Source organism: Pelodiscus sinensis, chromosome 20 (assembly GCF_049634645.1).
Source record: "Pelodiscus sinensis isolate JC-2024 chromosome 20, ASM4963464v1, whole genome shotgun sequence".
In the NCBI taxonomy this organism is placed as follows: domain Eukaryota; kingdom Metazoa; phylum Chordata; order Testudines; family Trionychidae; genus Pelodiscus; species Pelodiscus sinensis.
In genome coordinates, this window is record NC_134730.1 from 29,630,860 (window position 1) to 29,750,161 (window position 119,302).

Consider the following 119,302-nt stretch of genomic DNA (forward strand, 5'->3'; position numbering starts at 1 on the left):
CCACAGGGAGGTTTCAGATGTTCAGCCGGGCTCCTCCATCTCTCGGCTCAGCCCCTCCGCCCCCAAGAGGCCTGGGACAGGCAACCCGCAGCCAGGCCCTGCACTAGCACCACCGCGGGGCATGGCCCCAAGCCTCCCGCAACCCCGGCACGGCCCCAGGCCCCGGGCCCCCGGCACGGCAACCCCGGCACAGCCCCGGGCCCCAGGCCCCGGGCCCCAGCCCCCCGGCACAGCAACCCCGGCACAGCCCCAGGCCCCAGCCCCCCGGCACAGCCCCAGGCCCCAGGCCCCGGGCCCCAGCCCCCCGGCACAGCAACCCCGGCACAGCCCCAGGCCCCGGGCCCCAGCCCCCCGGCACAGCAACCCCGGCACAGCCCCAGGCCCCAGCCCCCCGGCACAGCCCCAGGCCCCAGGCCCCGGGCCCCAGCCCCCCGGCACAGCAACCCCGGCACAGCCCCAGGCCCCAGCCCCCCGGCACAGCCCCAGGCCCCAGGCCCCGGGCCCCAGCCCCCCGGCACAGCAACCCCGGCACAGCCCCAGGCCCCGGGCCCCAGCCCCCCGGCACAGCAACCCCGGCACAGCCCCAGGCCCCGGGCCCCGGGCCCCCGCACGGCATCTCTGCTGGAGCACGAGCCACTGGCTGGTGCTGACGTCGGGCGAGTGGGGCCCTTGGGTGCTGTGGCTGGGCCGATGCTGGGACAGGGCCCTCAGCAGGGGCTGGCACCCAACTCTCCATCCCCAAGGGCGGCCCCAGGTTCTGGGCCTGGCCCGGGCTGTGCCCCAGCACCCCCCTGCCAGCCCCTCTGCCTAGGGTGGGGTAAGTCTGGCCCCGGGGCCTCTGCCGCTCTGCGGGGATCGCCGGCACCTGCTGGCCGTGCCTGCCGGGGAGGGGAGGGGAGCGGAGGCGGCTCCCTCCCTCCCTCCCTCCCCCGCCCGCCCCGCCCCCTGAGTCGCTGCTTCGGCAAAAGTTTGCGGCGGAGGCGCAGGGCGAGGATCGCTGCTCGGCTGCAGCCGGGCCCCGGAGCCTCTCCTGGAAGATGCACCCGGGAGCCGCGCCCCACGAGGTACCGCCCGGCCTGCGGCTGGAGCCCTCGGGGGTCGGGGCTGGGCCCAGGGCAGCGGGAGGGGGCAGGACGGGAGGGGGCGCTGCGCTGTCCTGTCCTGTCCCCGGGGGCGCACGGGGCAGGGGGGGCGGTGCGCTGTCCCCGGGGGCGCACGGGGCGGGGGGGGGGGGGGGGGCGGTGCGCTGTCCCCGGGGGCGCACGGGGCGGGGGGGGCGATGCGCTGTCCCCGGGGGCGCACGGGGCGGGGGGGGCGATGCGCTGTCCCCGGGGGCGCACGGGGCGGGGGGGGCGCTGTCCTGTCCCCGGGGGCGCACGGGGCGGGGGGGGGGGCGATGCGCTGTCCCCGGGGGCGCACGGGGCTGGGGGGGGCGCTGTCCTGTCCCCGGGGGCGCACGGGGCGGGGGGGGGGGGCGCTGTCCTGTCCCCGGGGGCGCACGGGGCGGGGGGGGGGGAGTTGCTCTGTCCCCGGGGGTGTTTGGCTCCCTGGCTGTTCCCCGTGTCATTCCCGCTCTGGGTTCCTGGATGTGCCGCTCTCTGGTTCTCGGGGCGATTTGTCTCAGCCGGCACCGCCCGCGCTCCGATCCCCGGGGGAAGGGGAAGAGGAAGGGAAAGGGTGAGGGGCAGCCCTGGCTCTAGCGCCCATCCCCGCGGTATCCAGGCTGCCCCGCCCGCCCGTCGGGCGAGGGGCAGGGGCGAGGCATAGCCCGACAAGGGGTGTCACCCTGAACTACTCGGGGGCCACCCAGCCGCAGCCTGGCCAGTTCCAGAGAGGGGGAGCTCAGGTGCTGGGAGGCCATTGGAGGGATAAGTTGGTGGCCAGGCAGGAGAGCTCCCAGCTCCGGCTCTGTGGGTCAGAGAGGTAGAATTCCTCCTTCCCCGCTTTCCTGTGGGCATAAGAGCCTAGGCTGGGCAGCAGCACCGGTCCATTCAGCTCAGCCATGTTCACTCTGAACCCTACTGATGGGGTGGACAGAGACCTGTTAGTGTTTCATTGCTGATCCCTGTGACAAACACCCAGGCGCACTGGGCTGCCCTGCCAGGGCTGTGTAGGGCCCCGTCCCACCAGTCCTGGCTGCCCCCAGGGCCTTGCCGAGTTCAGCAGCTGGGTCTCACTGCCTCCGTCCCCTGGCCCTGCCCTGCCCTGCACCACGTCCCACCCGACACCCCCTGCCTCACGCTGGACTCACTTCCAAGCCGCGAGTCACTGAACCCCAGCAAAGCTTCAGTCTAATTAGCGCTAATGGCAGCCCCCTGCCTGCGCTCAGGAAACAGCCCAGCAGGGCCAGAGGGGAGGCAAGGTCTGAATTGTTTGTGCCCAGAGCTGGGCCTGGCCCCAAGGAAGCTGCCTCCGACCTCTGGCTGTCCAGGTAACTCGGGCTCCGGGCTCCAAGCCGTGGCCAGAACATCCCCGTGGGGAGATGGGGCGGGGCCACTCACTGGGTTAATAACCAGTGAGTTGAGAGCGGTTTTCAAATATCTAAAAGGGCGTCACAAGGAGGAAGGCGAAAATTTGTTCCTCTTGGTTTCTGAGGACAGGACAAGGAGTAATGGGCTTAAAGTGCAGCAGGGGAGGTTTAGATTGGACATTAGGAAAAAATTCCTAACTGTCAGGGTGGTCAAATATTGGAATAAATTGCCAAGGGAGGTGGTGGAATCTCCCTCTCTGGAGATATTTAAGAACAGGTGAGATAGACATCTGTCAGGGATGGTGTAGACGGAGCTTGGTCCTGCCTTGAGGGCGGGGGGCTGGACTCTCGAGGTCCCTTCCAGTCCTGGATTCTATGATTCTATGACCAGGCCAGAGGAGCCGCAGACCTAGCGCCATCAGCAGCCGGGGGCAAGTCCTGGAGCAGAACGGAGCCACAGGCAGGGCCCCACCAGGCTCAGCCCAGAAGCTGGTTCCTCTCGCCGCAGCCTGTGCCTGGCGGGGGCGGGAGGCGAACCCAGGCTGTGCCACATGCTGGAGAAATGCTGCAGGGCCTGGGCAGGGGCGTCCCGGGGGGGGGGGGGGGGCACTTTCCTGAGCGCTGGGAGGGCAGAGGGCAGGGAGCAGGTTTTCCCAGGTGGAAGGCAGCTGTTTCGGTGGGTCCTCGGTCCCGTGAAGGGGCCGCTTTGGTATTATGGGATGGTGTGAATGGCAGCGTCTCCCGGCGCAGCCCTCTGGGAGCTCTGCGTTTCCTCCCCCTTCTGTGCAAATCCGGCACCCCCAGGTACTGTGCTGTCTGAGAGGCACCCACCAGAGCGGGTCCCAGTGCCACCAGCTCCCCTTGGCTGGCAGAGAGCCAGTGGCCCTTCACTCATCTCCTTCTCCAGCCGGCCTGAGCCCTCTGTCCCCATTCCAGCCCTGCTTCCGGTCGCTCCGACGGGTTCCCACAGGGATGTCCGATTGTTCCCACAACCTGTCACTCAGACTGTTCCCGTGGGGATGTCAGACTGTTCCCGCTGCCTGTCACTCAGATGGGTTCCCACAGGGATGTCACTCAGACTGTTCCCGTGGGGATGTCAGACTGTTCCCGCTGCCTGTCACTCAGATGGGTTCCCACGGGGATGTCACTCAGACTGTTCCCGCGGGGATGTCAGACTGTTCCCGCGGGGATGTCAGACTGTTCCCGCTGCCTGTCACTCAGATGGGTTCCCACGGGGATGTCACTCAGACTGTTCCCGCGGGGATGTCAGACTGTTCCCGCGGGGATGTCAGACTGTTCCCGCTGCCTGTCACTCAGACTGTTCCCATGGGGGTATCAGACTGTTCCCGCAGGGATGTCAGACTGTTTCCGCTGCCTGTCACTCAGACTATTCCCACTGCCTGTCACTCCGATGGGTTCCCATGGGGATGTCCGACTGTTCCCGCTGACTGCCCAGGCGATGAGCAGTGCACTGAGCAGCTGAACCATCCATCGCCAAAGGCCACCTGTCGGTTCCCGTGGGCTGTCCCCTGCATGCTACTGCCTGGGTACTTGGTTCCATCAGGGCTGAGCCCCTCCCTTTTGTGACTAGCCAGGGCAATTGTGTGCCTGGCACACGGCCCATGGCAGTGGCTGCTGCATGTCCTGCCCTGCCTTTCCCTCGCACTGGGCCCAGCCCGGGGCTGCTGCCTGGGCGCAGGGAAGGGGCTTTTCCAATGACTTTGCCTTGGATGTGCCGTGCAATGGGAACAGTCTGTGCAGGGGCCCGCCCACGTGAGGAGAACAGCCAATCAGGTGCGCTCGGCGCTTGCGTACAACTCTGGGGACCAGTTAGTGTGGCCGGGCCTGGTGTCAAGCGGCTGCAGCCAGGGGAGGGTCACGCTGCCGTCCCTGCCAGTGTGGGGAAAGTGCCCACATGGCTCTTGCAGGGGATCTGACCTGGGGGTCACCCCGAGTGGGGGTGTGACACGGGGGGGCGTCTGGATTGGAACCCAGTGTCCCCGCCTGGCTGGGCTGCGCGATATTCCCGGTGACCCACCCACGTGTGTATGGCCCAGAAAGCAAGGCTGTTCCCAGGGAGGGAGGCGGGGACTGTCCCCGGCTGGGGGTAGGTCTGGGAGCTGGGTCAGTCTGGCTGGGCTAGAACGAGGGAGGATGTTTTGGACCAAGGACGGGGGGTTCAGGGTCCGGGCGCCCTTCCCCCCAGCAGGACTCCGGCTCTGCCCTGGCTCCTGTGCTGGGCCGTGTCTCTGAGAGGCAGTAAAACCTTGCACTGTACTGGCCGGCGGAGAGCCCCCTCTGGCTGCGGCTGGGGTGCAGGGCCGGAGCAGCCCCGGGTGCCCTTTGCCACTGTTCCTAGCAGGCTGTGTCAACAGAGTGTTTGCCGAGGGTTTGTGTAAACAGGTCGCTGGGGACGTGCCCTTGCTGGCCAGGCAGCCGCATGTGCCGTGAGGAGGGTTCACCTTTGCTCTCCTGGTCCCGGCATGTCACTTCCGGAGCCAGGGGCTTCAGGGCAGAGCTGGACCGGGGGGGGGGGGGGGGGCAGGGCAGAGCTGGACCGGGGGGGGGGGGCTTGCAGACCACTGCCCCGGGTAGGCTTCGTTCGGCCCCGTTTCTGCAGCCAAGCCTGGGGCTGTGCCCAGCTGGGGCCGGCTGTCCCATGCACGTGCCCCGCTGCTCTCCCCAGCTGCAGCCGCAGCCCTTGCCGCTCGCTCTGAGCGCCTGCAGCCTGCCCCAGCCCCCCGACGAGCTCCCGCTACCCCGCTCCACTTCCTAGGCTGGGCTCTGCCTCCAGGGAACCGTGCGCTGAGCAGGGAGGAGACACAACACGGCTCAGAAACAAGCCGCACACGTCGCCAGCAGTGCCGGGGAGGGCAGGCGGCGCCCTGCGCCAAGGAGAGCAGCCCCCGGCCAGAGGGGTCCCACAGGCCACGAGCCAGCCTCCCCCTCCTGCTCCTGTGCCCCCTGCTCGGAGGGCTCAGCTGGCCGCCCTGCCGTGTCTGTGTCTGCGGAGCCCTGGGCTGTGATGAAGCAGAATGAAAAGCCGGGGGCATGGGGAGATGGGTCCTGAGGGGGCTGCGCGCAGGCCCCCGACCCTACATACGCCAGTGGCTGGGATCCCTGGCCTGGGGGTCCCAGTCCCTTGCTCCGGCGGAGCTGGGTGCCTGGGCCGCAGGGAAGGGGCACGGCTCCTGTGCTCCGTCTGACCGGCCCAGCCTGCACGTTGGGCTCTGCAGCTCCTCCTGGCGACGCCCTGGTAAGGGGGGAGATGGGACTCCAAGGTCCCCTCGGCGCCGGCCCTCCCGCCAGGGGTGCGCGCTGACCACGCCCGGCCGCTCGCCTGCGTCAGCCCCGGTGGCTCTGGAGCCCGCTGCTCCCCCAGCCAGCGGGACGGGCCAGCTCCCCCCACGCCTCCCACCGTAGCCACAGCCCAAAGCCCTGCCGGAGGAGGGCACCGCCCCCCAGCAGGCCCGCTGGTTTGGCTCCTAGCAGGGGCACCAAGCAGCCAGGGCTCGCCTGGGAGGCTGTCAGGTGCTGGGGCTTTCGTCGCCCCTCTCAGCGCTGCCCTGCCCTCCGGAGCCTTTTGCTTGCTGTGGATGGCAGGGTGCCCCTCCCCCAACCTGTGCCCCAGCTCCACAGAGCGGGGGGCAGGGATGAAGAGAGATTGCTGGCTTCCTTGGGGGTGGGGCAGGGCCAGGGCGGGTAAGCGGTGCCCAGCTGGAGCCTGTATTCCAGACCTGAACCCTGCCCCGAGCCCCCCTGCACCCAACCTGCCTCCCAGAGCCTGCCCTGAACCCCCTCCTGCCCCTCACACCCCTGCCCAGGCTCAGCCCGAGCCGCCCACACTCCAAACCCCTTAGCCCAAGATCAGAGTCCGCATCCCCCACACCCCAGCCTGATGAAAGCGAGGGAGGGTGGATTGAGCAGGGGCGGGGCCTCGGGGAAGGAGGCGGGGCCTGGGGATTTACATTTGTGCTAGACCCTGCCTCGCACTTCCATTGAGAACGTGAGCTGGTGCTTTGCTTTGGGCTCCGTGGCGCCCTGTGATGTAAGCGCTGACGTCACTGAGGGCTTGTGACATCAGAGCTCCTTGTGCGACTAGAACTGCATTTTAATCAATAGCAAAGCTCTATGCAAATAAGCTGCTGTCCAATGGTGACATCAGAGGCCCCTCAGCCAATCGGATGGCTCCTTGGGAAATGTGGATTTATACCCATTTTATAAAGGGGAAACCCAAGGGTGGAATCTTTGAGGGCTGGGGGTCAGGGCAGCGCAAAGCTGGGCATGAGGGGGGCTGTGGGTCGGGGCAGCGCCGAGCTGGGCGTGGGGGGAGCCTGGGGTTCTGGGTCGGGGCAGTGCAGAGCCTGGGGCGGGGGGCGGGCGAGGGTGTGGGTTGGGGCAGTGCAGAACCGGGGGTGGGGGGGCCAGGGGTGTGGGTCGAGGCAGCGCAGAGCCGGGGGTGGGTCGAGGCAGCGCAGAGCCGGGCGTGGGGGAGAGGCCGGGGGTGTGGGTCGGGGCAGGGCAGAGCCGGGATTGGGGGGGCCAGGGATGTGGGTCGGGGCAGAGCAGAGCCGGGATGGGGGGGGGCCAGGTATGTGGGTCGGGGCGGCGCAGAGCCGGGATTGGGGGGGCCAGGGATGTGGGTCGGAGCAGCGCAGAGCTGGGCGTGGGGGAGGGGCCAGGGATGTGGGGCAGGGCAGGGCAGAGCTGGGCGTGGGGGAGGGGCCAGGGATGTGGGTCGGGGCAGGGCAGAGCTGGGCGTGGGGGAGGGGCCAGGGATGTGGGTCGGGGCAGCGCAGAGCTGGGCGTGGGGGAGGGGCCGGGGATGTGGGTCGGGGCAGCGCAGAGCTGGGCATGGGGGAGGGGCCGGGGATGTGGGTCGGGGCAGAGCAGAGCCGGGCGTGGGGGAGGGGCCAGGGATGTGGGTCGGGGCAGAGCAGAGCCGGGCGTGGGGCTGGGTGTGGGGGGCCAGAGCTGTGGGGCGGGGCCGCGCTGAGTGCCCAGGGCAGGAGGGGCCATGCTGGGCGGGCTGAGGGGCACTGGATGCCCAGGGGTTTCCCAGGGGAGACTGGCCACTGGCACCCCACGCGGGGGTGGGGCTGGGCCGCGGCTCCGCCCAGGGCCCGCAGGGGACGGGGAGCAGGCCACCTGTTGGCGTTGCCTGGCCGAGAGCCCCGGGGACACGGCTCAGGGCGGGGACCCCCCGGCAGAGGCCTGACCCTGGCCTGCGATGCTGTTTGCCCTTTGCAGCCGGGCTCCCGGGGCCGCTGATGAGCCGGAGCCGGAGCCGGAGCCATTCCAGCTGAGTGCTCCCTCCCCCGCCCCCCGTCCCCGTCTCTCAGTGCGTGGGCCCAGGGCCGGGCGCAGGGCTGCGGGCCCCTCGCTGCCCCAGGGCTCCCGGTGTGAGGCCCAGGAGCTGGGTTTGCTGGGCCGGGCTGTGGGGCCCCGGGCGTGGAGGGCGGGAAGGGCAGCTGGGGGGCCAGGAGCTGCCGGGTCTCTGCGTTGCCAGGCGGGTACTTGGCTTTGCACTCCTCCGTCCCGGGAGGGGGCCTGGCTCCCGTCAGCCTCCAGCTCCATCCCTCATCTCGTCCGCTCCACCGCGCCGTGGGGAGGGAGCTGGGCCGGGCTCTGCGGGCGCGGGAGAGGGGCAGGGGCCGGCTGTGCTGGCGTCCCCGGGCCCCACACCCCTTCCGCAGCCACGGCTGACTTGGCCGGCGGGTAGCACAGGGTGACATGGACACCCCCTGGACATCCAGCGCCCCTCAGCCCGCCCAGCATGGCCCCTCCTGCCCTGGGCACTCGGCGCGGCCCCGCCGTGTTGCAGGAGCCGTCAGTGCTGCCCGTCTTGCGGCTGGGGAGCCAAAGCGCCAGCCCGGGCCAGCGAGGGTCCCTAACTCCCACTCAGTCCCTGCCCCCGGCTGCCCCACCCCTGCTTTGTCCTGCTGCCAGGCCCCAGGTGTGATCTGGGCCTCAGGCGCGAGACTGGACAGAACTCCCGTGAGTCGTGCCCGGCCTGCCCCTCCTTGTGCGGCAGTGCCAGGGAAACTGAGGCACGCACACACGCAGAGTGACTCCAGGGCAGCGACTCGCCCACAGCCCAGCAACGCGACCAGCCGGGGTGAAGGCCCGGGGCAGAGGGGACGTGTGCGGGGGCTGCAGCCTGGTCGCACCCAATGAGTCCCTGGCAGCAGAGAGCAGGGCCCTGCGTGGGGGCCGGCCGGGAGGGTTGTCAGCGAGCCGTGCCCCTGCCAGGGGCCCTCAGTGCGGCCGGAGCCCGCCCCTGCATCCAGCCCCCCGCCGCCCCCGCAGCTCCCAGGCCTGCCGCAGGCACCTCTCAGGCTCCCGAACAGCAGCTGCTCCCGCCGCGGCTGCCCAGGCCCCAGGGAGGGTGGCAGAGGGGAGAGTCCCTGGCCTGGGGGGGCGTGTCGGGGGGGTGCCGAGTCCCTGGCTGCGCTGCCAGGCCCCAGGGAGGGTGGCAGAGGGGAGAGTCCCTGGCCTGGGGGGGTGTGTCGGGGGGGGTGCCGAGTCCCTGGCTGCGGTGCCAGGCCCCAGGGAGGGTGGCAGAGGGGAGAGTCCCTGGCCTGGGGGGGGCGTGTCGGGGGGGTGCCGAGTCCCTGGCTGCGCTGCCAGGCCCCAGGGAGGGTGGCAGAGGGGAGAGTCCCTGGCCTGGGGGGGTGTGTCGGGGGGGTGCCGAGTCCCTGGCTGCGGTGCCAGGCCCCAGGGAGGGTGGCAGAGGGGAGAGTCCCTGGCCTGGGGGGGCGTGTCGGGGGGTGTCGAGTCCCTGGCTGCGCTGCCAGGCCCCAGGGAGGGTGGCAGAGGGGAGAGTCCCTGGCCTGGGGGGGCGTGTCGGGGGGGTGCCGAGTCCCTGGCTGCGCTGCCAGGCCCCAGGGAGGGTGGCAGAGGGGAGAGTCCCTGGCCTGGGGGGGCGTGTCGGGGGGGTGCCGAGTCCCTGGCTGCGGTGCCCCAGGCGCAGGGAGGCAGCAGGGCCCGAGGCGCGGGGGCAGGACTGCAGGTAGCTGCTTGTTTCTGTGATGGGCAGGGGCCGGGGCCGGGGCCTGGCTGCTAACCCGTGGACTCCCCGTTCCGCGTGGTTCGGCACGTGGCCAGCGCCCTGAAGCCGGCGGAGGCCATGCCACACCCAGCACCTGGGCATGCGGCAGGCTCTGGCGGGCAGAGAGGCCCTGGGCGGCCCGACTAGCGCAGCCCCCGGCCCGCTCGCTCAGGGTGGCGTGAGGGGCCCCCCAGAGCTCGGCCGAGCTGCAGGCCGTGGAGAGCTCCGGCCCTGGGGCTGGGCCCGGCTGGCCTGTCCGGCAATGCCAGGCCGTGCCCGTGGCCCGACGAGAACAGCCCATTTGTCAGGGCAGAGATCCGGCTCAGGGCCCTTTAGCCAGCTTAGGGCAGGCTGGGGGGATTAAGGTCTCATGAATGGGGCTTTGTTCCCAGCAGGGGCCAGGCCGGTTCTGCCCACTGGGAGCAAGATAACGCTCGGGGGTAGGAGCTGGGCCCACGCTGATGCGGGGGGGGGGGGGTACCCACCCACCTGGGGATCCACCCTGAGCCAGGGCACCCCAGCCTGTCAATCATGAATGGCTGCCAGGGGGGCCTTTCTATGGGATTCGTGGCCAGGCAGGGAGCACTGGCGCCAGGGGCCGTTCTGTGGGATCCGTGGCCAGGCAGGGAGCACTGGCGCTGGGGGGGCTGTTCTCTGGGTTCCATGGCCAGGCAGGGAGCAGTGGGCCAGGGGCTGTTCTGTGGGATCCGTGGCCAGGCAGGGAGCACTGGCACTGGGGGGGGCCGTTCTGTGGGATCCGTGGCCAGGCAGGGAGCAGTGGTGCCAGGGGCCGTTCTCTGGGTTCCGTGGTCAGGCAGGGAGCAGTGGCACCAGGGGCCGTTCTCTGGGATCCGTGGCCAGACAGGGAGCAGTGGCACCGGGGGGCTGTTCTGTGGGTTCCGTGGCCAGGCAGGGAGCAGTAGCGCCAGGGGCTGTTCTGTGGGATCCATGGCCAGGCAAGGAGCACTGGCGCTGGGGGGGGGGGCGTTCTGTGGGATCCGTGGCCAGGCAGGGAGCAGTGGCACCAGGGGGGCTGTTCTGTGGGATCCGTGGTCAGGCAGGGAGCACTGGCACCGGGGGGGTTGTTCTGTGGGATCCGTGGTCAGGCAGGGAGCAGTGGCGCCAGGGGCCGTTCTGTGGGATCAGTGGCCAGGCAGGGAGCACTGGCACCGGGGGAGCTGTTCTCTGGGATCCGTGGCCAGGCAGGGAGCACTGGCACCGGGGGGGCCGTTCTGTGGGATCCGTGGCCAGGCAGGGAGCAGTGGCACCGGGGGGGCCGTTCTGTGGGATCCGTGGCCAGGCAGGGAGCAGTGGCGCCGGGGGGGCTGTTCTGTGGGATCCGTGGCCAGGCAGGGAGCAGTGGCGCCGGGGGGGGCCATTCTCTGGGATCCGTGGCCAGGCAGGGAGCACTGGCACCGGGGGGGCTGTTCTGTGGGATCCGTGGCCAGGCAGGGAGCAGTGGCGCCGGGGGGGCCGTTCTCTGGGATCCGTGGCCAGGCAGGGAGCAGTGGCGCCGGGGGGGCCGTTCTCTGGGATCCGTGGCCAGGCAGGGAGCAGTGGCGCCGGGGGGGCCGTTCTCTGGGATCCGTGGCCAGGCAGGGAGCAGTGGCGCCGGGGGGGGCCGTTCTCTGGGATCCGTGGCCAGGCAGGGAGGAGTGGCGCCGGGGGGGTTGTTCTGTGGGATCCGTGGCCAGGCAGGGAGCAGTGGCGCCGGGGGGGGCCGTTCTGTGGGATCCGTGGCCAGGCAGGGAGCAGTGGCGCCGGGGGGGCCCGTTCTCTGGGATCCGTGGCCAGGCAGGGAGCACTGGCACTGGGGGGGCTGTTCTGTGGGATCCGTGGCCAGGGCAGGGAGCAGTGGCGCCGGGGGGGCCGTTCTCTGGGATCCGTGGCCAGGCAGGGAGCAGTGGCGCCGGGGGGGCCGTTCTCTGGGATCCGTGGCCAGGCAGGGAGCAGTGGCGCCGGGGGGGTTGTTCTGTGGGATCCGTGGCCAGGCAGGGAGCAGTGGCGCCGGGGGGGTTGTTCTGTGGGATCCGTGGCCAGGCAGGGAGCAGTGGCGCCGGGGGGGCCGTTCTCTGGGATCCGTGGCCAGGCAGGGAGCAGTGGCGCCGGGGGGGCCGTTCTCTGGGATCCGTGGCCAGGCAGGGAGCAGTGGCGCCGGGGGGGTTGTTCTGTGGGATCCGTGGCCAGGCAGGGAGCAGTGGTGCCGGGGGGGTTGTTCTGTGGGATCCGTGGCCAGGCAGGGAGCAGTGGCGCCGGGGGGGGCTGTTCTGTGGGATCCGTGGTCAGGCAGGGAGCACTGGCGCCGGGAGGGTTGTTCTGTGGGATCCGTGGTCAGGCAGGGAGCAGTGGCGCCGGGGGGGCCGTTCTGTGGGATCCGTGGCCAGGCAGGGAGCAGTGGCGCCGGGGGGGGCCGTTCTCTGGGATCCGTGGCCAGGCAGGGAGCACTGGCACCGGGGGGGCTGTTCTGTGGGATCCGTGGCCAGGCAGGGAGCAGTGGCGCCGGGGGGGCCGTTCTCTGGGATCCGTGGCCAGGCAGGGAGCAGTGGCGCCGGGGGGGCCGTTCTCTGGGATCCGTGGCCAGGCAGGGAGCAGTGGCGCCGGGGGGGTTGTTCTGTGGGATCCGTGGCCAGGCAGGGAGCAGTGGCGCCGGGGGGCTGTTCTGTGGGATCCGTGGTCAGGCAGGGAGCACTGGCGCCGGGAGGGTTGTTCTGTGGGATCCGTGGTCAGGCAGGGAGCAGTGGCGCCGGGGGGGCCGTTCTGTGGGATCCGTGGCCAGGCAGGGAGCAGTGGCGCCGGGGGGGCCGTTCTGTGGGATCCGTGGCCAGGCAGGGAGCAGTGGTGCCGGGGGGGCCGTTCTGTGGGATCCGTGGCCAGGCAGGGAGCAGTGGCGCCGGGGGGGCCGTTCTGTGGGATCCGTGGCCAGGCAGGGAGCAGTGGCGCCGGGGGGCTCCTTGCTCACTCCCTGCTTGGTGACGGACCCGGGGGCCGGGTGAGAGGGCCGTGTGGAGCGTTGCAGGCTGCACCCTGCGTATCGACAGCGTGGGCCGGGGCAAAGCTGCTCCTTGGGGAGACACGCTCCCAGCCAGTGGCCCCGCCCATCCCCACCCTAGCTCCGCCCTGGCCCTGCCCCCTCCCCACTGTCTCCCTCTTCTCTCTGCCCCCCCCGCCCCAGCCGAATCCCTGCACCCAACCGTCTGCAGAACAGGGCGTGTTTCCACCGCCTGCCCGCTGGCGACGCCGGCCGGAGCTGGCCAGGCACCATGGGAATGAAGAGCGTCAGGTGGGGGGGGTCAGGGATCCCTCTGCGTACGCCCCGGAGCGGGGGCAGGGCCGTCGAGCGGTGCCGCTCTCCCCCGGGTGCACTGCTGATTGCCCATTTGAGTGAGGTGGCAGGTCCGGCCGCGGGAAACGCCGAGGAGGGGCCTTACTGTGGGGCCGCGGGCGGGGGCCTCTTTCCCAAAGGGCGGGGGAGTTGGTTTCATAACAAGCCCTGGAGCTTGCTACAAAAATCCCTCCCCCCCCCCCCGGCCGATGTTCCCCCTCGCCGGGACCCCTCTGAGCCCCTTGTCTGGCGTCTGGCCGGACCCTCCGTGTGCTCTGAGCAGGGGGCACCAGGCCCCGGTTCCGGGCTGGTCTCTGCCACAACAAACTCCCTGTCCCCTGTCCCATTAACCAGTAACATCCGGGCACTGAGGCCCCGTGTGCAGCCCCCAAAGGGAGATATCGGGCACCTGAGCGGTCACGTCGCCTCCCGAGCTCTTATCAGCGCTCGACCCGCCGCCAGCCCGGGGGCAGCCGTGCTCTCCAGCCCCCCGCTCCACGCTGCCGTGTCTGCACCGGAGGGAGCAGCGTGGGGCCGGGCGGAGTCGGCCTAGAGCCCGGCTCCCCTCGCAGACCGGCTGCCTGGCGGATACGGAGACCGGAGCGCAGGGCGGCGGCAGCCCCTGGCCGGGGGGTCTGAGCACCCGGACCCGCGGGAGCCGGAACTGAGCCGGACTGCGGCCCGCCTGGCTCCTGATGCACTTTCCATGCAGAGCCGCAGCGGGGCAGGTCCTGGACCCGGCACGAGCCAGGACTGAGCCTGGCAGCCCCCCCTGCACCCAGCCTGCCTGGCAGCCCCCCCTTCCTGCACCCAGCCTGCCTGGCAGCCCCCTCCCGCCTACACCCAGCCTGCCTGGCAGCCCCCCCTTCCTGCACCCAGCCTGCCTGGCAGCCCCCCCCCCTACACCCAGCCTGCCTGGCAGCCCCCCCCTTCCTGCACCCAGCCTGCCTGGCAGTCCCCCCCCTGCACCCAGCCTGCCTGGCGGCCCCCCCCCTTCCTGCACCCAGCCTGCCTGGCAGCCCCCCCCCCTACACCCAGCCTGCCTGGCAGCCCCCCCCCCTACACCCAGCCTGCCTGGCAGCCCCCCCCTTCCTGCACCCAGCCTGCCTGGCAGCCCCCCCCTTCCTGCACCCAGCCTGCCTGGCAGCCCCCCCATTCCTGCACCCAGCCTGCCTGGCAGCCCCCCCCTTCCTGCACCCAGCCTGCCTGGCAGCCTCCCCATTCCTGCACCCAGGAACCTGCCGGGGTTGCCTGATGGTTTCACCAAAACTCCCGGCAACGCTGGACAGCGCGTCCCAGTCGCCAGCCCCTCGGTTTAGACCCTCCCGGACCCTTCGATTTTGCTCCGTGTGTCCCGGACACAGCGCGCCAACACTGGACCGTCCGCGCCGGCCCCCCCAGCTCTCTCTGCTTCCCCCGCCAGGGTGCCCTGTGAGCCGGGGCAGGGAGCACAGCCGCCCCCAGGCAGGTGCTGCAGCCGGGCCCATGTGGTTTTGCAGCCCCAGGAGGGATGTTCCAGCCGCGCCTCCTCAGCCTCCTGCTGCCGCTGGTCTTCTGCTGCCAGGTGAGGGCTTGGCCGGCCCGGCCCCACGTCCCAGGGCTGCAGGGCCCCCCGGCTCCAGCGTGGCCCCTCCCGGCCCTGGGATCTGACAGGCCCCCGCTCTGCCCCCAGGGACCCTCCGCCCAGATCATGGACATCCTGTTCGAGAGCTGGACGGCCTACAGCGAGGAGTGTCACCGCAACATGAGCCTGCAGCCCCCCCCCACAGGTGAGAGCACGGCCCGCCGGCCCCAGGGGAGACCCCCAGCCCCACGGCCCGCCGGCCCCAGAGGAGACCCCCCAGCCCCACGGCCCGCCGGCCCCAGGGGAGACCCCCAGCCCCACGGCCCGCCGGCCCCAAGGGAGGGCCCCAGCCCCACGGCCCGCCGGCCCCAGAGGAGACCCCCCAGCCCCACGGCCCGCCGGCCCCCAGGGGAGACCCCCAGCCTCACGGCCCGCCGGCCCCAAGGGAGGGCCCCAGCCCCACGGCCCGCCGGCCCCAAGGGAGGGCCCCAGCCCCACGGCCCACCAGCCCCAAGGGAGGGCCCACGGCCCGCCGGCCCCAGGGGAGGGCCCCAGCCCCACGGCCCGCCGGCCCCAGGGGTGAGACCCCCAGCCCCACGGCCCGCCGGCCCCAGGGGAGACCCCATGGCCCGCTGGCCCCAGGGGAGACCCCCCAGCTCCATGGCCCGCCGGCCCCAGGGGAGAGCCCCCAGCCCCACGGCCCCAGAGGAGACCCCCAGCCCCACATCCCGCCAGCCCCAAGGGAGGGCCCCCAGCTCCACGGCCTGCCAGCCCCAGAGGAGACCCCTAGCCCCACAGCCCACCGGCCCCAGGGGAGACCCCCAGCCCCACGGTCCGCCAGCCCCAGGGGAGGGCCCCCATGCCCTGCCTGCCTGGCCCCAGCCTTGCTGTGGCTCCCAGGGCAGCTGGCGGGGGCTCTTGCAGGGCAGGGCCAGGGCTTGGGGATGCCGGCCCAGGTTTCCTGCCCACAGGCCTCAGGCGCGTGCAGGGCAGGCGCCAAGGAGGGGCAATGCCAGGGGCTCAGGGCAGTTTTAAAGGCTTTCCTGGGGGGAAGGGGCAAATCCAGGTCTTGCAGGGCACAAGGGGGTGATTCTGGTTACTGGCCGGGGGGGCAGGGGGTGATTCCAGGGACTCAGGGGGCAGGGGGTGATTCTGAGGACTCACTGGGGGGGCAGGGGGTGATTCCGGAGACTCGGAGGCAGGGGGTGATTCCGGGGAGCAGGGGGTGATTCTGGGGATTGGCGGGGGGCGGAGGGGGTGATTCCGGGGATTGGCGGGGGGGCGCAGGGGGTGATTCCGGGGACTGGTGGGAGGCAGGGGGTGATTCCAGGGGGCAGGAGGTGATTCCGGGGACTGGCGGGGGGTGCAGGGGGTGATTCCGGGGACTCAGGGGGCAGGGAGTGATTCTGGGTATTTGGGGCGCAGGGGGTGATTCCGGGGACTGGGGGGGCCTTCAGGGTCAGTTTTGTAACAGCAGGGAAAGGCTCAACCCAGCTGCTCTCTCCCCCGAGCCGGGGACGCCCCAGGCGCGAGCTGGCCGAGCACCGTGACCCTCAGCCCTCAGCCCTCTCTTCTCCCTGCAGAGCTGGTCTGCAACCGAACCTTTGACAAGTTCTCCTGCTGGCCCGACACGCCGCCCAACACCACGGCCAGCGCCGCCTGCCCCTGGTTCCTGCCCTGGCACAGGAAAGGTGCCTGCGCCCCTCCCTGGGGGGCTCTGACCAGCTGGCGGGGGGAGGGGGACCTGCTGGTCGTTGGCAGCAGGGAGGGTCCTGGCAGGGATGGGGCCAAGGCATGGGGGTGTCTCACCACGAGCAGCAGGAGGGCAGGAGAGCATGTGGGACAGGCATGTGCTGCTGGGGGGGTGCTGACAGGCAGCGCATGGGGAGGCAGGCAGAGCCAGGGGGGCAGGTGGAGCCGGGGGGGGCAGGCAGCGCCTGGAGGGCTGGCAGGCGGAGCACAGGGGGACAGGCGGAGCCGGGGGTGCTGGCAGGTGAGCCGGGAGGGGGGGCAGGCAGTGCCTGGAGGACTGGCAGGAGGAGCACAGGGGGACAGGCGGAGCCGGGGGAGACAGGCAGAGCCAGGGGTGCTGGCAGGCGGAACCAGGCAGAGCCGAAGGTGCTGGCGGAGCACGGGGGGACAGGCGGAGCCGGGGAGGGAACAGGCAGAGCCAGGGGGACAGGCGGAGCTGGGAGGGGACAGGCGGAGCCAGGGATACTGGCGGAGCACGGGGGGACAGGCGGAGCCGGGGAGGGAACAGGCAGAGCCAGGGGGACAGGCGGAGCTGGGGAGGGGACAGGCGGAGCCAGGGATACTGGCGGAGCACGGGGGACAGGCGGAGCACGGGGGACAGGCGGAGCCGGGGAGGGAACAGGCGGAGCCAGGGGGACAGGAGGAGCCGGGGATGCTGGCGGAGCATGGGGGACAGGCGGAGCCGGGGAGGGAACAGGCGGAGCACGGGGGACAGGCGGAGCCGGGGAGGGAACAGGCGGAGCCAGGGGGACAGGCGGAGCCGGGGACGCTGGCGGAGCACGGGGGGGGGGACAGGCGGAGCAGGGGATGCTGGCGGAGCACAGGGGACAGGCGGAGCCAGGGAGGGAACAGGCGGAGTCAGGGGGACAGGCGGAGCCGGGGATGCTGGCGGAGCACGGGGGACAGACGGAGCCGGGGAGGGAACAGGCGGAGCACAGGGGACAGGCAGAGCCGGGGAGGGAACAGGCGGAGCCAGGGGGACAGGCGGAGCCGGGGAGGGAATAGGCGGAGTACGGGGGACAGGCGGAGCCAGGGGGGACAGGCAGAGCCAGGGGTGCTGGCAGGCGGAACCAGGCAGAGCTGAAGGTGCTGGTGGAGCACGGGGGGACAGGTGGAGCTGGGGAGGGGACAGGCGGAGCCAGGGGGACAGGCGGAGCCGGGGATGCTGGCGGAGCACGGGGGGGACAGGCGGAGCTGGGGAGGGGACAGGCGGAGCCAGGGGGACAGGCGGAGCCGGGGATACTGGCGGGGCACGGGGGACAGGCGGAGCCGGGAGGGAACAGGCGGAGCACGGGGGACAGGTGGAGCTGGGGAGGGAACAGGCGGAGCCAGGGGGACAGGCGGAGCCAGGGATGCTGGCGGAGCACGGGGGACAGGCGGAGCCGGGGAGGGAACAGGCGGAGCCAGGGGGACAGGCGGAGCCGGGGAGGGAACAGGCGGAGCACGGGGGACAGGCGGAGCCGGGGAGGGAACAGGCAGAGCCAGGGGGGGAACAGGCGGAGCCAGGGAGGGAACAGGCGGAGCACGGGGGACAGGCGGAGCCGGGGAGGGAACAGGCGGAGCCAAGGGGACAGGCGGAGCCGGGGAGGGAACAGGCGGAGCACGGGGGGACAGGCGGAGCCGGGGAGGGAACAGGCGGAGCCAGGAGTCTCTAACCACGTCCCCCCCCGCAGTGAAGCACAGACGTGTCCTGAAGAAGTGCGGGCCGGACGGGCAGTGGGTGAAGCGCCCCAACGGGCAGCCCTGGCGGGACAGCACGCAGTGCGAGATGGACGCAGAGGCTCTGGCAGCCCAGGTCAGTGGCGGAGCCGGGGGACGTGGCCTGTCGCCGCCAGCCCACGGACGGAGGGACAGGCGGACAGACGGGCTCAGCTGCTCTCTCCCTCTCTCTCTCCAGGCCAAATTTGCCAAAACCTACGACAGCTTTAAGATCATGTACACGGTCGGCTACTCCCTGTCCCTGTGCGCCCTGCTCCTGGCCCTGGCCATCCTGCTGGGCTTCAGGTAGCAGGCTGGGGCTGGCAGCTGCGGGGGGGGGGGGAGGAGCAGGGGGACAGGAGGTGACTGAGAGGATGAGGGGGTGGTGGCAGTAGGGGAGGTGGCTGGGGGGGTTAGCGGGGGCAGCCGCGGGGGGAGGGGCAGTGGCGTCAGGGGGGTGGCAGTAAGGGAGGCAGCCACAGGGGAGGGGGTAAGCCGGGGCAGCCACGGGGGGAGGGGCAGTGGTGGCAGGGGGGTGGCAGTAGGGGAGGCGGCCACGGGGGAGGGGTAAGCGGGGCGGCCGCGGGGGAGGGGTACACGGGGGTGGCCGCGGGGGAGGGGTACACGGGGGCGGCTGCGGGGGAGGGGTAGTGGGGCGGCTGCGGGGGAGGGGTAAGTGGGGCGGCTGCGGGGGAGGGGTAGCGGGGCGGACGCGGGAGAGGGGTACAAGGGGGTGGCCGCGGGGGAGGGGTAGTGGGGCGGCCGCGGGGGAGCGGTAAGCGGGGCGGCTGCGGGGGAGGGGTAAGCGGCCATGGGGGAGGGGTAAGCGGGGGCGGCCACGGGGGAGGGGTAAGCGGGGGCGGCTGCGGGGGAGGGGTAAGCGGCCACGGGGGAGGGGTAAGCGGGGGCGGCCACGGGGGAGGGGTAGCGGGGCAGCCACGGGGGAGGGGTAGCGGGGTGGCCGTGGGGGAGGGGTAAGCGGCCGCGGGGGAGGGGTAGCGGGGGCGGCCACGGGGGAGGGGTAAGCGGGGGCGGCTGCGGGGGAGGGGTAAGCGGCCACGGGGGAGGGGTAAGCGGGGGCGGCCACGGGGGAGGGGTAGCGGGGCAGCCACGGGGGAGGGGTAGCGGGGTGGCCGTGGGGGAGGGGTAAGCGGCCGCGGGGGAGGGGTGGGGGCGGCCGTGGGGGAGGGGTACAAGGGGGTGGCCGCGGGGGAGGGGTAGTGGGGCGGCCGCGGGGGAGCGGTAAGCGGGGCGGCTGCGGGGGAGGGGTAAGCGGCCACGGGGGAGGGGTAAGCGGGGGCGGCCACGGGGGAGGGGTAAGCGGGGGGCGGCTGCGGGGGAGGGGTAAGCGGCCACGGGGGAGGGGTAAGCGGGGGCGGCCACGGGGGAGGGGTAGCGGGGCAGCCACGGGGGAGGGGTAGCGGGGTGGCCGTGGGGGAGGGGTAAGCGGCCGCGGGGGGAGGGGTGGGGGCGGCCGTGGGGGAGGGGTAAGCGGCCGCGGGGGAGGGGTAGCGGGGTGGCCGCGGGGGAGGGGTGGGGGGGGGCCGCGGGGGGACGGGCCAGCACTGACGGGCTCCCCGCCGACAGCAAGCTGCACTGCACGAGGAACCGGATCCACATGAACCTCTTTGCCTCCTTCGCGCTCAAGGCGGGCTCCGTGCTGGCCATCGACGCCCTGCTCCAGACCCGCTACGGCGAGAAGGTCGACGGCTACAACGTGGGCACCTGGCTCAGTGACGAGGTGAGACCCCCGGGCCCGGCCCCGCCAGGAGCTCGGGTCCGGCCCCCACTGACTCCCGTCCCCCCAGGCCGCCACCGGCTGCCGCGTGGCCACCGTGGTCATGCAGTACGGCATCGTGGCCAACGCCTGCTGGCTGCTGGTGGAGGGGATCTACCTGCACAACCTGCTGGTGCTGGCCGTCTTCTCCGAGCGCAGCTACTTCGCCCTCTACCTCTGCATCGGCTGGGGTGAGTGCGGGGGGAGAGCTGGGGCGGGGGTGGGGTGAGGTGGGCGCGGCGTCTGTGGACGGGGCGGGGGTGGGGTGAGGTGGGCGCGGCGTCTGTGGACGGGGCGGGGGTGGGGTGAGGTGGGCGCGGCGTCTGAGGACGGGGTGGGGGTGGGGTGAGGTGGGCGCGGCGTCTGAGGACGGGGTGGGGGTGGGGTGAGGTGGGCGCGGTGTCTGTGGACGGGGTGGGGGTGGGGTGAGGTGGGCGCGGCGTCGGTGGACGGGGCGGGGCTGGGGTGAGGTGGGCGCGGCGTCTGTGGACGGGGCGGGGGTGGGGTGAGGTGGGCGCGGCGTCTGTGGACGGGGCGGGGGTGGGGTGAGGTAGGCGCGGCGTCGGTGGACGGGGCGGGGGTGGGGTGAGGTGGGCGTGGCGTCGGTGGACGGGGCGGGGGTGGGGTGAGGTGGGCGCGGCGTCTGAGGACGGGGCGGGGGTGGGGTGAGGTGGGCGCGGCGTCTGTGGACGGGGCGGGGGTGGGGTGAGGTGGGCGCGGCGTCTGTGGACGGGGCGGGGGTGGGGTGAGGTGGGCGCGGCGTCTGAGGACGGGGCGGGGGTGGGGTGAGGTGGGCGCGGCGTCTGTGGACGGGGCGGGGGTGGGGTGAGGTGGGCGCGGCGTCGGTGGACGGGGCGGGGGTGGGGTGAGGTGGGCGCGGCGTCGGTGGACGGGGCGGGGGGTGGGGTGAGGTGGGCGCGGCGTCTGAGGACGGGGCGGGGGTGGGGTGAGGTGGGCGCGGCGTCGGTGGACGGGGCGGGGGTGGGGTGAGGTGGGCGCGGCGTCGGTGGACGGGGCGGGGGTGGGGTGAGGTGGGCGCGGCGTCTGAGGACGGGGCGGGGGTGGGGTGAGGTGGGCGCGGCGTCTGAGGACGGGGCGGGGGTGGGGTGAGGTGGGCGCGGCGTCGGTGGACGGGGCGGGGGTGGGGTGAGGTGGGCGCGGCGTCTGTGGACGGGGCGGGGGGTGGGGTGAGGTGGGCGCGGCGTCTGTGGACGGGGCGGGGGTGGGGTGAGGTGGGCGCGGCGTCTGTGGACGGGGCGGGGGTGGGGTGAGGTGGGCGCGGCGTCTGTGGACGGGGCGGGGGTGGGGTGAGGTGGGCGCGGCGTCGGTGGACGGGGCGGGGGTGGGGTGAGGTGGGCGCGGCGTCTGTGGACGGGGCGGGGGTGGGGTGAGGTGGGCGCGGCGTCGGTGGACGGGGCGGGGGTGGGGTGAGGTGGGCGCGGCGTCTGAGGACGGGGCGGGGGTGGGGTGAGGTGGGCGCGGCGTCGGTGGACGGGGCGGGGGTGGGGTGAGGTGGGCGCGGCGTCGGTGGACGGGGCGGGGGTGGGGTGAGGTGGGCGCGGCGTCTGAGGACGGGGCGGGGGTGGGGTGAGGTGGGCGCGGCGTCTGTGGACGGGGCGGGGGTGGGGTGAGGTGGGCGCGGCGTCGGTGGACGGGGCGGGGGTGGGGTGAGGTGGGCGCGGCGTCGGTGGACGGGGCGGGGGTGGGGTGAGGTGGGCGCGGCGTCTGAGGACGGGGCGGGGGTGGGGTGAGGTGGGCGCGGCGTCTGTGGACGGGGCGGGGGTGGGGTGAGGTGGGCGCGGCGTCGGTGGACGGGGCGGGGGTGGGGTGAGGTGGGCGCGGCGTCTGTGGACGGGGCGGGGGTGGGGTGAGGTGGGCGCGGCGTCTGTGGACGGGGCGGGGGTGGGGTGAGGTGGGCGTGGCGTCGGTGGACGGGGCGGGGGTGGGGTGAGGTGGGCGCGGCGTCTGAGGACGGGGCGGGGGTGGGGTGAGGTGGGCGCGGCGTCTGAGGACGGGGCGGGGGTGGGGTGAGGTGGGCGCGGCGTCTGTGGACGGGGCGGGGGTGGGGTGAGGTGGGCGCGGCGTCTGTGGACGGGGCGGGGGTGGGGTGAGGTGGGCGCGGCGTCTGAGGACGGGGCGGGGGTGGGGTGAGGTGGGCGCGGCGTCGGTGGACGGGGCGGGGGTGGGGTGAGGTGGGCGCGGCGTCTGTGGACGGGGCGGGGGTGGGGTGAGGTGGGCGCGGCGTCTGTGGACGGGGCGGGGGTGGGGTGAGGTGGGCGCGGCGTCTGTGGACGGGGCGGGGGTGGGGTGAGGTGGGCGTGGCGTCGGTGGACGGGGTGGGCATCAGGGTGGCGTGTGGGCACAGTGGCTGCTTTCCACCCCAGGATATGCACCTGGTGCCCCCCCTCACCTGGGAGCTGCTGCCCCGTCTGTGCGGTCGGGGGCCCAGGGTCTCACCTGCTTCTGTCTCTTCTTTGTCCCCAGGGGCCCCCATCCTGTTCCTCATCCCCTGGGTGGTTGTCAAGTTTGTATATGAAAACATTCAGTAAGTCGAGGCCCGCAGAGAGGTGCAAAGTGTGGGCAGTGAGCTGTGGGGGGGCACGCTAGGTACGCGTGCGAAAGGGTGGGCACGCCAAGCGTCAGTACAAGACAAGGGCCTGTGCTGGCTGCATGTGTGAGGTGCGGCTGTGCACGGGGTGTGCGTATGTGCAAGATGTGGGAACGAGTTGGGGTACATGGATGATGTGGGTGGGCTGATGTGCGAGGTGTGGGAACGAGTTGGGGTACATGGATGATGTGGGTGGGCTGATGTGCGAGGTGTGGACGTGCGAGGTGTGGTAACGAGTTGGGGTACATGGATGATGTGGGTGGGCTGATGTGCGAGGTGTGGACGTGCGAGGTGTGGGCTGTGCGTGTAAGCTGTGGGGACGAGTTGGGGTACATGGATGATGTGGGTGGGCTGATGTGCAAGCTGTGGGAACGAGTTGGGGTACATGGATGATGTGGGTGGGCTGATGTGCGAGGTGTGGGAACGAGTTGGGGTACATGGATGATGTGGGTGGGCTGATGTGCGAGGTGTGGACGTGCGAGGTGTGGGATCGAGTTGGGGTACATGGATGATGTGGGTGGGCTGATGTGCGAGGTGTGGGAACGAGTTGGGGTACATGGATGATGTGGGTGGGCTGATGTGCGAGGTGTGGACGTGCGAGGTGTGGGAACGAGTTGGGGTACATGGATGATGTGGGTGGGCTGATGTGCGAGGTGTGGGAACGAGTTGGGGTACATGGATGATGTGGGTGGGCTGATGTGCGAGGTGTGGACGTGCGAGGTGTGGGAACGAGTTGGGGTACATGGATGATGTGGGTGGGCTGATGTGCGAGGTGTGGGAACGAGTTGGGGTACATGGATGATGTGGGTGGGCTGATGTGCGAGGTGTGGACGTGCGAGGTGTGGGCTGCGCGTGTAAGCTGTGGGGACGAGTTGGGGTACATGGAAGATGTGGGTGGGCTGATGTGCGAGGTGTGGATGTGCGAGGTGTGGGAACGAGTTGGGGTACATGGATGATGTGGGTGGGCTGATGTGCGAGGTGTGGGAACGAGTTGGGGTACATGGATGATGTGGGTGGGCTGATGTGCGAGGTGTGGGAACGAGTTGGGGTACATGGATGATGTGGGTGGGCTGATGTGCAAGCTGTGGGAACGAGTTGGGGTACATGGATGATGTGGGTGGGCTGATGTGCGAGGTGTGGGAACGAGTTGGGGTACATGGATGATGTGGGTGGGCTGATGTGCAAGCTGTGGGAAACAAGTTGGGGTACATGGATGATGTGGGTGGGCTGATGTGCGAGGTGTGGGAACGAGTTGGGGTACATGGATGATGTGGGTGGGCTGATGTGCAAGCTGTGGGAACAAGTTGGGGTACATGGATGATGTGGGTGGGCTGATGTGCGAGGTGTGGGAACGAGTTGGGGTACATGGATGATGTGGGTGGGCTGATGTGCGAGGTGTGGGAACGAGTTGGGGTACATGGATGATGTGGGTGGGCTGCATGTGTAAAGTGTGAACGTGCAAAGTGTGGGTGCGCACAGGCTGTGCGTGAGGTGTGGGCACAAGTTGGGGTACGTGGAAGATGCGGGTGGGCTGATGTGCGAGCTGCATACGTGCGAAGTGCAGGCGTGCTCAGGCCTTGGCCTTGTGCTGCCGGGGGTCCATGAAATCCCTGCCAGGGCCCGGTGGCCTCACGCGAGGGCTGGGCTGGGCTTGAGGTCGGGGCACGCGGGACAGAGACCAACGCCCCTTCCCGGCTTCCCAGGTGCTGGAGCACCAACCACAACATGGGCTTCTGGTGGATCCTCCGCGTGCCCGTGTTCCTGGCCATCCTGGTGAGTCCCGCCCCCTTGTCCCCCCCGCTCCGCGCCGCCGGCTCCTCCCCCTGCCCCCGCTCCGCGCCGCCGGCTCCTCCCCCTGCCCCCGCTCCACGCCGCCGGCTCCACCCCCTGCCCCCGCTCCGCGCCGCCGGCTCCCCCCCTGCCCCCGCTCCGCGCCGCCGGCTCCTCCCCCTGCCCCCGCTCCACGCCGCCGGCTCCTCCCCCCTGCCCCCGCTCCGCGCCGCCGGCTCCTCCCCCTGCCCCCGCTCCGCGCCGCCGGCTCCCCCCCTGCCCCCGCTCCGCGCCGCCGGCTCCCCCCCCGCCCCCGCTCCGTGCCGCCGGCTCCCCCCCTGTCCCCGCTCCGTGCCGCCGGCTCCCTCCCGCCCCGTCTCCATGCCGCCGGCTCTTCTCCCCCTGCTCGTCCGCCCCCTTTGCGGGCTGACCCCCAGTCCCCTCTTTGTGCTGCGGGTTCCCTGGCTGGGGTGGGGACTCTGCAGGGCCTGGCCCCCATGGCCCCTCACTCGATTTCTCTCTTTCAGATCAATTTCTTCATCTTCATCCGCATCATCCAGATCCTGGTGTCCAAGCTCCGCGCCCACCAGATGCGCTACACGGACTACAAGTTCCGGTGCGAGGCAGGGGCCGCCCCCTAGGCCTGCCCCTCCCTGCCCCAGCCCCCCTAGGCCTGCCCCAGCCCCCCTAGGCCTGCCCCTCCCTGCCCCAGCCCCCCTAGGCCTGCCCCAGCCCCCCTAGGCCTGCCCCTCCCTGCCCCAGCCCCCCTAGGCCTGCCCCAGCCCCCCTAGGCCTGCCCCTCCTTGCCCCAGCCCCCCTAGGCCTGCCCCCCTAGGCCTGCCCCTCCTTGCCCCAGCCCCCCTAGGCCTGCCCCTCCCTGCCCGAGCCCCCCTAGGCCTGCCGCAACCCCCCTAGGCCTGCCCCTCCCTGCCCGAGCCCCCCTAGGCCTGCCCCAACCCCCCTAGGCCTGCCCCTCCCTGCCCGAGCCCCCCTAGGCCTGCCCCAACCCCCCTAGGCCTGCCCCTCCCTGCCCCAGCCCCCTAGGCCTGCCCCTCCCTGCCCCAGCCCCCCTAGGCCTGCCCCTCCCTGCCCCAGCTCCAGCGCTCACACCTTGGAGAGGCTGTTGCCCCGCACGCCCCATACACACCGGGCGTGGGGCTCAGAGTGAGCCCACTGCCCTGGGGCCCGGGCTGCCTGCCCCGCTGTGGCGGAGGGGCTCTGTGCCCTGGGTGCCCCCTCAGCCGGGGTGCAGGACCGAGGGGCGGCTGGCTCTGACCGGTCGGTCTCCCCGGCAGGCTGGCCAGGTCCACGCTGACGCTGATCCCGCTGCTGGGCATCCACGAGGTGGTGTTCGCCTTCGTCACGGACGAGCAGGCCCAGGGCACCTTGCGCTACGTCAAGCTCTTCTTCGACCTCCTCCTGAGCTCCTTCCAGGTGAGCCCCGGCCCGGGAGCCCCGCGCCCCCTCCCGCCCCTCGGGCCTGGCCCTGCTCACGCGTCTCTCCTTGCTGCCCTAGGGGATGCTGGTGGCCGTCCTCTACTGCTTTGTCAACAAGGAGGTGAGTGTGCCGGGGCTCTGCGGGCCGGGGGCCGGGCGCGGGGCCCAGTGGCTCACCGCCCGGGGCTGTCGGCAGGTGCAGGCGGAGCTGCTGAAGAAGTGGCAGCGCTGGAAGCTGGGGAAGGACCTGCAGGAGGAGTACAGGCACACGTCCAGCCAGACCCCCAACGCCCGCCCGGGGAGCAGCAGCACCTGGGAGAAGCACAGGCTGGTGGGCGGCGGGATCAACGGGCTGGGGCGGAGCCAGCCCACGGCGCTCACCAGCACCCACTACCTGGAGAGGACAGGCTGCAGCGCCGGCGAGAGGCACCAGTGCTGCGCCCTGCCCGAGACGGCCGCCAGCCACGTCTGAGCCGCCCGCCACGCTGGGCTCCGGCCCCAGGCTCGGCCGGACGTGCTGGGCGAGTCTCCCTGGGCCCAGCGGCAGAGCGGGGCGCACCCACGTGCGAGGAGGACGGGCCGTGCCCTGCTGCCCGTGCCCATCCCGTGATGGGCTGGCGGGCTGGGGACAGTGCCGGGGGTCGGGGGCTGGTGCACGTCTCTCGATGGTAGCTTGTAACTAGGCGGGGTCCAGGCAGCGCACCAGTAAACCCTACGGCGCCTGGGAGCAAGGGGCCGAGGGAGGGCCAGGCCGGGCTGTTGGGGGCAGGGCCCGAAGAGGGGTGCTTGTGAAAGGGGGGGGGAGCTCGTGCACAGAGGCAAGGGAGGAGGCAGCAGCCATAGGCTCTCAGGAGGGCCCTGCACGGGGCCTTTCTCTGCCCGATGCCTGGGGGGGGAAGCTGCAGGCAGCCAAGCAGAGAGGCCTCTGCCCTTCCACCCACCCGCCATGCCAGCAGGGACCACGGCCCACCCAGCTCCACCCCCCTGCCCCCATGGACCCTCCTGCTGCCTGAGCCCAGCAAACTGGCCCCGCCCCCACTTCCTGGGGTGCCAGACACGATGGAGTCGCGGTGAGCGCACGGCTGCAATGGGCGACGTGGGGGGGGACAAGCCCCCCGCACCCTGCCCGCAGTGCGGATCCAGCCTCTGCCAATGCCCCCGCCCTGCCCGGTCACTGGGGCCCAGGGCTGCTGGAGCTGCCGGGATTAGCCCCAGCTGGGCCTGGAGCGGGCAGACGGCACCAGGCTGCCGGGGGGTGGAGCAGGGCCCCTCGTACAGGCTAGTTCCCAGAAGCCCTGCCTGGGCGGAGGGGGGGCGGGCTGCTGGGACGGGGCAAGGCTCAAGGCCCGGGCGGTGAGGGGCTGCATGCAGGGCGCCAGGGCTCTGGGGCCAGCGGGGCTGTGACACGGAGCCTGGCTTGGTGGAGATGTAAACAGCCCGTCTGCTGTTTACGGTCACACAGGGCCTGGCTCCCACGTGCTCAGCCAAAGCTCCCCCGCCAGGCCTGGCGCTGGCTCAGCAGTGGCAGTGGGGCCAGGAGGGCGCGTTGTGCTGGGCCGGGGCGGCTGGCGTGCCAGGGGCACCTGCCCGAGCCTGCGGGGCCTGATGGGAGAGCGAGAGTCATTAAAGTCGTTTACATCAATAAATCCCCAAGCGCTTTTGGCTCCCTCTCTGCACAGATGAGAGCCACTTTGCGGCAGGAAACGCTCCTTCCGTGATTTCCCCGAGCCCCAGCTGGGAGCGTGGGCCTGGCCCCGCACCCCCCAGGCTGTTAGCGGTAACCCTGTGCAGGCCCCTCCTTGCGGGCCCCACGCTGCTCCCCGCGCCCGCCGCGCCACGGCCTGGCCTGTACCCCTGCCAGCCCCCCGCCCGCCGCGCCACGGCCTGGCCTGTACCCCGCCGGCCCCACGCCCGCCGCGCCACGGCCTGGCCTGTACCCCTGCCAGCCCCCCGCCCGCCGCGCCACGGCCTGGCCTGTACCCCACCGGCCCCACGCCCGCCGCGCCACGGCCTGGCCTGTACCCCTGCCGGCCCCCCGCCCGCCGCGCCACGGCCTGGCCTGTACCCCACCGGCCCCACGCCCGCCGCGCCACGGCCTGGCCTGTACCCCCGCCGGCCCCACGCCCGCCGCGCCACGGCCTGGCCTGTACCCCCGCCGGCCCCCCGCCCGCCGCGCCACAGCCTGGCCTGTACCCCCGCCGGCCCCCCGCCCGCCGCGCCACGGCCTGGCCTGTACCCCTGCCGGCCCCACGCCCATCGCGCCATGGCCTGGCCTGTACCCCTGCCGGCCCACTGCGCCATGGCCTGGCCTGTACCCCTGCCGGCCCCACGCCCATCGCGCCACGGCCTGGCCTGTACCCCCGCCCGCCGCGCCACGGCCTGGCCTGTACCCCCGCTGGCCCCACGCCCGCCGCGCCACGGCCTGGCCTGTACCCCTGCCGGCCCATCGCGCCACGGCCTGGCCTGTACCCCTGCCGGCCCCCCGCCCGCCGCGCCACGGCCTGGCCTGTATCCCTGCGGATGCCGCTTTGCTGCCAGCTGCGCTAGTACCACCGGCAGCAGGGAGGGCTGGGACCAGAAGCCAGGCATCCTGACACCGTCTGCATGCACACACAGGGCAGGGCCTGTTCTTGGGCCAGCAGCTTGCTGGGGTGATCCCACGCCCAAGGGATTGTGCCTGCCCCAAAGCCTCCCCTTTCGAGGGTGCTCACGGGGTGCGGGATGCCAGGGGGAGCCAGCACGTGTATGCACGCCTCTGGCTGTGTCCCAGGGTCTACGTCGGTGGGCCTGGGTGGAGCAGCCTCCTCCAAGCCAAGCGCCAGCGGCTGGTGCTCTTGTCCCTGGCCAAAGCCACCGAGGGCTGGCTAGCTCCTGCAAGGGCCAGCAGCTGCACTTCATGCTTCACCCTGGGGACCGAGGAGCTGAAGCTGCTGCAGGAGCCGCTCCCCTCTGGCTTATGCTCATGCCTTGATGTTTGCCCAGCCCTGGCCCTGTGCCCGGCCTGGTGCCCACAGGGGCCGGCGGGCAGCTTGGCATCATGGGCAGCGGGGGGCTGCCCCCTGCGTGGCAGCCTGACGTGCCAGGCCAAGGATGGGGAGGGCCCAGGAGCCTGGCCCCGTGTGGCAGCTGGAATAGCCCAGGGAGGGCCAGCCAGGTCCAACCCCCTCTGGGGGCAGGCTGTGAGCCCTGTGGACCTACCTCCCACCCCATGGGTTGAGTCAGGGGGTCAGGGCTCTGGGGGGGCGGGGGGCTTTCTCCTAGCCCAGGCACAGCTGGGGGTGGCAGCAGGGCCGGGGCCCAACTGAGCGTGTCCCAGCCCACAGGACCCATGGAGAGCGCGGGGCAGGCGCGGCCTGAATGGAGGCTCCTGGTGCAGAGCCACAGAGCCCCATAGCTGCTGTACTGGGGCGGGAGGGGGCTCGCAGGCCAGGTCGGCCGCTAGCAGCACCAGCCTGTGCCAGCCCCGGGCCTCAGGAGGCACCGCCGTGGCGCAGACCCCTCGCTGTAGGGCTCCTGCCCCAGCCGAGGAGGGGCACAGCCAAACGCCGGCAGGGCAGGGCCAGGCTCCAGCATTGCCCAGGCCACAGCACAGCTAACCCCCGAGGCAGTGAGGGGAACGGCCAGCCTTGAGCTTGGGGGCAGCAGCTCCCCACGTGCATGACCGTGCCTGCCGGTCCCGGGGCTGAGGAGTGTGTGGGGCGGCGGGGCCCCGGGCCCATGTGTGGCGCTCGGCTCGCTTGGGGAGTGGCTGGGCTGAACACCTGGCCACTTGCCGGTTTACCTGCCCGTCCCGGGGCTGAGGAGTGTGAGGGGCGGCGGGGCCCCGGGCCCATGTGTGGCGCTCGGCTCGCTTGGGGAGTGGCTGGGCTGAACACCTGGCCACTTGCCGGTTTACCTGCCCGTCCCAGGCCTGAGGAGTGCGAGGGGCGGCGAGGGCCCGGGCCCATGTGTGGCGCTCGGCTCGCTTGGGGAGTGGCTGGGCTGAACACCTGGCCACTTGCCGGTTTACCTGCCCGTCCCGGGGCTGAGGAGTGTGAGGGGCGGCGGGGCCCCGGGCCCATGTGTGGCGCTCGGCTCGCTTGGGGAGTGGCTGGGCTGAACACCTGGCCACTTGCCGGTTTACCTGCCCGTCTCGGGCCTGAGGAGTGTGAGGGGCGGCGGGGCCCTGGGCCCATGTGTGGCGCTCGGCTCACTTGGGGAGTGGCTGGGCTGAACACCTGGCCACTTGCCGGTTTACCTGCCCGTCCCGGGGCTGAGGAGTGTGAGGGGCGGCGGGGCCCCGGGCCCATGTGTGGCGCTCGGCTCGCTTGGGGAGTGGCTGGGCTGAACACCTGGCCACTTGCCGGTTTACCTGCCCGTCCCGGGGCTGAGGAGTGTGAGGGGCGGCGAGGGCCCGGGCCCATGTGTGGCGCTCGGCTCGCTTGGGGAGTGGCTGGGCTGAACACCTGGCCACTTGCCGGTTTACCTGCCCGTCCCGGGGCTGAGGAGTGTGTGGGGCGGCGGGGCCCCGGGCCCATGTGTGGCGCTCGGCTGAACACGTGGGCACCTGCCCGGCCCCAGGCTGCCCAGGCAAGCAGGGGCCATGGCAGCCGCAGAGCAGCGCCTGCTCCAGCCGGGTTCAAGGGCTGAGTGGGCCCAGGAGCCCTGCAGAGGGCAAGGAGGGGAACCTCAGTCCAGCCCCCCACTGTGGGTTGGGGGGCACCGCCAGGCAGTTAGACTCTGGGGGGAGCAGGAAGTTTTCCCAAGGTCCCAGTTCTTGGTCAATGTGCAGGCGCCAGCGCCAGGCTGGGCCACCCCACGCGAGAGGCTGGGGCCGTTCGGACGTGCCCCCCGGGCTGCTTAGTGACTGTCTGTGCGGTGGTGCCCAGCCTGCCTGCAAGGGGGGCTCCGAATGGGAGCAGCCGGAGCCGTGGGCGGCAGGGCAGCGGGTCCCTGGGGTCCTGCCCCCGGTCGCCCCAGGACCCAGGCAGCCAAGCTGGGCTCCGCTCTCCGGCCCTGCGCTAGCCTGGGCTGGGGCCTGCAGGGCCGCTTGACGTGCTAACGCGGCTAATTGAAGCAAATTGCTGGCGCAGGCGGCGCTTTCCGAGAAGGTAAATACAAGAGCATGTGGCACCCCGGGTTGCCATGGAGACGCACAGCCCCCGCCAGCACCCTGCGCACCTTGCGCCTGCAGGCCCAGCCCCACGCGCCAGCCTGGGGTCCCAGCGCGGGGGGGACTGCCCTGCCCCGGGCGGGGGAAGGGGCGCAGGCGGGGGCAGGGCCCTGGGCAGCGTGAGGGTCAGGCTGCAAGCCCAGCAGGCAGGACCATGCGCCACCTCCCCAGGTGCAGCGTCCCGCCCCGGCAGAGGGGCTCCCTGCCCCCACAAGGAGCCAGCCTGGCCCCCACAGCCACCGCAGCTGCACCGCAGCTCGCTCAGCCAGAGGCACCGGGAGGCAGTGAACGCACAGCCCCACCCCAGCGCAGGCCGGAGCCCCACAGACGCTGCCAGGGCCTCGGGCCGCCACGCAATGGCCCAGCTGGAGCAGCATCAGCCACCCTGGCTCCGCGGGGCTCTGCTGTTTGCAAGCATCACAGCGACAGGCTCCGCGCACAGCTGAGCTGCCCGTAACCGCCCGAGCGTAGCCTGGCTCGTGGGCCCTGCGCCAGCTGGGCAAGGCAGCTTTAGCCAGGGCCGCGGGGTCCGGCAGCAAAGGAGTCCCAAAGGCCCTGCTTACATGGGCAGGAGGGTGGGGGCAGCAGTCCCATGCCGCCTCCAGAGCCGCTCCCAGCAAAGGACGCGGGGCCCCTGAGCTCTGGCGAGTCTGTCCGCACGCTGTCCAGGGACGGGGCGCCCCAGCTGGACCCTCTGAGCACCCCTGCCCAGCGCCATGGGGCATGAGGTCGGCCAGGCTGCAGCTGGGCTGTGTAGGGCTGTTTCCAAGGCACGGGGGGGCTCAGCCTGGAGCCTGCGGATCAGGGCACCGACCCCTGAGGGGCAGCACCAGGCTTGACAGCACCTGTGTCCTCTGAAAAGCCTGGGCCTGCAGACCCTGACCCACACCCACAGACCCCTAAGCCTGGCACACAGACCCTGGCCTGCAGACCCCACACAGGCCTACAGACCCCGGGCCAGGCACACAGACCCGGGCAGCAGACCCCACACAGGCCCACAGCCCCCAGGCCCGGCCCACCTACCCAGACCAGGCCTGCTGACCCCACGCCAGGCACACAGACCCCCCCCCACAGGCTACTGAGAACAAAGACCCAGTGATGAACCCTCCTGCGCCCATGGGTTCCCATGACAACAGCCATCACATGGAACCGCTTAACACCAGGCTGCAAAGCTCCAGGGACAGGGGCAGTGTGCTGGCAGGGGTCAGAGCGGGGCAGAGGGCCTGGCTGGCAGCCCCAGGGAAAAGGGGAGGAAGGGGGAGCCCCTGATCCCAGCACAGTCTGTCCCAGCAACCTCCAGGGCCTAGCCTGTGACACAGACAAGGCTCCGTGGGCCAGGATGCCAGGACCAACGCGCCAGGTCTGGACCACAGCAGGGTACCATGGCGCCTGGTGGTCTCAGCCCAGTACGGCCGTGGAGCTGGACGGGCGGGCTGCCCCCAGCTCAGGCTGTGTTTGCAACTGTGCGCACAGCAGGCCACCCCAGCACAGCCTGGCACGTGGATGCCTGTCAGCAACAGGGCCCAAACTGAGTGCGAAATGGCCAGGCTGCAGAAATGTGGCCTGGCAGGTGGGCACAGGCCTGGCACTTGGTGCCCAGGGTTCTCAGCCGTCTGGGCCATTTACGAGGGGCAAGAGGAGGGTTTTAAACCCTGGATTTCATGTTTGAGGTCTGCTTAAAGCCCAGGCCCTGGCGCCAGAGGCAGCTGTTAAATGCAACAGAGTTTGAGCGGCCTGCAGCTTTGCCGTTGGGGACGGGAGCTAGTTATTCAAAGAGGGAGGTGGGTGATTAAGAATAACGCCAGGCTGGGCGTTCCAGTCACCGAAGGCTCATTAGCGCATCATGAAAACGTTGCTGGGCGCGCCACTTCCGAGCTGGGGAAAAGAGCAGTAATGAGTGGTGCGCCGCTGGGATCTGCCGTTGGCCCACTGCTGTAAAACTTAGAAATGGTCCTGGAAACAAGGATAAACAGTGAGTGGCAAAATGTGCAGCTATTACAAAATGACTCCACGTAGGTAAGGCCAAAGCTGCCCGCAGCGAGTTACAAAGGGCGCTCACAAAACAAGGGCAGCTGGAATTCAGTGTTGATAAATGCAAAGTAATACACATGGGAAAATACAATCCCAACTAGCCATCCAAAACTGGACGGGTCTGAAATCGCTGTTACTGCGCCAGAACGAGAGTGTGGGATCAGTGCGCTGGGTCCCGGAAAACAGCTGCGCAATGTGCAGTGGCCATCTAAAAACTAACAGACTCTTGGCCCTCTTTAGGAAAGGCCTAGCGACAATGGAAACTAGCCTAGTGCCTCTCCATAAAGCCAGGAGCTGCCCACAGCGTGAATACTGCCTGCACATCCACCTACCCGAGCTGCAAAAGAGCGCTTGGCTTTGGAAAAGCTACTGAACAGCCAACAGAAATGAGGAGGGGGAGGAACAGCGTCCGTCTAAGGTGGGCTTAACATGACTGGGACGTTTCACTTTGGAAAAGAAATGCCCAAAAGGGAGGGGTGAGCAGTCTAGACAGCTCATGCATGGGGTGGACAAATAGACGCGGGTTACGTTACAGAAGGAATGAATAACAGTGCCTAAGAAGCTGCCCCAATAAATGTGACGGCCTTAAACAATAGAAAACAAACATGATTTCTTCACAGGCCACCCCTGGACCTCTGCCAGGGCGGGTGGACAAGCCCGAAGTAGCACAGGGGTCCAGGAAGAACAAAACAAGTGCAAGGCAGCCCGGTCCGTCAATGGTGAAGCGCCAGGCTGGGCAGGGATGGCGTCCCTGCCCGTTTGCCAGAAGCGGGGCATGACCAACAGGATGGAGCATCGCCGCCTCCATTCACGCGCTCTCAGGCACCTGGCATTGGCCTCTGTCGGCCGACAGGACACGGGGCTAGAGGGCCCTTTGAGCCAGGCTGGCTGCTCTGATGGGCTGCTCTAAAACCCAGCTGTATCTGCCCCTGCTGTGAGCCACTGGCCCCCACTGTCCTCCCAGAGCGGCGTGCGCCCAGGAGGCCCGACTCTCCCCCGCAGCGCGAGCCGCGAAGAGCACGGGGCAGGCGCCGCTGCGGCGCTTGAGTGACTTGCCGTGCGCTGGCAGCATACGCATACGGTAGTGTGAGAGCTGAGTGGGGCTAATGGCGCTTTCTTTTAGCTAGGCATGCGAGTCAGGGCACCTGGCAGCTACCTGCTACGGATCTGCCACAACCCGAGTTCCCCAGCGCTTTGGTAGCCCCTAGAAAGGGGTGATGTGGGGGGAGGAGGGGGATGGGGTCGACCCCCCCAGATTTGCTGCTTGACTTGTACTGAGCATGCTCAGTACAGTAACACTGCTGAAACTGCTGGCTGCAGTCTGCCTCCCCACACATCACGGCCTGCACAGAGCCCTCCCCCCCAAGTCTGAAATAGTGCCCCTGGTTTCAGCTCTGGCTGGATGAATGTGAGCCTATATGGTGCTAGGGCTCCTACCCCACTGGGGTGCATGGGGAGGAGAGCTCTGCCCCACTGTGAGTCCTCAGAAGAACCCTTCTCCTCCCCGGATCCTGACAGGCCACTAGGGCTGCGGGGGGAGGAACCTTGTCACAGAGTCATGTCATGTCACCGTGCCTGGTGCCTGAGCCGGGTGGCCGTGCGCCCCTCTGTTCCAAAGGAGCTTTGCCATACGCCCTGCTGAGGCCACAGGGCCGGCTGGCTGCCCCCCCGCTGCAGCAGTGACACTGAACTCTCTCACGGTGCGGGGGGGGGAGGGACTCAGCTTACACGGCTTTCCTTGAACCATGGCCAGGTGCAGAGCCCATCAGCTGGCGGGCCAGGGGCAGTGAACGGCTGAGCATGGAGCTCCCTGGCCTGGAGTTGGTATCGGGACCCCTGCTTCCCAGCCAGAGGAGAGCGCGAGAGCCAAGCACAGTGGGCCACACAGCTCTGGGGGGTGACAGGGCAAGGACATCGGCTGCTCCAGGCCACCCCCTGCCCTGGGCTCCCCGCGCTGAGTGCTGTCTCTGGGGCACATGCCCATCAGCAGGGTATGCAGCCCCCAGCCTGCTGAGTAAGTGCTCCACGCAGGGCCTGCCACGCATGGCAGTGACAACAGCGCCACCGTCTGGCCAGGGCTGGGAACAGTCCCTCCAAGCACTGCGGGGCTTTGGTGGGTGGGCAGGCTGGAGACAGGACATCCCTGGTGCCACAGCCCCCCTGCACTGACCACCAGGCCATGCTGCCTCGCAGCAACCCAACTGGAGACAAGTACCAAGCCCCAACTGCTGGTGGTTTGCAGCCATGAACAGACCACCTCTTCCCGTGATCCAGGGACCCGTGGCCCGCTCCAGGACAGAGGGACGTCCCTGTCCGACTAGCCGTGCCCCATACCCGCCAGCTGGGTGAGAGGCAGCCTGCATCCCCTCCTCTCATTCCCCGTGGCTCCTTGGCTCTAGCCCATCTCAGTCGCCAGCTGCTCGCACCCTCCCGTAGGGTGGGGACGTGGAGCACACTGCCTGGTGCCCGAATTCATGAGCTGCTTGGGAGATGGCTGGGCCCAGAGTCCCCGGCATCCAAACAGCACAGGCTGTGACTCTGCTAAGGGGCTACTCTCGGGAGTAAGGGGAAGGTCCCAGAACTGGGGCCTCTCCCTTTCCGGCAAACCAAGGAGAGGGGGCAGGCTCCGAGGCTGTGGCTGTTTGCAGGAGGGTGATGGGGATGGGAGCAGAACAGATTCAGGGTCTAAGTGTCACGGGATGCACTTGGCTGGGGAGAATTGCGGTTGGCTTTTGGCACCTGGCCCCGTTGAGCCTATTCAAAGATCCCCTCACGAGCTCAGCGAGCTGGTGCTCAAAGACGCGCTTCCCCTTCTTGGTCAGGCCTTCTGCCTGGAACAGCACCCTGGAGAGGAGGGAGCCGGAGCCTTCCCACGACACACCCATTCCTCTTCAGGATCACACCCGCGTCCCTGCCTGGGCCCTCATGTTCAGCAGAAGACTGGACGAGAGCCAATCCTGGTTAAGTGTTTCATTGTGGACATCTTCGGGGTCATGTTAACAGCTTGGACTCTGGGCCCATTGATTCCCTCTGCCTTATTACTCCGCCGCCCAGCTCCAAGGTGCTCTGTGTGACTGGCACAGGGCTGCAGGCCGGACTGAGTGCAGGAAAGGGCTCTGTGATGACACTAAATACTGAAATATAAGCAGGAGCTGCAGCTGACATCTTGGGCTGACAGCAGCATTAAAGCTGGCCCCCCTTTGCAGTGGCTTTCACCCCTGCCTCTGGGCTGGCTGAGCTGCCAAGAGTCTACAGTGGCTGGGTCTGCACCCCTCCCACCAAACCTGGGTCCTCTCCTTTAGAACTGCAACCTCAAGCAGGCAGCAAAGAGACATTAAACATCAAACCAGGGAAATCTAGGAGTCACTGGAAAAGCGTGTGTGTGTGTGTGCGCGCAAGAGCGATAGGTGTGCATGGCTCACCTCGGCTGAGCTGTGTACAGCTCATATGGAGGGGCATGCACACAACCGGAGGGCTAGCTGAGTAAATGGGTGTGGAACCTGCAGAAGGACATGGGAGCGGGACATGTTTGCAGTGGGACGAGGGAGCATACATGAGTCTACACAAGGACGGGGGCGCACGGGCGGCTGCAGCTGCGGGACGAGGGGGCGCAGGCGGCTGCAGCTGTGGGACGAGGGGGGGGCACAGGCGGCTGCAGCTGTGGGACGAGGGGGCGCACAGGCGGCTGCAGCTGCGGGACGAGGGGGCGCACAGGCAGCTGCAGCTGCAGCTGCGGGACGAGGGGGCGCACAGGCGGCTGCAGCTGCGGGACGAGGGGGCGCACAGGCGGCTGCAGCTGCGGGACGAGGGGAGGCGCAGGCGGCTGCAGCTGCGGGACGAGGGGGCGCACAGGCGGCTGCAGCTGCGGGACGAGGGGAGGCGCAGGCGGCTGCAGCTGCGGGACGAGGGGGCGCGCAGGCGGCTGCAGCTGCGGGACGAGGGGGCGCACAGGCGGCTGCAACTGTGGGACGAGAGGGGGCGCAGGCAGCTGCAGCTGCGGGACAAGGGGGGGCGCAGGCGGCTGCAGCTGTGGGATGAGGGGGCGCACAGGCGGCTGCAGCTGCGGGACAAGCGGGGGCGCAGGCGGCTGCAGCTGTGGGACGAGGGGGCGCAGGCGGCTGCAGCTGCGGGACGAGGGGGCGCACAGGCGGCTGCAGCTGCGGAACGAGGGGGGGCGCACGCAGCTGCGGGACGAGGGGGCGCACAGGCGGCTGCAGCTGCGGAACGAGGGGGCGCACAGGCGGCTGCAGCTGCGGGACGAGGGGGGGCACAGGCGGCTGCAGCTGCGGGACGAGGGGGGGCGCAGGCAGCTGCGGGACGAGGGGGCGCACAGGCGGCTGCAGCTGCGGGACGAGGGGGCGCACAGGCGGCTGCAGCTGCGGGACGAGGGGGGGCACAGGCAGCTGCAGCTGCGGGACGAGGGGGGGCGCAGGCGACTGCAGCTGCGGGACGAGGGGGCGCACAGGCGGCTGCAGCTGCGGGACGAGGGGGCGCACAGGCGGCTGCAGCTGCGGGACGAGGGGGCGCACAGGCGGCTGCAGCTGTGGGACGAGGGGGCGCACAGGCGGCTGCAGCTGCAGGACGAGGGGGCGCACAGGCGGCTGCAGCTGCAGGACGAGGGGGGGCGCAGGCGACTGCAGCTGCGGGACGAGGGGGCGCACAGGCGGCTGCAGCTGCAGGACGAGGGGGCGCACAGGCGGCTGCGGCTGCAGGACGAGGGGGCGCACAGGCGGCTGCGGCTGTGGGACGAGGGGGGGCACAGGCGGCTGCAGCTGCGGGACGAGGGGGGGCGCAGGCAGCTGCGGGACGAGGGAGCACATGGGCGGCTGCAGCTGTGGGACGAGGGGGGGCGCAGGCAGCTGCGGGACAAGGGAGCACACGGGCGGCTGCAGCTGTGGGACGAGGGAGCACATGGGCGGCTGCAGCTATGGGACAAGGGGGGGCGCAGGCAGCTGCAGCTGTGGGACGAGGGAGCACACGGGCGGCTGCAGCTGCGGGACAAGGGAGCACACGGGCGGCTGCAGCTGCGGGACGAGGGAGCACACGGGCGGCTGCAGCTGCGGGACGAGGGAGCTCACGGGCGGCTGCAGCTGCGGGACGAGGGAGCGCACGGGCGGCTGCAGCTGCGGGACGAGGGAGCACACGGGCGGCTGCAGCTGCGGGACGAGGGAGCGCGCGGGCGGCTGCAGCTGCGGGACGAGGGGGCGCACAGGCGGCTGCAGCTGCGGGACGAGGGAGCTCACGGGCGGCTGCAGCTGCAGGACGAGGGAGCACACGGGCGGCTGCAGCTGCAGGACGAGGGAGCACACGGGCGGCTGCAGCTGCGGGACGAGGGAGCACACGGGCGGCTGCAGCTGCGGGACGAGGGAGCACACGGGCGGCTGCAGCTGCGGGACGAGGGAGCACACGGGCGGCTGCAGCTGCGGGACGAGGGGGGGCGCACAGGCGGCTGCAGGACGAGGGAGCACACGGGCGGCTGCAGCTGCGGGACGAGGGAGCACACAGGGCGGCTGCAGCTGCGGGACGAGGGAGCACACGGGCGGCTGCAGCTGTGGGACGAGGGAGCACACGGGTGGCTGCAGCTGCAGGACGAGGGAGCACACGGGCGGCTGCAGCTGCAGGACGAGGGAGCACACGGGCGGCTGCAGCTGCGGGACGAGGGAGCACACGGGCGGCTGCAGCTGCGGGACGAGGGAGCACACGGGCGGCTGCAGCTGCGGGACGAGGGAGCACACGGGCGGCTGCAGCTGCGGGACGAGGGAGCACACGGGCGGCTGCAGCTGCGGGACGAGGGAGCACACGGGTGGCTGCAGCTGCGGGACGAGGGAGCACACGGGCGGCTGCAGCTGCGGGACGAGGGAGCACACGGGCGGCTGCAGCTGCGGGACGAGGGAGCACACGGGCGGCTGCAGCTGCGGGACGAGGGAGCACACGGGTGGCTGCAGCTGCGGGACGAGGGAGCACACGGGCGGCTGCAGCTGCGGGACGAGGGAGCACACGGGCGGCTGCAGCATGGCTGGGAGGTATCTGAGCTCACCTGGCTCCCTAGCCGCGCCTCCGGGGGAGTTCAGCATGTCTCCACAGAGACCGCCAGTAACACAAGGCCGATCCCGCCACTCCCTGGGCAGGGTGGCCGCGGCCGTTTCCCAGCGCTCCATAGGGTTGCCAGGTGTCCGGTTTTCGCCCAGTAATTGCCTCTTCTGTCCAGCACAGCGACTTTTTTTTGTTGCGCTCAACCAATTTGTTCCCCTGCCATGTTTGGGATTTTTTGTGAAGGTGTCGGGCAACCCCTGCTCTCCAGGGATTGGCCAGCAAAGCAGTGGCTGGAGAGCGGGGGCCTAGGCAGGAAACAAGCCCCGTATCCAGTAGGGCAGAGACAGGCTCCAAAGGACTAACCAGTTTTATTTACAACACTCCTCAAGTGACAGACAGAGCAAGAACAACGTGGGGCATCGACTTGACAACAAAGGGAAGGGAACAGTGGCCATGAATCTGGCCTGCAGCGCTCGCAGTGCCCGGCTGCCTGTGCTGGGCAGAGCACTTGGCAGCTCCTGCGGCTGCTCCAGCAGCACTCCCGGGCCAGAGGCTGGTCTCTGGGGCCCAAGGCTCCCCCTGCGCTAGTGGCAGCTGCTCAGTGGTGGGCTGTGCTTCACAGGGTGCAGTGATGGCAGAGTCGCTCTGCGCAGGGCCATGCTGAGACCCCCCAGCCCTGTCAGATGTCAGGGTCCCAAGGGGGCCCCCTCCCAAAGTCCGGGCCGAGCTCACAGGTGGGGAGAGGACGTTCAGCTTGACCCAGCAGCCCTGCCTACAGCATGTCTTCCGGAAGTGAGCTGGGCTCCACAGCAGGCTGTGTACCTGCCTTCCCCCAGCTCCACCCAGGGCACAAGCCTGGCCAGGAAGGAGTTACTGCGGACAAGGCCCAGGCAGCTGCAGGGCAGGAAGGGCGCAGAGCTGGGGAACCCCTGTAGTACTGCAAATCCATCCAGCGATGTCAGCCAGGCAACTCCCCTCAGCCACAGCCAAGCCCCCCTCAGCAAGTGCCACCCCCTTCCTGCCGGGCAAGAGCTGCCAGGCACCGGGCAGAGAGCAGAGAACGGTCCGTGCTTCCAGCTCCAAGGGCCAAGGCTGCACCCTTCTAGCTTCAGTGGGCAAGGCCTGGCTGGGAGCCGCTCTATCCCCAGAGCCATCGGACCTGCCTCACCCAGGCCGGGGAAGAGCCAGTCAGTTCTTTGGAGTCCCACAGCCCCTGAAGCTGTTAGCAACCAAGTGCCAAGGGCTCAGACTACCGCCTCCTATTTGACGAGGGGAGAGGCGAGGTGAAGGGTCACCTGCCCCGCGGCCAGTCTGTGGGGAAGGCCTGCCGACCTGCTGGCCTGGAGACACAGCAGCAAGGGGCACTAAGCTGGGACCCACACGGCATGCTGCTCCTCCAGCCTCTGACCATGCCCACCTGCTCCACAACCTCTCCACAGCCAACCTGCTCCTTGATGCCAGGGGAAGGGATGAACGCCAGGTAGCCTCCACTGGCCCAAACGCAGCCACTCAGCTCTGCCCGCTGAGCACCAGAGCCCAGGGGACCACACCACCCACTCGGCAGCCATCAGAGCAGCCAAGGGCACAGCTGGGAGGAGGAAGCTGACTTTGTGGTCTCAACACACGGAAGAGGAAGGCAGCCCGCCGTGAAGCTACAGGGAAGGGGCAGGAGTCCAGTACAACATGCTCTAGGCATCCGCAGTGGAGTTCCAACTTGGGCAGCTTCAGAGCCAGCCCCAAAGCTGCCCAGCCCTTCCACAGGCAGAGCACAGACCAGAGAAAATCAACACAAAAATCTTCAAATTAAGTTTGCTTGAGGACCTCAGGACATCAGCCAATCGGCAGCAGAACCTGCCTTAGGATTTCTTAGCATCTTGTGTGTTTCTCCTCTTCAGATCGCTCAAGTCAACAGGTTTAAATGCTGGGGGGAGGAAGGGGGGGAGAGTTCAGTACGGGGGCTGGGCTCAGCACTGCCAGCCTCTTGAGCCCTCCCCACCAGGAGGCTCAGGACTACCAGCATCGCGCCCCATGGGCTCAGCAGCCCCCTGGCCCAACACACTGCAGGAGTCCAGTGTCACTATGAAATGCGGTTGGCCCCACTGGCTTGGCGGCTCCCATTCACCCTCCTGCGGCTGTATGTTCAATTCGGATACATTACTGGTGTCCCCAGGGCTCCCTTCTCTCTCAGCAGCCACTGCTCTCTCCACTCACTTCAGCATGGTGGACACTGGTTCCCTTTGATGGGCCAAAGGTCCCACGGACAAACTCACCCTTTAGGCTGGGGTTTGGCATCTTCTCCACATACTCCTCCACTAGGCCCCTCTCGCTGCCCTTCTGGCTGTGAAGGTCTCGCTCCACACACTGCCAGGCTGGGGAAGGAGCAGAGCGAGAGGGAGAGGAAAGGCCTGTGCCACCGCAGGACACGCCAGCTGCTCTTGCCCACTCGTCTCATCCCTCAGGAACCCCCCTCCTCTGCACAGCCCAGGGCACGTCAGAGAGTTTAAGGCCGGAAGGAACCATTAGAGTCTCTAGTCTGAGTTCCTGCACGCCGCAGGCCACTGAACACACCCAACAGCGGGACTGATCCATTACTCGATGGCAATGGCAACATCTACTATATACCCAAGAGAGTGTGTGCGCCTGTCTGGGCATCCCTCTGCGAGTCCGTTTGTCCAAGAACGCCTCCTGAACGGTGAGAGCTAGGAGCACCACAGTCGGTGGGCAGCGTCCTCTTCTCCTCTCATTGGAAGGAATGTTAAATCATGCTCCCTCTCCCCCCAGGGGCTGGGAACTCACGGGCCCTGAGCTACCACCACAGAAAACTGCTCCGGAACAAAGCTCCAAACCACCTCAGCTCAGGGAAGGAGCAGTGGCTGAGCGCTCCTTGCCTACTGCTCTGAGGATGAAGCCCTTTGTGGGGTGCCAACGCTGAAAAGCAAGTGGTCCCAGAGAGGAAGAGAGCCTGGGACACAAAAGTTAAACAAGGAGAAAACGTGGCCTGAAGGACCTGCAGACACCAGATCACTCCACCCCTGCCCAGGAAAATTTCCCCCACTCTCCCACCTTCGTAAATGAAGCGCACATTCTCCTCGTGAGCCGGGGTGAAAATCTCGCTGCTGTTGCTCGGGGAACGAGGGCTGCTGTTCCTCTTGCCATTGTACACAACCCTGGAGACGGGGGAGCTGAAACCAAAGCACAAATCCGGATGAGGAGAAACACAAAGCTCTGAAATGAAGCCCAGAGAGGGAGTGCAGGAAATCCTACAGCAAAGGCCCTGGAAAAAGCACCCATGCAAGCTGGCCCTTCCCCAGCCCTGAAACCAGCAGCACAGCTCTTAGCTCAGGTAAAGTACATAAGAACGGCCGGACTGGGTCAGACCAAAGGTCCATCTAGCCCAGTAGCCTGTCTGCCGACAGTGGCCAGCACCAGGTGCCCCAGAGGGGGTGGACCGAAGACAATGATCAAGCGATTTGTCTCCTGCCATCCCTCTCCAGCCTCTGACAAACCGAGGCCAGGGACACCATTTCTATCCCCTGGCTAATAGCCGTTTTTTCTAGCCCCCGGCTAACAGTAAAGCTAGTACTGTTCATGCTGTGCCCAGCCCCAGGGTATCCCCCTTAAAAGGGAGTCCATGCCTCTCCCCTCCCCCACTCATCTACAGGGCCTGTGGAAAAGTGTCTCACCTGGTCATGGCTGCTTCCTTGCTCAGCCCCCTCTAGGCCTGCCTTCGGCAGCGCAGCCCCTTGGCAGACAGGAGATGGAAGCTGGAACAGAAAGTGAAAGGGGGCTGAGCGTGGGTGGAAGCCACTGTGTCTGCAGCCCCGCTAGCCATGCAGGCACCCCAAGCAGGCATCCCAAGCACAGCAGCAAGGCCTTGCGAGAGTCAGAGTGGCTGCATTCCCACCCCAGCAGCTGCGGCGCCCCTCCAGAAAGGAAGGAGAAGGATTTCGGATGGGAGCTCGTGCTACTTTAACCCATCAGTGCTCAGGGTGTGGGGCTAATGCCACCAGTGCGCTGATGTCGTACAACCCCCTCATGTGGGCACAGTTATACTGGTGCAAACGAGGGTACAGCCAGGGTCGCTATCCCCACCCACCAAAGGGAACAAGCCATGCCCAGACAAGGTAGCCCTGCCCCAGTATACCTATACTGGGAGAAGGCTTCACCCTTGGCTGACAGTGTATGTGCCACAGGCCTTGAGAGGCAGCAAACCTGGGGTCACCCTGAGAGGGGGAGCCTCGTCCAAGGTGATGCTGGAGTCTGCCAAGGAGGGGACCGAACAAAGGGCAGGTTGGGACGAAGCCCCGGATCAGCTTCCTGGCTCCCAAACCCGCTGGGCTGCTGGTCAACGGCCGCTGCTCAGGACCGTTCCATCCCTGCAGGCCATTGCATAGGAAATGGGGGGGAGGGCGGCAAAACCTGTGCTGCTGTGGGGCGGGGTGGTGCCTGCTGGGGAGCTGCACCCAGAGGTGCCCACAGACCAGGTCAGGCAGGCACGACTCTGGCACGCGCAGCCCGCTCCCGGTCACTGTGTGAGGGGACGGCTGAGAGCAGTAACCCCCCCAGCGGGGCAGTACCAGGGCCCAAGGGCAGTGCCAGGGCTGCTGGGGGGGCGGGTCAAGACGGTACCAGGGCGGCTGAGGGGGGGGCGGGTCAGGACGGTACCAGGGCGGCTGGGGAGGGGGGGACGGGTCAGGACGGTACCTGGGCTGCTGAGGGGGGGGGGGCGGGTCAGGACGGTACCAGGGCGGCTGGGAGGGGGGGGAGGGTAAGGACGGTACCAGGGCGGCTGCTGGGGGGGGGGAGGGTCAGGACGGTACCAGGGTGGCTGGGGGGGGGGGAGGGTCAGGACGGTACCAGGGCGGCTGGGGGAGGGGGGAGGGTCAGGACGGTACCAGGGCGGCTGCTGGGGGGGCGGGTCAGGACGGTACCAGGGCGGCTGAGGGAGGGGGGGTCAGGACGGTACCTGGGCTGCTGGGGGGGGGGGCGGGTCAGGACGGGACCAGGGCGGCTGGGGGGGGGAGGGTCAGGACGGGACCAGGGCGGCTGCTGGGGGGGGGAGGGTCAGGACGGTACCTGGGCTGCTGGGGGGGGGCGGGTCAGGACGGTACCAGGGCGGCTGGGGGGGGGGGAGGGTCAGGACGGTACCAGGGCTGCTGAGGGGGGGGCGGGTCAGGACGGTACCAGGGCGGCTGAGGGGGGGGGAGGGTCAGGACGGTACCAGGGCGGCTGAGGGAGGGGGGGTCAGGACGGTACCTGGGCTGCTGGGGGGGGGGGCGGGTCAGGACGGGACCAGGGCGGCTGGGGGGGGGGGAGGGTCAGGACGGTACCTGGGCTGCTGGGGGGGGGCGGGTCAGGACGGTACCAGGGCGGCTGGGGGGGGGAGGGTCAGGACGGTACCAGGGCTGCTGAGGGGGGGGCGGGTCAGGACGGTACCAGGGCGGCTGAGGGGGGGGGGGAGGGTCAGGACGGGACCAGGGCTGCTGAGGGGGGGGGCGGGTCAGGACGGGACCAGGGCGGCTGAGGGGGGGGAGGGTCAGGACGGGACCAGGGCGGCTGAGGGGGGGGGAGGGTCAGGACGGTACCAGCGCTGCTGGGGGGGTCGGGTCAGGACGGTACCAGGGCGGCTGAGGGGGGGGAGGGTCAGGACGGTACCAGGGTGGCTGAGAGGGGGGGAGGGTCAGGACGGTACCAGGGCAGCTGAGGGGGGGAGGAGGGTCAGGACGGGACCAGGGCGGCTGAGGGGGGGGGAGGGTCAGGACGGGACCAGGGCGGCTGAGGGGGGGGGAGGGTCAGGACGGGACCAGGGCGGCTGAGGGGGGGGGAGGGTCAGGACGGGACCAGGGCGGCTGAGGGGGGGGGCGGGTCAGGACGGGACCAGGGCGGCTGAGGGGGGGGGAGGGTCAGGACGGGACCAGGGCGGCTGAGGGGGGGGGCGGGTCAGGACGGTACCAGGGCGGCTGAGGGGGGGGGGGGGCTGCTGCTGTTCCTGGGGCTCCGGCCCCATCGTGGGGGGGGGGGGGGGGGGGCAGAGCTGTATCCCAGCGCCGGGCCCGTTGCCATGGCGACGCCGGGGCAGGGCCTGGCGGGGACCGAGCGGCCCGCAGGGAGGGGCGGGGCCGCGGGGGGGCAACCGTCGGGGGGGGCTGCGGCCCGCGGGGGGGGGCGGGGCCGTTGCCATGGCGACGCGGCACCAGGCCGCCCAGGCCCGGTCGGGGGTCCCGGCGACGCTCACCTGGGCCCGGCCGCTCCCGGCGCCGCTCGCCGCTGCCAGGCCGGGACGGAAGTGAGCGCATCGGCCGGGCCGCGCAGGCGCGTGGGGGTCACGGGGCCCCGGCAGAGCCCGCTCCCCGGAGCGCGCCGAGCGCCGAGCCCGGGTCGAGGGGCGGGGCTGTGGGGCCGCTTCGCGCGGCGGGCCCGGCCCCCCCCGGGTGTCGCTGCAGCCCGGGCCGCGCGGGCTCCCCTCACCCGCGGAGCTGCTGTCTCTGCGCTGTCCCCGGGCCCGGCGCCTCGCCTGGGCTGCTCCTCGGGCGCCTAGAAACAGCGGGACCCGCCCTGCGTCTGCACCGAGCGCTGGTGCCAGCTCGCTGGCTGCTCCCCGAGCCCCGCCGCCCGCCTGCCCCCTCCGGCCCAGCTCCCTGTCTGCCCGCAGGGCCAGCGCCAGGTGCCCCGGGGGGTGAACCGAACAGGGGATGATCAAGCGACCTCTCTCCTGCATCCATCTCCCCCTCTGACACAGGGCTGGGGGCACCACCCCTCACCCAGCCTGGCTAACAGCCATTATGGACCTAACCTCCTGAATGTATCTAGTTCTCTTTTAAACCCGGTTCTAGTCCTGCCTTCGCAGCCTCCTCAGGCGAGGAGTTCCACAGATTGACTCTGCGCTGTGTGAAGAAGAACTGCCTTGTATTTACTTTAAACCTGCTGCTCATTAGTTTCATTTGGTGGCCCCTAGTTCTTATATTATGGGAACAAGTCAATAGCTTTTCCTTATTCACTTTCTCCACACCACTCATGATTTTATAGATCTCTCTCATATCCCCCCTTCGTCTCCTCTTTTCCAAGCTGAAAAGTCCCAGTCTCTTTAATCTCTCCTCATATGGGACCCGTTCCAAATCCCTCATCATTTTAGTTGCCCTTCTCTGATCCTTTCTAATGCCAGTATATATTTTTGAGATGAGATCACATCTGTACGCAGTATTCAAGATGTGGGTGCACCATGGATTTATATGAGGGTAATAAGATATTCTCCATCTTATTCTCTCTCCCTTTTTTAACGATTCCTAACATCCTGTTTGGTTTTTTGACTGCCACTGCACACTGCGTGGACATCTTCAGAGAACTATCCACGATGACTCTAAGATCTCTTTCCTGATTCATTGTAGCTAAATTAGCCCCCATCATATTATATGTATAGTTGGGGTTATTTTTTCCAATGTGCATTACACTTTACATTTATCCACATTAAATTTCATTTGCCATTTTGTTGCTCAGTCACTTAGTTTGGTGAGATCTTTCTGAAGTTCTTCACAGTCTGCTTTGGTCTTAACTACCCTGAGCAGTTTAGTGTCGTCTGCAAACTTTGCCACCTCACTGTTTACCCCTTTCTCCAGATATAAGTTGAATAGGATTGGTCCTAGGACTGACCCTTGGGGGATACCACTAGTTACCCCTCTCCATTCTGAAAATGTACCATTTATTCCTACCCTTTGTTTCCTGTCTTTTAACCAGTTCTCAGTCCATGAAAGGTTCTTCCCTCTTATCCCATGACAACTTAATTTATGTATGGCCCTTTGGTGAGGGACCTTGTCAAAGGCTTTCTGGAAATCTAAGTATACAATATCTACTGGCTCCCTCTTGTCCACGTTTGTTGACCCCTCCAAAGAACTCTAATAGATTAGTAAGACATGATTTCCCTTTATAGAAACCATGTTGACTTTTGCCCAACAAATTATGTTCTTCTATGTGTCTGACCATTTTATTCTTTGCTATTGTTTCAACTAATTTGCCTGGTACTGACGTTAGACTTACTTGTCTGTAATTGCCGGGATCACCTCTAGAGCCCTTTTCAAATATTGGCGTTACATTAGCTATCTTCCAGTCATTGGGTACAGAAGCTGATTTAAAGGACAGGTTACAAACCCTAGTTAATAGTTATGCAATTTCACATTTGAGGTCTTGGGTGAATGCCATCTGGTCCTGGTGACTTGTTACTGTTAAGTTTATCAATTAGTTCCAAAACCTCCTCTAATGACACTTCAATCTGGGACAAGTCCTCAGATTTGTCACCTACAAAGGACGGGTCAGGTTTGGGAATCTCCCTAACGTCCTCAGCCATGAAGACTGAAGCAAAGAATTCATTTCGTTTGTCCACAATGACTTTATCGTCTTTAAGTGCTCCTTTTGTATCTCGACCGTCCAGGGGCCCCAGTGGTTGTTTAGCCGGCTTCCTCTTCTGATGTACTTAAAACATTTTATTACCTTTGGAGCTTTTGGCTGGCTGTTCTTAAAACTCCTTTTTGGCTTTTCTTATTACATTTTTACACTTAATTTGGCAGTGTTTATGCGCCTTTCTATTTACCTAACTAGGATTTGACTCCACTTTTTAAAAGATGATGTCTTTTTATCTCTCACTGCTTCTTTTACATGGTTGTTAAGCATCAGTGGCTCTTTTTTAGTTTTTTTACTGGTTTTTAATTTGGGGTATACATTTAAGTTGGGCCTCTATTATGGTGGCTTTGAAAAGAGTCCATGCAGCTTGCAGGGATTTTACTTTAGTCACTGTACCTTTTAATTTCTGTTTAACTAACCTCCTCATTTTTGCATAGTTCCCCTTTTTTAAATGAAATGCCATAGTGTTGGGCTGTTGAGGTGTCCTTCCCACCACAGGAATGTTAAATGTTATTATATGATGGTCACTATTTCCAAGCGGTCCTGTTTTAGTTACCTCTTGGACCAGATCCTGCGCGCCACTCAGGACTAAATCAAGAATTGCCTCTCCCCTTGTAGGTTCCTGTACCAGCTGCTCCAAGAAGCAGTCATTTAAGGTATCAAGAAATTTTGTCTCTGCATTTCGTCCTGAGGTGACATGTACTCAGTCAATATGGGGATAGTTGAAATCCCCCACTATTATTGAGTTCCTTAGCCTCTCTAATCTCCCTTAGCATTTCATACTCACTATTACTGTCCTGGTCAGGTGGTCGATAATAAATCCCTACTGTTATATTCTTAGTAGAGCAGGGAATTACTATCCATAGCGATTCTATGGAATATGCTCCTGATGTGCTTAAAACAGTTGGGCTGTGTCTACACTGGCATGAATTTCCGGAAATGCTTAAAACGGAATACTATTCCGTTTTCAGTTTTTCAGGAAAAGGAGCATCTACGTTGGCAGGCTGCTTTTCCGGAAAAGCCCTTTTTCTGGAAAAGCGTCTGTGGCCAATGTAGATACGCTTTTCCGGAAAAGAGCCCCGATCACCATTTTCGCGATCGGGGCTTTTTTCCGGAAAAGACTACTGGGCTGTCTACACTGGCCCTTTTCCGGAACAGTGTTCCGGAATAAGGACTTATGCCCGAGCGGGAGCAGAATAGTTTTTCCGGAAAAGCGGCTGATTTTGTACAGTAGAGCGTCGTTGCTTTTCTGGAAATTCAAGGGCCAGTGTAGACAGCTCGCAGCTTATTCCGGAAAAGCAGCTGATTTTCTGGAATAAGTGGCCCAGTGTAGACACAGCCTTGTTGTGGTTAGGTTGTGTCCTTTGCTAGTTGCTCTTCAGATTCTTTCTGGGGCTGACCAATTACACTTGACTTATCAGCTTTTATGCTCCTTTCTATTTTTCTCAGGATTTGACAATCAGTTTTTCAAGAATTATTTTTTAAAAATCGAACTGCCTCCTGTTCTCTGTTTAGCCATGCTGGCATTGTGTTTGTCTTCTTACTTGCTTTTGTTGGGGGTAGATATTTTCTTTGAGCCTCTCAAGGTGTTCTCAAAAAGCCCTTTTCTATACAAGCATTTCACCCTTGTGACTGTTGCTGTTAGCTTACATGTAAGCAGTCCCGGCGTCTTTGTCTAGGTAAATGCTACCGTGGTGCATTTCTCTGACCGTTTGCTGAGTCCCCGGGATGTTTCATGTAATTACATTAGGGCAGTTCAGCTGTATTCTCTTGGACCAGAGCCTATGCATATAGGATTAAATCAAGAATGACCTTGCCCCTTGGGGGTTGTAGCACACACTGCCCCACAAGCAGTCATCTATGGGGTCTAGCAATGTGACTGGTGCACCCTTTCCTGTGGTGGCACATGCCAAGTCAGGGTGAGGCTCTTTGAAGTCCCCCACTATTATTGAGTGTTCTTCCTTTGTAGCTTCCCTAATGGCCCTGAGCATTTCACAAGCACCGTCTGTCTCTAGCAGCAGTAGCTTGCTCCTGTGGCAGTGCAGCCAGGCCTTTCTAGCCCCAGCTTAATTCATTCCAGGTGGTTGCAGCATGTGGCCCTTTGCTTTCTTCCAGAGACACCACTCCCGCACCAGTGCACCCTGCTGTTCGTACGCTGGCATTGCTGGGTCCCCTTTACCTCACTCCCGCGTATCCTCAGTGCGCACCAGGCAGCTTGAGAGCAGACGTCTCACGTTGTATATAAGCACTTGTCATCATGTGTTGCATGTAACTAGGACTCCGTTCCATACATGTGACTGGCTTCACCAGCCCCACCTCCACTTTGGTAGAGTGCCCTTCTTTAATAGTCACACTAAGGGAGGTCTCTTCCTGCACCTGCCAGCTTTCCTCCAGCCCTTCACATTCCCTTGCCAGGCCTGGTTCAGGCTTCTCCTGTCCGTAAAGGTTCCCCAGTTCAAACACCGGCTCTCCAGGTCTGCCTGTGGTACTACACTTTCAGAGAATGCCACCGTGGAGTCCTAGACTAAGTTTGCTCTGTAAGATCTCTCTACCTTTCCCTGAGCCACAGAAACCTACCCATACCGCAGGCACTGACGCCTCAGTGCTGCATAGTTCTCTCATTGTCTGGAGAGACTTGCAGCGTCACCCCCAGCTGGCAGCTTACACTTAGTTCTCCCCGTCAACACCCCCCACTGTCTGTTTTAAGGGTACCGCTCCTGCCTTGTTCTGGGGCTTCCTCCCCCGAAGGGGACCCTCCCTGTGAAAGGGGACTGACAGCATCTGGGAATGCTGAATAATCTCTTGCCTGAGCTTTTTGTCCTCTAACAGCACAGAGGCGCTCAGGCTGAGCACAGGACGTGCTCTAGTGCATGGCTGACAGTTTTCTCCCTTAGCTGCTTCAGTTCAGCCTCTGGCATCCAAGAACTCAGACTGGCTGAGAGGCAGGACCTGCTTATAGCACATGCACCCTGCTGCCCACAGCAATACACTGCATCCTGCAATACACTGGACAGGCCCCACGCTGCTGCTGGAGCTGCCGGTGTTAGTTTCACTCTAGCAGGGTTACTGGGCTCAGCTTACAGGGTGTTCGTGTGGTCCACTGCCCTCCACCCACGTCTCTTCTCTAGGTGACTATCTGGCCTATGCCTAGGAGGTAGGTACAGGCCCTGGGTTCGTGCCCTGCTAAAGGCAGGGTAGCCAAATTCTTCCTTGGGCTCCTCATTCTGGTTTGTGCTGGCAGTGGCAGGGCTCTCTGCTTGGCCAGGAATGCTGCTCTGAATTCCCTCCTCTGCTGACCCAAGAGCCAGCTTTAACACCCTGTTCAACCTGACTTAGCCCTGCCCCTCCCTCCCACCACACCTGCTACCCAGGTGGTTCACCAGCACACCACACCCCTCCCCCCTCCAACTCCAGCTGTGCCAGTCCCTGCCCTGCCCAGAGCCCCAGGCCCAAGCACCCTCAAATGTGAGAAACAGGCAGCACCAGGCTCCCCCCCCACTTAGTTTATTGAAAAAGTAAAAAGTATTTTCCAAGTAACAAAAGAGGTAGAAAAGCAAATCTAGAGCCAGGCCAGTGCCCCGCCCGTGACCCCATTCAGTGCCTCCTTAGGAGCAGACAGACTCGGGGCAGCACCCGCCTCCATGCAGCAGGGCCGCAGTCTGCCAGCGCAGCCGGCTGCTGTACTGGCCCCATGCCACAGCGCAGGGCCAGGCCTGTGCTAGACACTGCCCTCTGGGGGGACTTTCTCCCATGGTGCAGCTGGAGACTGGGGCCTGCAGTCGAGTTTAGGGTGAACTCACTACAGCTCTAGGCTTCTCCTACGCACACATTACAGCACCACGTGGCGTCCCTGCATATTCCCCTGCCCTGGGCCCAGGCCATTGCCCTCAGGCCATCCTGGCAGCTTGGAAAAGTGCCACAAGGTCCTTGGAATCAGCATCAATGAGGTCAGATGGTTTCTCCCCTTCGTCGTTGGTGGCATCCAGCCTGGCCCCCAGCGAGAGGAGGTACCTGCAGGAGACAGAGGGAGGGAGCTGCACAGGCAGGCAGGGACACTGGAGCGGTTTGTATAGTGGGGTGTTGAGCACCCTGGCCCAGCTGTCCACCCTGCACCCCGAGTTCCAGCTCTTACAGCAGCAGGAGGCAAGGCAGCCTGAGGGGGAGCTGCCTCGTGTTTCCACACCCCCTCCTGTAGACAGCACCCCAGACACAGGCCAGGCCTCTCTGCCCTCCCCCCAGCCTCAGGCCAGCCCACCCCCCAAGCTGCCCAGTGGGGCAGGAGCTGAGCCAAGCAGCTGGCTGCTGACCTGGCGATCTCGGCGTAGCCGTCGCTGCAGGCGATGTGCAGGGGGGTCCAGCCGTTCTCGTCCCTCTGGTGAATGTTGGCGCCGTGCCCCACCAGCAGTTTGACACAGTCGAGGTTCCCGGTGAGCACAGCTTCGTGCAGGGCTGCCATGCCTGGGGGGGGGGGAGGGGGGGGCCTTGAGTGGCTCAGGCTCTGTATTGCCCCCCAGCTTAGCCTGGTGAACTGGGGACCCTCCCACCCCCAAGAGCCTGCGCTCACCCTGCAGGCTCTGGAACCCAGCACCCCAGCCAGGGCTAGCGGAGCCGGTCTCCGGGGCCTTTCCTGACAGGCAGAGCCGCAAGGGGCAGCCACCCAGCCAGGATAGAGGCTGGGGAAGGTCAGGCGGTGAGGCAGCAGCACTAATAACCCAACCCTGGAGTCCTGGCTCCCATCCACCACCCCGCACTTAGGGGCCGTTCCCTTCCCAGCACTAGGAACCCAGGAGCCCTGGTCCCCCCCAGGCCCCATTCCCACAAGCAGCAGGTTCCAACAGGTGAGTGACGCCCTGCGCGAGCTCCCCCACCCAGCAGCTTTGCCAGTGCCACGGGGCAGCACTCACCTGAGGGGTAGAGGGTGCTCAAGGTGACCTTCCTGGCTCGGATGAACCTGCCCACCTGCTCCAGGTCCCCCTGCCTGATGTTGTCCTGGAAGACGATGTCATTGGGGAAGCGCACCGTGCGGGCCGGCCTCAGGCGCCGGGAGCACCCGCGGTAGCGAGGCAGCAAGGCTGGGCCATAGTACTTCATGCTACAGGGCTCAAGCCGGCGAGAGCGCGCAAGGGCAGAGACCCACGACAGCCTGGGAGAGGGGGAGGCGGCGGCTCTGGGCCGCTTGCTCCAGCTCAGAGCGCTGCTCACGCTGCCGGTCGCTCTCCTCAGACCCAAGAGCCTCGGCGCCGCTTCTCGTAGGCTCCTCTTCCCACACGCAGTCAGTTCTGAGAGGCCAGAACCCCGTGGCCCCCTTATACAGACTCCACCTGGCTATTTCGGGGGAGCCAGCTCATGTTATTTACCAGGTTCTGTAATTAGCTGCCCCACCCACCAGCCTCCCACTTTGGGCACGAGTGCGAGTCTCCTCTTACAGCCTGCTTGTGCCAGCCAAAGGGTCAAGCTGCCTGCGTGACAGGCCCCAGCTGGCCCTGCGGCACAGAGCCCACAACAAGAGAGGCAGGAGTCCATGAGGAGCAGCCTGCAAAGCCCCAGCTGCCCCATGAGCACTGAGCTCACTAGCGGAGGCAGGTCCCTGCCCAGGCAAGGTGGCACAGCCCAGTGGGGCCCAATCTGCAGAGCTGGCTCCCAGGTCAGCTCACCTCGGAGCTCCTGGACGTGCTGGCTGTCAGCAGGACACCTGGAGCAGAGCTACCACAGGCCGTGGCTGGGTGCTGGGGCGCAGGAACACAAGTGCTGAACGGGGCATGGGGACTCCCACATCAGTTATGGGTACTTGAGCAGCAGCAACGTCTGCTCTGCCAGTGCAGGGGGTTTCCCATGGCAGGCCCAGCTCTGATGCTCAGCACTTGAACAGCCGGGCCCCAGGCTGGCCAGAGAGCCCCCAGAAGAGGGCAAGAGCCAACAGAAACAGTGATGCTTTGGGATTGGCCAGCAGCAACTGGGCAGGCAGTGACATCATCCCTGCTCTTGCTCACTTCCAGTGCCATCCTGCCCCCTGCCCCCACCTGTTATAGGGCTCCCCAGCAGAGATCAGGCCTGAGGGATCCCTCAGCGCCAATGGGGGAGCAGCTCCCAATACCTGTCCCCAGCTCACACACTGGCACCGCTGCTCTCTAGGCTGGCTCTTGCTGGACACTTTCTGCCAGGCACTTCTGCTCCACACACCGGCTCCCCTCAGCCTCCTTGACAGAGGCCTGCCCTGATCTTGGATGGTCCAGGCTCATGCCTGTGCTCAGGGCAGCCACTACACAGCTCAGCCTTGTCTGCAGGAGAATCCCAGCCGCATAGCCAGCTGCCCAATGGCTCCAGGCTCCTACCCCACATTTGAACCTCAGAGCCTTTTGCACAATTCCAGCTGGGCAGCAGGACCCTGCCTAGAGAGCTCCAGGTTTGACATTTGAGTCAGACACAGGCTAGTATTAAAATCTCAACTTTATTTGGCCAACAAGTTCAGCTCCAACATGGTGGTGGAATGCTTAGACCAAGCCTGATTCTGCTCAGACCTGCGCCACACTCCTGTTCCCAACCCCCCTCCCCACAACCCAGTAATCAGCCGTGTCCTGGCTGCTGCATTCTAGCGGCCCCCATGCCCCCCTGGCTGCAGGGAATCAGCACAAAGCACAGAAAGTGATCAAGGAACAGGCCAATTCTCAGTGCTCCACCCCCACCCGAGCAGTCAGCTCCTTTCATCTTTCAAAGGAAAAGGCAAAGGGATCAGCCAGGGACACGTCGCCCACCCGCCACCCCCAAGACACTGCAGTTGTGTGCCCCCGCCCCCATGCACTGAAGGGTGACAATGCCAGGCAGAGGACCTGCGGGGGGGGGGGGGGCGCTTCTCTGGGCCCACTTCAGCAACAGCCTTTCAATTTAGCAGAGAACTAAGCTTTCCTAGCAGGCATCACTGGCGCGGCTGTGACGTGCCAGGCAATGGGACTCGCGCTGCCACTTCACAGCCCACTTCTGCCCAGAACAGAATGCTTGGAACAAACCCGTGTACAAAAGAGAACGTCACAATAAAAAAAAGAAGATGCCCAGGTGCCTAGGCGGCTACCTAGCGACAGACCCTTTCCAGAACTGAAGAGACAGTCAAGTGCACAGACAAGGGAGGGTGGAGAAGTGTTACTTGAGCCAATCCCTGCATTTCTAGCCAACACTTCTAGTTACATCTTAATGGGGCTCGACTCACTAGGCCCTGTGGCAGGGCACCCAGTGTAGTGTCTGCTTTGGGAGATGCAGATTTGAGTCTCTTTACAGTTCATCTCTGTGGAGTGTCTGGTCCTCCTCCTCTTCACCTTCCTCCAGCTCGGTCTCATCAACCTCCAGGTCCTCCAGGTCCTGCATTTAAACAACGCTTGTCAACAGCCGCTGGGCTGGATCTGGCACAACAGGCAGGACCCCAGAGTCCTGGCAGATTTAGGCTCAGCCTAGCGTAAGCTTAACTGTGGCCTACCCCACTTGCTCCAGCCCGCGCCTGCTCTGCTGCCACCTGGCATGTAACACGCTGCTCTGGCCGGTCAGGGACCTCACCGAGAGCCGCGTTACAGAAAAATAAACCCAGTAGTTAGACTCGAGCAGAAACCAGCCCCTCCCCCTTCGGAGCCGAGTCCGGTAGCGACCATGCAAGCAATGCAAGGACAGCACACGGGCTGGCCGGAAGGGCACTGTGCACCAAGGAGCAGAGGCAGCAATCCCATGGGTCTAGACCCACACAGCTGGCCAGGCAGAGGATTTACAGGGAGACGAGGTCTCGAGCCATGCATGGCCTTGAGCATTTGAGACGATCGCAGCTTACAGCCGTGGGGCCATGCCTCCCAGCCCCAAGCAGCCCTTTGGCCTGCAGTGACCACCAGCCAGACTGCCAAGCCAAAGCAGCTCTAGAGGCTGAGAGCAGCCTCATCCCTTGCAAGCATCGCAGGCCGAGCATGACTCACCTCATCGCCAGCACCATCCTGGCCTCCGCTTTCCAGGAACTTCTGGAAGCCTTCCAACGTCCTCTCCCCATTGTAGTCTATGACCTGCAGGGCACAGCCAGGGGAGAGGCTGCTTAACTGGACAGGGCCAAGCCCGGCGGGAACAATTCTCTGAACAGCCGTTCCAAACAGCTGTTCCAAATGCACGAGGAAACGTAAAATCCACCTTTGACGTGAGACGAAGGGGCAGCTTGACTAGAGCGCCGACAGCCTGCAGGTAGAGCTCTGCACTTCCTCAGCCCCACCAGCCTAGCATCCAGGCCCGCCCCCTGGCGGGCTCACCCTCCCACAACTCAGCCCTTCCCCCGCACCGTTCAGAAGGTGCCAGCCTCCTTCTCCAAGCTAAGCCCTTTGCCCAAACGTGCTAGAGGGCCAGGTACAGTCTAAATGCCTAGCTCCTGCCAGAGAGGATCCATGTCCCTGGAATTCAGCAGCCCACTTACATTTTTGCCAGGGCCTGCAGGGAAGAACTTTAGCGTGGGAAAGCTGTGGACTTTCACTGCCTCCACTTCATTCGCTGTGGAGTCCATCTTGGCAATGACAATGTTGTCGTGGTCCTTGTAAATCTCTCCTAGCTTGTCCCAGATCGGAGCCAGCTGTTTGCAGTGACCGCACCAGGGAGCATCTGTGAATTAAAAGCAGCATGAAGCTTGGGGCCACTGGGTGTTTCTCAGGAGCGTGTGACTGGAGGGAAGGTGGGTATATGGGGCGGAACATCTTCAGCCAACAGGGCTGCTTCCCCACAACTCAGCTACTCACAGAACTCCACAAACACGTTCTTGGTCTCATCAAAAGCAACTTCTTCAAAGTTCTTCCCAACCAGAACTTTGACGGGATGTTTGTCCCAGTCATCAGGCAGGTCTTGGCTCATCAGGTGGGGCTGGAAACAGACCAGGAGCGGTGAGACCCCAGCAGCGTGGCACGAGAAGCCGAGTCATGCTCCCAGGAAGAGCCCTCTTCGCCCAGACAAACAGATCAGCCTCCCCCCCCCCCCACTGCCTGAGGCATTCCTAGGCTGGCGGTGCCAAGCACAGGAAAGGCTGCAGCTCAGTCGAGGGAAGAATAAGCCAACTTGCCCAAGTAGCCATTCCCATGGGACAGCGCGCTGCTGGCACAGCCATGCACAGCTGTTTCCGTCTGAAGACAGAGGATTCCCACCCTAAGCAAGCAGCTACGAGAACCTCTCAGCCCCCTATGCAGTGAATCGGAGGCAGTTATGTCTGTGCTGGCACCATGCCCACTGGAACTCTCAGCATGAGGCTCACTAGATATTGCAAAGCTAATCTGAAAGGACTTGCCCCACGGGACGTGTCTACGGTTTCACACAGCTCTCGCAGGGATCACCCCCACGCCTCTGCTTATGACAGGGCCCCAAGGGCCGCCTCTGGCCCTTTACCTTGACTTTGCCCTCCAAGAACTGGGTGCAGAACTCCTGGATCCTCGCTGCGGTCAGTTCCTCGGAGTCGGGTTTGTACTTGGTCATTTCTTCCTCCAGAGTGATGAGGCGCACGGCGGGGCACTCCTCCTTTTTCAGGCCAAAGAACTCCAGGATCCTCTGGTTGTCGCTATGGTCACTGTCTATGAAGATGAACAGGATCTTTGGAGGGAAGTCAAACGCAGAGAGACATGAATTAATTCCCAGGGTATCGACACTGGGCAGCCGGCTTCCCCACCCATCTGAGCCACAGCAGAACACGGGCCACTTGATTCTAGGGCAAACACGGGGGCTGCAGTGGCCGAAGCAGCAAGTCCGTCAGGCTGACGTACGCTAGTCAGAAGGAAAAGCGAGAGTCAGTGCAGCCTCCTCGGTGAGATGTGTCTATAGCAGCAAGGGACTAAGGCACCCGGCTATTGGGAGAGCAGATACAGAAGGAAGGAGACAGCTGCAAGAGTCAATGTGACTCACGGGCCAGGAGCAACGGACCCTCTCTCCTGCTCTGCTCACCTTTCCTTTGAAGTTCCCAGCAGCTGTTTTGAAGTTGTCTAGTTTCTCTTGATAGTCAGTGACACTCTTTGGCAAGAACAGCAGGATGTGAGTCTTGATCTCACCTCCAAAGATCTTCGGAGCCGTCTGGGAGGAATACAAGATGCCACATTAGGGGCAGAAATCGTCCCAGCGCCAGAGCCCACGGGCTTTTCTGCACGGACCATGCCAAGGGAATCACCAACAGCAGCAGTGCTGTGAGGAGCAAGGTTCTCGTGCTCCCTCAGGTCTCCTGCTTATCTAGGTGCCAGGCAGCACAGCCGCTTGGGCTCAGAGCACACGGGGAGACAAGCTCCCAGGACCAGAAGGCCATACCTGTTCTGTGAACTCGATGACCAAAGGCAGCTGGTTGGACTTGATGAAATTCAGCAAGTTCTCTTTTGTAATGTCACCTTCAAAGTTGTTGCGCCCTTCATCGAACTGGGGAGACAGAAGGGTTAGCTTCAGTCACCGCCTACGTGCGCCAGGCGATGTGCTGCCTTGGCAGCCAGGCAGGCCAGCAAGTTCAGCACATTCCACGGAACAAGCCTCATCCGGGAACATCCCAATGAAGAACCAAGGCCAGGAGGGGTCAGCCTAATTCATGTGTCTGCCACCTACTGGTGAGGAAGCACATTTCCAGCCAACACCAGCAGCAAGAAACCTCCCACAGGCCCTAAACAATGCTCCTGCTCCGTGGGCAGGCAGGATGCTGGGCAGCAGAGGGCACCTGAACCCAGCTCTTGCCCTGCTCTGCCAGGTTACCAATGGATTCTGAGGCCCTGCTGTGGAGGGGGCTGCTCTCTCGCTAGGGATTGGCAGGGTAACTGGCACTTACCAGTTCCAGCCCCCAGTTAACTGGAGCAGGCAGGAGGCGGCTTCAGCCCTACGGGGTGCGCCACAGGCAGGGGCTGCTCTGGTCTTCCAGCCAGCTAGCACCTCCCGTTAATTCTAAATGCATTGGAGATGCTGCTCCAAATCCCCGTCAGTGACTGGCAAGGGCAGGAGTCTGCCCAGCACATCCCTTAGCCAACACGCAGCTGGCATGAGGCAAAGTCCTCCCCCCGCTACTAGTCAACAGCAGTTTCCTTGGCCCCCTGGGGATGAGTCACCTCTATTGTTAGTGACAGGAACGCATCCCGGGGAGAAGCTGCAGCACAGGTGCCAAGTCCCAGTTCCATTAGGCCACCACCTATTATTGGCCTCGATTCTCAGAACCTTCCAAGCCCCAAGGGAATAGCAGAGGCACATCAAGGTTGAGACAGGACATGCAAGCAAGGGTCAGAGCTCACTAGTCCTGGCTAGTGATCTCTGTGGGACCCCACTCAGCATGAGAATTTTGTGCAGGTGACAATTCAGCTTCTTCCAATCCTCAGAAAGCTGGTTTAAAATGCAGTGCTCAACCCCAGAGAAGCCATACCACGGTGGGCACCTGTGAGCCCTTCTTCCACACCAAACTAGCGGGAGAGACCTGGAATTAGGGATCTTAAATTTCGATCAACTAACCAAATAGTTGACAGGATTTCCAACAACTATTCGATCAATCAATGAGAACGTCAGCATTCCAGCAGGGACTCTTGTACATTTCAAAGTTGGAACTCGGGCGCGGCACCATGTCCCCTCCCACCGAGCAGGAGGGGAACCGGCTTTTAAGCTGGCTCCCTCCACGATAGAGGCACAAAGGGAGAGGGAGAAGCGACGGGTCGATCAGTCACTTACACCCCTACCTGGAATCAAGCCCAACTCCAGACCTGCGTAGCTCCCAGCTGAATGGACAGGGACCGGACTCGTTTAACCCTCACTTGCTCAGAGTCACTGATTATTGCCAAGTTTGGTTTGAGGGTCCCTGGTATGTTCAGCGCTACCACGGCAGAGCCAGGAGCAAGCAGGGAATGTGGGGGCTGACGGACGTCCCACTGCTTTCCTGCACACACATGCTCACTCCCACTGGCAGTCTAGCACCTGCCACTCAGCTGCTGGCTTCGGAAGTTGTTTCCCCACCAACACTCATGGCAGGAGCTGCCAAGCCAGGATCCCCTTCAGGGGGCAGAAGGCCCTAGGACTCTCTGGCTGCACTGAATGACTACATTGCCAAGGAAGTCTCATGACTGGGGTCCCTGTAGCACCCGTGTGAGCCTGCAAAGCATCTGCTCTGCCAGAAGAATAGCAGCAGGAGACAAAGCTCTTTGGAACCAATTACAATTGCAGCTAAAAATTCTGCTCCTTTAAATAATGCTACAGGCAGGCGTCCGACTCCAGTGGGGAGGCCTGTGCTAGGCAAGAGAACAGGGCAAGGGCAGGGAGGAAGCCAGGTACTCAAAGCCTGCTCATTAAGAGTTAGCACAAAGAACCAATCAAGTGAGAGCACTTCCTACACAAGCCAGGTGCAATGGTGACAGACAAGTCCTTCTCAGACAGACCTGCCCACTTCAGCTCGGGTCTTTGCTCCCGACCATGGTCGGACAAGCGGTAAAATCCTCTACAACAATTTCAACCAGTTGCTGGGAACAATGTGAAGATTCCATAGCAGCAGCCAGCCATCTAGCACCAGCACACGAGATGCCCTGCTGCCTGTAGTGAAAGCAGCGTTTCTTAAGCTTGAGGTACAACTGGAATGGCCTCAGGGAAAGCCAGATGGGGCCCTACAAGTCTTAAAGAGACTTTGGAATAGCTACTTCCCTTCCACAGACAGGTCCTCATCTCCTCAGCCCTGGTCCTCATGTAGGTTGAAGGGCAACAAGCTATTTTAATTGCCTGGCAGCGAGATCCAGTTTATGCCTTCTAGTTCTGCATGAGCCCTTAGTGCAGCCTGCCTCTGTCTGAAAAACTCAAACTTTCCTGATCAACCCTGCTGTAACCCTCAAGAGGCTAAAGCTGCAGCACCTTGGGAGCATGTCCAACATGTCCGACAACTGAGCCCACTGAGGACAAGGATTAAAGGATGCTTCAGCTAAACCAAGAGCAAGCTGAGACTGGCATGACATGGCATGGGGGGGCACAGCATTAGGAGCCTGGACTGCTATAGCTCTAGGTAGTTTACTGTGAGGCAGAAGGAGGTGTCAGCAGCAAACTCCATAAATATTTGAATTCATAGTGAACATCAGCTTCCTAGCAGCCAGAAACAGGAGGCAGATGCTAACAGTAGCCAAGGGCTTGTGTACGGCAAGTTGTGGGAACGTGCCCAAGACCCCACTAAAGGCACGCTGTCCAGGTGACTGACAACGCTGTCCCCTGCTGAACAGGGGAGTTACAGCTTCAAGTCTAAAATCTAGGCTGTTTCCAGTTATTGGCAGGACTACTGTAGTAGAACTTGAAACTAGTTAGCAGATGTGCAGCATTTGATTTTTAAACAGGTTACTCCCAGCTGCAGTGAAAGATTCGTTAATATCCCCGTTCATGTCACAGGGGAAAGACACTACAGAAAGTGCAGTTAAATGCTCGGCGTTCAGTCACTCATCGTAAATGGTCACCTGGAGCATTAACAAGCACAGAAATTCGGGTTGAGCGTGGCACGTGTTCTTTGAACCACTCCTTACCTTCTTGAAAAGGACAACCCCGTCCTTGCTGAGCTGGTATTTGGAGAAGACGTCACTGCTGGAAGAGATCCCAAAAGGAATGTCATCAATGGACTCAGCTGCCAGTAAGAACTGCTTGGCAGCCTCCGACTCCACATCCTGGGAGAGAAGAAAAGAGGTTTTATGTTGCTCTTCAGTTTGATGGGTCCAGATATTCCATGGACACTGAACACTAAGCAAGGCAGGACAGGGAATGTTGGGAGAGTTGTGCTAGACTGGGTGAGCTCCCAGCGTTGCAGCAGGCAGAAAACCTGCTGCATATGTACACTGGGTAGTGCTGAACCCAAACTACCTTGAAGAGCCCGATCACAGTGACTTCACTGGAATCCACTAGTGTCTCAGCTGCAGCAGCATCTGCCAGGGTAGTGGCAGCTGGACCAGTGCGTTTCTTCAGCCAGTTTAGAATATCTTCAGCTTCTCTGCCAGCTGCATCAGAGGAAAAAGTTGGTGTTCATCTTTATTTTACAGACCGAGGCAGTAGCATGTGGCCTGACTGGCAGTTAAAGCACCTGATCTGGGGCACAAGGAACAAGGGATCATTCAACGCCCAGCTCCAGTTGTCTGTTTTAATCATCACATTCTATTACAGGAGATTCCTGGGGCCAGCAACACTCGCAGTCACCAAAAGGTGCTGTGAAGTCCATGGCGCTGTGTGTGGCTCTGGCTAAACCCACCCACAGTACCTGGAACCAAGGTACAAGGATTCTCTGGAATCCACTCCTTTCACTACATGCTGCGTCAATCACCAGCCAAGTGCATTTAGACTTTGGCCAGCAATATCAGCACTGCAGACTTCCTGAAGGATTCTGGGATTTTCACACAAAAGTATCAACATTTCTGACCCTAAGATATAGCTCCCCAAGTTGTTGTTACCCTCAAAAGAATCGCCATGTTTTAGAGCCTTTGAACCTTTACACTAATCAGACTGATAGAACACGCCCTCACCAAGGGCGATGGCAATTGCCCCGAGTTGTTAAACTCCAGCCTTGGGAATCACTACACACCCACTGCAGACTGAGCTTTACTCGTAGGGCTTTGCAGACCAAGTCCTAGGAGCCCCCGGACGCAGGCGCCAGGCTGGGTATCGCATGGCTACGGACAGAGTCCGCCTGTTCTGAGCGGAGGGAGGAGACACCCCAAGAGGGGCGAGACTACCCTGGGGCTTGCACCCCGCCCCTCAGATGGGGACTTGCTCATGGGGCGGGAGAGGCGCCGCTCACCTGTGTACTCGCGGGGCGACGCCTTGTCGCCGTTCTTGAAGAACTTGATGGTGGGGTAGCCCCGCACCCCGAACTGCTGCGCCAGCTCCGACTCCTCCGTGGCGTCCACCTTGGCCAGGCGGATCCCCGAGCCCTCCGCCTTCAGCTGGGCCGCGGCCTTGGCGTACTCGGGCGCCAGCGCCTTGCAGTGGCCGCACCAGGGCGCGTCTGGAAGAGCAGGGAGCGGTCAGGCCGCGGCGCAGCCGCCCCCCCCCCCGGGCCCAGACCCCCCCGGCCCAGCCCGGCCCCGGCTCCCCCCCCGGCCCAGACCCCCCCGGCCCGGCCGCCCCCCCCCGGCCCGGCCCGGCCCAGACCCCCCAGACCCCCCGGCCCGCGGGCCGCACGCACAGAACTCCACCAGCAGGTGCCTGTGGGCCGCGAGCGCGCGCTCGAAGGAGGCCGCGCGCAGCACCAGGACCCCGTCCTCCTCGTCGGGCTCGGCCGCGTCCTGCGCGCGGCCCGGCGCCAGGCCCAGCAGCCACAGGCCCAGCAGCGCGCTCAGCAGCGTCATGGCGGCGGCAGCGACGGGCCGGGGCAGGCGAGTGCGAGTCCGGAGCGCGGCGGGAGGAAAGTCCCGCACCCGCCTCCCCCTTATAAACCCGCCCCTTCCCGGCGCCGCCACTCCTCATTGGCTGAGCCCCTCGCCCTCTCCGCCATCGCCCATTGGCGGGGCCGAGCGCCCGGGGCGTTCCTCGCTTCCTATTTGCTGATCCCGTAGCCACGCCCCCTTCCGCACCACCTCTTGAGTGGCTACTGGCCTCACTTTGGCTAGCGTCCTGTCATTGGTCAACACGACCGCCTCAGGGGCTCAGCGGATGATTCTGATTGGAGGCCAGACGAGACCCGCCCCTCGGCGCTCTCCGCTTGGACGTGGCACTCGGGCAGCCCCCCCCGCAGAGTGCTGATGCTGCGCATGCGCTCTGCGGGCCAGGGGAACTCGTTCGTGTTGGATTATGACTGGGCCGCGGCGTCGGCGAGTACCGCCTTCTGACCCGGAAGGGCGGGGAACCGCTTCCGGGGTAGGGAGGGCGAGGAGGAGGCCGGAAGCGCCCCAGGTCCCGTTCCCTGCCCCAGGGTCCGTCAGCCCCGCCCCCCGCGGCGCCCGGCCGTTAGGACCGTTAGGAAGGGACCCGCCCCCCCCCCCGCAGCTCCAGAGGACGCAGCACGGAGCGACCGTGGCGCGATGGTTTCCGGCCTCGCGGCCGAATAAACGGAGCCTCGAGCGCGCCGCTGCTTTGTCCTCAGCTGTCACGTGGGAAAGGCCTTCGGGGCCGCTCGACCCGCCCCCGCCTGGCATCGCACCGGCCTCCGACCGTACGTTCAGCCCGTGTCTCTCCCGGGCTGCCACTCAGCCCGGACCGTCCCTGGAAACTGGACACGTGCGACCCCCGCGCCGTGAGACCCGCAGGGTGAAGGATACCGCGCACTCTTCCTGGAAGCTCGTCTGCATATTACAACTTTTCAGAATTCCTGGATGTACATCTGGGGCTGGGTTTTAATTATCACTTTGTTCCAACACCTCTTAGCATATCAGGCTGAAACACCGCCCCTTCCCATTTGCTGGAGTGAAGACTGCTGCAGAAAAACTACATGATTTCTTAGCAAAGTTCTTACTCCTTTAGTACTTGTGGATCCAGCTCCACTGAGTCTTTTACTGCTTTCCTGCTTCTTAGGTACATCCAGAATATTTTGTGGTTAATTTCTCCATATAGCGCCGTTGGGCGCAATAACAGAAAGTCAGTTGAACTCTGGGGCAGAACAGGAAGGGCTTTCTGTGGCAATCCAGGCCACATTGCTGAGGTATGAACACAAGTCCCATAAGGGGAGAAGGGAAGGTGTCTGTGTGCCCAATAATGTTGTTCTCTGCCCCCACACTGCCTCATGCTTCCTGCTAACAGGTGCCTAGATGTAGAGCCATGAATCAGTGAGTTAGCCACCAGGACTAATGGATTGAACACAAACTCCGAATGGCTTGAGAAGGAGCTTTCCCTCTGACGACCTGCAGTGGGGACTTTGCAAGCCCCAGGTCCCTTAACGGCATGCTCAGTTTTAAATGGACTAATTTCCATTCATTCCAGTTTCTTGGAGCCAGTGAGTCCCTCCTCCCTTACCATTTCCTCTACAGTCGCCCTCCTGGGGTGGCTGGGAAGCATTTGTCTGCTCCCTGCTTGTGTGGTTGATAATCTGAGGCCAGTGGGTAGGTGGACATGGCTGAGCTGACCGCCTGAGGTGCTGAGAGACACAGCAAACTGTTTCGGTTTCGTCCCGTGTCTCTCAGGTTAAGTGCCCCCAGGAGGTGCTAGTAACCAGGCAGGCCTCAGCCCTTTCAGACAATGTGGCTGTTCTGTAGCCTAGATGCTGCCCTTTTCAGGGCTGCCCTTAAAGGAGTGAACATTCAGGGCAGCCGGGCTAGATCACAGGTTGGTTCTGGCCCCTGGAAGGAGGATGGGGCCAGGGAAGACTGGTGCAGGAGAGGGAGCAGCAGAACCCAGTTTGGGCACAACGCTCAGTGTTTCCCTGGGGATCAGCAGCAGCTTGCTTCTCCTGATTGCCAGCTCCTTAGCTCGGGAGTTAGTTTTGCCTGTGGCGTTTGCAGCCCTGGCCTGTCTAGCTGTGCAAACAGGTTTCTCTGTATACGCAGGGCGTGTTTGTGGGAGGGGACGCGTGGACTAGACTTAGTACTATGGGCACGCATCGTCACAAGTGCCACCTCAGCCCACACACCTGCAAAGTCCTGCCCAGCTGTAGAGGGGGCAGAGAGCCAGCACTGCCAGAGCAGGCAGCCCTCCTGCCAGCTTTCCGAGAGGAGACCAGTCCTGCCTGTGGGAGTGAGGGCACCAGGCCCACCCCTGGCTTTGGCATCTTGAAATGCAGCTTTTTCAGTGTTTTCTCCACTAGTGGGAGTCTCGCCTAGGCCCCGGGGCGCACGTTCGCCTGTCTACACGCTGGGGGGCCTTCGGGCTTAAGGGTGTCTGAGGCGGTCTCAGGGCAGGCTGGATGGGAAGCTGAGGGGGAAGAATTGTGACAAACTAATTTCTCAGTGTGGCGGAGTGGTCAGGCTGACACAGCCCTCAACTCGGGGCTGACTACAGACCCTTCCCCCGGGTGGCAGGGAGTGAGGTGTGCCAGGATGGAGATGGGACAAGACAGGAAGCTCATGCTGTGTCAGAGGGACACACACTGGCTGTAGCTTCTGTTGGCTAAGGATGGGGCCAGGGAAGACGCAGAGGAGAGGGAGCAGCAGAGCCTAGTTTGGGCACAACACTCAGTGTTCCCCTGGGGCTCAGCAGCAGCTTGTGTGCTGTGCGCCACCTCCTAGCGCCTCTCGGTGCAACTTCATCCAGCTGCCTCAGCCCCTCTGACACCGGATACTCCATTCTTGCCTGGGCCCAGGGTCTCCACTCTGCCTTCATGCCCTGGGCTCCAAGGTGATTTCTTTGCTTGCTGGCTGGAGGAAGTTGGTCCAATCAAAGCTGTTACCAGGTACTCTTGTAAACTGAGTCCGGGCGGAAGGCGTCAGTGACTGTAATTAGCCTGTTCTGTCTCTACTGCCACAGAGAGGTGGCTGGTGCCGTGCGCGTCCCCTTTCCCTGTCCAGCTGTCAGAGGCCAGTGTTCTGCATACTGATCCGTGAACACGTGGCCTTTCGGAAGTGACCACGTTACAGACGAATGGTGCCAAGTCGAAGGTAGGAGGCGGCCCTCTTGTTCCTCCGTCAACAGGCTAGAACTAGGGCTGGGAAGAGGTGGGTAATTCACCAGTCGTGCAGTCAATCCAGATGCTAGCCACTGTGTGATTGGTTGCGAAGGGGAGGCTTCCTCAGTCCTGACTCGCGCCGAGTCCGGGAGCTCTGCAGTTTAAATGCGGTAAGAACCGGGCGTGCAGTGGGGAGCTGGGACGTCCCAAGGATGGGCTGCTTCTCCAGAGCAGCCTCTGCCCCAGTGAGCCTGGGCCGCCATGGACAGGGGCTGCTTTGCAGCAGCCTCCCCTGCCCTAGATAGAGGCAGCAGTGCAAGGGTGGGGGGCAGGTGGCACCTCGCAGCTTTTAAGCTGGCTCCCCCAGCACCGATTCCTGCTCCGCCCAGTTGCCTCTCATACAAAGGCAGCAGGGGGAGGGGGGAGTAGTTGCTGACTCGTCTATCGATTAGTCCAGTTGACAACCCAGGGAAGGGGGGGACGACCGGAGCACCCCATAGAGACTGCAGCCCCGCCCAGCTTCACGCTATGTAGGAGCCATAGGTGCTCCCTGGCGGGTGGCCCAACCCAGGCTGTCACTGCTATGATGCTGTGCAACCCACCCCAGCCAGGCAGCGCAGGGCCCGAGCCCTCTTCGCACTTCTAGCAGGCCCACGGCACGGCTGCCCTCCGCTAGCCGCAGGGACCACAGCGGGGTGCAGAAGGGCCCCGCAGAGCTGAGCAAGCCCACGTTCGGCGCCCAGCCCTTGTCATTACCACATTCACTTGGGAAAACCAGATGAGTTTCTGGGAGGGAGGATGCCTCAGCACTTTGCTTCTTGCTTGTGTAACCCTGCACATTTCATCATGGGAGCTGCCTTCACTCTGGGCAGACGTGGCCCTGGCTGGTGAGCTGGCAGGTTGCAATTGGTGGACTGAGCCCGGCGGCTGCATTGCTGCCGTGGCAGCCGCAGAACCAGCGAGAGCCCAGCCGGTGCCCAGCCCGGGGACACAAGCACCGGTCAGGGCAGTCCAGCGCTGCTCTATTGTTCAGCAGGGGCTGCTCTTTGTTCTTTGCTCAGCTGGGTCACAGCTGATTTACAGCTCGCCCGGCGCCTTTATTGGCTCCAGCCTGGGGCGCCCCGGTTCTTAGCTGGGTTCGGAGGGCAGGACGACCCCCAGCCACCACAGGGCCCGGCAGCCTCAAAGGGGAAGGGAAGTTAAGTCACCAGCGAATGCCTATGGGCCAGCTGCAGCTCCTTCAGCAGCTGCAGGGTCTTGTGCCAGGAGCTCTGCGCTCCCCTTTGCCTGGCCCACGCTGCAGCCACCGACGCGTCTCCCCTCCATCGCCTGAGCTGCCCACGCCCCAGCCCCCAGCACGTCGGAAATGAGCAGCGGAGCCGGGAATTGACAAAACCCCTCCCTGCCGACAGGCCCACAGGGACCAAAGGTGTTTCAGTTCCAGGCCAGCGTCGCTCGTGCAAACCCCAAGTGCAGAGCAACACGCACGAGCCTCTGCGCTCCCTGCCTGTGGCGTGTCCTGTGTCCCTCAGCAAGGCAGCGCCCAGCACATGGGACCACGCTGCCCCCGGCCAGAGCCCCACGGCAGCGCCCGGCACGTGGGTCCACGCTGCCCCCGGCCAGAGTCCCACGGCAGCGCCCGGCGCGTGGGTCCACGCTGCCCTTGGCCAGAGCCCCACGGCAGCGCCCGGCGCGTGGGTCCACGCTGCCCCCGGCCAGAGGCCCACGGCAGCGCCCGGCGCGTGGGTCCACGCTGCCCCCGGCCAGAGGCCCACGGCAGGGCCCGGCGCGTGGATCCACGCTGCCCCCGGCCAGAGCCCCACGGCAGCGCCCGGCGCGTGGGTCCACGCTGCCCTCGGCCAGAGCCCCACGGCAGCGCCCGGCGCGTGGGTCCACGCTGCCCCCGGCCAGAGCCCCACGGCAGCGCCCGGCGCGTGGGTCCACGCTGCCCCCGGCCAGAGCCCCACGGCAGCGCCCGGCGCGTGGGTCCACGCTGCCCCCGGCCAGAGCCCCACGGCAGCGCCCGGCGCGTGGGTCCACGCTGCCCCCGGCCAGAGCCCCACGGCAGCGCCCGGCGCGTGGGTCCACGTTGCCCTGGTGGAGTGGCCACAGGTCTCTGGGGCTTCACTTGGGAGGGCGTTCCAGGGCCGGCTGGTGGAGAGGCTGCAGACTGGAGAGATGGGAACAGCCCAGTCCCGCGGCACAACGAGCCTCTGCGAGGGTGAGACCTTTGCCGTGGCACGGTCCAGAGGACGTGGCCTGCCCCCTTCCCACAGGTTCACGGGGGGAGCTGGGGCATCAGCCCAGGGCCATGCTCTGCTGAGCGGCTGCTAAGTGACCAATCCGCGTTCTGACTAGGTCCCTGTGGTGGGGTGGGGGAGCCCCGCCATGATCGCGGGCCGAGAGAGACCCAGGGGGTGAAAGCGCCAGCGCCCGTGCTGCAGGGAAAGCGACAGGGCTGGCTCTGGAGGCGCCAGGCGGGGACGGAGGGGGCCTACGCGGAGAGCCTGGACCCCGCAAGCTGTCATGGGCCCGGGACAGAGGGATGATGTCACACCCGCCGGGTGTGCGACGTCAGACGGGTGCCCAGAAACCCCCATAGGGAGGTGGTAAGGACGGGGAGAGGGGGATGTCACCCGCCGAGCCCAGGGGCGGATATAAAAGAGGGAGGGCTGGGTAGGAGAGGGGAAGGGAGGAGCAGGAGTGGGGGGAGACGGGGACACAGGTGCAGCGGGCACTCGTGCTCTGAGCCTGGGCGGCAGAGCTGAGCAGTGGCTCAGGGCGGGGGCGCGAAGCCCGCGAGCAAACGTGTTTCGGGGCAACACCCCCATTTGCTACAGTAGGGAGTTTAGCTCCCTGCGTCAGGGCCCTGCGCAGGAGCCCGGGAGAGTGGGTGGGCCCAGCCCCTCTCCGCCATCCGGAGGCAACCAGTGAGACCCAACCGGAGCGGCTGGCTGGCCCCAGGGCGATCGGCCAGCGTTCTGTCTGAATTAGATGGGGCCGTGCATGATTGAATACAGGGGTGGAATCTGCATAAACTACGAGTGTGGACTCGTGACAGTCCCCCCTCCTTCCCTGCTGAGCCCAGTGGCCCCCGCCCGCTTGGGTCTGAAGTCTTTCCCAAACGGCTGGGCTGCTCCTCCTCCCGGGACAGTTCAACGCCCCTCCCCGGCCGCTTGGGCACGAGGAAGCTTGGACGTGGCTGTGAGGCCAGCACATGCCTCGTTGCCGCCTGCCCAGAGAGCCAGGGACCGGCGGCTCGGTGCAATCCTGTAGGGGAGATTTGCCCTGGGCTTTCTCCTGACCAGCAGAGAAGCCACCGCTCTGCAGCTTCCCCGCGTGTCTGCTGGGGCCCAGGGGCGAGGGGTTTGAGCCCGCTGCCCCCCCAAGCCTGGCTGGGCGGCTGCGTGGGACGGCGGGCCAGGCCGCGCGCTGTGGCGAGCCCTCAGGAAGCTGCCCTCACTGCAGATACGGACCCCCCCCCCAGGGTTACACCCAGCGGCGCCGGAGCCAGCCAGTGTCTCTTGCGAGAGGCGGCGGCTCACGCAGAAGCCCCGGGCCGGGAACGTTCCTGCTGCCAAAGGGCTGCTGAGCTGCGGGTGCAAAGCCGCTCAGGCAGCCCAGCGAGCCCTGTGAGCAAGCGAGGCGGACGCGCACGAGCAGGCACTACTGGTTCTGCCGGCAGGAGCGGAGGGCAGAGCATGTGGGGAAGGCCCTGCTGCAAGGGCACATTTGCTGCCCACGGAGGGACGTTTCATTTCCAACAGCAACTAGGGTGGGGACTTCAGTCCAGAGCATGCGAACTGCTGAGAGCAGAGGCGAGGGCGGGTGCTCTGCCTGGCACAGGCGCGGCGCTGGCAGGAACCAGGGAGAACGGTGCCGCTGGAGCGGGGGCGGAGGGAAGGGCCCCGTGACTGAGCCGGGTACTGCACTGGGGCAAGACACTCCTAGGAAATATCAGAGCGGGCTGAGAGGGTAAGTCAGCCTTGCTGAGCACCCACCCGCACCCAGTGTGCGCATGGGGCGTGGCTGGCCCAGGCAGCTCCAACAGGACAGACCCTTCACTCATGCCCAGCTGAGCGCAGGCCTCTCCCTCGCCCTCTGCAGGCCAGGCAACGGGGCATCAACAGCCACATGGGGAGCAGAGAAACCTCCTTTTGTAGAATCCCAGGATGGGCAGAGACCTCAGGAGTCAGCCAGTCCAGCCCCCTCCCAAGGCAGGACCAACCCAGCTCAATCAGCCCAGCCAGGGCTGTGTCAAGCCGAGCCTTAAACACCTCTAGGGCTGGAGATTCCACCCCCTCCCTAGGGAACCCAGCCCAGCGCTTCCCCACCTGCCTAGGGAAATACTTTTTCCTAATCTCCAACCTAGACCTCCCCCAGTGTAACTTGAGCCCATTGCTCCTTGTTCTGCCACCTGCCCCACTGAGAACAGCCTCCCTCTAGAACCCCCCTGCAGGAAGTTGAAGTCTTCTATCAAATCCCCCCTCATCTGCAGACTAAACACGTCCAAATCCCTCAGCCTTTCCTCATAAGACAAGTGCTCCAACCCCCTCATCATTTTGGTTGCCCTCCACTGGACTCTCTCCAACACGTCCACATCCTTTCTGTAGTGGGGGGGGGCCCAGAACTGGACACAATACTCCAGATGTGGCCTCACCAGTGCAGAATAAAGGGGAATAATCACTTCTCTGGATCTGCTGGAAATGCTCCTCCTAATTCACCCTAATATGCCATTAGCCTTCTTGGCTACAAGGGCGCCCTGTTGACTCATCTCCAGTATCTCATCCACTGTAACCTCCAGATCCTTTTCTGCAGCACTGCTGCTTAGCCAGTTGGTCCCCAGCCTGTAACTACGCTTGGATTCTTCCATCCTAACAGCAGGACTCTGCACTTGTTCTGTTGAACCTCATCAAATTTCTTGTGGCCCAATCCTCCAATGTGTCTAGGTCACTCTGGACCCTTCCCTGCCCTCCAGTGTATCTACCTCTCTCCCTAGCTTAGTGTCATCCACAAACTTGCTGAGGGTGCAATCCATCCCCTCATCCAGGTCAGTAATGAAGATGAACAAAAACGGCTCCAGAACTGATCGTTGGGGCACTCCGCTAGAAACTGACCGCCAACCAGACACAGCGCCTTTGATGATTGTCAGCACCTGTTGGGCCTGACAATCTAGCCAGCTTTCTATCCACCTTACAGTCCATTTACCTAATCCATACTCCCTTCACTTGCTGGCAAGAATATTGTGGGAGACCGTATCAAGAGCCTTGCTAAAGTCAAGGCATATCACATCCACTGACTTTCCCACAGAGCCAGTTACCTCATGACAGAAGCTAATCAGATTGGCCAGGCACGACTTGCCCTTGGTGAATCCATGTTGACTATTCCTGATCACTTTCCCCTCTTCCAAGTGCTTCAAAATGGATTCCTTGAGGATCCCTCCATGATTTTTCTGGGGACTGAGGTGAGGCTGACTGGTCTGTAGTTCCCTGGATCATCCTTCTTCCCTTGTTTAAAGGTGGGCACTACATTTACCTTTTTCCAATCATCCAGGATCTCTCCCGATCTCCATGAGTTTTCAGAGATAATGGCCAAAGGCTCTGCAATGACATCTGCCAACTCCCTCGGCACCCTTGGCTACATTCATTCCGGACCCATGGATTTGTGTACGTTTAGCTTTTCTAAATAGTTCCTAACCTGTTCTTTCTCCACTGAGGGCTGCCCACCTTTTCCACACTAGTGCAGTAGTCTGGGAGCTAAGCGTTTCTGTGAAGACAGGTGAAAAAAAAGCAGAGTCCTTCAGCTTTTCCCACATCATGTCACTAGGTTACCTCCCTCCTCCAGTAAGGGCCCGTCACCTTCCCCGCACACCCTTATTGTCAACATGCCTGGAGAAACAGTTTTTGTCCTCCGCAGCCCTTGCCAGCTGCAATTCCAGTTGTGCTTTGGCCTTCCTGATTACTCCCCTGCATGCTCAAGCAACAGACTTATCTTCCTCCCTAGTCATCTGACCAAGTTTCCACTTCTTGTCAGTTTGAACCTGGGACATCTCCCGCCCTTGGCTTATGAATCTAACAAGCATAACTCAGATGCTTGAGGCAAACTACCTCATGCAACCGATCAGTGTTAATGATACAAGCTGCTGGGTCTGTGCACCCTGGTTTGGTGCATGCATCACTCGTGTGAAGTTAGAAATAGGAGGGATGAGTACTGGTATTTTTTAATGTGCTACTGAGCCATTACTGGTGTCACCCCCCCCCCCCCAGGACTTGCTGATCAACTTCACAACTTGTCAACAGCCTTGTTTGTTTTGTAAGTCCAAAGGGGATTGGCCTAGTGAGACACGTGACCCTCTCACCACTATTGAACCTGGTACATTGCCTCAGCAGGGGGAAACGTAAAACAAGATTCCCAGCCCGGCAGAAAGTCCATGTAAGCAACAGGACGCTCTCAGCCCTTTGTCTTGGGCTGGCCAGCCCCACAGCCTGGCGCACGGCAGGGCTCAGAGAGGGCTAGAGGGGACGAGTTTGCTCCCCAGGATCAGAAGCTGCTTCCAACGTGCTTCCTAATGGCTCGAACTAGCTCAAGGTTTCATTTTAATGGAGTAACTTGTTTTGATCTGTTTCCACTTGCACCCACCAATCCTACGGAGCGTCCTTAATGAAGCCACTCGTCCACCGGCAGGCCTGGGGGGACTACTTGGCCCCAGGGGCAGTACTCATTGTGCACCTCTCTCCGATACATGCCCTTGGCCGAAGAGCTGTGTGAAACTTTTCCACAGATTTAGTTGTGGGGGGCTGGTCCCGTTTGGGGATCTCCTGGGTGCTGAGCCCTTGCAGCCGGGCTAGTTCAGTGTCTGTGTCCACCGGCCTAGTTAAAAGCAGGACCCTCTAGTGTCCCCCACTGAGCCCCGGCCCCTCAGTTGGCAGCTGAACATCGTCACTGGGGGAGAAACAAACCAAACAGGCCCCAAGAACTGCCCCGTCCAGAAGGGAAACCAGCCCGTCCTAAGCCCACTCCACTAGAGCAATGGCTCAGGCTGCCAGCCTGCAGCTGCCTGTACAATTAACCGATCAGCCCTGTCGACTGCACACGCAAGCCCCTACTGCCTCTAACAGGCATAAAAGCCAGTTCCCCCCAGCACCAAACACCCCCCACAGCCCTCCCTCTATTATCCCACAGGGCAGCTGCTGTCCATGGGGAGCGCAGCCCCTCCCACCCCCTGACAAAGGCCACTTCCCCCCCCCCCCACCGCCTCTGGTTTTTGAACTGGCTGCCACTCCACACTGCTCCTTCTCTATCAGCGGCGTGGCGTGGCGTGGCATGGCAGGGGGCTCCTCGGCCGTGCACTGGCTGCCCGCCCCACCCGCAGCACTAGCCAATAGGTGGTTACATGACTATTCAATTACCTGCTATCTGCCCTCCCCATTGCAACTTACTGCTCCCATTCCGGCATCTGGCTGCCTTGTGTATCCCCACGGTTCACCTCACCGCACTACTGGATTACAAAAACCAGACAGTGCCCAGTGTCACTGCTCCCCAGTGCGGACTCTCCATGTTGCAGGGTTAGAAACCAGACCCCTCGGCAGAGCTGTTGTGCTGAGAGTTCAGGGTACGGCTGTGACGTAGTGGGGGTACTTGCTGGGATGTGGTGACCCCTGCTGTCTGGAGCAAGACCCAGCAGGGAAAGCCTCACTCTGCAAAGGTAGTGCCAAACTTGTTGAACCAGTGGCCAGACACCCCCCATGGAGAGGAACAAAGGGAGGCGGATGCTGCCCTGGCTGGGGGGCAGGGCTGGAAGAGGGTTAGTTAGTTCCTGGCTGGAAGGCAGGGAATAAGGAGCTGGGGAGGGGGCTGGGACTCCCCTATCTCAAGGGGGGCATTGAGGCCTCTTAGCCCCAGTTCCTGTAACCAGATTACATCTGTGCTGCGCTGTGCTGGAGGAGCAATAAATCACCCTCAACTCCACTGGCTGGTGCAGTCTGTTTGTGCCATTTCGGGGTGCAGGAGACGGGGAACCCCCAACGCGCCGTCACGACGGCCCATGGAGATGACTGTATGAGAGAGTTTGGGCTGTTCTGACGTCAAGGGTGAGTGTGCATGCGCTGTACAGCTAGCCAGCCAGCCGCGTGAGCCGCTGCGCTAAAGGGACGGACGACTGGAGAAGAGCTAATATGATGCCATGTTTTTGAAGAAGGCTCCAGTGCTGATCCTGGCGCTTACAGGCCAGACTTCAGGACCAGGCCAACGCACTGAAACGATGTTAAAGAACAAGCCTGAGTGGGGGAGCCGTGTGAGTCTACCTGCAAAAAACAAGAGGCCTGGGACCTTAAAGACTAACAGATTATTTGGGCATAAACTGAGCTCATGTCCAAATTCATTTGTTAATGTGAAGGTGCCCCAGGCCTCCTTGTTTTTATAGTAAAGAAGAAAATTATCAAACAGATGGACATGATGCTGGGGATGAGGCAACAGGGTTTTTGTAAAGGGAAGCATCCCCACCAATCTCTAGCTAGAAGAAAAAGTGGACACAGCAACATCCAAATGCCAGCGGGGGAGGGACGTTAACCTGCTTGGGGACACAGGTCCAGACTTGCAAGTTGCCAGTCTCAGACAGGACCACTTCAAACACGCACTGCAGAGAAACTGCTGAGCTGGAATCCGTTTGCTAGCGCGACGTCCTGAACCTAGCTCTGAGCACCCGCATGGAGAGGTTCTTGCATTACAGTAGGGAATTCCCCATTCAAGCACCATCCCCTTTCACCACAGCTAGAGAGGAGCCACATCTCTTCGGAGTTAGTTAGCTGTGTTCATGCCCATCTCCTGCCCCCCTTCAGCATCTGAGGAAGCGAGTTAAGCTTATGCTCCAATACCCGCTACATGCCTTAGTCTTTGCAGTGCCACCGACTCCTTTTTGCTTTGCTGAAACAGACTAACAGCGACCTCTGAGCCCTAACCGCCTAGGAGTTGTTGGAGGGAGTCATCCACCCTGTGGACCAGGGGATCCAGTGGCTAGTGTACTTTGATTTCCAGAAAGGGTTTGACAAGGTCTCACCAATTTGGCTCTCAGGCAAAGGAAACTCCTGGGAGGAGGGGGAAGGTCCTTTCATGGACAGATTACTGGCTAAAAGCCAGGAAACGAAGGGTAGGAGTAAATGCCCCGTTTTCAGAATGGAGAGAGGTAACTAGTGGTGGTCCCCAGAGGTCTGCTCAGTCCTATTCAACATTCATAAGCAAGCTGGGAAAAGGGGTAGAGAGGTGGCAGAATCTGCCGATACAAAATTACTCAAGATAGTTAACTCCAAAACAAACTGCAAAGCTACAAAAGGGTCTCACAAAACAGCTGACTGGGCAACCAAGTGGCAGATGAAATTCAATGTTGATAAATGCAAAGTAATGCCCACTGGAAAACAATCCCAACCCTACATAGCAAATGGTCTCAATTAGCTACTGCCACTCGAAGATCTTGGTCATTGTGTCTAGCTCCCTGAAAACATCCCCTCAACGTGCAGTGGCAGTCAAAAAAAGCTATGAGAATCCAAACACTAGGACTGGAGAGTCTTCGAGTCCAGTCCCCACCCTCCCGGCAGGACCCAGCACCGTCTAGAGTAGGCCATCCCTGACAGGCGTCTGTCCAACCTACTCAAATCTCTCCAGGGATGGGGATTGCACAACCTTGCAGGCAACTTATTCCAGCATTTCACCCCCCGGCAGGCAGGAACTTTTTCCTAATGTCCAACCTAAACCTCCCTGGCTGCAGCTTCAGCCCCTTGCTGCTCGTCCTGTCTCCAGAGGCCAAGGAAAGCCCTTTTGGAGAACAAGCCTCCTTCCTGTGACACTCTTTTAGATACTTGAAAACCGCTCACGTCCCCTCTCAGTCTGCTCCTTTCCAAACTAAACGAGCCCAATTCTTGCAGTCTTCCCTCCTAGCTCGTGTTCTCCAGGCCTCTCCTCATTCTTGTTGCTTTTCTCTGGACCCTCTTCAATGTCTCCACATCTTTCCTGACGTGCGGTGCCCAGAACTGGACACAACTCTCCAGCTGAGGCCTAACCAGCACAGAGGAGAGCGGAAGAATGGCTCCTCCTGTCTGGCTCACAGCACTCCTGTTAATGCAGCCCAGAAAGAGGTTTGCTTTTTCTACAACAGTATCACACTGTTGACTCATTTAGCTTGTGCTCCATGACGACCCCTAGATCCCTTTCTGCAGTACTCCCACCTAGACAATCCGTTCTCATTTGGTGTGAAAGATTGTTCCTTCCTAAGCGGACTCCTTTGCATTTGTCCTTAATACACTTCATCCTATTACCTCAGACCATTTCTCCACTTTGTCCTGATCATTTTGAATTGACTCTATCCTCCAAAGCACTTGCAACCCCTCCCAGCTTGGTAGCATCTGCAAACTAAATAAGCATTCTCTCTATACCAATATCTAAATCATTGATGAAGATAGTGAACAGAACCGGTCCCAACAGAGACCCCAGCAGAAACCCACCTGTTATGCCCTTCCGGCAGGATTGTGAACAGTTAACTACTCTGAGAATGGTTATCCAGCCAGTTCTGCACCCACCTTACAGTAGCCCCATCTAGGTTGTATTTGCTTAGTTTATTGATGAGATCGCAAGACCATATCAAATGCCTTACTAAAGTCTAGGTATACCGCATCCACCACTTCTCCCTTATCCACAAGGCTTGTTATCCTATCAAAGAAAGCTATTAGATTGGTTTGACATTTGTCCTTTACAAATCCATACTGGCTGTTACCTATCACCTTATCGTCCAGGTGTTTGCAGATGAATTCCTTAATTACCTGCTCCATTATCTTTCCTGGCACAGATGTTAAACTGACTGGTCTGTAGTTTCCTGGGTTGTTCTTATTCCCCTTTTTATAGATGGGCACTAGATTTGCCCTTTTCCAGTCTTCTGGAATCTTTCCCGACTTCGAGGCCTGTTCAAAGATGATCGCTAAAGGCTCAGATACCTCCTCTATCAGCTCCCTGAGTACTCTGGGATGCATTTCATCAGCGCCCCCCCCCCCCCATCTTCGAAACCTACCCCATTCCCACTAGCATTCACTATCTTAGGCATTCCTTCATCAGACTTTTTGGTCTCAGAAGTCATTAAGCACCTCTGCCAGAATGATGGGAACTTTGAGGAAAGGGTTAGATAAGACGACTGAAGTATAGTGCTGCTACATAAGTCTGCCAGAGGACGTATAATGGGTTAAAGAAAACCTAAATAAAGTCCTGGAGGTTGGGTCCGTGGATGGCTGCTAGCCAGGCTGGGCAGGGCTGGGAATGGGTGACAGGGGAGGGGTCACTTGTTCTCTTCATACCCTCTGAAACACCTGGCTGGCCAATGGAGCGGCACGATTTCTGTCCCCATCACAGTCCCAGGGCAGTCTGGCACCACAAACCCCTCACTACCACTCCTGAGCCCCCCTTCCACTGTGGACCCCTTGGCCCCACCCCATCAGCACACCAACAGAATTCATTCTGCGCATGGGAAAAGGACCTTTGGCTGGACCCAGCGTGGTTGTGATATTCAAGGCAGAGGGCACCTACCGCAGGTGACGTCAGTGGCAGAGCTGGAGTGGAAGGCAAGAATTCCAAGTGCTGCCAGCACCCTGTCATCCCCCCAAACAACTCAGCACCGGAGACCTCCCTGCTCCCAGGAGCTGGCTCCCCCCAAGTGCACCTCCCGGCCGGCTGGCAGCAGGGGCTGCCCTTGGTCTCCCTGAGCACACGGGTTGAGGTTGTCTTATGGGAGCAGCTGCTGCTGGAGACGAACCATAAGGTGGGTGCATAATTGGCTGGATAACCGTAGTCAGAGAGTTGTTGTTAACGGTTCTAAATCCTGCTGGAAAGGGATAACAAGTGGAGTTCCTCAAGGGTCTGTTTTGGGACCCGTACTGTTCAATATCTTCATCAATGATGTAGATATTGGGATAGAGAGTACGCTTATTAAGTTTGCAGATGATACCAAACTGGGTGGGGTTGCGACTTCTTTGGAGGATAGGGACATAATTCAAAATGACCTTAGCAAGTTAGAGAAATGGTCAGAGGTAAACAGGATGAGGTTTAATAAAGAGAAATGCAAAGTGCTCCACTTAGGAAGGAACAATCAGTTCCATCCATACAAGATGGGAAGCGACTGTCTAGGAAGGAGCATGGCGGAAAGGGATCTAGGGGTCATAGTGGACCACAAGTTGAACATGAGTCAACAGTGTGATGCTGTTGCAAAAAAAGCAAATATGATTCTAGGTTGTATCAACAGGTGTGTTGTAAGCAAAACTCATGAAGTCATTCTGCCGCTCTACTCTGCACTAGTTGGGCCTCAGCTGGAGTACTGTGTCCAGTTCTGGGCGCCACATTTCAAGAAAGATGTGGAGAAATTGGAAAGGGTACAGAGAAGAGCGACAAGAATGATTAAAGGTTTAGAGAACATGACCTATGAAGCCAGGCTTCATGAACTGGGCTTGTTTAGTTTGGAAAAAAGAAGATTAAGGGGGGACATGATAGCGGTTTTCAAATATCTAAAAGGGTGTCACAAGGAGGAAGGAGAAAATTTGTTCCTCTTGGCTTCTGAGGACAGGACAAGGAGTAATGGGCTTAAAGTGCAGCAGGGGAGGTTTAGATTGGACATTAGGAAAAAATTCCTAACTGTCAGGGTGGTCAAATATTGGAATAAATTGCCCAGGGAGGTGGTGGAATCTCCCTCTCTGGAGATATTTAAGAACAGGTTAGATAGACATCTGTCAGGGATGGTGTAGACGGAGCTTGGTCCTGCCTTGAGGGCGGGGGGCTGGACTCGATGACCTCTCGAGGTCCCTTCCAGTCCTATTATTCTATGATTCGTGAGCTCGCCAAGGGCTCTGAGCCCGAGCTCCCTGATGCAGCCCGGCCGGCACAGGCCCCCCCCTTACTCCGGCACCTGGGTGTGGCTGCTCAGGTCACGCCGAGGGAATAGCTCCCACCAGCCCCCGCAGCCATGGAGGGACTCACTTACTCTGCTCCAAGGGTCAGAGGAAACCTCAGGCCAGAGCAGGGTACGAGCCCGGCTCTCGAGCTCCACCCTGTGGCTGCCTAGAGAGCAGCAGGACAGCTAGGCCAGAGGAGGGTTAAGCAGGTCCCAGGACCAGCTCCGGGAGGCTCCTGGGGCAGGAAGGGCAGAGGGAGTATCCCAGATGGGTCCCCTCTTACTCTCCAGGGGGCAGCAGCTACCAAGAGCAACCCCATTATGCCCAGAGACCAGCCAGACCCAGCTGCACCAAGCCCAGGAAGCAAGAAAGGGCTGGAGGCACCACACGCACAGCTATTTGGGTGTGCACACCCAGCGCCCCGGGCACCCCCACACCACAACACAGCCCCTGCCACACATGCCCAGCGCCCCGGGCACCCCCACACCACAACACAGCCCCTGCCACACGTGCCCAGCGCGCACCCACAACACAGCCCCTGCCACACGTGCCCAGCGCCCCGGGCACCCCCACACCACAACACAGCCCCTGCCACACGTGCCCAGCGCCCCGGGCACCCCCACACCACAGCCCCTGCCACACGCGCCCCGGGCGCCCCCACACCACAGCCCCTGCCACACGCGCCCCGGGCGCCCCCACACCACAACACAGCCCCTGCCACACGTGCCCAGCGCCCCGGGCGCCCCCACACCACAACACAGCCCCTGCCACACGTGCCCAGCGCCCCGGGCGCCCCCACACCACAACACAGCCCCTGCCACACGTGCCCAGCGCCCCGGGCGCCCCCACACCACAGCCCCTGCCACACGCGCCCCGGGCGCCCCCACACCACAACACAGCCCCTGCCACACGTGCCCAGCGCCCCGGGCGCCCCCACACCACAACACAGCCCCTGCCACACGTGCCCAGCGCCCCGGGCGCCCCCACACCACAACACAGCCCCTGCCACACGAGCCCAGCGCGCACCCACAACACACTCAGGCAGCGCTGGGGAGGGGAGACAAGGACGCACGTAGAACAAAGTTCTCTTGTGACGATGGATGGGCACCATCAGCCCGTGTTCCAGCAGGCCTGCCCTGCCCCAGAGAGCGTAGCAGACGCACGAGTCCCCTTAGGACAGATGCTCGCAGGCGGCCGTGGCCACCGCATCAGGCAGTTTGTTCTGCAAGGGCCAGCTGTGGGCGTGTTTACTGCCCTGGGACCAGCCCCCTTGCCAGCCCAACTGCAGTTCTGTCGGTCCAGCGAGGCCAGAACGGAGGAACCGCCCTGCCTCCCAGCTCCCCACAGGAAGGTCAGGCCGAACGCCCAGGGTGCTCAGCACTGCCACTTAGCACAGCACGACAGCTGGGAAAACATAGGGCAGAAAGGGGCTGCGCTGTCACAGGCCAATCCTCCCCCGGCACCACCTCATCACCATCTGCTCACCTTAGTCACAAGGCGCAGAAGAGACGGCTGCTCCACAGACCCCAGCCAGCATCCAGGGGCTGGGCACTAGGCTGTTTGCCCCCAGCGCCAGCCCTCAGGAGGCCTCCCGCTAGCCCCTTCAGCACTGTTCTATGCTGCACTCGCAGCCGGGTCTCCGCTACTGGGGGCTCAGGGTTCCTCCTCTCGGTTGCCGGAAAGCGCTGAGCAGAGCCCTGTGTAAATGCACCGTGCCCGCTCCCACCGCCGCCCCTAGCAGCCGGGTCTCCGCTACAGGGGGCTCAGGGTTCCTCCTCTCGGTTGCCGGAAAGCGCTGAGCAGAGCCCTGTGTAAACGCACCGTGCCCGCTCCCACCGCCGCCCCTAGCAGCCGGGTCTCCGCTACAGGGGGCTCAGGGTTCCTCCTCTCGGTTGCCGGAAAGCGCTGAGCAGAGCCCTGTGTAAACGCACCGTGCCCGCTCCCACCGCCGCCCCTAGCAGCCGGGTCTCCGCTACAGGGGGCTCAGGGTTCCTCCTCAGTTGCCAGAAAGCGCTGAGCAGAGCAGAGCCCTGTGTAAACGCACCGTGCCCGCTCCCACCGCCGCCCCTAGCAGCCGGGTCTCCGCTACAGGGGGCTCAGGGTTCCTCCTCTCGGTTGCCGGAAAGCGCTGAGCAGAGCAGAGCCCTGTGTAAACGCACCGTGCCCGCTCCCACCGCCGCCCCTAGCAGCTGGGTCTCCGCTACTGGGGGCTCAGGGTTCCTCCTCAGTTGCCAGAAAGCGCTGAGCAGAGCAGAGCCCTGTGTAAACGCACCGTGCCCGCTCCCACCGCCGCCCCTAGCAGCTGGGTCTCCGCTACTGGGGGCTCAGGGTTCCTCCTCAGTTGCCAGAAAGCGCTGAGCAGAGCAGAGCCCTGTGTAAACGCACCGTGCCCGCTCCCACCGCCGCCCCTAGCAGCTGGGTCTCCGCTACTGGGGGCTCAGGGTTCCTCCTCTCGGTTGCCGGAAAGCGCTGAGCAGAGCAGAGCCCTGTGTAAACGCACCGTGCCCGCTCCCACCGCCGCCCCTAGCAGCCGGGTCTCCGCTACTGGGGGCTCAGGGTTCCTCTCCTCAGTTGCCAGAAAGCGCTGAGCAGAGCAGAGCCCTGTGTAAACGCACCGTGCCCGCTCCCACCGCCGCCCCTAGCAGCCGGGTCTCCGCTACTGGGGGCTCAGGGTTCCTCCTCTCGGTTGCCGGAAAGCGCTGAGCAGAGCAGAGCCCTGTGTAAACGCACCGTGCCCGCTCCCACCGCCGCCCCTAGCAGCCGGGTCTCCGCTACTGGGGGCTCAGGGTTCCTCCTCTCGGTTGCCGGAAAGCGCTGAGCAGAGCAGAGCCCTGTGTAAACGCACCGTGCCCGCTCCCACCGCCGCCCCTAGCAGCCGGGTCTCCGCTACTGGGGGCTCAGGGTTCCTCCTCTCGGTTGCCGGAAAGCGCTGAGCAGAGCCCTGTGTAAACGCACCGTGCCCGCTCCCACCGCCGCCCCTAGCAGCCGGGTCTCCGCTACTGGGGGCTCAGGGTTCCTCCTCAGTTGCCAGAAAGCGCTGAGCAGAGCAGAGCCCTGTGTAAACGCACCGTGCCCGCTCCCACCGCCGCCCCTAGCAGCTGGGTCTCCGCTACTGGGGGCTCAGGGTTCCTCCTCAGTTGCCAGAAAGCGCTGAGCAGAGCAGAGCCCTGTGTAAACGCACCGTGCCCGCTCCCACCGCCGCCCCTAGCAGCCGGGTCTCCGCTACTGGGGGCTCAGGGTTCCTCCTCTCGGTTGCCGGAAAGCGCTGAGCAGAGCAGAGCCCTGTGTAAACGCACCGTGCCCGCTCCCACCGCCGCCCCTAGCAGCCGGGTCTCCGCTACTGGGGGCTCAGGGTTCCTCCTCTCGGTTGCCGGAAAGCGCTGAGCAGAGCAGAGCCCTGTGTAAACGCACCGTGCCCGCTCCCACCGCCGCCCCTAGCAGCCGGGTCTCCGCTACTGGGGGCTCAGGGTTCCTCCTCTCGGTTGCCGGAAAGCGCTGAGCAGAGCAGAGCCCTGTGTAAACGCACCGTGCCCGCTCCCACCGCCGCCCCTAGCAGCCGGGTCTCCGCTACTGGGGGCTCAGGGTTCCTCCTCTCGGTTGCCGGAAAGCGCTGAGCAGAGCAGAGCCCTGTGTAAACGCACCGTGCCCGCTCCCACCGCCGCCCCTAGCAGCCGGGTCTCCGCTACTGGGGGCTCAGGGTTCCTCCTCTCGGTTGCCGGAAAGCGCTGAGCAGAGCAGAGCCCTGTGTAAACGCACCGTGCCCGCTCCCACCGCCGCCCCTAGCAGCCGGGTCTCCGCTACAGGGGGCTCAGGGTTCCTCCTCTCAGTTGCCAGAAAGCGCTGAGCAGAGCAGAGCCCTGTGTAAACGCACCGTGCCCGCTCCCACCGCCGCCCCTAGCAGCTGGGTCTCCGCTACTGGGGGCTCAGGGTTCCTCCTCTCGGTTGCCGGAAAGCCCCGAGCAGAGCCCTGTGTAAACGCACCGTGCCCGCTCCCACCGCCGCCCCTAGCAGCCGGGTCTCCGCTACAGGGGGCTCAGGGTTCCTCCTCTCGGTTGCCGGAAAGCCCCGAGCAGAGCCCTGTGTAAACGCACCGTGCCCGCTCCCACCGCCGCCCCTAGCAGCCGGGTCTCCGCTACTGGGGGCTCAGGGTTCCTCCTCTCGGTTGCCGGAAAGCCCCGAGCAGAGCCCTGTGTAAACGCACCGTGCCCGCTCCCACCGCCGCCCCTAGCAGAGGCCTCGGGACAGGAGTGCGCTGACTGGAAGGGACAGTTTTCCATACAAGCCTTTGCAGCAGTGGAGGGAGGGCCGCACTTCCCCCGCACCCGCTGGCATGCAAGGACGTAGGGACTGAGGGCCCAGGCCTGCCCTGTGCCACAGGCAGCGTCACAGGCCACTTCCCTCCTGCAACAGGACGAGGGACTCGGACAGCACACGGTCAGGGGGAGGATTTTATTGAACTGTCATAAAAGGGGAAGCAGATGACGATTCCAAATCTGTTAATCTGGGTCTAAGATTTACAGACAAAATGCACCAAATCAAGTTAACAAAAATCATCTTTCTAAACGGCAGGGGGAGAGGAAGAGTTGGGGCAAGAGACGTAGCTACAGGAAAACCACACACACTTGGTCCCAGTTCTGGTACCACCTCAGCATTAGTGAGCAGCCAGAGAGGAGGGCTGCAAGCTGGCACATGCTTGTCTAGTAGCCAGAGGGCTCGGAGGGTGCTGGGGGCACCCGGCTGCAGTGCTGCGAGAACAGAGGGTAGAGAGACTGCTCTAGGGGCTCGGAGTCTACTTGTCAAGGCAATAAATACTGACAGGCCAGGCACGATTTCAAAGGCAGAACCGATACATAAGGCAATAACCGCTCTGGACTCCCATCCACCGCTGGCTCTGGTCTGGCCAGGTTGTGAAAGCAGCTGCAGAACTGGACCAGTTCACCCTGCAGCCCAAAACCAACCCAAGGGAAGTGGCAGGAGCTGCCCTGGCATTTCAGTGCTTTACAGCCAAAACCGGCTCCGAGGGGACAGCGGCACTGGTGACTCCCAGCCCCAGCTGCAGGCACAGGAGGGGACAGGGCTGCCCGGAGATCTACACTAGCAGGGCCAGCACCTGCAGAGCAGAAGTGGGAGAGCTCTGCCAGTCCAGCTGTCTCTGGGCATCCAAAGATGCTTGGGGTGGGCAGGAGCAGCAGGGGGTACCCCGAGCCTCCTCCTCTCAGGGCAGCAGCCAAGTCAGAGGTTGCGACTCGCTCCTAACAAACCAACCCACAGGGAGGGCCCGAGGAGGCGGCCTGCCGACAGACCCGTGGGGCCCTCCCTACAGAATGCCCCTTACACACGTTAAGGCATCATGGCTATGGGAACAGCCACAAATGAAGCTGCCAGCTGGCGAGCGAGCCACTGGCTGGAGGGAGGGAGGGAGGAAGGGAGGGGGCAGGCCACAGACATGATTTTAGCCTAAAGACGGGATCAGCGGTTGCCTGGAATCACAATTCCTCAGCCACCTGAAAGGAGGCACCAGCTACTCCCAGCCCAGGAGCAGGAGCACTAGGCAAAGCCCCTCTGTGTAGGGACGGGACGGCCCGGGAAGCCCCCCCCAGCGCCTGCCTGTGCTTTGTTCCAACCAAGGTCAGATGCAGCAATGGGGCAGCCCACTTCGGGGGGTGACCAGGACGCCCAAGGGCGGATGCAGACAGCTGGCTTGGTCAGCTCCAGTCAGTGATTCTCAGGGGGGTTACTGAGTGGAGAGCTCTTCTGCTGGATGACAGGGTGGGAAGGGAGGGAGGGAGGGGCCAACGTCAGCACTTTGGTACAGGGTGGGATTCTACTGTAGCCACTGCCTGGCTAACTCTCTCTCTGGGGCCGGCTCGGGGAGGGCTAGTCCTTCCACTCCTTCTTGATGGTCAGGTTCCACTCCCAGGACAGATGGTCAGTCTTATCGTCATCTGTGAATTTGGATTTGATGTTGTAGCTGCCCCGGGCCAGCATCCCCTTGGGGGCTTCCTCCACGGGGGTCAGGAACTCGTACTCCTCTGCCCGGGGCCCGTAGCTCCCCACCATGTAGTCAGTCTTGTCAACTGCAGGAGACAGGGGCGGGAGCGAGCATGTGAGGAGGCTGAAGCGCAGAGCGATTCTGGCCCCTCCGACTGCCGGGCTGCCCTCCATCAGCCCCTCGCTGCTGCTCCGAGCCCCTCCCACCCAGCCCAGCCGCCCCGTGTGCTCAGCCCCAAGCTGCGCATCGCTCTAGGCCAACCAACAGGCTCAGAGCCAAAGCAGCTGACAATGCCTCACCCTGCAGCCCAGCCCAGAGGTCCCCCACCCCCAGTGCCGGGCCCAAGATGCCCAGGAGCAGCCTTCCAGCGTCCCCGCAGGCCCATCTCACTGCAGCAGGCCTGGCTGGGAGACCCCGGCCAAGGGAAGCACTCACTTTTCACACCTTTCCTGAACGTGTGCTGGATGTACTTCAGCCCCGACACGATTTCCTTGTTCACCTGCAGAGCAAAGAACGGCCTCAGCAGAGCGGCCAAGGGATCGCCCACACGGGGTGTCCAGGGCCGCACGCCAGGGCAGACAGGCGCAGGTCAGCGACTCAAGTTCTTACCCTGAAGGAGATTTTTATCCGGTACTCCACCCCCTCCTTCAGCACAAACGACTGCTTCCTGTAGCTTTCCAGGTCACCTGCAAAGAGGAGATGCTTGGACTCTCTCGGCACCGGGTTGCGGTTTGCCTGTGGGGTGGGCCCTGCACAGGGCTGAGCCACTGGAACATAAGCAATGCTAGGCTGCAGGCAGGCGGAGCTCCCTTTCCGGAGGGGTGCATAAGGCGCACCACGGGAGTGTGTCCCAGACGCTCTCCACCCAGCAAGGAAGGAATGGCACCTCCTCACGGGTGTCCCTGTGTAGAAACCCCCCCCCCCCCCCACACACACACACACCTCCCGCACGGGAACCGTTGCTGCCTTAGTCCACGCGCACCCCGAGGAACCCACCCACGAGAGGAAATGGGAGTTTCAGAAGGACTCTCCTCGTGAGAATCAGCTCCAAGCGTCTCTTCCCAGACCCAGCAAGGATGAAGGTGACCCTCCGATGGAGGCCTAGCAACCGTGCTCTGGAGACAGCCAGGTGGGACCCTGAACACTAGCAGGAAGCTACTGACACTGGAGCTTGGTGCAACATTCTCCAAGGATCAGACCCCGGGAAGCTTTCGTCCGGCAGCTCGTTTTGGGACAGGGGGGCAGGGGAAGGCCACAACTTGTTTGTGGAGCTGTTTGGAATCCCTCCTGTAGCAGGCTCAGGCCTGTGCCCTGAGGCCTGACCAGAGTCGGGGGAGGAGGGGGGGACCTGTGTGTTTCCTAACTACAGGAAAGCAGTCCCTGCTTGCCAAGCGGCTCTGGGCGCCCCCGGCTGGGCAGCTCTAAGCTGGGCTTCCAGGACTGACTGCCCCCAGCAGGTGCCGTGCCGGGCTCTGCGCTGCCGTTCAGGCATGAGGAGCAGCGAGGTAGCAGCTGTGACACCCGGCTGGAAGCCCCAAATTCAAGAGGAGCCTGGCCCCTGCAGGTTGAATTTGGAAAGACATTCAGGGCAAGTCATCGGATCCAGGTCAGGCCAGGGGCCCTGGCTGCACGGAGCTAGCCTAGGCCTGTGCCCTTGGAAGGGAGACCACAGTCCCCGTCTCGTGCTCACCTGTCAGGTCCAGCTCCAGAGGGCCAGGGGCAGCGACACAGACCAGCGTCAGTTTGGTCACCACCACATTGGGCGCACAGGGATCTAGGGCGAAGAGGAGGCTGTAAGACAAGTTCTAGATGCACTAGTGAAGTCCCCGCCCTAGGGCTGACCCCACCTTCGCGCCTTTCACTCTGTTCCTGGAAGAACCGGAAAGAACGGGCCAGCCTGAGCAAAGACCCAGGGCCCCCTTTTATACCACATCAACCCCACACTCAGAAGCCTGATTCCCAGGGCCAGTGACTGACGGCTAGCCCAGGAAGAACCAGCAGAGAACCAGGAAGTAGTCAGGCGTACTCCAGCGGGTCACTCGCCCCTCGGGCTAGCGCTGGGTTCTCAGCGGCACGCAGGAGAGATCCGGGAGGAGGGGTCTTACACCTGCCTGAGGCAGGGCGGGGTGGAGAGAAGAGGTCTTGGCGGTTGTAGCCGTGTCTGTACCAGACCAGTGGGCACTGAGCCAGCACCAGACTCACCTGTAGCGATGCTGACTGAGCCCAGCAGTGCCTCCTTGTATTTGCGCAGGCTCTCGTCATCCTTGTCCAGCTCCTGGATCTCCTGGATGCTTTTCTGGGCAGGGGGTTTGTAGTTGACAGAGTGTTCGTCTTCCTCGTTCTCTGCTGCAATCTGGGCCAGCTGCTCCGCGGTCGGCTCCTGCTCTGCCATCTTCACGCACAAGAGTTACACCTGGCAAGGAACAGGGGACAGAATCAGCAGCCTGTACTGCCGAGGTCTCCTGCAGGGCTCCCCACGCCCCCGACACCTCATCCCTCCCCTACCCCCCCCCAGCAGGGCTCCGCCCAGATAGCGGGCCAGCAGCTCCCATTTTTGGAGAGGTCAGTTCACTGCAGCCTCACTCCGAAGGCCTGCGGGAGGCCTTGCTCGCTGTCCTAGGGAATGGCCTGGCCAGGACATTCCCAGCACACTGCTTCCCCGCAGCGCATGCCCTCTGAAAAACACCCTGGCCAGCTTAGCAAGCAGGTGCAGGATCTTCGGTTACCACCCTTGGAGGCCCAACTGCTCGGGGGCAGGAAGATTTCAGACTCTGCCTTCTGCTTGCTAAGCTGCCAGGCCAGCAGCTCGCCCTGGAGAAGCGCGATGAGGAAGGACCCCGAAGAGCAGATCTGGGACTGGCTGCATTCTACTTTGTTCCAGCACGCAAGGCTAGTGAGGGGGAGTCTGCTCCCAGCAGCCTGCGCAATGACCTGCAGGCCTGCCACTCAACGCACGCTCAAAATGAGCACCGGCTGGCCCAGGGAGCGGGGAAGGCACCTGCCCCGACTTCCTCACTCAGCCCTCGCTGAAGGCCTGAGCCACACAAGGCTTTGGGAAAGCAGCAGCTCTTGGATGAACTTGTGTGTTAACTTGGCTCTCCAGCCACCCCCCACAAGCATCACAGGCCATAGCCGCCATGGCGAGACTCTCCTTGGAAGGAGACCAGAATAGCCGTAAAGCGAAGGGTGAAGCCTCTGAAAGCCCAGAACTGCCCGAAGCTTCCCTGGAGCGGGCTCCGCACTTGCAAACACTGCCCCACTTGGCCCAATTAGATGATTGGGCCAAAAGAAATCCAATGAGGTTCAACAAGGACAAGTGCAGAGTCCTGCCTTTGGGACGGAAGAATCCCAAGCATTGGTACAGGCTGGGGACCGACGGGCTAAGCAGCAGTTCTGCAGAAGGGGGCCTGGGGGTTACAGTGGATGAGAAGCTGGATATAAGTCAGCAGGGCGCCCTTGTAGCCAAGAAGGTGAATGGCAGATTAGGGTGCATTAGGGGGAGCATTGACAATAGGTCTAGAAGTGATAATTCCCCTTTATCTGGCACTGGTGAGGCCACATCTGGAGTATTGCATACGGTTCTGGTCCCGTCCCCCCCACTACAGAAAGGATGTGGACACATTGGAGAGGGTCCAGTGGAGGGCAACCAAAATGATGAGGGGGCCGGAACACATGACCTAGACCTACAAGGAGAAGCTGCGGGATTTGGGTTTGTTTAGTCTGCAGAAGAGAAGGGGGGAGGTTGGTAGCAGCCTTCAACTTCCTGAAGGGAGGTTCCAAAGAGGATGGATAAAGGCTGTTCTCAGTAGTGACGGACCAAGGAGCAATGGTCTCAAGTTACACTGGGGGAGGTCTAGGTTGGATATTAGGAAAAGCTATTTCACTAGGAGAGTGGGGAAGCGCTGGGATGGGTTACCCAGGGAGGGGGTGGAATCTCCATCCCTAGAGGTTTTGAAGTCTCAGCTTGACAAAGCCCTGGCTGGGCTGATTTAGTTGGGTTGGTCCTGCCTTGGGCAGGGGGCTGCACTCGATGACCTCTCGAGGTCTCTTCCAGCCCTAGGATTCTATAACACCCCAGAAGTATCACCCTTTACTAACAAACAGCAAAAGGATCCAGCCGAGTCCCCACCCTTCTGCCGCACTACATTAGTCAGGCTGTGAAAATGCTGGTTCCCTGTGTAGTGTAGTTACGATCATCCTAACTCTCAGCATAGACTCAAGCTAGGTCAACACAGCTACTGCCTCTTGGTGACCTGGGTTAACTACACCAGTGGAAAACCCTTCAGCCAGTACAGTCCTGTAGTAGACAGCCTAGCGTACCACAACTGCAGTGGCATGGCTGGCCTGCTCTGGTCCAGATATGCCCATAATCCTTCATCACGCCAACATCCTACACGGCCTGCCACCCATTCATCAGTTTGGATCTATTTATGCTAAGTGGTAGGAGACAAAGATCAGAACAGAAAGAAATAAAACCCTGTTCACCATTCCAGGGAGCCATTTCCAATATACCACATCATTAGCATACTACAAAAAATACTCTGCTCAACACAATTAATATAATGGAAGGTCTACAGACAGGTTCAAAACCTACAACAGATATCCAACGGTTGGAGGTTGAAGCTAGACAATTTCACGTGAGAAAGCGCACAATGTAACAGTGAAGGAAGCAGCCACTGGGAAAGCTCAGCTAGAAGAGGATTCTTACTCATTTGAAGCCTTAAGAATCAGTATTTTATTTTGTGAATGATATGCTAAAGCTCATGCAAGCTTTGGGCTCCATGCAGATACTGGGTGAGATCCTCTGGTCTGTGGTATTCACCAGTCAGGTTAGATCCTAATGGTCCCTTCAGATCTTCATCTGTGAGCCTTCTAATTACCAAATTTCATAGCCAAAGATCAATTATTCCATTTCCAACCCCCGAACAGATCACCCTAAGCCAACTCCTCCCAGAACTCGGACCCCACATGCCCTGGGATAGCACACTAGTCTGTTTCTATTACACACTTGATGGAGAAGAACAGCAGCATATTCTACTCCAGAAAGCTGTGACAAGGGCAGGTGGGGAGTGCAGACCAAGCTGGGTCCATTCTTTCCAGACTCCTTTGGCAGCAGCTTTTGGTGAAAGAGGCCTGTAGGACGTTTTAGAGGGACTGCAGTGAAATGTTCAATTAGATCTTTTATGCAAGTCTTGTTTAGGGTGAGACCAAAGGATCAGTTCTGCTCCATTTTGGGATGTTCTCGCCATCTCCGGAATGGGTCTGCTACAGGAGAGGAGCAGGCCTAGCTGGACCATCAAAATAGACACAAGAATGCTCTAGCTTTGGGGTCCAAATATGGCTGCTCAAGTGGCCAGCAAATCAACCCAGAGTCTAGAAACCCAAGCATGGTACAAGCCCAGAATCTCCTCCTGGGGGCAGAGCTGTGTGTTTGAGGAGCTAGCCTTCTGGGCTGGCTGTTTGGGTTCCCAGGCAGCACACTAGAGAATGGATTTTCTGCCTGCTCTGGATAGCCCAAGGAAGGCATCAAGCAGCCACGGAGCAGCTCCCTCTAGCACAGGTAGAGTTACATAACTTGTGCTGGCAGGGTGTTTGGGACGCATTTGGAAGTGAGGAAGCCCAATGTGAAACCATCTGGCTCACACCACCAGGCTAGGCGAGAACAGCCACAGCATACAGTATTAGCCTTACACAGATCTAAGCTGGGATGGGAAGCAGGGACCCTTGGGGTGAACAAGAACATTTTCCACAGCCAGTCTACACTTGATATTCCACAGCCAGCAGCGCTGACCCAGCCTGTGAGCAGCCACACCTGCTGTCATCACATCGCCACAGAAAGCCTCTTCAGATCCTATGATCCACTGGGCTTTCCAGCCATAAGCTTGGAATTCGGCGGGAAGAGGTCTGCTCTCTGGACCGCATGGCAGCGGTACCTCACTATCAAGCCCAATGCATCTTTCAGAAAGGCATCCATCAGTCTGGATTTGAAGACCAGAGATGAACTCATCCCTCCCCCGTTAGCCTTCCAATAGTTAATCACCCGCATTGTTAAACAATTTGCTAATTTTCGTTTGTCTGGCTTCACCTTCTGGCCTTTGATTCTTCTGCATCTCTCTGCCGGATAAGAGAGTTTTTCGGCACCTGCTATTTCCTCTCCAGTGAGATATTCACAGACCTCTTCCTGGGTAAGCGAAGCAGATTGGCTTCACTAATGCGTTTTGTCCAGCCCTGGCATTATCTGGGCCTCTTCTCTGCACTCCTAGTTTTTCAAAATCCTCTAAAAAAGTGTCCCCAGAGTGGCACACACTAGAATCAGACAGAGGCAAAAGCCACCTCCTTACTCCCACTCACTCCTTCCTGGTTAGACACCCAAGGGCTGCATTAGCTCTGCCACAGCATCACGCTGGCAGCTTGTTCATTCTGACCCCTAAATCCTTTGCAGTCAATGCTTTCCAACATGCCCAATTTTTTTTTAGGTGACCCACACTTTTGGTCCTTGGTGCCTGCACTTGGTATATTGAAGTATTTTCTTTGCATGGGCCTATTTTATCAAATAATCCAGGCCTGTGGCTCAACCTCTCAGACTATTGCGCCCCTTTCAGGAGTCTGATCTGTCTTGTGTACCCCAATTTCACCTCCCCAAAACTTGCTTCCAAAAACCAAACATAAAACGTATCCCCACCCATTAAGCTGGTGTACCCTGGAAGACCTGCACGTACCACCAAGGTACTCACAGCTACAGTGGAGAAGCACAGATCCAGCTCGCTGCATGGCTGCCCTTTCCCCGTTTACTGCTCCACCCACAAGTTTAATCTACAATGATTTTATACTTACTGCCAAGTCCTTGACCAAGATGGTGAAGAGCAGCAGACCTAGAAACAATCCCTGCTCAACACCCTCACCCAAGGGCTCCCCACTGGTAACCACAGCACAAGCTCTGGATGGAGATGGAATTGAATGTTCTGCATGAAGCTGTTTAGTTCCAACACTTGACAAAAGTCGACACCTACACAGCTGCCTTTGTCGACCAAGCTTCGGATTCACCAACAACTGCATCCGGACAGGGCCTATTCACACGAGACTAGGGAGAGGCAGAATCTCCCAACATCTGCCACAGACTGTGGAACAGCAGGGCCGGAGTCCCCCGTTTCCTCTGGATGATGAATCCATTTGCTCCCAAATCTTCCCCTCACACCAGAGAAAGGGAAGTCCCCACCTTGAGCTGCCACAGTTCAATACAAGCCCCAGGTCGGAGCCTGGATGAGGCCAAGCTACCCAGAGGCAGAAGGCAATCCAGGAGAGGCTCCCCCCACAGGCACTTGCTAAGGAGGCCCAATCTGAGTGCCCGAGGCTGCTACCTGCCTTCTGGCCCGTGGAAAGTCGTTACTTTCAAAGCAACACAGCAGGCCAGTGCAGTGCTGGAGTGCTCCTCCCAGGCCTGCACTCGGCTCAGGAAGCTGGCTTGGCTCTGCATGGGTGTGTCTGCATGCTTTGGACATTACCAAAGAGCTGCTGCCGCCACCAGCAGTTGCAATCCTGCACTGGTCAGAGCGGGAAGGCAGATCAACAGGCCTCTGTGCTGCCCAAGTATGGGCCTATGTCCCCTTTGTTCATTCCCCAAAACAGCTCGGCTAGCTTGCCCCCCCCAGTGGCACCCAGGCCCCCACCTCCAAGTTCTGAATGAGTGAAGCTGTTCTGCTAGTCACCACCTGCTGCTGCCCTCAGCCTCAGCCCCACTGGCATGGCGAGTACCCTGGTGCAGCCAGTGCTAAGGGCCGCAGTAGATCCTTCATTAGCCCTTCAGGAACCAGCCCTTTCCCTTCCTCTCAGAGAAACTAGAGAATTCCTAAGCCCGTGACAAGCTGCTGGAGGCAAGAACTGGGAAAAGCAAACCGAGCCCAGGGCTGCTACACTCAGCAGAGGCTCCTCTCTCCTCAGAAGTGGACAGAGTCAATCTGCTACACAGCCCTCAGCAAGGCCCTCCATAGCCACACAATGCCGCAGAGCTCTGGGGAGGGGAGGCCTGTATGATCCTTATGCAGCTGGAGAGGCAGAGAGGCACACGGAAGAGTACTGCCGCCCCACCCCCCACACACACACCCAGCTAGGCACAGGCCTGAGGTCATAGTTCCTCCGCTGCTGCTTTGGGAAGGCACCAAGCCAGAACGGAAGGAAGCTCCTAGACACACAAAGCTTTTTCCAAGCTCCTTGACTTTTCGGGCTGCCAAAGGAGCCATTTACCACGGTTCAGAGTTTGCAGGACAGAAAGGGCCTCAGGGTAACAGGCACTTGGCTGTTCTTTCCAGGTACCCCTGCGGGCTGACACTACTAGGCAAATCCAAGTCAAGCAATCAGTTGCAACAACTTCCCAGGCACACCCAACGGGCCATGCTCACAAGCTCTGTACCACCAGAGCGAGGGCTATAAATCCTGTTTAAAACCTTAACTGTTTAAGCTATGTGTTCATAGGCAGGGAGCCGCTGGAGCAGCCCCTTGCACGTTAACCAGTTACCCCAGTAAGCACATTGGTACAGCAATGCTTACTGTATAACCAGTTAGGGATTTAAGCAATTAGTCGACTATCCAATAAGTATAAGCTTATCGGACAGCCAGGAGCAGGTCGAGGCAGGCTGTGGCAGCTGGCGCCCCAGGTGAAAGGCGCGATTGGCGCCCCCGCCTGCACAGGCATCAATGGCCATGACGTAATCATGGGGCGACCACGAAAACTGCCTAATTTGCCTACGCTCATGGGCCGCCCCTGCGGATAGCTGACTAGTCCCTTCTCCCGCCCCCCTTATCACCTATCAGAAGCGGCAAGGGGGAGAGTTGGCTCTGTGGGGAGCTGACTTAAGCCTGTTCCCCCCCAGCACTGTCTCCATGGGGGCAAGGGAGGCAGAGGGCTAGTGGGAACCAAGCACGAGCTGGGAATCAGGTGATTCCCAGCTCACAACCAGTCTCAGACATTGCACCTCTGCTTTTTAAATGAATTAAGACCCAGCAAGCCCTGAACACATTTAAAAGGCTGGTGCACAGTGGGGGGACCTGGCACAAGCTGGGAATCAGCTGTCCCGGATCGCGTGAGGTCCCCCACACTGTACACTGGCCTTTTAAATATGTTGAGGGCCTTCCAGCTCTTCATACATTTAAAAGGCAGAGCTGCAGCAGGGTTAGCTCCCAGGAACTAACCCCACCGCAGCTCCCCCACTAATAGACTGGTCAATGAAAATGCCATTGACTAGACAATTAGTGGATTAAATGTAACATCCCTATGCCAGTTAACTGGTTGACCCTTTCCATCTCTGCCAGGAGCACAGGCCTTCTGTCTCTGGCAGGAATAGACCCTCCTCCAGAAGGGGGAGTGGCTCCCCATCATCTCAATTCCTTCTTCTAAAGACTGAGCCACTCCCCAGCAGTCCCTCTTGCACACCTGAACCCCACATTTTTGGCCCTCACCCCAGAGCCTAAGGGGACCCCACAAAATCAACCAGCCCCAGGTCCCCAGAAGAGTTAATCTGGCCTGGGGTGAACACTGAGCCCCTGCACCTGCACCCCTCCATGGGGCTGGAGGTGAGGGTCTTTTTTCCTCCTCCTCACTTGGAGGCCAGGTGAGAGATGTGGGGTTCCCCCCCCCAGGGAGACAATTTAGTTTTTTCCTCCCCTCTGCTTCCTATTTGTGTGTGGACTCAGACTGATTTTTCTGTGGGTTAGTGATTCCCAACACAAAAAAGCTCGCCCACCCCTGAGTTAAGTGCTCTCTCTCAAATGGTGTATTTTCACTCATTTTGGATTGCTCAGGTGATGAGGAACCTGGAAGAGGTTTCCCTGCTCTGCCTTCCTGTCTTATTAGGCTAGTTAAATTAAGCCCCACTGTTTCTTCTGTAATGTCAGAGAGAGTACATTTCAAAGCTGAGGGCCTGAAATGCGTGCCCCTGGTTGTTGAGGAAACTAATGTACCTGCTTACAGAGTGTGAAAGCCCCATCTGAAGGTGCAGGAAGAGAGATGATTGACGATCTCTTCCATGGTTTTTCCAGCTTCTTTCCTAACAGCTCTGAAAATGGCAGCTTCCTTTGTTAAAAACTAACTATACAAAATTGAGGAAGCTCTTGCTGCAGCTTTGCATAGTATAGGAAGTGCTGAATAAGCATTCCTTATATTAGCTGGTTGGGAAGTACAAAGATATGAATCATTGAGCTGGAAGAGACCTCAGGAGGTCAAGTCCAGCCCCCTGCCCAAGGCAGGACCAATCCCAACTAAATCAACCCGGCCAGGGCTCTTGTCAACCTGAGACTTAAAAACCTGTATGGATGGAGATTCCACCCCCTCCCTCGGGAACCCATTCCAGTGCTTCACCACCCGCCTAGTGAAATAGTTTTTCCTAATATCCAACCTAGACCACCCCCACTGTAACTTGAGACCATTGCTCCTTCTTCTGCCATCCATCACTACTGCGAACAGCCTCTCTCCAGCATCTTTGGAACCTCCCGTCATGAAGTTGAAGGCTGCTGTCAAATCCCCCCTCACTCTTCTCTTTTGAAGACTAAACAGACCCAAATCCCTCAGTCTCTCCTAGTAGGTCATGTGCTTCAGCCCCCTCATCATTTTGGTCGCCCTCCGCTGGACCCTCTCCAATGCGTCCACATCCTTTCTATAGTTTTGGGGGCCCAGAACTGGACACAATACTCCAGATGTGGCCTCAGCAGAGCCGAATAAAGGGGAATACTCACTTCTTTAGATCTGCTGGCAATGCTCCTCCTAATGCATCCTAATATGCCATTCGCCTTCTTGGCTACAAGGGCGCACTGTTGACTCCTATCCAGCTTCTCACCCACTGTAACCCCAGGTCCTTTTCTGCAGACCTGCTGCTTAGCCTGTAACAATGCTGGGATTCTTCCTTCCCAAGCACAGGACTCTACACTTGTCCTTGTGGAACTTCATCGGGTTTCTTTTGGCCCAATCCTCTACTCTGTCCAGGTCACTCTGGACTCTCTCCCTGCCCTGCAGGTCTGGGTTAAGGGAGGGGCACTAGCCAGGCAGCTAGTGGTAAGGGGCACTGTGCTCGCCCGGAGGCGCAGCCACGCATGTGCCGCTCGCCGGGGGGGGGGGGGGGGGCAGAGTCCCAGACCACGTCAATCAGGCGCCTCGCGCCCACTGCCCGGGGCACAAGCAGGACTCGGCCCAGCACTGCAGCCCCCAGGGCGCCACCTCCCCCAGCTTGGCGTCACCTGCGAAATAAATGAACATTCGGCGCCTTTATTAAGTGGCCCTCGCAGAACAGGCAGCGCCGCCCCGAGCGGGCCCCTCCCCCCCCGCTGCACCAGCCTCGGCCCGCGCGGCGGGGCCCTTCGCGAAAGCGCCGGGCAGTTACCAGGGCCCCGGGGGGGGGAGGGGCTGCACGGGCCCCCCTCAGGCCGCACCCGGGAGATCCGGCTCAGCCCTGCCCCCCGGGCCCTGCAGCCCGGGACAAGGGCGCTGGGCGCGAGCCGCAGGCCCCGCCCCCGCCCGCGCCGCGGCCCCTCCCTACCCGGCCCGGTCGCCTCCTCGCGCCGCTGTGACAACGCCGCCCGGATCCGCCCAGCCGCCTCCGCGCGCGCTCCCGCACTTCCGGGGCACTGGCGTCACTTCCTGTTATAAGGGGGCAGCGCCCAATGCCTCACTTCCCGAGCCGGCCTCGCGACGCTGATTGGCCGGCAGAGGGCGGAGGGGGCGCGCGACCGACGGCGAAGATGAGCGAGATTGAGGCCTAGCTAGAGCGTCCCCGCTGCGGGGGGCGGGGGACTTCCGGTCTCTGCAGGGCGAGCGGAAGCGAACCTGCCCCGACAGACCCCTGGGCGGCGGCGGGGATCGCTCCCCCCGTCTCTGCGCTGCCGCCTGTCACGGGACCGAGCCAGGCCCCCGCCCGGCCCCCCCCCCCGCTCGAGGGAGCGTCCGCCCGGGCGGCGAGTCCTGCGCGGTCCCGTTTGCCCCGCAGACCCGGGGCTGCTCCTCGCCGTGTTTGAATGGGGCTGGGATCCCGCTTGCCGCGCCCCCGCTGTGCGCGTGTCCTCTTCGAGACCCGTCACTACTGTCCGTAGGTCTGCAACCCCCCCAATACCCTCCATTGTCCCACAGCCAGCAAACTCCATCCCAAGTCCTGTTGTGCCCCCTCTCTGCTCTGTGGGGCATCAGCACCCAGAAAGCAGGAGGCTCCTGAGGGGACAGCTCCAAGGCAAAGGGCAGAAGGTGCACAGCAGTGGGGGGGAGAGGGGCAACTGAAGTGCTGGCACTTGATAGCCTCTTGGCCAAACCAGTCAGGATCACCTGTCAGAGGCTCCAAGATCCATCAGCAGATCCCAATCAACTTTTCCACACTGAAAAGTCTACTTAACTCATTGCTTGTTTTTGCTCTGGAATAATGAACAGTGATCCTACCTCCCACTGATGTAGAAATTCTCCTCTCTAGCCTTGCAAGTCTTGAAAAGTTCTCATAGTTTGTCAATTATATTTTGGGCCTGTAGGCAAATGAAATGCTCCTGGTTGCATTGGCACAAGGGCCATGTGTAGGATTTGCTTTCTCTTGATTTCTACAGTTAGTTCCTTTCCATTTTGAGCACTACTGGGAAGGTAGAAGAGGTATCCTACATAATCAGCCAGGTTTGCTTTTACACACATACAAGCTGAGGTTTCCTTCAGTGCATCTCCCCAAAGAGCTGGAAGGTAACTTGTTTCCAGGCCCAACTGCCACTACCAGTAGTTTAGTAACGAGTACAAACAGGAGCAGCCCTAGACGAGCTGCCAACAACTGGCACCCTAGGCGAAACGTGCGATTGGCGCCCCTGCCTCCAAACGCCCTCAACAGCTGTTTAATTTGGCGCCCTAGGCAACCATCTAATTTGCGCCTATGGACAGGCAGCCCCCGAGTACAAAAAACATTATGACCTCTAGATTCTTTGCTAGAAGTTTTTAAAATCAGACACCAGAGCCATTTATAGAAATAATTCAATAGGGAATTGATAGTTGAAAGACTAAATCTTTACTTGGCATTTTGGAGTCACTGAATCTGCACAGCAACTGTTTACAGTAAAAATACTGAAGACGTGGGCTCAGCACTGAACTTTGGAATCAAGTGTTAAATACAAAACAGCTTCAACAAGAAATTCACACCTCCTCCCAGAGACCAGCAAGGGGGTTTTGAGCACCCTCCTCGATTCGCTCGTTACACTGGAGTGAGTCTTCATTTCCAGCAGATGTGTAAGGCAGCAGTGCCCATGGGATCTACTCAGAACAGAGAAGTTGGTGGCTTCAGTTTACAGGCCACCACAGAGTGTGGGGATGGGGAAACTGAGGCAGAACAGCACTCTCCTTCCCCAGAGGACAGTGACTTGACACCAGCATTTCAAAATGGGCCTGCAAACCAATTCCCTTGATCCCCAACCATGAGAGTCATATTTCTGCAGCCCCGAGCCAGGCACCATCCCTGGACTCCAGCTGTGACGGGAAGCAGACATTTACAGCTCTAGACACATTTCTATTTTATTATGGCAAAGGTGAAAAAACCACCTCGGCCCAACAGGCAACCAGTAAAATTTATCCCAAAAATAACTCAGTACAAAACAGGTCTGTTTCAGAATTTAAAAAAAAAAAACCCTTTACATGAGTTTAAAACCTATTCCAAAACATAAAAGTAAAACAAATTCCGTCCTTGATATTTGTGGCCACAGTCATACACCCCGCCAGAGAGCATGGAATGAGATGTCTGGAGTCCTTTCCATGCTGGGGATGTGCTCACTGCTTTAACTGGTGTCCATCTAGAAGGAGAGAGAAGAGGTTGTTCACAATGCTGCAAGACAGAACAGGAAAAAGCTTTCCATGGGTCTCACCCCAAATGTTACTGTTCAAATTCAGTTTTCAGACAGAGTTAGGCCTTTACCCTAGAAAAGTGCACTGGTTTAATCAGGTCAATTTGATACTGTCTTCCTAAGCCAGTGGAACATAGCAAGCCACTAGATAAGAAATGGTCAAACTAGTGTTGAAGCAAAGACTTCACTCAGTTTATGCGGCTAATAAAAGCAAAGTGAGCCAAATGTGGTCTCAGCAGAGCCGGGCCCAGTAAGGCTGGCTAATACAATCAATCCTAGTATTTTATACCCTTAACCAAACAAGTCTGACGTCAGGACAAGAAATCAAAGCGAACTTCAAAGAGGAATTATCATCAGCGGAGAAAGAAACAGGTTTAGAGGGAGTTCAAGGTTCAGCTCAAAATAGTTCATTAACACATTCCAACAGCGCATCCTTCTGGCCTCTCCCCACCTTGGTGAAGGCCAGTTCACTCCCTCTAGTATACGTGCAGACACAAACTGAAATGGCTTGTTATACAGAATGGCTTCAGCTAAATATGAAATGGTTTCTACACTAGTTTAAACGCATTAGAGATTTGTACCAGTTACTTGGCACATTTTAAAATGATATAAAATCAGTGTCCATTTCTAATACCAACAAGACTTTTATTTCCCTGCTTCTGTATAGATGTCTGCTCTACATTTTCAAGTGCTTCGTCCTGTCATTAGAACAGTCCCCATTTAAATGCTACCACTTCCCCAAGGAGTTGATTCTACTGCTTGGCTCATCTCATTATCAGTGTTTTTTCCTCTTATTCTCCTCGAGGCTCTCCTCCTCAATCACCTCATGTTTCATACTATTGTACGCGCTACACCCCGGGTGTCAGCAGTGTGGGAACAGACATGGTCTGGACTAGGGGTATTAAATATACTGAATAGTCAAGTAACCTCATGAAATGTTATCGATTAGTCAACGATTCTCTAGTCCCCGAGGGCGGGGCTGGCAGTCATTGAATCAGAGGCAGCCACGCAGGGTGCCAGGCAGGAGCTGGTCCACACGGGGAGCCAGTTTAAAAACCAGCTTCCCTCGCGGATCGGCTGCCTGTCATCTGGTGCTGCTGCTTCTGATCACGATCGACCAGTTGATTGCGCCCCGCCCCCATTTCCCTTCCACTCCCTGTTCGCCCCGCCCCCATTTCCCTTCCACTCCCGAGAAGCCCCACTACCTACCTCAAGTGAAAATGGAGGTAGTGTTGGATTCCCAGGGATGGACAGAGGTCCCGCAGCTTAGCGCCACAGCCAGCGATTCCGGAAGTGCGCTAGCTGCTCTGCCGGGTGTACTGCGGGAGGGAGCATCGGCTCCCTGCACTGCACAGGAGGGGTGAGTCAGCCCGGGGGAGGCAGGTTGGCCCCAGGGCAGGCACGTGCATGCAGGGCTTCCCTGCGTGGGGAGGGTGGTCGGCCCTGGGGCAGTCACACGCAGGGCTTCCCTGCTCTGGGGGCTGGAGGGGTCGGCCCCGGGGCAGGCACGCACTGGTTTCCCTCTGGGGGCGGAACCCTGGGAGGAGGCAGATGCAGAGGACTCTCTGCCTCCACTGGCACCCCACTCCCGTCTCCAGCCACAGAACTCTGTCCCCACTCACCTGTGCCCAGCTACAGAATTCTGTCCCCATTCCTGTTCCCAATCCCTGAACTCTGTCCCCACTGGCACCCTGTCCTCTGCCCTCCCAGCACTCTGTTCCCTCACCCTGCCCCCGCCACAGAACTCTGTCTCCACAAAATGTATAATAAATGTTTCATTTTAGATGTAAATAGCATGAATAAAAAACAGACCATTTATTTCATAACTATAAACATGTGATTTTAATTTTTTATATAATTTTAAAAATAAACTGTTTATGAGAGTGTGTGAGTATGGGCTGGGGATAGCAAGTGATGGACAGGAGAAGAATAGAGGGGGCGGGGCTTCAAGGAAGGGGCGGGGCGGTGGATCTTCGCCGGTTCTGAGATTTAAAAATGATCTTGGGTGTAACAAGGTTGGAGACCACTGGCCCTATAAGCTTTTGCTTATTGGTTAATCGACTATTAGAACATAAGAACGGCCATACTGGGTCAGACCAAAGGTCCATCTAGCCCAGTATCCTGTCTGCCAACAGTGGCCAGCACCAGGTGCCCCAGAGAGGGTGGACCGAAGACAACGATCAAGCAATTTGTCTCCTGCCATCCCTCTCCAGCCTCTGACAGACAGAGGCCAAGGACACCATTTTATCCGCTGGCTAATAGCCTTTTATGGACCTAACCTCCATGAAATTATCTAGCGTCTCTTTAAACTCTATTATAGTCCTAGCCTTCACAGCCTCCTCTGGCAAGGAGTTCCACAGGTTGACTACACGCTGTGTGAAGAAGAACTTTCTTTTATTAGTTTTAAACCTGCTCCCCATTAATTTCATTTGGTGTCCTCTAGTTCTTCTATTTAGGGAACTAATAAATAACTTTTCTTTATTGGCCCTCTCCACACCACTCATGATTTTATAGACCTCTATCACATCCCCCCTCAGTCGCCTCTTTTCTAAACTGAAAAGTCCCAGTCTCTTTAGCCTCTCCTCATATGGGACCCGTTCCAAACCCCTAATCATTTTAGTTGCCCTTTTTTGAACCCTTTCCAAGGCCAAAATATCTTTTTTGAGTTGAGGAGACCACATCTGTACACAGTATTCAAAATGTGGGTGTACCAGTTTTATACAGGGGCAGTAAAATATTCTGGGTCTTATTTTCTATCCCTTTCCTAAATTCCTAGCATCCTATTTGCCTTTTTGACTGCCGCTGCACACTGTGTGGAAGTTTTCAGAGAACTGTCCACAATAACTCCAAGATCTCTTTCCTGATTTGTCGTAGCCAAATTAGCCCCCATCATACTGTACATATAGTTGGGGTTATTTTTCCCGATGTGCATTACTTTACACTTATCCACATTACATTTCATTTGCCATTCTGTTGCCCAATCACTCAGTTTGGTGAGATCTTCTTGGAGTCCCTCACAGTCTGCTTCTGTCTTGACTGTCCTAAACAGTTTTGTATCATCTGCAAACTTTACCACCTCACTGCTTACCCCTTTCTCCAGATCATTTATGAATAAGTTGTAAAGGATTGGTCCCAGGACTGACCCTTGGGGTATACACTAGTTACCCCTCTCCAATCTGAAAATTTACCATTTATTCCTACCCTTTGTTTCCTGTCTTTTAACCAGTTCTCAATCCAAGAAAGTACCTTCCCTCTTATCCCATGGCCATGTAATTTACACAAGAGCCTTTGGTGAGGGACCTTGTCAAAGGCTTTCTGAAAATTCAAGTATACTATATCTACTGGATCCCCCTTGTCCGCATGTTTGTTAACCCCTTCAAAGAACTCTAACAGATTAGTAAAACAGGATTTCCCTTTACAGAAACCATGTTGACTTTTGTCCAACAAATTATGTTCTTCTACATGCTTCACAATTTTATTCTTTACTATTGTTTCGACTAATTTGCCCGGTACTGAAGTTAGACTTACCGGTCTGTAATTGCCAGGATCGCCAGGATCGCCCTTTTTAAATATTGGTGTCACGTTGGCTACTTTCCAGTCATTAGGTACAGAAGCCGATTTAAAGGATAGGTTACAAACCACAGATAATAGCTCAGCAATTTCCCATTTGAGTTCTTTTAGAACCCTTGGATGAATGCCATCCGGTCCCGAAGATTTGTTAACATTAAGTTTTTCTATTTGTTCCAAAACCTCCTCTAATGACACTTCAATCCGGGACAGTTCCTCAGATTCATCACCCACAAAGGACGGTGCAGATTCAGGAATCTCCCCCCAACGTCCTCAGCCGTGAAGACTGAAGCAAAGAAATCATTTAGTTTCTCCGCAATGGCTTTATTGTCCTTGATTGCTCCTTTTATAGCTCGATCATCTAGGGGACCCACAGGTTTTTTAGCAGGCTTCCTGCTTCTAATGTACTTAAACATTTTGTTATTTCTTTTTGAGTTTTTGGCTAGCTGTTCCTCAAAATCTTTTTTTGCTTTTCTTATTTCATTTTTACACTTGATTTGACAGTGTTTATGTTCTGTTCTATTTATCTCACTAGGATTGGACTTCCACTTCTTAAAAGATACCTTTTTGTCCCTCACTGCTTCTTTTACATGGTGGTTTAGCCATGGTCACTCTTTTTTAGGTCTCTTGCTATGTTTTTAATTTGGGGTATACATTTAAGTTGGGCCTCTATTATGGTGTCTTTATATTGCATCCCTAGTCTGGACCCTGGCAGGTGGAAGCAGCTCTGTGCGCTATTGCTCCCCCTCCCTTCCAGCTGAGGGAATGGCAGCACAGCGACACGCTCTGCCAAGGCTTTTACCCACCACTCCCACAGCAGGGGGAGGTGGCGGGGGAACATGGAGTAGGGATGTGAATATAGTCGACTATACGATTAACTAATAAGCCTAGTCTTATCGGTTATCTTGTTGACTATACACATTTCCCCCCTCCCCTTGCTGCTTCTGTATCAGAGGGGGTAAGGGGGGGGGGAGAGCAGGAGCTGGTGCTCGGGGGAGCCAGCCTGAAAGCCAGTGTCCCCCCCCCCCCCCGCATTGCTGTTTCTATCAGAGGCAGCGGGGGAGGAGGGAAGGGAGCAGTCCCTGTCTGTGGGGGGCTTGAGTTTCCCCCAGAGCAGCCTCTGTCCATGGGGAGCTCAGACCCGCCCTCCTCCCCCCCCCCCCCCCCCCCCCAGACAGGGGCTGCTGCCGCCTTTGTATCAGTGGCACAGGCAGCAGCGCAGAGTGATAGGCAGACTGTCTGCGTAGGAAGCTGGTTTTAAACTGGCTCCCCTGCCACCCCGCACTGCTGCCTTGGATACTGGAAACACTCCTAGTGGGTTGCAGCTGATAGTCGCAAAATGGTACTTTGACGATTCAGGGGATTCCCTGAAGCTACATTAGCAAAGGTACAGTCCTGCTGAGGTAACGGCCAATTGGGGATCACTACTCAGCCCCATCCGACTGACATAACTTTGGAGCAGCGGTTCTTGGCATGCGGCCCAACCTGTACATCATTGCAGCCCATGTGACACCCTCAAGGCGATAGCAGTAGTATATACATTGTATGAATGTGGCCCACAACATAGAGAGATGCATTCACAGCTTACAACAGTATCCAGGCTGAGCAGCACTGCTTTGGAGCAGAACCTGGTCTTGCAGCGGATTTTTTGGGCCTGCCTGTGCAAAACTTCATATTGGCCATGTTCCCAGACTCCTGCCCATCCACCCTTCAGTCTCTTGTAGCCAAGGTTCTAATCTCCAGATCCCTTCGTATAATTTCCCTCATTGTTGCTCTATTTCAGTATTACAGAGAGTTTCAGCAACACTGTGCAGGATCAATCACCAGAAATGCCTTCTCACAACTGCCTACTCTATTTGTGATCCTTTTTGTCCGGTTTGGATCAGTTTCCAAGCCAAGTTTTCAAACTGAGATTTTAAGCGACTTTTCAATTCTTTATGAAAATCCCACAAGACCGTGTCTACTGCATTTCCTCCAAGGCTATTTTTGTAGTTCTATCAGAGAAAGCAATCAGGTTTGCTTATCAAGATTTGCCCTTGTAAGTCCACAATGCTGCTTATTGCTGCTTCATATAGATGTGGAGTGGTTTTCCAAATCACATTTCTTCCATTCTTTCACCAGTGATAAATCTTACTGGCCAGTCGTTCACTGGAACATTTTGATTCTGCTAAGTAGCCAAATCCGCTCCCTTCAATCTTCAAGAACACCCCAGTTATCCAGGACTGGACTGTTACACGGCCAGTAGTACAATGAATGTGTCACGCAACTGCCTTAGTACAGAAGGAATTTCATATGGCCAGCCAATGGGGATTCTCTTTCCCACAAACTTCACTGCCTGTTCTTTATCAACTTTTTAGTTAGTTTGTGGTAGGCACATTTTAGCTATTCACTCTCAGCCTTGGGATTTACTAATGACATCCCCGGGCTTATATATGGGACCTACTTCCTCCCTTAACAGCCCATCCTGCCCCCACTTTCTCTAGCAGTCTCAGACTAGTCTGTTTGGTTTGCCTCCCGTGGATTACTGATTCTTTATTACTGGTGTACAGGGCAGTAGGCACTGGAGGTACCACCTGTAATTACAGCCATTCCCCATCACAAGAACAACTCCAACTCAGCTCGTTACATTTCCTTTCTTCCTTGTTGAATCCATAGTGTCAGTTAAATTAGATGTGCAGTTTGTGTTCATCTGTGTGTTCCCAGCATGTGCAACAGGCAGCAATTACACGTGAGAGTCCGGCCCACGTGGACACTCAGCCTGTTTGAAAAACTGGCCCTGGATGTGGCAGAATGTCCCCCCCAGAAGTGGCTGATCCTGAGTCATGAGTAAGAGTAGCTAACAGTGCATTGTGGGGAATGAAATTAACAAAAGGAAGCAGGTACAGCTTTGGTTCCGTGTTATGTTTCTGTGCAGCCACTGGCAGCTCACCCTTCCATTTCCACTTACCCTGGCATTATAAGCATCCAACTGTGCATCTAGTTCTTCTGCAGAGAGCTGCTGTTTGGAACTTCTTCCAGCCCCTCTGCCTCTACCTCGGTTCCCACCACGGTTACCTCGCCGGTTGCCACCTCCACCACCAAATCCTCCTGAACCACCACGGTTTCTGGTCATGCCTCCTCTGTTTACACTGCAAAGCAGAGAGAGAGAGCGCGCCATATTACAGGCACAGTACACGCTAATCAACCCCCGCAGCCACAGAGATCACTGTACAGAAACCTGGAAACCCACAGCCTCATTGCTGCACAAAGAGAGGGACAAGGTCAGCTCAGCCCTTAGGCTAATCAGGTGCAATAGGGCCCATAGCAGCAAAAGCTTCTCACCTCTGTGCTGGTCTCCTCTGTGTGTCTATCTGTGATGTAACCAGCTGAATGTTCATAGGGCGCCCTGAGAGAGAGAGAGTAAAAATTAACCTTTACACACACCACTGGTATCTAGCATCCCCCACCCAGTGAGTGAAATGTCCTGTGACATCTGCCAGACTCACCATCCAGGGGGACTCCATTGTACTGCTTCATAGCTTTCAGAGCATCTGCCTTTCTTTCGAAGTGCACATCTGCTGTCCCTAAACTGCGTCCAGACCGATCATAATGCACCGCTGCCTTCTTCAGGGTCCCAAACTCCGCAAACAGCTCCTGGGCAAGAGAGAGAGGAGCTGTTAGCCACGTGCCTCCAGGACATCCATCTTACAGCAGCACTAGGCAGCAAAGGACAAAGGCTACAGCTTCTCTAATACAAGCACCAGGTTTCAGAGGGTTACAGCTGTTAAAATTGTAAATGTTAGCAGCCCAGGAAAAACATTTATGAAAGAAGGGAACAAAATCACACACACAAAGCAGTTCCAAAAACAAACTTACTGGCCCTGTACTGGAGGTAAATTCCTTGAGAGAATCAACATAGATGTGGACACAGGTGAGCCACTGGTTACAGTGTATTTAAGACTTCCAGAAAGCCTTTGACAGGGTCCCTCAACAAAGGCTCTTAAGCAAAATAAACTGTCATGGGGTAAAAGGGAAGGCCCTCTCCTGGATCAGTCATTGGATGGGAACAAATGATCAGTTTCAGAATGGAAAGAGATAAGTAGTGTCCCCCCAGGGGTCTGCACTGGGACCAGTGCTATGCAGTATCCTCAGAAATTATCTGGAAAAGGGGGTAAACAATGAGGTGGCAAAATTTGCAGACAATACAAAATTACAAAATTACTCAGGATAATTAAGTCCAAAGCTGATTGGGAAGAGTTACAAAAGGGTATCACTGAAGTGGGTGACTGGGCAACGAAATGCAGATGAAACACGGTTGCTAAATGCAAAGCAAGGCACATGAGAAAACAATCCCCGCTGCACATTCCGAACAAGGAGGCCCAAATTAGCTGTTCCCACTCAAGAAAGGGCTTGGAGTCACTGTGGATAGTTCTCTGAAAACACTTGCTCAATGTGCTGAGGCAGTCACAAAAGCTATGAGAATGATAGGACCATTTAGGAATGGGAAAGATAACACAGAATATATCCTAAGGCCTCTATATAAAGCCATGGTACACCCATACTTTGAGAATTGCCTGCAGACCTGGTCACGGGCCACCTCAAAACTGATATTGGAACAGAGACAGAAAGGCAACAAAAAAAGAGGAAAGACTGGGACTTTTCAGCTTGGAAAAGAGAAGACTGAGGAGAGAACACAGATGACTGGAGTGGAGAAAGTAAAGAAGAGAGTGCTATTTACTCCTTCTCATAAGAACCAGAGATTACCCACTGAAATCCATAAGCAGCAGGTTTAAAACAAACAAAAGGAAGTACTTCTTCAGGCAAAGAGCAGTCAACCTGTGGAACTTGGGGCTGGGGATGTCGCAAATGCCAAAATTATAACAAGCTCCAAAAAAAGCAGTAGGTAGGTTCATTGATAGAATAAGTCATTCTGCTCCATGACAATTAGCCACAGAGCTCAGGGATGAAAGCCCAGGACCTGGGTGTCCCTAGCCTCTGACTGCCAGAAGCTGGGCGCCAATGACAGGAGATGAATCACTCAAAAATTGCTTGCTCTGCTCATTCCCTCTGAAGCACCTGCCACGGGCCACTGTCAGAAGATGGGATGGGGCGTTAATGGACTATTAGTCTGACCCAGCATGGCCCTTCTAGTGTTTTACTGCAACACTCTTCAGCCACAAAGCAACGCAGTCGCTCCGGTAACGTTTAGTTGAATCCTCCTTCAGGCGAACGAAGGGCTCCATGTCTCCAGACTGAGGCCACGCCAATGAGGCCATATCTCAGAACACACGAGACCAGTCCATCTCCCTCGTGAGAGAGAAGTGACTGTCATTGCTACTCTACATTTAAGGATTCCTAGGGTGCTCATATCACCACTAGGGTCTTTGAGATTTTTGCTAAAACGGCCTCAGTTTGAAATCGGATCCTGTCATTCTGGAGCTTAATAAAAATATGCTCCAGAAGTCAAGTTCCCTACTGTTCTGCTGGCCCAGGCAGGATCCAGAAGGACAAAGACTTCGGTTATAATCCAAATTTGCCACTGAATCACTCTGAGCAAGTCACTTCTCTACTCTCCCCCAATTTCTTCAGCAGCAGCAAGGGGACACCTCCTTCATGTCCTTGGAAGAGGAACACTTACATAAAAGTTATTCATCCCTTACAGCAAGCAGTCTTCAGGCTTGTTTCTAGGTTGCCTTCATTTCACGTGTCATGTCTGCAATAAAGGAGTGCAAGCCCCCTACTTCCAAAACACTCGCATCAATCACTTCCATGGAACAGGTCTCACCTTGCTGCAGATTTGAGAAGTAGAAGCCAACTGAAGAACACCACAGTTTATTCAAGGAACAGGAAGCTTTGTTACAGCCCAAGTCACTATATACACACACACACACATTCATGAGAACAGCCATACTAGGTCAGAATAAAGGACCATCTAGCCCAATGTCCTATCTTCGACATTCAAGGTGTCCCAGAGGGAATGAACAGAACAGGTGATCATGAAGTGATCCATCCCGTTCCCCATCCTAGCTTCTGGAAAACAGACTAGGGACACCATTCCTACCCATCCTGGCTAACAGACATTGGTGGCTAATGGCATATTAGGGCGCATTAGGAGGAGCATTGACAGCAGATCTAGAGAAGTGATTATTCCCCTTCATTCGGCTCTGAGGAGGCCACATCTGGAGTAGTGTGTCCAGTTCTGGGTCCCCCGCTATAGAAAGGATGTGGACGCATTGGAGAGGGTCCAGCGGAGGGCAACCAAAATGATTAGGGGGCTGGAGCACTTGACCTACCAGGAGAGGCTGAGGGATTTGGGTCTGTTTAATCTGCAGAAGAGAAGAGTGAGGGGGGATTTGATAGCAGCCTTCAACTTCCTGAAGGGAGGTTCCGAAGAGGCTGAAGAGAGGCTGTTCCCAATGGTGACAGAAGGCAGAACAAGGAGCAATGGTCTCAAGTTGTGGTGGGAGAGGCCCAGGTTGGATATTAGGAAAAACTGTTTCACTAGGCGGGTGGTGAAGCGCTGGAATGTGTTACCTAGGGCAAGGGTGGAATCTCCATCCATAGAGATTTTTAAGTCTCAGATTGACAGAGCCCTGGCTGGGTTGATTTAGTGGGGATTGGTCCTGCCTTGGGCAGGGGACTGGACTTGATGCCTCCTGAGGTCTCTTCCAGCTCGATGATTCTATGACCTAACCTCCATGAGTTTATCTAGTTCTTTTTTGAACCCCGTTATAACCTTGGCTTTCATGACATTCTCTGGCAAAGAGTTCCACAGGGTGACTATGTGTTGTGTGAAAAAATACTTACTTCTCTTGCCTATTTATTTCCTTGAGTGACCTCCAGATCTTGTGCTGTGAGGTGTAAATAACACTTCCTTATTTGCTTTCTCCATGCCAGTCATGATTTTATAGACTTCTATCACAACAATCCAGCAGGGATGCAAAATTCATATCCACATTAGGGATGTAAAATCCTGGTTAAAAGCTAATGACCGGTTAAGCATAATGTGATTCTATGATGGGGGACTGCTCCAGCCAGGCTGGGCTCGAGCATCTCTCCCCCCAATGCAATGGGCCCAGACAGGCTGGAACAGCCCCCCATTATGGTGGTACATGGGTGAGGGGGCTGCTCCAGCTGAGCTGCTGGGCCAGAGCAGTCCCCTGCCAGTTAACTGGTTACTCTGGTATTTATGCCAGCAAGGGGCATGTAACAGGTTAACCCTTTACATCACTAGTCGGCATTTGCAGCCAGGGATGTGGATACCCGTAGATATAAAGTGGATTTCTGTAAATATGCAGGGTTCTAGATATAATGTTTGTATCTCCATTTGCAAAAAAGAGCTGCAGATCTCCACCTCCATATCCACAAATGCGAATACCCGCATAAATCCACAGATCTGAAGGTTTCTGCATATCAGCCCTTAGTTGTTTCATTTCCAAGCTGAAAAGTCTCAATCTTATTAATCTTTCCTCATAGGGCAGCTGTTCCAGACTGCTAATTATATTCCTTTCCTTTTTCTGAAAATTTTCCAATTCCAATATAACTTTTTTGAGATGGGATGACCATAAGTGCACTCAATATTCAAAATGTCGGCATATCATGGATTTATATAGTTGCAATATTATATTTTCTGTCTTCTTGTCTATCCCTCTTAATGATCTCTAACACTCTGTTCACTTTTTTGGACCTCTGCCGCACACTGAGTGGATGTTTTCAGAGAATTATCCACAATGATTCCAGGATCTGGTGACAAATCACTTAAACCTCATTTTATAAGTATATTTTCTTCACAGCTGTTACCATACAAAACATGTATGCAGCAGCAAATGCACAGGCTTCAGTTTGAAGCTGACGCTACATTTAATAGAAAAAGCACTACCTCAACCCAGACCAAGTTCCTTTGGGCAGCTCAGATGTTTTCAAATGAATGTAGCCTGAATGCTCAGCCTGTGACTTGGGAAGCATATTCCCTAAAACCAGAGGTTCCTATGTTTCTCTGTGCACAATCACAGTATTTCCCATTTAAACAATCCCACAATAAGCATTCTGTGCAGATGGACTGATTTGAAATAAAGTTACTCATTTAATTTTGGTGTTTCATAAAAAAGTTCCACAGTCCTGCCTTGAGTACAAAAGATGTGGTGTTCAATTATGTTAATTCAATCAAGTTAGCTTAACAGAAAAACAAAGCGTAAGCCTGAAACAGACCTCTAGAGGTCACTTAGTTCAGAACCCTGCGCTGAAGCAGGACCATTATCTGACAATCTCTGACAGGTGTTTGTCTAACCTGTTCTTAAAAACTTTCAATGATGGAGATTCCACAACCTACCTTGGGTAAGCTGCTCCTGTGCTTAACTTCCCTTACAGTTACAAAATGATTTCTAATGCCTAACCTAAATCTCTCCTGCCGCAATTTAAGTCCATTACTTGTCCTATCCTCAGGGGAGGAGCAGAACACACCACACTCCTTTTTACAACAAACTTTTTACACATTTGAACACTGTTATTATCCTCCACTCCCCTGTCTTCCATTATACAAAACAAAAATTCCAATTTTTTTTCCAAGGGTGGTGCCCAGAACTGGAAACAATACTGCAACTGAGGCTCAGTGCTATGTGGAAAAATTACCTCTCATGTCTTGCTTGCAACACTCCTACTACATCATCCCCAAGTGATGTTTGCTTTTTTTGCAATAGTATTACACCATTGGCTCGTATTTAGTTTGTGATCCACTATAACCCCAAGATTTTTTTCCCCTATTGTAGTCCATCCTAGGTAGTCATTTCCCATTTTTTATTTGTGCAACTGATTATTCACTCCTAAGTGTGATACTTTAGATTGGTCCTTGTTAAAGTTCCTCCTATTTATTTCAGACCATTTCTCTGGTTTGTTGAGACCATTTTGTGTTCTAATCCTGTTTACCGTCAATTACAGCTCCCATTGGCCACAGATCAGCCAATGGGAGCTGCGAAGGTGCACGTGAACAAAGCATCTCACGGCCAGTTAGTCATTTGCCCTTACAAGCCGCGACCCAGTGTCTGAAAACCCCTGCTCTATGCCACTATCCAATTAATTTACGACGATACTGAATAGAACCAGACCCAAAACTGATCCCTGAGGGACTCCATTTCAATCAATTTCCAGCTTGGCCGTGATCCATTCCTAACTATTCTCGAAGTGTGGTTTTCCAACCAATTACGCAACCACCTTTTAGGTCGGTTCATCGAGGCTACAGTTCTAGTTTGCTTATAACAGGTCATGTGAGAAAGTATCAAAAGTCTTATTACAATCGAGATATATCACCCCACTATTCAGCCCTATCCACAAGGCTTATTAATTATTAGGTTGATTTGAAATTTGTTTGACAAATGCATGTTGCTTATTACTTACCACTTTATGATCATCTAGGTGCTCACAAACTGATGGAATACTTGCTTCATTATCTTTCTGGGTTCCCAAATTAAGCAAATTGTTTATTCCCTGGATTGTCCTTATTCTCCTTTTAAGAGTTAGGTGCTATATGTGCCCTTTGCCAGTCCTCCAAGATCTCTCCCATCCTCCCTGAGTTCTCAAAGGTAATCGTTCATGGCTCAGATCTCTTCAGACAGCTCCTTCAGTATTCAAGGATGTATTTCATCAGGACCTGCCAACCTGAAGGCCTCTAACTTGCACAATGTGTTGGAAAAGACCTCTTAAGTCTCCTAAGACCTGGATTGGCACATCTGATAGCACTTTGACAACTAGGACCCAGATTATCATAGGTATTTCTGTTCCTAATTTCCATGAAAGTCAATTGAAAGTTAGTGGCCTACGTTTGAGACTCAGCACCCAGGTGACTAGCGGGAGGCTATTCTTCAAGCCTGTGAGCCTGCACTTTAGTTGTATTAAGCTAACTCAAAATACTTTAGGATATATTTGTCAATGGTCAGTGGTTACTAGCCTAAGAGACTTTCGACATGTCTCAAAGAAGATAAGTAGAGCAAACACAAGGGCTACTACATTTCAGCTGAGAGATCTTAGCTCCTTTACAATATGATGATAGTTACAGATGCTATAGTAGAAGAGTACGTAACCCATATGCTTTTTGCGCTAGTTCCCTAAAAGCATGTCCCCACCTCAGTTGACTAGAGATCTCACAACCCAATACAAGTTTTGCCTAACATAAGAGTTCTGAACTGGAAAAAAAGACAGGTTGGAGGAAGAAAAGTGGATGTGAAAAAGAGACAGTGTATGTGTGTGACAAAAAGCAAGATCTTAACAGTAGAGAGAATTAAACAAAGCAACCCTGTAAAGCATTCTATTAATGCATTTATTGGGATCTGCATGTTTCAGATTTTGGACAAGTTACATTACATTTTCAGATCCAAACATCACAGCTTTCCACACATGCACTTTTGCTCAGCCATTCATTATACAACAAACTAGAGAAAAGCTAAACAACTTTTTTTTGCACTCCAGTCACATCAGATAGTACCAAAAGAGTCAAATCAGAAGTGCTGGCTGCAATAATAATAATAATACAAAGTGAACTGCCTTGGAGATCACAGTATCCATCCATGAGGAAGGGTTCGTAGAGCTCAGAAAACACAGTATTGATGAAAAGAGGCACATGCCAACTACCGCAAAGCGTCACCTCTGGTGCTTTTCCGACGTGGGGGGGGGGCACTTTCTTACCTGGATATCTGCATCCGACACACCGAAGTCCAGATTAGAAACCAGGAGCTTCCCCCCGGTTTCCACGCCAGCCCCAGCCCCGAAGCCGCTATCGAACAGGTCGTGCTGCCACTTCTCGGGGAGCTGCTTTGGCTGAAACAGAACAAATCCCCTCAGCGACCAAGCCCCGCGGCCGGGCCCCCGCCACTGCGCTGGGGCTCGCGGCTCCTCGCCCCCTGCCCGCTGCGGCTGGGCGAGAACAAAGGGCCTCCCGCGGGCCCGGCCCCCAGCCCCGCCGGCCCCCGGGCCGGCCCCGGCCCCCGCGCGCCGCAATCCGGCCCGCGGGCCAGCCCCGCTCCGTACCCGGCTGTAGGGCGCGGGCCGATTCCTGCCGCCTCCCCGGGTCATGACCGGCCTGTTCCGCACGGGGCCGCCTCCTGCTCGGCCCGCGCCGGCGCTGCCCCGGCCGGGCCCGCCTCCGCGGCCGGCGCCCCCGCGCCCCCGGCCCCCGCGGCCGCCCCCGGCGCGAGCGCCCCGCTGGCTGCGGTTCAGCTTGATGATATCGTCCAGCGACATGTCCATCTTGTCGGCCATGATGGCGGCTCCGCTCCGGGGCCTGCACTTCCGGCCGCGCTGCGCCGACGCCGGAAGCGGAAGGGGCGGGCCCGGGCGCCAAGAAGGGCGCAGCCGCCTAACACGCCTCTCCGTTGGGCCGAGGCCGTGACAGCGGGGTGCCGGGGGCGGGACTTCCGGTACGCGGCCCTAGAGATTCCCGCCGGCCCAGCCAGAGAGTGTGAGCGGAGCTGCCGGAGCACGTGCCGGGGGGCGGGGGCCTGGCCCGGACAGATCCGGGGGGGGCTCCCTATTGGAAGGGGGGCTGGACAGATCGGGGGGGCTCCCTAGTGGGGGCTGGGCAGATCGGGGGGGCTCCCTAGTGGGGGCTGGGCAGATCGGGGGGGCTGGACAGATCGGGGGGGCTCCCTAGTGGGGGCTGGGCAGATCGGGGGGGCTCCCTAGTGGGGGCTGGGCAGATCGGGGGGGCTTCCTGGGGGGCAGGGGGAGCAGGAGAAATCTCAGGGGGACTCCCTAGGGCAGGGGGGGCTGGAGAGTTCCGGGAGGGGGCTCCTTAGGGGCGGGAGAAATCTCAGGGGGACTCCCTAGGGTGGGGTGGCTCTGTAGGGGTGGAAGAAATCCTAGGGGTGGGGCAGAGATCTGGGAGCGTTCCCTAGGGGCGGGGGGGGCTCCCGGACTGCAAAGAGAGGGGAGTGGGCAGAACTCTCTCAGGGTGGTGAAGCAGACAGAGATCGTGGAGCCCCATAGAGATCCTGAAGGGGGGGGCTTTGTGCAGTGCGCCCAGCAGCTGTGCAGTGTTGCGTTCCGGGTCGTGTGGCGCTCTCGGGGCTGCGGTGCGTTAGGTGTGTGCCAGTACCTTTCCCGTGGGGAGCAGGGAAGCCGTCCGGCCTCAGCCCTGGTCTGCAGTAATCAAGTGCCGAATGCTAATAGGAGTCGCGATCCATTTTCATTCCATGCCCGGAAACACAAGGGCACCTACGGTTCCTGATGTGCCCAGTGATGAGGCAGGGTCACTAAGCCCAACCTAGAAGATTTCAGATGAGAGGCTCCCTATGGCAGAGTTTCTATAGTAATGACTGAGCTATGGAGGAAGGGACAGTCCCATCTACATCCCACTTTGAACTGCCGCAGGGGAGGAAGCAGTGCTGACAGCCAAAGGAGATTGCATGGCCCCTGGGGATATAAGCTGTTTCAGCAGGGGAACCAACCTATGATTTACTCCTCTTAACACAACTAGGGGGTCACTCAATGAAGTTAATAGGCAGCAGGTTTACAACAAGCCAAAGGAAGTTTTTCTTCACAAAACACACAGGCTATGTCTACACTGGAGGCTTCTTGCGCAAGAATATCTTGCGCAAGGTTTCTTGTACAAGAAGTCTTGCACAAGAACACGTCCACACTGCCATGTGCGCGCTGTGCTTTTGCGCAAGAGCATCCCTGGCAGTGTGGACGCTCTCTTGCGCAAGAAAGCTCTGATGGCCATTTTAAACATAGGGCTTTCTTGCACAAGAAATCCCTGCCAAGTGTCCACGCTGACCTCTTGCGCAAGAGCTCCTGTGCAGAGGGCTTACACCTGTTAAAAAGGAGCGTAGCTCTTGCGCAAGAAGCCCTCTCTTACCACGCTGTACTGTAAATTTCCTTGCGCAAGAGCGGGCGGGCAGTGTGTATGCTCTGTGGATTCTTGCGCAAGAACAGCTACGTCTATGCTGTGCTGTCTTGTGCAAGAAAATATGCAAATGAGGCAAAGCGGTGAACATCGCTGCACCTCATTTGCACACTTAATGAGCCGCCATTTTGCGCAGCTCTTTTTTCAGGAAGAATGGCTTTTGCGCAAAAATGGTGGCTTATTAAGTATGCAAATGAGGCATAGCGATATTCACCGCTTTGCCTCATTTGCATATTTTCTTGCGCAGGATAGACGTAGCCACAGTCAACTCGTGGAACTCCTTGCCAGAGGATGTTGTAAAGACCAAGACTTTTAACAGGGTCAAAAAAGAGCTAGATAAATTCATGGAGGTTAGGGTCCATCAGTGGCTAAGAGACAAGATGGGCAGGGCTGGTGTCCCTGGCCTCTGCCAGAAGCTGGGAATGGGCGACAGGAGGGACCACATGATGATTCCCTGCTCTGTCAATTCCCTCTGGAGCACCTGGCATTGGCTCCTGTCAGTGAAGACAGGATGCTGGATTGGATGGACCCAGTCTGGCCGCTCTGATGTTCTAAAGGGTTAATGATAAAACTCAGTCTGAGTAGCTGCTTCTCATGCCAGGTGCTGACTTGACCCCCGGAGGCAGAAGCCGGCAGGATGAAGGTGAAGATAAAGAGCTGGAATGGGGTAGCCTCTTGGCTCTGGGTGGCCAATGATGAGAACTGTGGCATCTGCCGGATGGCCTTCAATGGCTGCTGCCCAGACTGTGAGTAGCCCAGGCCCTTGGCCCCCGGCCGGATTTCACCCCGGGGCGCCCTTCTCGCTCTCTCATGAGTTTTGTCCTTTTACAGGTAAGGTGCCTGGAGACGACTGCCCACTGGTGTGGGGCCAGTGCTCCCACTGCTTCCACATGCACTGCATTCTCAAGTGGCTGAATTCCCAGCAGGTCCAGCAGCACTGTCCCATGTGCCGGCAGGAGTGGAAGTTCAAGGAGTGACAGCCCCTCCCCCAGCCAGCAGATCTACTTGGATTTCACACGCTATTGCTAACGTGTTTTCTTGGGATTTAGTCTCCTCTCTCCAGACCCTGGAACAGTGAATTATTTATACAGCTTCTTGCATTTCCCTATCCCTTCCAGAGGAACCTTGCCCACAGACTGTTATGACTCACCATAGGCAAGAGGGAAGCCTGGGGCAGAGGGAGCATCTGAGTGGTGCATATTAACCTTTCCCGCAGAGATGCCGGTTCAACACGCTGTCACAGCTTTCAGCATTAATTGTTTCATCCTGATCTGAGACTGAGCATCCCACATGAGTTCATACACTTGAGTCTACGCAGCATGTGTGTGTGTGTCAGTAAAAAGCCCCTTTTGCCATGCAGACATGGATCTGTGGTTTGGGTGCCTTATTTAAAACACCCTGGACCTGATTGTTAAGACACGGCTTGTCCTTTGCAACTCCACGCCATGTCAGTAGGGTCAGTGTCTGACCCTTTGAGAAGCTGCTTCCTAAACTAAAGGGGACCTCCCTGTTTAAATAATACCTCTCCCAGCTCTTGCATCAGGGGTACCTTCCCATCCGTGTTCTCTGAAAAGGCCTCTCAGTCCTGGCTTGCCCTGCCCCCCTCACATCCTGAGACATCACCACTATTGCATGCTGCAGAGTCGGTATTGGCATTGCCTGTCAAGTGGGGAGAGATGGTCCTGCAAGTTGAAATGGGCTTCTTAGGGCCGTGTGCAGCTCTCTATCCATGATCTCAGCTGCTTATGCCTTTGCAGCCATTCCCCGTGCACCGCAGGCAGGCTGGGCCCTGAGCTGATACCTTCACATGCAGCAGTACAGAAACGAAGGTTGTTGTGAGACCCGTGGGATACAGGGCCTGCTCCCACCAGAGACCTAGCCGCTGGTCCGTTGTGCTGTGCAGCGCCAGAATCATGCCAGTTCTTTGAACCCTCGTGGCTTTGGGACGAGGCCCCTTGCCAATAGTGTGTCACTTACCGGCTGTAGTGTGGCAATCCCTGGACTGGTGTCAATAAACTCATGGCTGTGATTAATTTCTCTTCGTGCTTTTTGCTTTTGAGCCAAGCGAGGATACCCACAAGCAGGCCATGGACAGCAGAGTAGGATTGTTCCCATGCCGTCGTCAAAGACGTTCCCTAGATGTGCCACCAGGTGGTAGAATGCGGCCTCTGGTTTTGCCTTAGCCATTCTGGGTGGCGGGGCCCTGCGCTAGCTTGGCACGTTGCTTGCATCCTACAGACCAGCTGTGCTTGATGCTTCATCCTTGGCACAATCCCTCCCTGGTGTGTCAGTCCTCTACCGTGTGGGCCACCCCTCTGCGGAACGCGTAGGGGGGGCCTCCTGGTGTGCAACATGGCACATGATAGACACATAGAACCATAGAGCTGGAAGAGACCTCAGAAGGTCATCAAGTCCAGACCCCTGCTCTAGGCAGGACCAATCCCCGCTAAATCAACCCAGCCAGGGCTTTGTCAAGCCGAGACTTAAAACGCCTTGGCTGTGTCTAGACTGCATCCCTTTTCCGTAAAAGGGATGCAAATTAGACACATCGCAATTGCAAATGAAGTGGGGATTTAAATCCCCCCCCCCCCCCCGCTTCATTTGCGTAAACATGGCTGCCGCTTTTTTCCGGCTCGGGGCTTTGCCAGAAAAAAGCACCAGTCTAGACGCGGATCTTTCGGAAAATAAAGCCTTTTCCGAAAGATCCCTTATTCCTTATTTTAAGAGGAATAAGGGATCTTTCGGAAAAGGCTTTATTTTCCGAAAGATCCCCGTCTAGACTGGCGCTTTTTTCCGGCAAAGCTCCGAGCCGGAAAAAAGCAGCAGCCATGTTTACGCAAATGAAGCGGAGGGGATTTAAATCCCCGCTTCATTTGCAATTGCAATGTGTCTAATTTGCATCCCTTTTACGGAAAAGGGATGCAGTCTAGACAAAGCCCTCTAGGGCTGGAGACTCCACTACTTCCCTAGGTAACCTATTCCAGTGCTTCACCACCCTCCTAGTGAAATTGTTTTTCCTAATATCTAACCTGGACCTCTCCCACCACAACTTGAGCCCATTGCTCCTTGTTCTGCCATCTGTTACCACTGAGAACAGCCTCTCTCCATCCTCTTTGGAACCTCCCTTTAGGAAGTTGAAGGCTGCTCTCAAATCCCCCCTCCCCACACTCTTCTTTTCTGCAGACTAAATAGACCCAACTCCCTCAGCCGCTCCTCATAGGTCATGTGCTCCAGCCCCCTAATCATTTTGGTTGCCCTCCACTGGATCCTCTCCAATGTGTCCACATCCTTTTTGTAGTATGGGGCCCAGAACTGGACACAATACTCCAGATGTGGCCTCATCAGAGCTGAATAAAGGGGAATAATGACATCTCTGGATCTGCTGGCAATGCTCCTCTTAATGCAACCTAATATGCCATTAGATTTCTTGTGGCCCAATCCTCCAATGTGTCTAAGTCACTCTGGACTCTATCCCTGCCCGCCAGCGTATCTACCTCTCCCCCTAGCTTAGTGTCATCTGCAAACTTGCAGAGGGTGCAATCCATCCCCTCAGCCAGGTCATTAATAAAGATATTGAACAAAACCGGTCCTAGAACAGATCCTTGGGGCACTCCACTAGAAACCGACCATCATCCTGACATTGAGCCATTGATCACTACCCGCTGGGCCCAGCCTTCTAGCCAACTTTCTATCCATCTTATCGTCCATTTATCCAATCCACATTCCCTTAACTTGCTGGCAAGAATATTGTGGGAAACCGTATCAAAAGCCTTGCTAAAGTCAAGGTATATAACATCCACTGACTTCCCCATGTCCACCGAGCCAATTACCTCATGACAGAAGCTAATCAGATTGGTCAGGCACGACTTGCCCTTTGTGAATCCATGCTGACTGTTCCTAATCACTTTCCTCTTCCAAGTGCCTCAAAATGGATTCCTTAAGGATCCCTTCCATGATTTTTCCAGGAACCAAGGTAAGACTGACCGACCTATAGATCCCTGGATCGTCCTCCTTCCCTTTTTTTAAGATGGGCACTACATTTGCCTTTTTCCAATCATCCGGGATCTCTCCCGAACTCCACGACTTTTCAAAGATAATGGCCAGAAGTTCCTCAATGACATTTGCCAACTCCCTCAGCTCTCCTGGATGCATTAAGTCCGGACCCATGGATTTGTGTACGTTTAGCTTTTCTAAATAGTTTCTAACATGTTCTTTACCCACCCAGGGCTGCCCACCTTCATCCCATCTTGCGTCACTTAGCACGTTAGCCTGGGAGCCGACCTTGTCCGTGAAGACAGAGGCAAAGAAAGCATTGAGTGCTTCAGCTTTCCCCACATCATCTGACACTTAGCAGCCTAGATCAGGGTGGGGAACCTCCGGCCCATGGCCGCAAGCAGTTTGTGGGGTTAGCTGCAGGCAAGCCCAGACAGGGTTTTGTTTACGTGAGTGCAGTCACAGAGCCCTCGCAGGTCCCAGTGGCCATGGTGTGCCCTTCCCTGCCAGTGCTTCCTGCAGCCCCTGTTGGCCGGGAATGGTGAACCGTGGACACGGCGCTGCGAGCGGCCATGCCTGCAGACCTACAGGT

General features: G+C 60.3%; 7 protein-coding genes and 1 long non-coding RNA gene across 13 annotated transcripts; 3 read left to right on the plus strand and 5 right to left on the minus strand.

The window, feature by feature from the left end:
- Window positions 1–930: 930 nt before the first annotated feature.
- GCGR (glucagon receptor) lies at window positions 931–27,095 on the plus strand. Of its 2 annotated transcripts, none has more exons than XM_075904191.1 (14): window positions 931–1,064; window positions 14,267–14,407; window positions 14,516–14,612; window positions 15,991–16,098; window positions 17,833–17,954; window positions 18,057–18,163; window positions 19,445–19,598; window positions 19,666–19,825; window positions 22,119–22,179; window positions 23,946–24,015; window positions 24,540–24,628; window positions 25,308–25,446; window positions 25,529–25,570; window positions 25,646–27,095. In XM_075904191.1, the coding sequence occupies exons 2-14, from the start codon at window positions 14,354–14,356 to the stop codon at window positions 25,919–25,921; spliced, it is 1,479 nt and encodes a 492-aa protein (XP_075760306.1). In that variant the 5' UTR covers window positions 931–1,064; window positions 14,267–14,353; the 3' UTR covers window positions 25,922–27,095. The 2 variants fall into 2 exon arrangements, with proteins under 2 accessions (XP_075760306.1, XP_075760307.1); XM_075904192.1 differs by having other exon boundaries at window positions 25,652–27,095.
- Window positions 27,096–29,984: 2,889 nt separating this feature from the next.
- On the plus strand, window positions 29,985–35,987 carry LOC142819154 (uncharacterized). 2 transcript variants are annotated; one of them, XR_012896937.1, is made up of 4 exons: window positions 29,985–31,961; window positions 32,873–33,050; window positions 33,253–33,713; window positions 35,455–35,987. It is a non-coding gene; the product is annotated as an uncharacterized LOC142819154 (long non-coding RNA). The 2 variants fall into 2 exon arrangements; XR_012896936.1 differs by having other exon boundaries at window positions 33,253–35,987.
- Window positions 35,988–39,014: 3,027 nt separating this feature from the next.
- MCRIP1 (MAPK regulated corepressor interacting protein 1) lies at window positions 39,015–45,168 on the minus strand. Of its 3 annotated transcripts, XM_075904194.1 has the most exons (6): window positions 44,901–45,045; window positions 42,878–43,041; window positions 42,349–42,429; window positions 41,729–41,847; window positions 40,936–41,034; window positions 39,015–40,586 (listed from the first exon to the last, which is right to left on the minus strand). In XM_075904194.1, exons 3-6 carry the CDS (start codon window positions 42,354–42,356, stop codon window positions 40,522–40,524), a joined length of 291 nt encoding a protein of 96 aa, XP_075760309.1. In that variant the 5' UTR covers window positions 42,357–42,429; window positions 42,878–43,041; window positions 44,901–45,045; the 3' UTR covers window positions 39,015–40,521. The 3 variants fall into 3 exon arrangements, with proteins under 3 accessions (XP_075760309.1, XP_075760311.1, XP_075760308.1); XM_075904196.1 differs by lacking the exons at window positions 42,878–43,041; window positions 44,901–45,045 and adding an exon at window positions 45,134–45,168; XM_075904193.1 differs by lacking the exon at window positions 42,878–43,041 and having other exon boundaries at window positions 44,901–45,053.
- A 5,381-nt stretch (window positions 45,169–50,549) lies between these two features.
- On the minus strand, window positions 50,550–53,344 carry PPP1R27 (protein phosphatase 1 regulatory subunit 27). The gene is made up of 3 exons (XM_075904198.1): window positions 51,961–53,344; window positions 51,364–51,514; window positions 50,550–51,067 (listed from the first exon to the last, which is right to left on the minus strand). The coding sequence occupies exons 1-3, from the start codon at window positions 52,145–52,147 to the stop codon at window positions 50,944–50,946; spliced, it is 462 nt and encodes a 153-aa protein (XP_075760313.1). The 5' UTR covers window positions 52,148–53,344; the 3' UTR covers window positions 50,550–50,943.
- Window positions 53,345–53,485: 141 nt separating this feature from the next.
- P4HB (prolyl 4-hydroxylase subunit beta) lies at window positions 53,486–62,418 on the minus strand. Its single transcript, XM_075904197.1, has 11 exons — window positions 62,187–62,418; window positions 61,800–62,006; window positions 60,872–61,005; window positions 60,541–60,678; window positions 57,341–57,445; window positions 56,987–57,112; window positions 56,438–56,638; window positions 55,801–55,921; window positions 55,485–55,666; window positions 55,003–55,086; window positions 53,486–54,406 (listed from the first exon to the last, which is right to left on the minus strand). The coding sequence occupies exons 1-11, from the start codon at window positions 62,347–62,349 to the stop codon at window positions 54,320–54,322; spliced, it is 1,548 nt and encodes a 515-aa protein (XP_075760312.1). The 5' UTR covers window positions 62,350–62,418; the 3' UTR covers window positions 53,486–54,319.
- A 20,467-nt stretch (window positions 62,419–82,885) lies between these two features.
- ARHGDIA (Rho GDP dissociation inhibitor alpha) lies at window positions 82,886–96,122 on the minus strand. The gene is made up of 6 exons (XM_075904200.1): window positions 95,966–96,122; window positions 86,646–86,856; window positions 86,134–86,217; window positions 85,053–85,129; window positions 84,879–84,942; window positions 82,886–84,528 (listed from the first exon to the last, which is right to left on the minus strand). Exons 2-6 carry the CDS (start codon window positions 86,833–86,835, stop codon window positions 84,329–84,331), a joined length of 615 nt encoding a protein of 204 aa, XP_075760315.1. The 5' UTR covers window positions 86,836–86,856; window positions 95,966–96,122; the 3' UTR covers window positions 82,886–84,328.
- Window positions 96,123–97,935: 1,813 nt separating this feature from the next.
- ALYREF (Aly/REF export factor) lies at window positions 97,936–113,096 on the minus strand. Its single transcript, XM_075904199.1, has 6 exons — window positions 112,842–113,096; window positions 112,500–112,631; window positions 105,332–105,479; window positions 105,168–105,231; window positions 104,794–104,974; window positions 97,936–98,228 (listed from the first exon to the last, which is right to left on the minus strand). Exons 1-6 carry the CDS (start codon window positions 113,070–113,072, stop codon window positions 98,214–98,216), a joined length of 771 nt encoding a protein of 256 aa, XP_075760314.1. The 5' UTR covers window positions 113,073–113,096; the 3' UTR covers window positions 97,936–98,213.
- Window positions 113,097–113,141: 45 nt separating this feature from the next.
- On the plus strand, window positions 113,142–116,750 carry ANAPC11 (anaphase promoting complex subunit 11). 2 transcript variants are annotated; one of them, XM_075904201.1, is made up of 3 exons: window positions 113,142–113,271; window positions 115,319–115,463; window positions 115,549–116,750. In XM_075904201.1, exons 2-3 carry the CDS (start codon window positions 115,355–115,357, stop codon window positions 115,692–115,694), a joined length of 255 nt encoding a protein of 84 aa, XP_075760316.1. In that variant the 5' UTR covers window positions 113,142–113,271; window positions 115,319–115,354; the 3' UTR covers window positions 115,695–116,750. The 2 variants fall into 2 exon arrangements, with proteins under 2 accessions (XP_075760316.1, XP_006118703.1); XM_006118641.4 differs by lacking the exon at window positions 113,142–113,271 and adding an exon at window positions 113,759–113,893.
- Window positions 116,751–119,302: the final 2,552 nt, after the last annotated feature.

Coding starts and splice junctions, on each gene's coding strand:
- GCGR (XM_075904191.1), top strand. CDS start 14,354: ATGTTCCAGCCGCGCCTCCTCAGCCTCCTGCTGCCGCTGGTCTTCTGC. Junction 17,955..18,056: donor CAGAGGCTCTGGCAGCCCAG/GTCAGTGGCGGA, acceptor CTCTCTCTCCAG/GCCAAATTTGCCAAAACCTA. Junction 24,016..24,539: donor CCGTGTTCCTGGCCATCCTG/GTGAGTCCCGCC, acceptor TCTCTCTTTCAG/ATCAATTTCTTCATCTTCAT.
- PPP1R27 (XM_075904198.1), bottom strand. CDS start 52,147: ATGAAGTACTATGGCCCAGCCTTGCTGCCTCGCTACCGCGGGTGCTCC. Junction 51,515..51,960: donor GAGCACCCTCTACCCCTCAG/GTGAGTGCTGCC, acceptor CCCCCCCCCCAG/GCATGGCAGCCCTGCACGAA. Junction 51,068..51,363: donor GGCTACGCCGAGATCGCCAG/GTCAGCAGCCAG, acceptor TGTCTCCTGCAG/GTACCTCCTCTCGCTGGGGG.
- MCRIP1 (XM_075904196.1), bottom strand. Junction 41,035..41,728: donor TGTGCGCTTCATTTACGAAG/GTGGGAGAGTGG, acceptor CTCCTTCCCCAG/CCTGGCAGTGTGTGGAGCGA. Junction 40,587..40,935: donor GCCAAACCCCAGCCTAAAGG/GTGAGTTTGTCC, acceptor TCCTCCCCCCAG/CATTTAAACCTGTTGACTTG.
- ALYREF (XM_075904199.1), bottom strand. CDS start 113,072: ATGGCCGACAAGATGGACATGTCGCTGGACGATATCATCAAGCTGAAC. Junction 112,632..112,841: donor GGCCCGCGCCCTACAGCCGG/GTACGGAGCGGG, acceptor GTTCTGTTTCAG/CCAAAGCAGCTCCCCGAGAA. Junction 105,232..105,331: donor CAATGGAGTCCCCCTGGATG/GTGAGTCTGGCA, acceptor TCTCTCTCTCAG/GGCGCCCTATGAACATTCAG.
- P4HB (XM_075904197.1), bottom strand. CDS start 62,349: ATGACGCTGCTGAGCGCGCTGCTGGGCCTGTGGCTGCTGGGCCTGGCG. Junction 57,446..60,540: donor GGGTTGTCCTTTTCAAGAAG/GTAAGGAGTGGT, acceptor CTGTCTCCCCAG/TTCGATGAAGGGCGCAACAA. Junction 56,639..56,986: donor CTGGGAACTTCAAAGGAAAG/GTGAGCAGAGCA, acceptor TTCCCTCCAAAG/ATCCTGTTCATCTTCATAGA.
- ANAPC11 (XM_075904201.1), top strand. CDS start 115,355: ATGAAGGTGAAGATAAAGAGCTGGAATGGGGTAGCCTCTTGGCTCTGG. Junction 115,464..115,548: donor CAATGGCTGCTGCCCAGACT/GTGAGTAGCCCA, acceptor GTCCTTTTACAG/GTAAGGTGCCTGGAGACGAC.
- ARHGDIA (XM_075904200.1), bottom strand. CDS start 86,835: ATGGCAGAGCAGGAGCCGACCGCGGAGCAGCTGGCCCAGATTGCAGCA. Junction 86,218..86,645: donor CTCAGTCAGCATCGCTACAG/GTGAGTCTGGTG, acceptor TCTTCGCCCTAG/ATCCCTGTGCGCCCAATGTG. Junction 84,943..85,052: donor GGATAAAAATCTCCTTCAGG/GTAAGAACTTGA, acceptor TTTGCTCTGCAG/GTGAACAAGGAAATCGTGTC.